Here is a 144,179-nt window from a genome sequence, read left to right as displayed (position 1 = left end):
GATAGAATTTTCTTCCTGGTCCTGGAACAATGGGAAACCTGGACAGGAATGTGATGGTTTGGATGGACATCATAGGTTCTTTAGTCAAAATTTACAGAGCATTAAGGCTGCTTTCACAGTGGGACGTTACAGGTACACGTTAGAGCAACCTGTAACGCACCCCCACTGCACAGCAATGAAAAATCAATGGGCTGTTCACAGTGCCCACGTTGCGTTACACAGTAACGCTTCACATCAAGACAACGTACTGCATGCAGTACTTTATACGCGGCTAAGCCGCGTTAGACTGTTTGCCCATGCTCAGTACGGGTGTTTTTTTTATTTTAGGGGACGGAGAGGAGGCGGGGAGAGGCCTCTACATAGCCAGGCACATGGCTACTTGGCATTCACTGCACTTGCAGTGTTTACTCTTTGGAGCGCTGGTTGGCTGGCGGGACCACGTGATGCGGAGAGCTCTGCTCACGTGGTCTTCGCAGCGCCTCAGACAGAGCAGGTGCATCAAGAGCTGCTTGTAACGCGGCTTTTGGTAGCGTCCTGCTCCAACACCACCAGGCGTTGCGTTAGAGGTACGTTATGGGTTGGACTAAGGACCAGGAAGGCCCTGCGGTATCCAAACCCTTCCCTCTACATAGGTATGTATAAAACCTAAATTATTAATTTCAGTTTCCCTTTAAAATGATTAGGACATTTTGTAACACTTTGAATAATGTGAGGGTAATTAATAAAAGCTTTTTTGTTGATTTATTACCAATAAATCACAAAATAAAACTTTTATTCACTTGACCACCTGCTCCGTACTCCTCATATTAACTCCCCCCCATCCCCTCCGAGGTTGCAAGTGTTCCTGGGGCATCTGACATCATTGTCCAGCCCCTGGTTTTGTGGCCATCCACTAGCTCTGCAATGCGGCCTGCCTCCAGCTCTGTGGTGGCAGCCTAATCGCGTCAGATTTCTCCTCTCCTCAAGGAGTAATTTTCATATATGAGTTAGAGGATTCAAAAATTTCAACGTAAGAAGTGATTAAACCCTGTAATAAACAGGATATTTACTGGCAAAAGCAATTGTTTGTATTTGTTTTGGCCAATAGCATTCCCACACGTTGCAGCTGGGGACATAGCAATTGACCAGAAATCCACAATGGCCAACTAGTGCTTTTCATCTGGGCTTTGACTGTTATATTAGATGGGCTATGCATTTACAGACATCTAAACCTATTGGCTTAACAATCACAAAACTTTGTTTCAGCTGTCATTGGTACAGTATAATGTCTGTATCTACTTTAGACACAGTGATTACACAGCAATTTCAGCAATGACAAGTACTCTTTTAATGCAAAGCGTTTGCTGCTTATCTAGAGTGTAATGTTTTGGGAACATTTACTGAAAATCACTAGCACTTATACCATTCATCTGCTTCCACATCCCGAAAACCTTTTGCAAATGGATTGCTGGCAATTTTCAGCTGTGTGATCTGTAATCATAAAAGGAGAAAAGAGAATTAATATTTTAAATAAAATATTTTCGATATTTAAAATGTATCATTTAAAAAGCAACTCCTATAAATCACCAGTGTGCCTAACACTGATCAGGAGCCATGTTGTTTGTTTCCTGATCACGTGATCACCAATGAGTGTAGTGATCACTAAAGGAAGTCTCAGAATGAATAGCTCTCATGGTCTCCTCTCTCGGTCAGTGACGGTCACTGCATTGGATCGGATACTTCTGGTACACTTCAATAAGTGTGAAAGTCTCCATAGACTCATTGCTTTTGCGGCCCCTTGCGTGTCTTTGAGTAAAGTATATACAGTATGTTCCATCTGTTCTCATTGCGGCATAAGTGGGGACTTATTGCAAGGCTACAGGCCGGAGCCTGCATAGAAAGACTTTGAAACAGCCGACAAACGCGTGAATAGCTTTGCAGAGGACAGCGTGAATCTGGGGAAAACTGCAAGACTTGTGAGTGCCCCTTATGAAAGTTATCCACAATTCTATTGGCAAATAGCTATCGAACTGCTGCACTTTATGAAGCATGCAAAGAATCGTTTTTTTAAATAGTGGAAACGTTCCTTATTATTATAATTTTTCTTTACGGCATCAGGTGGCTCTATTGTAAGAAAGTTGTATGGTATTCATGTGTATGTGAGTGAGGAAGGTGAAAATGTATGCACCTATGAAGGAAGTACTCTTTTTTTATATTATGAGTGTAATGAATGAGGATTGTGTGTGATGTAAGCCAACACTATTTTATGCTACATATTTTTATACTGTGTGACAATTGGAGATAGAAAAAGGACTTAGTGTCCATATTGGACTATATCTTCACTTGCATTTATATTTTAATAATAATAAATAAACCCATACATTTACAATCTAGCGCCACTCTTTGAAGCTTCTCTTATTTTGTATATATATACACAACAATATTTTTTTATATTTTTTGTATACTGTTTTCATCTATATATATATATATATATATATATATATATATATATATATATAAGGGTTTTTTTGTTGGTTGTATATAAATCTATAATATTTGATTACATACTGGGAACAATTTCTACAGAGGGAATGTATATTCTTTACTCACAGACACTTAGAACCCCCAAAAAACTAGCGCCATCCTCTATAAAAATCTTTTTCTTGTTCTAGTAACTGGTAGGGGTTAAGGGGGTACCCCAGACCTTGAGGATTAAGCAGCTTAAAAACAACAATAATATAATTTAAGATAGTAGCAGCGCCTTTCAATTATTTTACTTAGCTATTTAAAGTTTATGAGGGTTCTTGTTTTCCTAGTTGGACCTGAAATATGAGCTTTTGATGGAGTCAGCATTTACGATTAATTTGTCCAATTGGAGATAATGTACCACATGCAGCTACAGAGCTCCTAATGAACTCCATGATCCACCTTTGAGTGTTATGTCTGCTGCCTGTTGGAACTAGTTGCAATCCTTTGCTGTAGACCCCATCAGATATCCCACCTACAACAGGTTTACCACTTTTGGCCTTTGGTGGACACAATACCTCCTGACATATCTCTTTCTTATTTTGAAAGAGGGTGCAGGGAGAGTCTATTGGAGGGAGGTACTGTCTCCTACCTCTATGAACTACCTGCGACCCATCCTCAACTAAATATGGCGAAATAGGAAGGTGAGCTTTGGTTTCTATTCACCCCAAATAGATGGAAGCGCTGCTTCAAGACCCTTATAAAAGGTAGCCTATAATTATCTGTATTAGAGACTATGTGAGGCTCCTCCACAGAGCTTACCTCGCCCCGGTCTAGATATTTAAATTCTACCCGCAAGCTTCTCCCTTATGTTTTAGAGGTTGTGGGGCCAGGTGTTCCCTTTGTCATATGTGGTGGAGCTGCCCAGTGGTTTATTCTTTCTGGTCATACATAAGTGCTTTAGTGGCATACGTCCTCCAGATCCCATTCCCCAAGGACACTTCTGTGCTTCTGTTAGGTAATTAAATGAACAACATGAAGCATCTTGCTCACAGGATGGTCCAACACATTGCAAATTCAGCTAAATCATACTTGGCTTCTTGCTGGAAAGATCCTTTCCTAGCCGGGATCCACATGATTTTTAAACAAAGGATTGAGATCGTGGAGGACTGAATGCTACACTTTATTAAGACTTGTACACGCTCCACTAGGAGCGCTTTTCTGAGCACTTTGTGATTTGAAAAGCTCTTGCTAAGGTAATGCTATGGGTATGATTCCACTTGAGTGATGTGATTTTATAAAAATCCCCCATAGCATTGCATTAGCAAGAGCTTTTTCAAATCACAAGCGCTTAGAAAAGGCTGCTAGTGGGTTTGAGCCCTGATCCAGCTTTCTTTTACCTTTTAAATGTATCGATTGATATCTTTGGTCACAATGCATTGTATATGGGTTGTATACTGATTTTACCTTTAATAAAAATCTATTGAAACTAAAGTACATGATGGAACAACAAAAATTAAAGAATGGATATCAAAATATCTGCTACATGTAATATATAAGGAATGGATATCAACATCATCCCATCATCCCCCCATTTCAAGGGATATCAACATTATTTTTTCTTGTTTTGCCGTAAATTAATCCTGATACTACAATAAAGAAAGTTTTGATAGTTTCCCAGGGCTTCCTCCAGCCCCATAAGCACCGCTGAGTCCCTTGTTGTCCTCCCGAGTGCCTCTGTTCTCCGTCTCTCAGTCCCGGTAACTGGCTCAGCCGCGAAAGTTGGGCTCTTCTGCCCACGTGCGAGCGGCCACGCGTGCGCAGAAGACCCTGACTGATGTGACTGAGCAAGATTACTGCAACTGATAACTGGAGAACGGAGGCACTCGGGAGGATGACGAGGGACTTAGCGGTGCTTATGGGACTGAAGGAAGCCCATGGTAAATATCAAATCTTTCTTTATTGTCGTCTCAGGTACACTTTAAGCTTTGTGGCATCTAGGTTCTAGAAATGGACCAGCGGGGAGCGGCGTAAATAAATAAGCTTTTGAATAAAGTATCTTGTGGTACCTAAACATTTGACACACACATTAGAGATTAGACCCTTTGGATTTAATCACAAAACAGAACTGTATCTCTTCAATTAAATTACATTTCTGATTCATGACTCATGGGATTCAACTACTTTATGGAACTGTCTATATCCATAGTGGGAATAATTGGAGGATCTACTTAGAGACAGTATTAAACGAGAGAGTGGTACCTTAGTGACATTCTCCCGTCCTGATGCTAGCACAGAAGCCTGGGTTAAACGTGCTGTCCTGTGGAATTAACATGATACCTCCACAACATTTCTGGCTTGGATGGGTGTGTGAGGTTGAGTGCCCTACAAACTCATCACAGTACCTTTGGGATTTGAACTGGACAACCTTCCCTGAAGTAGATAATTGCAACTTCCAGTGGATACATATGTGGACAGTGTTAAATTAGCGCAGATATACTAATATTGTTTTTAGTTCACGAGTACGCATGCATTTTTATTTTGCAAATCATTTGTCGCAACATAGCCACATGAGTTCCAAATATGTTTCCAGGTGGTTTACTTATTTAAATCTATGGCTTCTGTTTGGATAACTGTTGAATGATATTTTGTTTGTATATTTTTGTGTAGGATTAACACAGTTGATTGTGACTACAACATAAGGTGTGTAAACACCTTTGATGGATGTCCCCCTCAGGCATCAGGACCCAAACCCCTGGGTGACATCGCTGGGCCGGACTGCACAGATGCGTACAGTTGCTATTTGGAGGGATGACAGAGCAGCGTGTGCGTGATTTCATGTGGTGGGTTGGGGAACAGCATACACAAAGGAATCGGCTGTCGCTGGGGGTGAGTAGATCTGCCGGGCAGATTGATTGCGTGTCGCAGGTCGTCGATCGGGCGCCTCTGTACACACGACTGATTATAGGACTAGGCAGTAGTTATCGGCCAACTCTGACAACTTTATTCAAGTATTTGTACAATGCTTAACATGGGGGCAATAGCTATTGTTTTTCTTACTTCTTATAAATATAAAATCGGATGTGTGTGTGTATGTGTGTGTGTATGTGCCGCGATCACTCGAAAATCCCTTGACCGATTTGAACAAAACTTGGTATACAGATCCCTTACTACCTGGGATGATATGTTCTGGGGGTCTCGCGTCCCCCCTGCACACCTGGGCAGAGGTACAGACAGCAAATCAGATTTCACCCATTCATGTCAATGGAAATAATGTAAAAGGCTGCCATTCCCACAGTCATCAAGCCAGAGTCGCCACACTTGGCACAGTTGGTCACTTGGTGACTGAGGTTACAAATCCAGGAAAAGTGGGTGGAGCATAAAACAGCCAATCAAATTTCAGCCATTCATTTTCAATGGGAAAATGTAAACTGCAGCCATTCTTACACTGTTAATCACAGGGTTTTCAAACTTGGCACACTTGGTGACCGGGTGAATGAGATTAAGAGTCAGAAAAGTGGGAGGAGCCTACAACAGCCAATCAAAATTCACCTATTGATTTTCAAGTGGAATATTGAAACTGCTGCCATTCTTACACTGTTTATGGCACAGGCTTCAAAATTGCACCAGTCAATCACTGGGTGACTGGGGTGCAAATTCACCTAAAAGGGGCGGAGCTACAAACAGCCAATCAGATTTCCTTGCTGGGTAAACAGCTTCTATTCATTTTTGATGCCAGGAACCCGAAAGCTCACAAACTTGGTCATTGAGTGACTTTGTGTCAAGGTTACAAAAAGTGGGTGGAGCCAAAATCAAATTTCACTGGTCAATTATAAACTGCAGCCATTCTTACACTGTTAATGGCAGGGTTCTCAAACTTTGCACAGTTGGTTACTGGGTGATATTTAGTACAAGGGGGAGTATTTAGTATAAATGGGGGAGTATTTAGTATAAACGGGGAAGTATTTAGTATAAATGGGGGAAAATTACGTATAAATGGGGGAGTATTTTGTATAAATGGCTGAGTATTTTGTATAAATGGGGGAGTATTAAGTATAAATGGGGGAGTATTTAGTATAAATGGAGGAGTATTAAGTATATTCACACTATGGGCCGCGCGAATCGCTGCAAATTGCGCGCGCAAAAGTCCGCGAAAAAGTTTGCACCGCTTTGTGAATCAGGCCCAATAGGTCTCAAATATTTAATTGAAGTGCTTCCTTTGAGTCTAAGACTCATAAATTGTAAACCACTCACTTAAGTAAAAGGAAGAAAAGCTATCATATAAAACATATATCATTTATTTATCACAAAATATAAAATTAGTAACATTCTTAATAAAAAGCCAGAGCCCTAACTCCAGAACCGGGGGGACAAAGTTATTGACCGATGGACCAAAGGTGTAACCGCTAGCATCAAAAATGGTCAAAAAACCTTTAAGCTGAAGCTCACAGCAAATAGGAAATATGATCAGTGTAGTCACCCTCTCAGGTGCCCTTCATTGGCTCTTCAGCCGTGGTACTTCAGCCGTCCGGTTGTGGGAGTGACCTTTTGGGGGTGTCATACGTCCGCAGGTGTCAAATGTATGCCCCTTATATGGGAGCGTGTGCTCCAGGGGACATGTCACTAATATTGTTATTATCACATCATATTATATACACTTTTCCTATTATCATTATTAATATTTGATATGTTTGTTGACCCCTGGGCATGCTGGCTCCTTACGGGGCGCCCCCCGACCTGGCCGTTGTGGGCCTTGTGTGGTGAACCTGGGGGTGGATGGTGTCAAGGCGGCCTGGGGACGTCATTTAAGGCGACCTTCTTGTCGCTTAGAGCCACGCGCTTCCCCCTCTCCGCAGTGCGCCATTGAGCTGGATTCAGCTCATCATTGGCAAGCTCCATCTTGGCCACTAGATGACGCCTGCGTTTGGGTGTAGACGTGCGCGGCTCTTCTATGCCGGCTGGGATTCGGTCCTCCTACCTGCGCGCGCAACTGTGTGACGTGCTGGTGTGGGGCGGATCCATGTGCGGCGTGGCGTCCTGAGGCCGCCGGGCGCCATTATTAGGCCGGCACCCGCGCGCATGGAGACATCTGATGAGCCTGCCCTGATGATGCTGGCGACTTTGCCAGGGAAACCGGTCAGCAATCCAGGGCTCATTGCCCACCAGTAGCTCTGCTCCACCCGGGGGATCTCTTGACCTTGATCTGCACAGGACGGATGAGTATTCTTGCATCCTATGCACTTTATCATCACATTATGTTTATGGATGGACTTCCATTATATACACCATAACTCCTTAACTCAGCTGAGTGCAATATGTTATGCAGTGATACAACCCACCACGGGACCCTCATGGTTTGAATCTATATGATACTACACTTTGCTTTCCATCACGTGACTGCTTAACCAGCCGGGCGGTATGGACGAGCTCAGCTCGTCCATCACTGCCGGAGGCTGCCGCTCAGGCCCTGCTGGGCCGATTTTCATCAAATAAAAAGCAGCACACGCAGCCGGCACTTTGCCAGCCGCGTGTGCTGCCTGATCGCCGCCGTAGCGCGGCGATCCGCCGCGTGCAGCGGCGAAAGAGGGTCCCCCCAGCCGCCTGAGCCCAGCGTAGCCGGAACAAAAAGTTCTGCTGACGTCCATGACGTCACTCCGCTCTTCGCCATGGCGACGAAGTAAGCAAAACATGGAAGGCCGCTCATTGCGGCCTTCCGTGTTACTTCTGGCCGCCGGAGGCGATCAGAAGAACGCCTCCGGAGCGCCCTCTAGTGGGCTTTCATGCAGCCAACTTTCAGTTGGCTGCATGAAATAGTTTTTTTTTTATTTAAAAAAAACCCTCCCGCAGCCGCCCTGGCGATCTTAATAGAACGCCAGGGTGGTTAATGGATTGGAGACCTGCATAAGGGATTATTCCCTGGCGGACTTTCACACTGTACATCAATCTATTTGCTGAACTATAGCACAGTGATCTCCATGACCATATCCTGATTGAAATCATATCAATCCTGAGATCTGGACATTCTGATGAACTTTATCCATATACCACGGCTGAAGAGCCAATGAAGGGCACCTGAGAGGGTGACTACACTGATCATATTTCCTACTTGGGAACATTGCTATCCAGATGGAATGTTACACGCAGTACCAATTGCGCTCTCTGTCATGTTAGGAGGGTGTTTTGCCTGACCTCCTGATTTTTCTGATTCTTTGGATTGCCTAGGAATCTCTACCCCTGTGCACAAATTTTGGGATTTTGAACTGCTCTGTGGTCCACACTATATTTGATTATTGATTTTTGCTGTGAGCTTCAGCTTAAAGGTTTTTTGAACATTTTTGATGCTAGCGGTTACACCTTTGGTCCATCGGTCAATAACTTTGTCCCCCCGGTTCTGGAGTTAGGGCTCTGGCTTTTTATTAAGAATGTTACTAATTTTATATTTTGTGATAAATAAATGATATATGTTTTATATGATAGCTTTTCTTCCTTTTACTTAAGTGAGTGGAGTATTTAGTATAAATGGGGGTGCATTTAGTATAAATGCGGGAGTATTTAGTATAAATGGGGGAGTATTAAGTATAAATGGGGGAGTATTTAGTATAAATGGGGGAGTATTTAGTATAAATGGGGGAGTATTACATATAAATGGGGGAGTATTAAGTATAAATGGGGGAGTATTTAGTATAAATGGGGGAGTATTAAGTATAAATGGGGGAGTCTTTAGTATAAATAGAGGAGTATTAAGTATAAATGGGGGAGGATTAAATATAAATGGCGGAGTATTTAGTATAAATGGGGGAGTATTTAGTATAAATGGGGGTGTATTTAGTATAAATGGGGGAGAATTTAGTATAAATGGAGGAATATTTAGTATAAGGGGGGAGTATTTAGTATAAATGGAGGAGTATTAAGTATAAATTGCCCATATGCAATTCACCGTTTTTCCTGAGTTACCTCCTAGGACAGTGGTTTCCAACTTTTTTGAAGTCGTGACATATCACGCCAAATGCTCAGATGTCCGTGACACATCACATATGTATAATAGAAAAACACTATTAATAACCACAAAATGGATGGAAAGAGTGCATTATCCTGAATAAACGTAAAAATGAATGCTAGAACCTTTCAGGAATATTAATAAAAACAATCAGTGGGACAGTTACCCCCCCCCCCCCCCCTCCCATTTGGAATGATAGCACAGCACCGACAATTTTCACCACGCGTTATAGTCGATGTGCGCCCCCCCCAAAAAAAATGCCCCAGACTCAGTATAGGTAGGTAGCCAGGTATAGGTGCCCCCAGTATAGGATCTAATGTGTAGGTGTCCTCAATATAGGTAGCCAAGCATAGGTGCCCCCAGTATAGGAAGTCAGTTGTAGATCTCCGTTATAGGTAGTCAGGTGTTGGTGCCCTCAGTATAGGTAGCCAGGAGTAGGTGCCCTCCCTCAGTATAGGTAGCCAGCTATAGGTTCCCCCAGTATAGGAAGTCATGTGTAGGTGCCCTCAGTATAGGTAGCCAGCTATAGGTGCCCCCAGTACAGGAAGTCAGGTGCCCTCAGTATAATTAGCCAGCTACAAGTGTCCCCTTGGAAGCCAGCGCCCTGAGCGACCGCTCTGGTCGCTCAGGTCAAAGGCCGCCTATGCTTACACTGTTAATAGCAGATGCCTCAAACCTGCTACAGTTGGTCACTGGGTGACTGGGGTTCAAATTCAGAAAGGGGTGGAGCCACAAACAGCCAATCAAATTTGCTTAATTTCAATGGGAAAATACACATTATCGAAACCAAGGATCCCAAAGCTCATAAACTTGGTAATTGAGTGACCGTATGCCAAGGTTAGAAAAAGTGGGCGGCGCCAACAAATACATTTTTACATGGGAAAATATAAACTGAAACCATCCTTACACTGTTAATGGCAGGGTTCCCAAACTTGACACAGTTGGCCACTTTAATATTTAGAAAGTGGGAGGAGCCTACAACAGCCAATCAAAATTCACCTATTGATTTACATTGCTACCATTCTTACACTGGTAATGGCAGAGGCCTCAAACCTGATACAGTCATTAATTGGGTGACGGGGTCCAAATTCACAAAAGGGGGTGGAGCCACAAACAGCCAATCAGATTTATTAGATTGATTTCAGCCGTTCTGTTATTGGCAGGGTTCTCAAACTTGACACAGTTGGTCACTGGATGATTGGGATTAATATTTGGGAAACTGGGTGGAGCCTACAACAGCCAATCAAAATTCACCTATTTATTTTCAAGGGGAATATTTACATTGCCTCCATTCTTACACTCTTAATGGCAGATGCCTCAATTCTGGTACAGTCAGTCACTGGGAGACTTGGGTTTACATTCTGTAAAGGGGGTGTGCCACAAACAGCCAATCAAATTTGTTTAATTTCAATGGAAAAACGCAACTTATTGGTGCCAAGGACCCCAAAGCTCATAAACTTGGTCATTGAATGACTGTACATCAAGGTTACTAACATTGGGCGTAGCCAAAAACAACTTTTTACATGGGAAAATATAAACTGCAGCCATTCTTACACTGTTAATGGCAGGGTTCCCAAACTTGCCACAGTTGGTCACTGTGTGACTGCCTAGGATTAATATTCATAAAAGCAGGTGGAGCCTACAACTGCCAATCAAAATTCACCTATTGATTTTCAAGGGGAATATTGAAACTGCTGCCATTCTTACACTGTTAATGGCAGAGGCCTCAAACCTGCTACAGTCAGTCATTAAGTACAAATTCACTAAAGGGGCAGAGCCACAAACAACCAATGACATTTCTTTGCTGAATAAACTGCTTCCATTCACACAATGTTGATGCCAGGAACCCGAAAGCTTACAAACTTGATAATTGAGTTACTGTGTGCTAAGGTTACAAAAACAGATTTCCCTGGGAAAATGGCAGGGTTCTCAAACTACAGTTGGTCACTGGGTGACTGGGATTAATATTCAGAAAAGTGGGTGGAGCCTAAAAAAGCCAATCAAAATTCACTTATTGAGTTTCAAGGGGAATATTTTATTTGATGCCATTCTTGCACTGTTAATGGCACAAGCCTCAAACTTGGTACAGTTGGTTATTGGGTCACTGGGGTTCAAATTCAGAAAATGGGACAGAGCCAAAAATCAGATTTGTTTTGTTTTTTACTGGGAAAATACAAATTATTGATGCCAAGAACCGCAAAGCTCACAAACTTGGTCATTGAATGACTGTGTGTCCAGGTTACAAACAGTGGGCAGGGCCAAAAACAAATTTCACTGGGAACATATAAACTGCAGGCCTTCTTTTTCAATTGGTGTAGAGAGAATAGGCTGGTTCTCAACACAGCCAAAACCGTGGAGATGGTCATTGATTTCAGGAAGTATGCCAGTAATCCCCCCCCCTATGTACATCGAGGGCACCGAAGTCGCTAGGGTTCCCAGCGTCCGCCTTCTGGGTACAACCATCTCTCACGATCTGACCTGGAGGGCAAATACCACCGCAACTCAGAAGAAGGCTCAGCAAAGACTCTTCTTCCTTCGCCAACTAAAGAAGTTTGGTATGGCCCAAGAACTTCTGAGGTCCTTTTACTCTGCGACGATCGAGTCAGTCCTCTGCTCATCTATCCTGGTCTGGTTCGCTGGCTGCACCACCAGTGACAGATACAAACTTCAGAGGGTCATCAGCTCAGCGGAGAGGATCATTGGGAAACCTCTTCCCCCTCTTGATCACATCTACAACACCAGACTGCGTAACAGAGCAATGAAAATTGTGGGTGACCACTCGCACCCTGGTCACGTTTTTTTCAGGCGACTCAAACTAGGCCGGAGGTTCCGGTCCATCCCTGCAAAAACCACTAGGCGTATGAACACTTTTTTCCCCACTGCCATCAGACTCTTGAACTCTGCCCGTTCTACTGACCCCCCCTGTAGCCGTCTCCAGTCCAACATCTGACCTTGACTGCGGCTGCGTTGTTATCTGCCTTGCTTAGGTCATGCTAGAGTTATCTGCTGCCACACACCGCTGCCCCTGCTAGACCCGAAATGCTCTACGTCAAACGATAATGTGTATAAAATGACAATGTGTATTCTCATGTCCTGTTGTGTTACTCTTGCTCTGTGTACTACTCTTTTCTGTTGTATAACTCTTTCTGCGCCTATCAATGTGCCAAATCCAATTCCGGGCACGGCCCAACCGTGCTTGGCGAAATAAACGAATAAACGAATTCTGATTCTGATTCTTACACTGTTAATGGCAGGGTTCTCAAACTTTGCCCAGATGGTCACTGGGTGACTGAGATTAATATTCAGGGGAGTGGGTGGAGCTTACAATAGCCAATCAAAATTCACCTGTTGATTTTCAAGGGGAATATTTAAATTGCTGCCATTTTTACACTGTTAATAGCAGATGCCTCAAACCTGCTATGTTGGTCATTGGGTGACTGGGGTTCAAATGCTGGAGAGGAGTGGAGTCACAGACAACCAATCTGATTTGCTTAATTTCTATGGGAATATACAAATTATTGATGCCAAAACTCACAAACCTAGTCATTGAGCAATTGTGTGTTAGGGTTAGAAAAAGTGGGAGGAGCCAACACCAGCCAAATACATACGCCGGGTCATCAGCTAGTTGGTTTTATTAATAGAATGCCACCGAGGCTTCTTTCCAATGATAACATTATTTCTGTTTGTTTTGCTCCACACTTTTTGTTTTCTTGATGTTTGAACTACCTGAAGTTGCAAATGCTACAGAGATACAAGGGTTCAGGGGTGATAAAGCATTATAAACAAAAGATGATATCTATGTGTACTTTTCAAGCTTATGGACATTACAACTCTATTGATTGATTTTACCCTGTGGTTCTGATACGCAGTCACAGCTGTAAATTGGGTCTCTGAAAATACAAAGGAGATAAAATTCTGTTCTGCGCGTTCCTCTCCTCCTTGGAGCCGATCAGAGAGCAGGATGTGAAGTCTTGGCTGGTAACGATGCATGGAATTCAAAATAATCTATATTTTAAGAAGAATAAACAGTCTTTTAAGACATATATGCAAGACAGTGATCTGTTCAATATCATATACAGAAACACAGAAGACCAGTGATCAAGCTGTGGTATCCAAAAAGAACAGTCAGTTTCTGCCATCACTTCACTGCTTCAATCAAGCACCACACTCACTACTGGGAGCTCTTCAGAAAAAAAAACTGCTAAAGTAAAGTGTCCAATAACAGGAGGTGGTGCTATCCGATTGCCTCAAAATTGGAGCTATCAGGTGAGCAACACCGCTCCAGCTAATTTGTACAGGGGTCTCCAGAGACACACTTTTCACATTTACTCAACGTGAGTAAATGTGGCATAGGAAAAAAAACACTGTTGTGATCATTTTAATTTTCATGGCTCTTCTCCTGGATTCCCATCTTCATTAGTGTATTTGATTGTCAGGCTCCTTTTTGTTGATTGCAGCTTTCTCCTTGTGTTAATTGCAGTCAGGCTACTTTTTTGTTGGTAGAAAACTGTACTCCATGTACAGTTTCTCCTGAAGAGACTCTGGAGGAGGTCTGCCTGCTTTGAGCTTTTCTGCCCATCCAACTTACTGCTGCACCTCTATTTATGGACATAGCAAGGGCTTGCAGTGGACCGATGCCGCTGATCCCACCAGCTGCCACAGGAAATAGTAAGTGATGCTTTAATTTCCCGCTGCAGTTGATCTCATCAGTTTGCAAGTCTATAGGCCCATACACACATCGGATTTTCCCGAAAGACGGGTCGTTTGAACGTCCCGTCGTTCAGTCGTCTGCACTCCAAATCGGGCGTGTGTACAGTCCGTTGTTCGGGTGATAAGACGGGCGGATCGCTCAAGACCAGTCTTATCACCCGAACGACGGACTGTACACACGCCCGATTTGTCGTGTGCGGACGACTGAACGACGGGACGTTCAAACGACCCGTCAGTTGGGAAAATCCGACGTGTGTATGGGCCTTAAGCCAAATCTATGCAGAGAAGTATGGCCAGTGGCAGGAAGTTAGTTGAGTGGAACAGATAAAAGAGGATGGATTTCTTTCAGAGGCTCTTCCAATGGGACAAACTACAAGCAACACAAGGAACAATTAACAAGAAAAGTGGCAGACTGTACTCAATAAGAGGTCATGGCCGTTATCAACAAGAGAGGAGCCAAACTTCAATCAAAGCTTTTCTCCTGTTAGACTCAAAGTGCTCAAAAGCTGCAGCCACTGGGACACGCTCAAGAGGCCACCCTGCAGTGTTAGGGAGTCTTGCCTTGAACTCCTTACTGAATTGGCACTGACCCTAGCCATGATTTGAACCCTGGTCCCCCCTGTCAAAGACAGTGCCCTTAACCAGTACACTATCCAGCCACACAGCCTACGCTTGGGGATTCCATCTGCCTGTTACCAGCATCCGACAGTGGTGGGATATTGGGCTGGTATAGTGCTAATACAGCAATTGGATTCAGTTTTCCAGCATGCCCGATTGCTAACCACTACCCAGCAAACTTGGGGACACCTGTACACACTGTGCAAAGGCAACTGAAACTGACTATCACTTTAGGGTGTGTAGAAGTGGTTAGTGTGAATGGGCCCTAAAAGAATTGGAAATCTAGTATATGACCCAAGATAACGTCAGGTGCCTCACATGCCCTCTCATATCCTGCGCATTGTTGGTGAGTTTTAGTCGGTCAAACGAAACAGTCTGCCGCATCCAATGAGACCCTCTTGCTGGTGAATCTGGGTGAAAGTGAAGTCGACCAGGAGGTGCGGGATCTGCAGTTCCTGAAACCAGCCAGGAGGAGGAGTGAAACGCATACCTGCAAAATTAGCAAATAAAACAACAGGCAAATTATTTAAGACAAAATCCACTCTAATGGATAAGTAGAATATTGTTTACAAATCTAAATCTGAAGTTTGTTTTGCTGTTCTTGCAAAAACAAGCATAGATTTGCATTAATATATGGTACATGGTCATAGTATCTCCAAGAAGGAAAAGATGTGTCTTAAGCCTTGCATACACATACAAGGACTATTGCAAGCAGGAAACTGGACTAGGTCCCCTGGGTGACAGTTCAGGGCTGAGTGTTGTACAGACGTGTTGCTGGCCGCAGAAAAGGGACGCTTAATGTTGGTATGGAGTAAGAGGAGGGACATTGGTGCAGTGCACGATGGAGCAGGATGATAAGGAGGAGAACAATGGCCCCAGCCTGTGCTCAGATGAGATGATCCGTCAGTCCTGATCTCTTGCCAATGCATCAGGACCATCATACACTTGCTAGATTCTTGACAGAAGTGGCCATGATCAGCTGTGTCAGCCAAGAATCATCTAATGTGTGTATGAAGCCTTACAATTACTGCTAGCTGTTGTATAAGGGCCCTTTCCACTGCAGGCATTCCAATCTGATTTTTGGAATGCATGCGTTATGCTAACGATTCTTTGACCACAAGGACGCCATGATTATAATGGTAATTGTGGTACCTCTTTTCCGCTAATGCAAGTCAATTTCCAGTTTTAATTTTTTTTTGCTAATGAATCATCAAAAACAAAAAACAGAAACAGAATTGCATTGTAAAAGCTAAAAATCATGCCACAGAAATTTAACCACTTCTAGTTTCCTTTCTATTAAAGGACATCGATGGCCATAATTACAAAGTAGAAGCTGGTGATTGTTTTGTCCACTTAGAGATATATTTTCCTGGTGTGACTTTTCCCTCTCTGGATGAGATTACAGAAAAGCTCAAGTGGTTAAAATTGATCAAGACATTTTTCATCCTAAATAAAGATGTAATTGTTAAACTTTGTGCCATATAATCATTGCTCACTGATATCTGTACCTGTATCTTTTGTCTCCAACAGGCAAGAAATCCAAAACAAGGGAGTATTCAGAGTTGGGGTCCATCCCCCAAATACGGACTTGGAAAAGTGGGAACATCCTCCTAAACATAAAACAGTAATACAAATATATATCAAAGAAAGAAACAATAAAAAATAAGTGAAATATTAACAGTAAGAATAAATAAGTAAAGCCCCGTCTACACGAGGCAATCCAGTGGCTCGATTAGCCACCGAATCGCCTCTTCCGCATCCCCGCGCGCACCCGCCGCGTCCCCGCCCGCGTGTGCATCGGATTCGATCCCCCGCTCGTCCCTGCCTGCGCCGCTTATCTTCCGCTCGATTCCCTGCCATTGTCCCCTCGTGGGGAACGAGCAGGGAATCGGCGGTGGGGAGATCCGTCCTGTCAGATCTTATCAATCGAGCCGCATCAGCGGCTCGATTGATAAGCCAAATCGCCGCCGGGTCGCTACGTGTAGACGTAGCTTGAGGTTAAGATGTGGAATAAATTATCACATGAAGTGAAATTATTTGCCTGCATTTAAAGGGGGCTCAAATCAAATGTTTTCTTTGCATTAACCACTTCCCAACTGAGGGGTTTTACCCCCTGACCACCAGAGCAATTTTCACCTTTCAGCGCTCCTTCCATTCATTCGTCTATAATTTTATCATTACTTATCGCAATGAAATGAACTATATCTTGTTTTTTTCGCCACCAATTAGGCTTTCTTTAGGTGGGACATTATGCCAAGAATAATTTTATTCTAAATGTGTTTTAATGGGAAAATAGGAAAAAATGTGGGAAAAAAATTATTATTTTTCAGTTTTCGGCCTTTATAGTTTTTAAATAATGCATGCTACTGTAATTAAAACCCATTAAATGTATATGCCTATTTATCCCGGTTATAAAACCGTTTAAATTATGTCCCTATCACAATGTTTGCCGCCAATATTTTAGTTGGAAATAAAGGTGCATTTTTTTCAGTTTTGCGTCCATCCCTAATTACAAGCCCATAGTTTATAAAGTAACAGTGTTATACCCTCTTGACATAAATATTTAAAAAGTTCAGTCCCTAAGGTAACTATTTATGTATTTTTTTTAAATTGTAAATTTTTTATTTTTTTTTAATTACAAAAAAAAAAATTGGGGAGTGTGGGAGGTAAGGAGTTAATTTTTTGTGTAAAACAAGTTTATTTGTGTGTAAAAAATGGTTAGGATGTAGTTTTACTATTTGGCCACAAGATGGCACCATTACCAATTTGTTTCATACGACCTGCAAGCGTCCTTCTGGACTCTTGCAGGAAGTAGAAAGAGGCTGGGACTTTGTTATTTTTTCACAATGATCGGGCTGCTCAGCCGAGCGGCAGCAGATCATTGCGGGGCTGAGATCAACGAACGGGAATGGATTTTCCCGTTCATTGATCTCTGGGCGAGCGGGCGGCGGCGTGTTTACTAGCGGCGGGCGGCGTGTTTACGAGCGGGAGCGCGGACAGCGGCGGGAGTGCGCAGAGTACGGATTTCTCCGTCCCTGGGGGTGAAAGGATGGAAAAAGGGGCGGAGAAATCCGTACGCGCGGGGGTAAAGTGGTTAAAGGACATCCATGGCCATAATTACTAAGTAATTCCAAATTCCCGGTGGTGTTGATCCAGGGATTTTATCTGATTGTCATCGGGAGTTGGGAAGGATTTTTTTTCCCTTAAAAGCCCCGTCTACACGAGGCGATCCAGCGGCTCGATTAGCCACCGGATTGCCTCTTCTGCATCCCCGCGCATACCCGCCGCGTCCCCGCTCGCCCGCGCATGCGTCTGATTTGATCCCCCACTCATCCCCGCCGGCGCCGCCTATCTTCTGCTCGATTCCCTGCCATTGTCTCCTCGTGGGGAACGAGCAGGGAATCGGTGGTGGGGAGATCCGTCCTGTCGGATCTTATCAATCAAGCCGCATCAGCGGCTCTATTGATAAGCCAAATCGCCGCCGGATCGCTACATGTAGACGTAGCTTTAGGGCTAATTGGTCCAAGCCTTGTAAGGGATTTTCACCTTCCTCTGGATGAACTGAGATATCTGAGGGTGCACGGCTAGTGTTGCACATTTTCTGTTTGAACTCGATGGACATATTACTTCTTTTCAACCCAACTATGTAAGATCTAAAATGTAAAGCAGAGGTGCCCACACCTTTTCAGCTTGTAAGCTACTTAAAAGATTCACAAGTCAAATGATCTACCTATGTACTATTTTATGAGCAGAATTGTATATGTTAGGGCCAGAACCCTAAGCTAGAAGTGGCCGTGTCAATGCGGCCAATGTGCAAAATGGATTAGAATTCAGGCCGGCGTCATTCATCTCCCCTGGCTCTGGCTCCTCCCCCTGATTTCTGGCAGCCAGGGACACTCGCCTCTTCCCCGGAGTCATTCATCGCAGCAGGTAAGCAGAGCGGGAGAGCTGCGGACATTGCTTCTGCCAGCACCCGCTCTGCAGGAACGAATGGCAGGAATCCCTGCTTTCCTGCTGCGACGAATTACTCTGGGGGAAGGGGGGGGGGGGGGTGACCCCGGCTGCTAGAACTCAGAGGGAGGAGCCAGAGCCGGGGGAGATGAATGGCGCTGGCCTGAATTCTAATCAATTTTGCACATTGGCCGCAATGACAGGGCCACTTCTAGCTTTGACCGGCCAGAACTAGGAATTGCCCTGCTTAGGAGAACTCATGGAGAATCATGTGATCAATTTGATCAGCTGATAGATTTGTAAGGTTCTGATTTGCTGGTCCTGATCATGTGTTAAACCAGGAAGTCATCACAGCAAATCAGGACCTTACAAATCTATCAGTTGATCAAACTGATCACATGAGTCTTCATTAGTTCTGCTAATCAGGGCCATCCCTAGCCAGAACCCGAAGTGGCCAGACTTCGGGTTCTGGCCATAACATATATACAGAATGGAAGATGTAGTACGGTTCGGGATCTACCATTGAGTCCTTCGCAATCTATCCAATGGGCACCCTTGATGTAAAGCAATACTGAAGAAATGATCTCAGAGACGTCAAATGACCCTAGCAGGTACTTGAAGGTCTGGGACTGTTAGTCCTCTTGAAATGCTAACAATCCTGTCAGGTAGATATTGTTCCATTATAGAACAGTAGCTTCCTATTTTGGTGAGGTCTCTGGGATGTGGCAGACAGTGTAAATCATTGGATATTAAACCAGTGGTTGCCATGTTGTTTCTATCTTTTGACTTGGTTGCCGTGTGTTACAGATACCATTTGTATGTTTATCCAAATTCTTGTTCAGAATGTTACATTTTATTGAGCAATGTGAAAAAAATAAATAAAAGTTGAAGTTAATTTTTTTTTTTTTAAATAATTCACTCGCTCACCCGTTATTCGAAAACATTCTTAACACAAGACCCCTGGCCCAACCCCTATCTCCCTCCCATCAGCCGAGGCAGTTTTTGTCCACAGACTCTCTGAAGAAGTTTGGAGCTTTGTGGCCAATCCAGGGGCGTAACTAGAAATCACTGGGCCCCCCTGCGAATATTTGGATGGGCCCCCCCCCATAGGTGCCAAATAATCGTAATGGGGCAGCGTTTCACTGTAAATTAATTGTAAAGTGGGCAGCATTTTACCAGACAATCGTAATGTGGGCCAGAAAATCGTAATGTGGGCAGAGTTCACCAGAAAATCGTAATGTGGGCCTTTAGAAAATCATAATGTGGGCAGAGTTCACCAGAAAATCCTAATGTGGGCAGTAGTCACCAGAAAATCGCAATGTGGGCAGCAGTCACCAGAAAATCGCAATGTGGGCAGCAGTCACCAGAAAATCGCAATGTGGGCAGCAGTCACCAGAAAATCGCAATGTGGGCAGCAGTCACCAGAAAATCCTAATGTGGGCAGCATACACCAGAAAATCGTAATGTGGGCAGCAGACACCAGAAAATCGTAATGTGGGCAGAGTTCACCAGAAAATCGTAATGTGGGCCTTTAGAAAATCATAATGTGGGCAGAGTTCACCAGAAAATCCTAATGTGGGCAGTAGTCACCAGAAAATCGCAATGTGGGCAGCAGTCACCAGAAAATCGCAATGTGGGCAGCAGTCACCAGAAAATCGCAATGTGGGCAGCAGTCACCAGAAAATCGCAATGTGGGCAGCAGTCACCAGAAAATCGCAATGTGGGCAGCAGTGACCAGAAAATCGTAATGTGGGCAGCAGACACCTGAAAATCGCAATGTGGGCAGCAGACACCAGAAAATCATAATGTGGGCAGCAGACACCTGAAAATCGTAATGTGGGCAGCAGGCACCTGAAAATCATAATGTGGGCAGCAGACACCAGAAAATCATAATATGGGCAGCAGACACCTGAAAATCGTAATGTGGGCAGCAGACACCAGAAAATCGCAATGTGGGCAGCAGTGACTAGAAAATCGCAATGAGGGCAGCAGTGACCAGAAAATCGTAATGTGGGCAGCAGACACCTGAAAATCGTAATGTGGGCAGCAGACACCGGAAAATCGCAATGTGGGCAGCAGACACCAGAAAATCGCAATGTGGGCAGCAGTGACCAGAAAATCGTAATGTGGGCAGCAGACACCAGAAAATCGCAATGTGGGCAGCAGACACCAGAAAATTGCAATGTGGGCAGCAGACACCAGAAAATTGCAATGTGGGCAGCAGTGACCAGAAAATCGTAATGTGGGCAGCAGACACCAGAAAATCCTAATGTGGGCAGCAGTCACCAGAAAATCGCAATGTGGGCAGCAGACACCAGAAAATCGCAATGTGGGCAGCAGACACCAGAAAATCGCAATGTGGGCAGCAGACACCTGAAAATCGTAATGTGGGCAGCAGACACCTGAAAATCGTAATGTGGGCAGCAGACACCTGAAAATCGCAATGTGGGCAGCAGACACCTGAAAATCGTAATGTGGGCAGCAGACACCTGAAAATCGTAATGTGGGCAGCAGACACCTGAAAATCGCAATGTGGGCAGCAGTGACCAGAAAATCGCAATGTGGGCAGCAGTGACCAGAAAATCGTAATGTGGGCAGCAGACACCTGAAAATCGCAATGTGGGCAGCAGACACCAGAAAATCGTAATGTGGGCAGCAGACGCCAGAAAATCGCAATGTGGGCAGCAGACACCAGAAAATCATAATGTGGGCAGCAGTCACCAGAAAATCGCAATGTGGGCAGCAGGGACCAGAAAATCGTAATGTGGGCAGCAGACACCTGAAAATCGTAATGTGGGCAGCAGGCACCAGAAAATCCTAATGTGGGCAGCAGTCACCAGAAAATCGCAATGTGGGCAGCAGTGACCTGAAAATCGTAATGTGGGCAGCAGTGACCTGAAAATCGTAATGTGGGCAGCAGACACCTGAAAATCGTAATGTGGGCAGCAGACACCAGAAAATCCTAATGTGGGCAGCAGTCACCAGAAAATCGCAATGTGGGCAGCAGTGACCTGAAAATCGTAATGTGGGCAGCAGTGACCTGAAAATCGTAATGTGGGCAGCAGTGACCTGAAAATCGTAATGTGGGCAGCAGACACCAGAAAATCATAATATGGGCAGCAGACACCTAAAAATCGCAATGTGGGCAGCAGACACCAGAAAATCGCAATGTGGGCAGCAGTGACCAGAAAATCGCAATGAGGGCAGCAGACACCTGAAAATCGTAATGTGGGCAGCAGACACCAGAAAATCGCAATGTGGGCAGCAGTGACCAGAAAATCGTAATGTGGGCAGCAGACACCAGAAAATCCTAATGTGGGCAGCAGTCACCAGAAAATCGCAATGTGGGCAGCAGTGACCTGAAAATCGTAATGTGGGCAGCAGTGACCTGAAAATCGTAATGTGGGCAGCAGTGACCTGAAAATCGTAATGTGGGCAGCAGACACCAGAAAATCATAATATGGGCAGCAGACACCTAAAAATCGCAATGTGGGCAGCAGACACCAGAAAATCGCAATGTGGGCAGCAGTGACCAGAAAATCGCAATGAGGGCAGCAGACACCTGAAAATCGTAATGTGGGCAGCAGACACCAGAAAATCGCAATGTGGGCAGCAGTGACCAGAAAATCGTAATGTGGGCAGCAGACACCAGAAAATCCTAATGTGGGCAGCAGTCACCAGAAAATCGCAATGTGGGCAGCAGGGACCAGAAAATCGTAATGTGGGCAGCAGGGACCAGAAAATCGTAATGTGGGCAGCAGGCACCAGAAAATCCTAATGTGGGCAGCAGTTACCAGAAAATCGCAATGTGGGCAGCAGTGACCTTCTCCTCTCCCGGCATCTGGCTCGCAGCTCCCCGAGTCCTCCAGCAACACATCTCCCGCGCTGACAGGCAGAGTGCAGGGCTACGGCAAGATGGCTGCCGAAGCCCTGTGCTAGAGACACAAATAGTCTCCAGTGTAGGGCTTCTTCGGCGGCCATCTTGCCGTAGCCCTGCTCTGCCTGCCGGAGACTATGCAGGCTGCTGGAGCGGGGCTGCGGGGAATGAACTGGCGCAGCGTCTATTAGACGCTGCGGCCAGTTGAGCACCTTGCTGGGGGGTCTAGAGCAGCGCTCCCCCCACGCACAGTGAGCGGGCCCCAGAGCAGCCCTGGGCCCCCCTGCGGCTGAGGGGGTCGCATGCCCGGTAGGTACGCCGGTGGGCCAATCCCCACCTAAGCTACCAGCTCGGTGGCTGCCTATCAGGATTACTATTAGAATAAAGGGCAAGCAGGTGACTTAATTTAATGAGTAATAGCCAATTGTAACATATTTCTATAGAGGTACACAATAAATTGATTATTTTGCACACTTCCTGTTGTCTTTAACAATATAGTACAAATCACATTAATTGATTAGTGTTCATCTGTGTGCAATTACTGTCACATGATACCTGTATAAGAGATCTACTATGAAACGCCACTGACTCTGCAATGCCAATAAACAAGGAACAAGGAGACCAAGAAGCACTTTAAACTGGCCTAAGTTAAAGTTGTGGTGAAGTATAGATCAAAGTTGGGTCATAAGAAAAAAACAGAATTATTACTGTGCCATCGGGCCCCCTTAAATTCATTATAACAAAATCAGAGATGCAACAAAGTCACCAAATACAACATGGAAGGAGCTTCGAAGATTTACAGTGAAGATAGGAATACCTGTCCAAACATCACATTTGTAGTATTGTCTTGCACACACTAAAGGATCAAACCCATAGTCTTTAAGGGCAGTGCAAGAGCTGAAAAAGAGGGATGACGCCCTTTATGCAGTATTCAACAATTTAGGTAGGTCCTGCTGCTGATCCCAGACAAATACACATCACTTCCCTTTGAGTGTCTAGAGGAGCCAGACTCCCACTTCCTCTACAGGAACTTTTGTACATTGCTGAATCAGTTAGCCTTAATTTTATCACCTGAGTTAGCCAAAACAAAAAATCTAAAACTCGCCATACAAACATCAACATCAATTATGATCACCCAAATGGGCCCCACCAGCCTGCTATCGTGCCCCCCCCCAAAAAAAAATAAAGCTGTAGTCGCCACTGACTGCCGGAGTTAAAATGGGGAGGGGGAGAGTGACATAATAGAGGAGTTGAAATGGACAGGGTTGGAAAGTGACCTAGTGACAGACCTAGTGGTGAAATAATCAGCGGAGGAATCAGTGTGGTGATGGGTTCAATGGAAGGGAAGCAAAGTCCACCTCACTTGAGTCAACTATTTTTAAATCTCAGGCTAGATGTTTGACCCTGTCAGAACAGAAGTGAGTACCTTTATTAAAGTGTAACTGTCTGGCATAAAATCAAAAATCAATTCTTTATTTTTATCTGGTAAACAAGTAATAAGGATGCTAAAATCACTATTACTTTTCTTGTTGATAAAAGATAATTCCCCAGGAAGTTGCAGGGCATGCTGGGTTGTCTTTTTTTTTTTGCTTCTTTACTTTCCACTCAGACTTAGCCTGATTGACTGAAGCATTTTTCCCTCCTGTTTTCCCCTCCCTCACCTTTGCTCCCCTCTGATTGGCCAATATTTCTCATGCTGAGACAATGCACTTTATATTGCAACTAAACCACCAACTAAATTTTTTACATGGGAAAATATAAACTGCAACCATTCTTATACTGTTAATGGCAGGGTTCCCAAACTTGACACAGTTGGCCACTGGGTGAGGTGACTGGGATTAATATTTAGAAAGTGGGTGGAGCCTACAACAGCCAATCAAAATTCACCTATTGATTTTTCAAGGGGAATATTTACATTGCTACCATTCTTACACTGTTAATGGCAGAGGCCTCAAGCCTGATCAAGTCAGTCATTGGGTGACAGGGGTCCAAATTCACTAAAGGGGTGGAGCCACAAACAGCCAATCAGATTTGTTAGATTGATTTTAGCCATTCTGTTATTGGCAGGGTTCTACAACTTGACACAGTTGGTCACTGGATGACTGGGATTAATATTCAGGAAAGTGGGTGGGGCCTACAACAGCCAATCAACATTCAAGTTCACTAAAGGGGCGGAGCCACAAACAGCCAATCAGATTTATTTGCTGGATAAACTGCTTCCATTCACAGTCATTGAGTGACTGTGTGTCAAGGTTACAAAAACTAGGTGGAGTCAAAAACAGATTTCCCTGGGAAAATGTAAACTGCAGCCCTTCTTCACTGTTAATGACAGGATTCTCAAACTTTGCACAGTTGGTTACTGGATGACTGGGATTAATATTCAGGAAAAGTGGGTGGAGCTTAAAAAACCAAATCAATATTTACCTGTTGATTCTCAAGGGGAATATAAAATTGCTGCCATTCTTGCACTATTAATGACACAAGCCTCAAACCTGGTACAGTTGGTCATTGGGTCACTGGGGTTCAAATTCAGAAAAGGGCGGAGCCATAAACTGCCAATCAGATTTGTTTTAATTGATGCTAAGGACCCCAAAGCTCACAAACTTGGTCACTTAGTGTTGGTCACTTAGTGACTGTGTGTCCGGGTTACAAAAAGTGGACAGAGCCAAAAAAATTAAATTTCACTGGGAAAATATAAACTGCAGGCCTTCTTACACTGTTAATGGCAAGGTTCTCAAACTCAGATGGTCACTGAGATTAATATTCAGGAAGTGGGTGTAGCCTATAATAGCCAAGGGGAATATTTAAATTGCTGCCATTTTTACACTGTTATTAGCAGATGCCTCAAACCTGCTACAGTTGGTCATTGGGTGAATGGGGTTCAAATGCTGGAGAGGGGCGGGTTCACAAACCACCAATCTGATTTATTTAATTTCTATGGTAATATACAAATTATTGATGCCAAAGCTCACAAAATTGGTCATTGAGTGTTTGTGTGTTAGGGTTAGAAAAAGGGGGCGGGGCCAACACCAGCCAAATACATACCCGGGCAACGCCCGGTCATCAGATAGTATCTAGATAAAATGTGGTTAATTGGATAAGTGCATTGTGGATGGGCTTAGATTCTGGACAATACATCCTCCAGTCTATTAAAGGTAACATTATAATAATATGACTTTATATCTGGATTTTGTTATGTCTTGGTTCACTTTCACTTCTGGCCTTGTATATGTCTTGGTGTATTTACATGTTTGCTTGGGAAGGAATCATGATTGTGTTGATTGCCTATTCCTGGCCTGTTGCAAAAGAGAGCTGACAGTACCCATTAATATGATTGCGGTAATGTTCCAACATTATAGAATAATGAAGATGGTAGATGATAGAAACCACTAGGTTTCCTAGCTGTTTTAACTGGTTGCCACCAACTGTGAGTTATGAACTTATTTCTGTGTGTCACAGAAAAAAAGACTTTAGAGGGCTGAAACTTGGACTTCTAAAATCCATAATGAAGTTAAAAGAAACTGCTGCTTTTGGCTGCTGGAGTGTTGCCCATGAAGAGCTACCTGAGTGGGAGGGGTTTGTAACTTGTGTCAGTCACATGCTGTTCTGTGGCGGCATATAATTCAATAGCAATTGGCACCTTTGAGATGGTGAAGCTTAGGGAGAGTTGAGATGTAGCACAAGTGATATGTCTAATGGCATCTTTAGAAATAGAGTGTGAGTAATTCCAAAGAAGCTCTGTGTACCAAATAGCGAGCCAATAGGAACTGTACAGGCACTCAGAGAAAGGTGAATAGTGCCACCTATACAGTGTAACAGAAAAGCAGAATGCTGTTCTGGGGAGGTTCATGATGGGATTTACATTTCACCCAAGATTAATTTGGGTCCCGATCCTGTGAATCAACTCTGGATTCCATCCCTATTTGAATCTGGCTCTAGCAGTCAGAAAGAGCTCTGTCCTGGGATAGACAAGCTGTCTAGGAGCTCTGCTACTGAAGATTGTAAATTTAGCAGTTGTCTGGCTACAAGCCTAGACAGGGGAGGACTGGGACCTTTTGGCCTGGAGGGAAAACACAAACTAAAGGCCCAGTTGCATGGCAGCCCCAGCCCAAATTACGTCACACGCGCCCCACATGCTATATACCGGTAGTCATGTGGTTGCCAATGCAGAAAAACATCAAGGATATTAGAGGGACAGCATGACAGGTAAAGTATAAATGCACAGGCACCGTGGGGCACATAATACATTTTGAGGGACAACAGCTGGGGTTTCCATCGCGTTCATAGTTTGTTATTATCGCACTTCACGACCACATCGGTCCGAGATTTCCCTTGTTCTCAGATTGAACTACTTTCTACCCAAATAAGTCAAATTGTTGATTAAGCATGCTTGTGGCGGCACAGATTTTCATCCAATTGGATAATAATGATTGAAGCGGTTGGTGGATCGGCCAGCCCTAAATCATTAAATGAGAGGCAGCCTGCGGGGGAAATCTCCCCCCTTCCCCCCTGGCCAGTCCTCCCCTGAGCCTAGAAAAGTGGTTGGTTAGTTAGTTTATTTTTAGTCAGCAGCCTGAGTGACAGGATATTTGTTTTGATGGTGATTTTATTTGACTTTCTTTTTTTGGACTGTGTAAATAGACCTGGTACAGAGAAATAACAAGCCAGAAAGAGCTGGTTCACGAATTGGCTGTGCAATGAGTGCTGTTTTGAACTTTGGGGCTCATCCCAGGGAGCCAAACCGCTTTACTACCTATGCCTGCCCTTTTGAACAGTCAACATGATTGAAACAAGGTTGTCACTTCTTTAAGAGCTAAATTTATCCTGTGATTCTAAAAAAAAGTGTTTCTAAACCACCAAGGCTGTCTTTATCAGGGTATAGCCAATTATGGAATATTGCCCGTCACTGCTAAGACCTAACTACAGGTGAGTATGTGCTGTCTGCCAAACAAAACAAGTAATTCATTTACAATTAGGCCACCAGGACAGTCTTAAAGGCAACACATTTGATTAAAAATTATGATTAAAATGTATGCATAAATTAACCAACCTCTCACCTCCCTGCCTTTGTCACAATCATTTCAGTTCCAAGACTATTGAATGTCTCCCAAAGTGCTGAGGTCTCCAGGCTGACCATAATATTCCGCAGAAGAGCATTCTTACATGACACATCATCTTGGGGAGGCCGAGGGACATCACAGAAAGATGAACTCCAGGGGCCAATGTCAGGGGATGCGAAGCACCCAGGATTAATGCCGTCTGCATCTGAAAAAATACATTTTGTTAGTTTTCCTTCATCTGTTCACTGTCCATTTATATATTTTAGGGGAAAAAACACTGAGCCATTTACATTGGTTTAGGTGTCTAAATAGTTTACTTAAAGAGACACTGAAGCAAAAAATAATAAATTATGATATAATGATTTGTTTATGTAGTACAGCTAAGAAATAAAACATTAGGCGCAGAGACATAAGTCTAATATTGTTTCCAGTACAGGAAGAGTTAAGAAACTCCAGTTGTTATCTATGCAAAAGAGCCATTGAGCTCCACGACTTTCAAAGTTGCAGAGAGCTCTGTCTTCTTAAGCTTGTTATCTCAACTGTCAGTCAACAGGTCAATAGTTCACTGGCCTGCTGTGTAAAATCACTTACAATGCTGAGTAGTGTGTAAACTGCAAATATTAGATAATGATGCAATGTTACAAAAAACACTATATCACTGAAAATAAAATTAATGAAACATCCCATTAATTGTTTCACCTTATATGTATTTTGAGCATTCAAAAAGCAAAAAGTTATTCCAATATAGAGCAAGAAAGAAAAATATTGAAATTAAATTAATTTCATGCTTACCAATAAACACTTTCTGTGGCCCTCTAGTCTGTGTCTCTGTTTTTGAAGGTATGCCACCACTTTTACTCCATTGTAAACCGCTTTTAACTATTTTGTGGTTTTTTTTCATTGCTATCCCTGTCAGTTTTAGGTATTAGCTTACCCATTTTAGGGATAAAAAAAAAACAATTTTGGGGGTGTATTCATAAGAGATAATTCATTAGGTTTTTTGAGTAATCCCTATTTAAAGCTACAGATATAGCTTGTTTGCAGTGATTACCTCTAAAGGTTGTGCACCAAATAGTTTTAGTGCTCTATCTTTTTTGTCTATGTAACTAGATTTTTTTTATTAATGTTGGAAATATTGTTTTCAATCAAAACAAAGTCAAACAAAGTCTGATCTTTGTGAAAGATAGAGTAAACAATGGTGATTACTACTTCCTTTTGTCAGTTTCAAGTAAAGGTAGCTACAAATGATACAATTAGCTGAACGATCAATTACAAACAATTATTTGCATGAACGATCGTAAATGATCGTTTGGGACGACTAAATGGACAAAAATCTCCTAACCAATCCGATCAGATTAATGAAATCCATCCGAATTTCAATCTGATGGGATTGGTTAGGAGATGTTTGTCCATCAGTGGTCCCAAACGATCATTTACCATCGTTCATACGAAGAATCATCCGTAATCGATCGTTTAGCAAATTTCATTAGTGGCCACCTTAAGGCAGTTTAACCTGTTCCCTATACTATATAACAAAATATTACCGCCACTTTAAATGTGAATGTTCCGCAAATGAATTGTATGGGCTGGTATAGTTATTAATTTGCTGCTATGGCTTGTTGCATTTTGCAAATACACTTTGCTCATTATCTGAAGGTTCTCATACATGGCAGATGACTGATAGGTGTGGTTTCAACCAAGTCACCAGATAATCTCATGTCTGTAAGGGTCCTTCAGATGGAGTGTCCTTTTGGCATGGTTGGCTTCAGTGTTGCTACTAGAGTGGTACAATGCAGTCCACTGTTTTTTACTGTCTTGGCTATGCAGTAGCATATTTGGATGAGAGAAGCCTGACCCTAACCTTCCCTTATTGAAATTCCCTACCCTGATGCCTAAGCTAAGCTTACTTCCTTTTTTAGCTTAAAATGTTCTCCATAATGGTGGGTCCCTTCCTAAAATATAGACCTGACATCCCCTCTTAAAAGGATACATGATCTGAACTGATCAGCCCTTCCCTTATGCTTTTATTGACCAGGAACCTAAATAATAAGCACAATTCCAGTAATTCAGCTTCAGAAACAGCACGCAATCTACTATTCCTGCACATAATCACCTCAGATGTACAGCAGAAAAGCTGAACGCTAACACCCAATCCACCACCACAATAAGAGTGCGGCAGTATTAGGGATCTCTTTCTTGTGCATCAGAAGACCTTGTCCTAACTTTGACCTTAAGACCTTTAAGAAAGTGCATGAGATAAAAACAAAACAAAACAAAAAACACATACTATAAGGAATTACACACTACAGAATAGATGTATACTATGTGAGCATTGCAAAATAGGGTGACAAATCACCACCTTAAACCAAAATATAAACGAAAATGTAAGTTTAAATGTAATGATACCTTAGCTTAGGGTATAACAGCTGAGGGCAGAGGATACATCATAAGACAGAAGAAGGAAAGGGATGAAATAATTGGATTTGCACTGTTTATATTTTTCACTTGTTCCCACAGAATTAAATTTCACATTTTCAGACCGTTCGTATTGGCGGGTCGTTTGTAAATGGGGTGTTTGTAAGTCAGGGACTACCTGTTCTCACTGCTGTGTATGCAGAGCCTGTATGCAATACTGGAAGTAAAATCTGTCATATATTTTCTGTGAGAACAATGATTCTATCAGCTGCCATGATAGGTGCAAAAAGGTAAGTGGTGGCAGGTGTCCTCCATGGGATTAAGAAGTTGACTTTGTGTTGAAAAAATTTGCTTTCAGTTATTTCACCCCTTGCTCTGGCACTCTCACATCCACCAATTACTGTAAATACAAATTCTTGCACAGCTCATGAAAGTTATCCTTGCATCACAAACTGAAATGTATTAACGTATAAGTGTCCCTTTCAGATAGTTTCTAACAGCAATCAATTTTACCATACAATTTTTTAAATATCTGTTCAAGTTAAGAATTGCAATACATTTTTCTGACTGATTGTAACATTTAAAAAATATAACCAATGTACCACACACCTATGTTCAATGTTTCCCCAATTATGATAAAAATGATTGGAAACTTTGAGAAAATTGCTTGGGTGTGTATATTAATAGATTGACAATCTAACACACACCATACAATCTTTAGAGAAATTAAAGAGAAATATCTGGCATTCCGGATAGATAAAAATCGAAAAAAAAACGGGAAATCCGATCAGATTTTTCAGTCGAATGAAAAAAAAGCTTTCGATTTTTTGGGGAGATCTGATCATTTTTATCGAATTGCTGTAAAATCGGATCATTTTATTGTATAGTGTGTGGCCACCTTTATAGTTTGGATTGCAGGCAGTCCTCTACTTACAAACAGGTCATTTAGCTGCTTTGCCTTTGAAAAGGCCGCCAGGGGCGGCGAAACATGTCAGGCGTTCAGTAGCTTTGGAGCCCCGCTTCCACCATCACCCCTGATCCACCATTGATCCTTTATGGCCGGCTTCATGGAAAATACATTTCAGGAGGACTGGTAACTATGCCGGAAAATACATATCAGGAGGACTGGTAACTATGCTGGGAACCATCTTATGGCTGCACCATTTATCTATATTGCAACTTTTGGCTATACATGCTTATGCTGACGCCATCACTGCATGAAACCTTGCCTGGAAGCTTGTGCATATGCTTTCGCTGTTTCCATCAACATATGAATTATTGCTTGGAAGTCTTGCATGTTATGCCTGCATTTGTTATGCTCATGGTCTACTTCATATGCTGGAACACTACATTGCCTTCATTATTAACAACTAGCTTATGAATGTCAGGTTTTCTGCATGCTGCTGCATCCAATGACAGATTAACTTTGCCACTAAGGAATCAATTCTCAATCTAATCTAAAGCCTGGTTGCGGCCACTTTCTGGATAACATCTTTTGTGGAGTGACCCCTGCGAGTGGGGGGCCAGTGCCATAAGGCATCAATGTATGCATATGCTCATGTTCCATAACTGCCTGTTTTCTCAGCGGAATTATTCCAGTCCTGTCTCCATCATGCTAGCACAAACATACACATGTGTTCTTTCTATGTGGCCTTTTTGATTTTTTGGCGTCAATTTTTGGATCAGTGGGGACTGCAGCCCCATCCTTTTGGGTCAGGGGGTGGTGTGGAGGGGTAGCTCCATTTTTGAATGGTGTCTGTATCGTTTTTAATGGGTTTTATGTATTTGTATCAGATATAGTAGTTAATTATCATGTTTACTTGATTGTCTAATAAAAAGTATTTTTTACATCTTCATGCACCAAAGAGCCAATTCTCTTCCTTGTTCTTTCAAATATATTTATGTTGGCATAGTGCATGAAGATTATCCTTGTTATACGAAATTGTATGATTGCCTCTGTCCTAATTGACCTCAGCCCCTTACCCAGAGTTATTGGTTTCGTACTTACAAACAGGTTCCGTTCCGGGAGATTGTTTGTAAGTTGAATATGTTTGTAAGTTGAGTCTTGTGTCTAGCATGGGGAAACTTGGATAAGTTACAGTATTTACTTTCAAACAACTCTGGATTTGGACATTTGGACATATAGTATAAAAAATGTTTTTTGGTTGCTTCTAATGTGCTTTTATAGTGTTTTAAATTACTTATATCAGTTTATACAATAACGTAACATTTATCAACAGAAATATGTAATAAACAGAATTGTACAATTTGTACATGAAGACCTGATACTGTTTTGTATCTCTGAAACATTGTAACACAAGTCATTTGTAAGTCGGGGACTGTCTGTGCTGCACTGGGGCTAATTTATCAAGAGAAGTGCTTAAAAGCAGAGTAGCGTGGAGCAGGCTTCGGCGGAAGATAAAACAAGGATTTTCACTGCTTGATGTGGACAACTGCGCTATTTTTGCACTACTTTTTCTTAGGCAGGGGACACACTTGACTGTTTTCGTGCGCATTTTCTGCACAGAGAAAATGTAACTGAGAACTCATGTTAGTCAATAGGGCTTGCTCACACTTAATGCGCTGTTCGTACGCAGAAAAAGAAACTGACATCCTGCAGGTTAATTCTGCACATTTTGTCAGTTTTCTCTATCGATTACATTAGCTCAGCTGCTGTGAATAAATGCACACTTTTTTCCTGCATGCAAACACACATTGGGCTTGATTCACTAAAGCGTGATAACTGCTATCACAACAGTTATCACGCCATCTGCCGAAGGTTTGCGCGCATACAGGATTACGATCGCGCGCAAACCTTTGTTAATACGCGATTGTACGCAAACCTTTGCACAAGGCAGATCGCGTGATGACTGTTGTGATAGCAGTTATCACACTTTAGTGAAACAAGCCCATTATCTGCAGAAAAGGCATGCAGAAAACTGAAAGACAATTCTGTCCCCAGCCTTATGCTGGGCATACACGGCTCGATTTTGCCGCTCGATTCCGCGCTCGATCGTTCTCCGCGCTAGATACTGCAGGTGATTCTCTTATCTTCCGCTTGTTTTTCTTATCTTTTCCCATTGTCCTCCATGCAGAATCAAGCGTGGAAACGATCGGGCGGGAGATCGGACATGTCGGAAATTATCTATCGAGCCATCTAAATGACTCAGAGTCGAGCTGTATATTCCCAACCTTACACAGTATTTGTCTTTTGTTAAATCTGCACCACTGACTTCGCTTGGCTTAAGTTATGTTCAACACTTAGTTCATTGCAATGCTATAGATTATGCATATTTCAAATCTGAAAAAACATAAACAAAATTAACTTCACTATAATGTGCCCTTGGAAATTACTCTGAAATATTGGAAACTGTAGATTGTGGTGTTCTGTAAAGGGCAAGCAGGATGCATGCGGTGTTTTTTAACCTTCTGCAGGATGCAGTGTAGCCTACAGGATTTGTAATGTAAGGATGCGGATGAGTACCAAAAAGTAGGTGGGAAAGTACTATCAAAACTGTTTCAAGTATTTTCTTGCTTTCGGGTGATTTAAAACGCATTTTATTACCAAGTTTGAAAATATCACTTAGGAGAAAACTAAGGAGAAAAAGTGAAATGCATTATGGGCCCTGACCTGCTGCATGCTTGTTCAGGGGCTATGGCTAAATGTATTCGAGGCAGAGGATCAGCGGGACAGCCTGGACACTGGCATTGCTTAGAGGTAAATAAATATGACAGCCTCCATATCCCTCTTACTTCAGTTGTCCTTTAAAGCATATATCTTGCTGGGTGAATTGTGAATCAGCGTTATTATTATTATAATTTTATATATAAAATGCTAATATCTTCCATAGCACTGTATATAGTTTCAAAGCAAGCAGTGAAGAGCATAGATCAGGACATCCAGAAATGAAAACACAAATACATACACGGTTGATGTGTGGTTCCAGACATCACCAATACTGGTACTTTTTTATAGGATAAGTTACAGCAGAATAAAAAACACTAGGAGGAGGTCCCTGCGCCTATGAACTTACAATCTATTTTGACACCTATGCGCCAATACGCAATTCACTTTTTCTCCTTGGAGATAATTTTTCAACTTCTATTTAAAATAACTTTCTAACTCTTTTCAACTGAAAAAGTAACAAAAAGTAAGTGAAAAAGTACTACCGAAATTATTTTGAGTATTTTATCACTTTCTAGCGGCTTAAAAGGCATTTTATTGACAAGTCTAAAAATATCACCTAGGAGAAAATTTAGGAGAAAAAGGTTAATTGCATATTGGCCATGATGTCTAATGGATGTTTTTCTGACAAATAGAAAGTAAAATAAAAACACATTTTGTGCATTTTACACCTTGTCCCTGCCTCAGTATTGAAGTCATAGAAATTCTGCCTCTTACCTGTTGAATTAGACTGATGCATCCTTAGTCTTGCGCTGAATCTTAATGTACTCCACAATATCCTGCGCTTCACTTGCTTTCTAGTAGTTTCTTAATGCTTAGCTTATCAGCATCTACATCCACTATCCTTGTCCAAAGTGCAGTTTCTACTCTTCCCCTTTTCCTCTCACTGCTTACCCCTGCTGTGACAACTGACACAACACAGGGGCTAATCAGGCCTTTTTAGAAATGCCTCAAAAGATTCTGCAGGAAGATGTTATGGACACAATCAATGGCTCATAATGAGATTATTGTCTTGGTGACAATGCAACAGTCATCACCTGCACATAAGTAAGAGCAGGAGACAGAGGTACTTGTGACAGGACCATACCCTGGAGTCCCAGCAGCAGTATGGAGCACAGACTGAGGGCAGGTGCTCTGCTGTCCTGCACTTTATGCTGCCTCATCCATCTTGTGGCTGCCACTGGATCCCACTTTGTAATAAGTTACATTTATCTTCTCCTGACAGGCCTGATTAATGAACGTAGCTTGCAGCAAAACAGATGAAGAAGGCAAAATCAAAACCATTGATCATAACTCTTGACTAAAATATTAAATCTAGTTGGAACTAAATGGCAATAAGTTTCATTTAAGCATTCAAATGAAGAAACTGCAAAAATATGCTCTTACAGTTATTTAGATACCACTTTCTGTACCTGCGCAGACAAAAATAGTTACTTGACATTGTGACTAAGCTTGCTTTACATAATAGTAGGTCACTAAGGGTTACAGATTTTAAAGTGAACTTAAAGTGAGAATGATATGGAGGCTTCCATATTTATTTCCTTTTAAAGTGGCCCTGAACTCTTGCACAAGACAAAAGGAAAGCATAGAGAAATACACCCTGTATGTATTTAGAGAGTTTAGCCTGTTTAATTCCTCCTCACCTGCGTCTAATCACAAGTTGTAATTTGATCTCTCCCCTGTGTCACATGACTGCCACAGCAGAGATGGCAGTTAAGCTCATTTGAAAGCACAGGATATTAACAAATTTCACAATATGTATGCTTCCATGAATCAGGAAGTAGAAACATTGCGGATTTATTTTAGGATTTGTACAAAGATTTTTTTTTTTGTTTAAAGGTTATTATGCTGTTGCGTATCTTTTAGAACAGAGAGGAAGTTCTGAGTTCAGGTCACTTTAAGCAATGCCAGTTGCATGGCTATCCTGCTGATCTTCTGCCTCTAATACTTTTAGCCATAGCCCCTGAACAAGCATGCAGCAGATCAGGTGTTTCTGCCAATATTGTCAGATCTGACAATATTAGCTGCTTGTTTTTAGTGTAATTCAGACACTACTGCAGCCAAATAGATCAGCAGGATAACAAGGCAACTGGTATTGTTTAAAAGGAAATAAATATGGCAGCATCCATATCACTCTCACCTCGAGTTCACATTAACCAGTGTAGCTGGCACTGCAGTTATCAATGATGAAGTCAGACTTTCTTAAAAACGCTCTCATTACACCACCTTCAGATAAGTAACAGTGCCATGTGTGAAGAATCATGACATTTATTTCATTTAAACCTTAATCAAAAGAAAATATCAAGATGCGGCTAAAGGGTACCTTAAGTCACAAAAAAGTCCCAGATCTTCTTACGTCCCCCACCCCATCCCTTTCCGGCACTGCGACCCTATGAATATATTCAATTAATGTTGAATATTGCTCTACCCTCTGTGTAAGAGCGCAAGTGCAAAACACAGCCTGTGCTGATGTATGAAGCCACCTGTAAATGGCTTTTTGCTCCATACACGAGCTGGTCTATGGTACTGTGGAGGGGCAAACCCTACTGGTGCCTGCACAGTGTGGACGTGATCATACATGGAGGGGAGCGCAGCCACATGCACAATATTTGACATTTAACACGGAACGTTGGATCAGCAGGGAAGCCAGGCAATGTCTATTGTTTACAAGGAAATAAATATGGCATAGCTCTCTCACTTCAGTTGTTCTTTAACCTCTTTGGCGGTGACCCCAAGCTAAGGTCAGGGCGGAAAACCGCAGCTCAGAGCGGTAACCCTGACCTGAACTCAGGGTAGCCGCCGGAGGCTCTATGCAGAGCAATGCACGCAGCAGGCGTTTCAACTCACCTCCCGAGGGATCCTGACGTCAGCTGCCATTCTTCTGCTCCTCCGAGGTTTTACTTCCCCCCTGGTGAGATTGCCGTCTATCGTCATGACAGCAATCTCACTTTAGGATTGCAGCACCACCCGGAGGACGGAGGGAAAACTGCAGCGCTGGAGCCCAGGGAGGTAAGTACTGGGGCTGCTTTGGACTCTCTGCTGGTATCATTTCTTTATGATTTTAGGGTCTAAAAGCACAAGAAAAAATTGTACCACTTTTAGACCCAAAAATCAGAAGGAATCATACCGCCAGGGAGGTTAAGCAGTTTTAGTTTCATTTTAAGAAATGGCAGACGTGGCATAAATCATTTCAGGCGACTTCTAAAAAAATAGCTTTCAAAGACTTGCTTCCTTTTGCCTTGGCAGGGAATTATACTAATTCAAAATGCATATAGTCATTTCAGATTAGAGTATTACGCGGATAGAGATGGCCCGAACTGTACACCCGGCGAATAGTTCAACAGTGGAACATATGGTGTGTTCGATTCACCCCCAATACATTATAATGGAGCCAAAAATTGACCCCTCACCACAGAGTCAGCAGACACATGGCAGCCAATCAGCAATCCTTCCAACCTGGACTCAGGGCCGGAGCTACCATAGGAAAAAATGGGCAATTGCCCCAGGGCCCCACAGCCTTTAGGGCCCCCCAAGGTGTCCCTCCCCATCTTAACTGTTGCTCCCCAGGGACTTTGCAGAGTCTGTTAAGTTGGGAGGTGATTGGGGAGGGTCAGCAGCCAGCTCAGGGGCCCAGGAGGGAAATTTGGCTGCAACAAAGGGCCTCTAATGACGCTTTTTGGTTGGGGATGTCTGTTCCAGGGCCCCAGGCTAATTTTGCCCTAGGGCCCAATTGTTACTTGAACCGGCCCTGTCTGGACCTCCCACACCTATCAGAAAGCCAGCGCAGCTGACATTTTACACTCTGACTGTGGCTGCTGTGAAGGAGACTAGGGGCAGAGCTGTACTGCTATTAGGGAAAGTGTTAGTTAGGCCTGTGTTCTGTGTCCCCAGTGGAGTTTCTTGCTGCTACAATACCAATTCACCCTCTATATAGTCCCAAGGGCCCTTCTAAAGGCTATGTTTTGATCTTGTGATATAGCTGTTCAGTGTGTCCACACAGTGCACTTTAGCTGTTGCAGACAGGTGCAGTCAGTGCTTAGTGCTACAGTGGTTAACCCTTCTAGGGGCTATTTTTCATTTTCTTGCTATTTTTATATTGCAGATTTGTTTGTCCAGTGCTAGTGCCAGTCCAGTGACCATAACCCAATCATCGTTCACCACCACTACTGGCATCTAGTATCCACTACTGCTCCTTGTATAAGAATCAGTGGTTTTTTTTGGTCACTTAACTGTCATTGAACTGCCTCAGCCCGACCATAGGGGCTGGAAAATCACGATCACCTGCACTCCCGCAAACGTGGACACAAGCATGGCAGCCACTACTCACCACTACACAAAGATTGCCGCTGAGAGGACGAAATTCATGTCCTGGAGGTGTCAACTACCAAAAACAATGATTTGTTCACCCGACATTATCACTAAAGCTCACCTGACTTTATCACTAAAGCGGTTGTTTGCGGTGTTAAATGCGGCATTTCGTCTGTCAGTGTGAACCGGGCCTAACCCTTACACTACCTTATCGCTGTGTACGCACGCCGGATGGTTTAAAGCACTTAATTCCACAAATTTAGGAACGTACTGCGATTTCTGCCCTTTAGAGATTAAAACACGACTCTGCATCAACTACATAATTTTTGGGTGGGACTTTTGCCATGGAACCCCCTTTCCGGCATGCCACGGTCCAGGTGTTAGACCCCTTGAAACAACTTTTTGTGGCCAGAAACAGTCCCTATAGGTTTTAAAATTCGTCTGGCCATTTAAAGGGACACTGTAGGGGGGTCAGGGGAAAATGAGTTGAACTTACTCGGGGCTTCTAATGGTCCCCCGCAGACATCCTGTGCCCGCATAGCCACTAACAGATGCTTTGGCCCCGCCTCCGGTTCACTTCTGGAATTTCAGACTTTAAAGTCTGAAAACCACTGCGCCTGCATTGCTGTGTCCTCACTCCCGCTGATGTCACCAGGAGCATACTGCGCAGGCCCAGTATGGTCTGTGTCTGTGCAGTACGCTCCTGGTGCCATCAGCGGGAGCGAGGACATGGCAACGCAGGCGCAGTGGTTTTCAGACTTTAAAGTCTGAAATTCCAGAAGTGCACCAGAGGCGGGGCCGGAGCATCGGTGAGTGGCTGCGCGGGCACAGGATGTCTGCGGGGGACTGTTAGAAGCCCCAGGTAAGTTCAACTCATTTTCCCCCGACCCCCCTACAGTATCCCTTTAAGTCTATGGCAGTTCGCAAACGTTTGCAGCAAATTCGCATTCGCGAACCAAAAATGTCATGTACGCAACATCACTATACTTGGATTAATGACTGTATGAGATAGGGCTTGGATAGAGAAGTACTGAGTACAGTGGGCTCAAAGAGACCAAAAAGCTATGTTAAAGGTAACCCAAGGTCAAAATATACTGTATGTTATCTACAGTGGGTTGCAAAAGTATTTGACCCCCTTGAAGTTTTCCACATTTTGTCACATTACTGCCACAAACATGCATCAATTTTATTGGAATTCCACGTGAAAGACCAATACAAAGTGGTGTACACAGGAGAAGTGGAACGAAAACCGTACATGATTCCAAACATTTTTTACAAATCAATAACTGCAAAGTGGGGTGTGCATAATTATTCGGCCCCCTGAGTCAATACTTTATAGAACCACCTTTTGCTGCAATTACAGCTGCCAGTCTTTTAGGGTATGTCTCTACCAGCTTTGCACATCTAGAGACTGAAATCCTTGCCCATTCTTCTTTGCAAAACAGCTCCAGCTCAGTCAGATTAGATGGACAGCGTTTGTGAACAGCAGTTTTCAGATCTTGCCAGATTCTCGATTGGATTTAGATCTGGACTTTGACTGGGCCATTCTAACACATAGATATGTTTTGTTTTAAACCATTCCATTGTTTCCCTGGCTTTATGCTTAGGGTCATTGTCCTGCTGGAAGGTGAACCTACGCCCCAGTCTTAAAGGGACTCTGAGCAGTGCAGAAACTATGGAAAGATGCATATCATTTTAAAGCTCTCTTTCTCCTCTTTCCAATGATATATAAATTGCTGCCCTACGCCTTTTAGTTTTCGCTATTTTTGCGATTGAAATTGCCGCGGCCGCAATTTCAATCGCGAAAATAAAGAAAACTAAAAGGCGTAGAGCGACGATTTAGGTGTCGCCAGAATGAGGAGAAAGAGAGCTTTAAAATGATATCCATCTTTCCATAGTTACTTGTATTACACAGGACGACACTTTCCCCAGTGTCAGCAGCTCCATTCAGCAGAAAAAGTCGCCCTGTGTAATACAATGTAACTATGGAAAGATGGATATCATTTTAAAGCTCTCTTTCTCCTCTTTCTGGCGACACCTAAATCGTCGCCCTACGCCTTTTAGTTTTCTTTATTTTCGCAATTGAAATCGCGGCCACGGCAATTTCAATCGCGAAAATAGCGAAAACTAAAAGGCGTAGGATGGCGGTTTATATATCATTGGAAAGAGGAGAAAGAGAGCTTTAAAATGATATGCATCTTTCCATAGTTTCTGCACTGCTCGGAGTCCCTTTAGGTCTTTTGCAGACTCCAAGAGGTTTTCTTCCAAGTTTGCCCTGTATTTGGCTCCATCCATCTTCCCATCAACTCTGACCAGCGTCCCTGTCCCTGCTGAAGAGATGCAGCCCCCGAGCATGATGCTGCCACCACCATATTTGACAGTGGGGATGGTGTGTTCAGAGTCATGTGCAGTGTTAGTTTTCCGCCACACACAGCGTTTTGCATTTTGGCCAAAAAGTTCCATTGTATGTTGGTTAAGCATGTCATTTTCAAACAAAAATTATGTTCGGTCATGTGTGTACTGGAAAAAAATATCCAAGAACATCTGCATGTGGCAAAAATAAGTGAATGCTGAGGATTATCAGATTGTAAGACTGCAAGGGCAGGGCCCTCTCGCCCTTTGGTGTCTTGGAATGTGTTATTCATTTTGTCTGTCATACATATTTTGTATCTTGCAATCTGTTGTACATTTTATTCATCGTCTTACATATGTCACTGTAATAACAAATTCTGTATTTTAAACCAGCCTCTATATTTGGTGTATTTCATTGTATGCATTATTGGGTGCATATTATATCGGCGCCGAACTGAGTTAAATACTATTACCGCTACACGGGGCGCGCATCATACCATTGCTGCTACAACGGCGCCCAGTTTCGGTGCTCGGCTCCGCGTAGCGAAATGAACTGATCCATGTATTATTATGTAGGTTTCTTATGAGAAAATAAATTTGGTTGCAGCGATATTTCTAAATAATAATAACTGCAGCAAGGAGAATACTGTGGCAGCTCCCAGTCACATTCAATTCAAACACACTAAAACATAAAATGACTCCTGCGCTAAAATAGTGAATAAACTTAAATTTTTAATAAAATGTAAAATACCATTCAACCACGCATCTCACATCAACATGCCAATCATAAAACTCCTTGAATGCGCCTGAATGACCACAGTCATATGTTCATATGCAAATCCTTCATGAGCGGAAAAATAAATACAAATGATGAAAATGTATGCATTTGCTTGATGTCAAAACCATAGCAAAAAATGGGGTTTGTAAATTCATATGAGTTGAAGAGCTTAAAAATAGATCAAAAAGAGTTTCCACATTACGCACAGACTACCGTCCACTTATCCTCTTATGCAAAGGTTTTGCATTTGGTTCAAACCACTGTCGTATTAGAGCCTGTTTGCTATTAACACTGCTGCGCTGTCCAGCTGTAGTAAAGGATTAGAAGGAGAGCGGACTCCAGGATTACAAGGAGAGCGGACTCCAGGATTACAAGGAGAGCGGACTCCAGGATTACAAGGAGAGCGGACTCCAGGATTACAAGGAGAGCGGACTCCAGGATTACAAGGAGAGCGGACTCCAGGATTACAAGGAGAGCGGACTCCAGGATTACAAGGAGAGCGGACTCCAGGATTAGAAGGAGAGCGGATTAGAAGGAGAGCGGACTCCAGGATTAGAAGGAGAGCGGACTCCTTCCAAATCCTCTACTACAGCTGGACAGCACAGAAGTGTTAAAGTTTGAGTAAACAATGGGATTACACCAAATACTGAAAGTATCATTAATTTACAAAAACATAACCAAATATAATAGGATTCACAAATCAAATCTGGGCCTGGACAGCATCAGCATGGAGTTTGTATGCTCTCCCCATGTTTCTGTGGGTTTCCTTCCACATCTTGAAAACATACATATGAATTCTGAAATCTATTGGAAATTTGTGTGCAGTGTGTTGTGTGTGTGAAGAGATGCATCAGATGATCGAATCTGCTGGCCATCTGCCAATGTATGGGCACCTTTTGGGCCCTTTTCCACCAGAGGCAATTGCGATGCTGAATCGCAAAAGCGCAAATCGCTAGCGATTTTATAATCGCTAGGGTTTGCTGAACAACATAGTAATCACAGTAGGTCATTTCCACAACCGCGATTCGTTTTTTTACTAAAGGCGATCGTGCCGCGGAGCGATTTTTGCCGTGATTTTGCTATGCTACACAGTGCATAGCAAAACCGCAATCGCCGGGAAAAATTAGGACTTTGCTGAATCACAATCACTAGTATTTAGCGCAAACACTAGCGATTGCTAGTGGAAAAGGGCCCAAGTGACATAACTATATGCACTATGTAAAAGCGCTTTGGAAAATGTCACCACTATATAAATACACAATAGTAAAAATAATTTGGGGACCCACAGGCACTGGCCCCTTAAAGGGAATCTGAGATGGGGGGATTTTTTAAAAATTATACATACCTGATGCTTCCTCCAGGCGGATCGCTCCCCCAACGTCCTCCTGCGGTGCCTGGATCCGCCACCAAGCCCTTTGGTCTGGGACATACTGCTTATCCAGGGCCCGGCCGCGCGCCCCCATTGCGCTCCTGCAGCCGGAAGCGGTATACGCTTGTGCAGTAGTACTGCGAAGTCACAGCATGCAACTAGTGAGCACGCAAGGCCGGACTGTGCCTGGGTCCAATTGGCCCCGACTGAAGGACTTTCCGGGCTGAATTGTAGATGATCCAGGCAGTGCAAGAGGGCAGGGAGCAATTAGCCTAGAGGGGGCTGGAGGAAGCATCAGGTATGTATAATTTTTTCAAATCCCTCATCTCAGGTGCACTTTAACCTCCTTGGCGGTAATCCCGAGCTGAGCTCGGGGTATGACGCCGCGGAGGATTTCTCAGGCCCTGGTGGGCCGATTTAGATATTTTTATACACGCAGCTAGCACTTTGCTAGCTGCGTGTCTTACCTGACCGCCGCTACCCGCCGCGATACAGGCCCCCCCCACATACCCCTTGCGCAGCCTGGCCAATCGCCGCCAGGCTGCGCTATGGGGTGGATTGGGACTCCCTGTGACGTCATAACGTCGATAACGTCACTCTGTTTGTCGTCATGGCGACGGGGGAAGCCCTAAAGGAAATCCGGTTCAAAACGGGATTTCTGGATGGGCTTGATCGCCGGCGGCATCGGAGGGTTGGGAGGGACGCCGCAGGGAGGGGGGAATCATGTAGCTAGCGATAGGCTAGCTACATGATAAAAATAAAAGTTAAAAAAACCACCCGCTGCCGCACATCAATTGACCGTACAATGCCATACAATGCACACAAATTTGAATCGATTTCTGGGAAAACAATGAACTAAGTTCATGTGTAATGGTGCAGATGCCACTTCACTTTTTCTCCAACTTCAGTCACTTAACATTAAGTACATGAACTACAACAGATCTTGTTAAAAATAGTAATTGTGAATCACTTTTATTTAGCAGAATTACTCATGGAGATGTTTCCTGTTTAAGGATTGGTTTTAAACAATGATTGCATGTGAGGCCCATATTCCTTTTATTATAACATACAGGCAAGTTGTTGCCAGTAGTAGACCACAGAGATCAGTTCATATCAAATATATAATATCTGTACAAGTGTGAATAACTGTTCCAGCAGGTCCTTGTGTTACTTCCTTCTCCTCTGTTCTCCCCGCATGTCCTTCTTCATTCTACCATCCACTACTCTGAACTGTCCTTTGATTCCTGCAGGGCGGCGCACTTTCTTTCCAACACCTTTCTTGGCTACCACGTATGTCACTTGACGCTTTTCTTTCCCGAGGCCGGCTTTCTTATATATACTGAGGATGTAAACACAAATATATCAATAACACTGCAGTACAGCTTAATTGTCAAACTAAGCAACAGACTCGTTTCCAATTAATCTATAAGGACAGAGAAACAGGAGTACCACTGCTGAATAGTTTTTATGTTGCAATATCTCACGCTGTCATAGTCATCTCGGCTTCATCACCACGTAGTGAGTAACTACAATGGAATAAATGTGCAGACAGTGAAGCAGTGTTTTTTGGTTGTTTTTAATGTGCTTTTAATTTGTTTTAACCCTTTAGCAGCCAGTTTATTTAGAGGCTCGCAAGTGCTCCAGGCCAACTTATTTTAGCACATTAGTTCTTTGTTACTTTTCCCTTTTACTAATTGTCACTGCTGTAATGTGTATGTATGGCCACTTGTCACTAGGGGGCAGTGTGAGACAATAACAGAGGACGTCTGCTTTCAGTTCTATATTTTCTGCTAGCAGAGAGAGAGATCAAAGCATTCCAAGAATTTACAGCACAAAAGTTCTGCCGCCGGAGGTCAAAAGCAGCGCACTTATCTCAACTGAGATAATTCCTTTGAAGCGGCTAATGGGTTCTAACAACAGTTTATACAATACTGTAACATTAAAAATATGCAATTACAAAAACAGTACTATATATTTTGTACATGGAGATGACCTTGTTTGTATGTATGAAATGGCGTAACTCGCGTCATTTTTGTAAGTAGGGGGCTGTCTGTACTTGATGTTATACTGTGATTATTTCAATTATATATAGACTTCACAAGATTTGCAAATACTGTAGCCACATTCTGATTTTATTAAGTTTTAAACATTGTTCCAACACCTTGGAAGTTGAGTTCTATGTGCAATAATGGCTGGAAAGCCAGGAGCAGTGGAAATTATTGGATAGTGTCCGAAACACATAGAAATAATTATACAATTGCATTACACCGATGAGAAAAGATACATTTTTTCACTAAATGTTATAAAGTTAACTACGGGTTTTGTTAGATCAAGCTATTTATTTCTACAAAAACAAAGTGTCCAAGCAGGATACTGGATGCTTCAATTTGCAGGTTCAGTAATATATCAACTTGATCCAGGTGACAGCAATGCCCATGCTGAAGCAATAAAGCTATGATACAATAGTCTGGGTTCCAAATGTAAAACACACCATCATAAGGGCTGCTCCCCAAACACTAGAATGCAAACATAGAAAGAAAAAAAGAGAGAGTGCCTCCAATAGTGTAATATTTATTTGAACCATTAAAAAGTGCGTCAAGAAACACTAAACGTGGCCATACATTAATCCATATGCCACCAGATCAACCATTGGATAGACCCTTCTCTGACCGAGTCTGATCAGAGAGGTATCTATTGCCTGCCCACACACTGCACTATGATTTTAGATACATTCCAGCACAAGGGCAGGACACATATACACTTGGAGGGATACCGGCCACTGATCTGTTGGTAGTCGTGATATCGATATCACCGCACATCCTATAAAGCCCTTGCGGCTGAGATTTTCCAGCATTCCTTGCAACCGATTTTGGCTGGAAATGGATCGAAAGATTGATCAGGTGGCCAAGTTGCTGCATCAATTCTCCTCCTATCTACTAAAATTATTGGATCAAAAGATTGATCAGCCTACAAAATCGAGTGATGTATGGGCACCCTTATAAGATTTGTGAAATCTAGTGCATATATTGAGATCAGATGAGGACCTTCTGATCGGACTGAGTGCCATGGTCACCTAGTTGTCCTGCACATTGACAAAAGTCACCAGGCGGTTTTCAATCACCACAGTTCCATCCACCTAATGACTCCACGCGTTTTGGAGGGCTCCTCCTTCGTCAGGTTCTTCCTCCGCCCTTCTAAGTGTTTATATATGCACTTTTTAATGGTTCAAATAAATATTTACCGAACACTGTGATCAAGTGTCACTCTTTGCATACGCAACAGCTGTTCGGTGGCGTTGCTCCAGTCTCCCACCTGTCTGGGGACCTCCAACTTAGGACAGCTTTATATATGACTCTATGTTAACTTTGAAGAATAAACACGCTTGGAAACGCAGGTTGATGCACCCGCTTCCTCTGCACTCCTGCAGATATATATTACACCATCGGAGGTGAGCTCTCTTTTCCTTTTGTTGACAAGCTGTTTGTTTAGATGAGATAAGCGGCTGCAGAGTATAGCCGAGTCAGAATGTATAAATTTCTACTTGGTTTAGAAGACACTTACCCTCGTAGTTGAGCTGCTTTTTCCTTCTCGGAGATGTCTATAGTGTTTACCACTGCTTCTGCCTTTCTTTTTGCTTGTTCCATCTTTTTTAGCATCTAAAGAAGTGATAATACAATAATGATAAACAGATCAATTCAAACAAATTGAGTGATGTAAGGGGAGAATTCCAACTTATCTCGAAACAAACAAAAAAAGACAAGGAAAACCAACAGCCAATATAGTCTGTAAAGAGCTCTAAAGTGAATGTAGCAAATTATGACAGGTGCTAAAAAACTTAGGTGGCCACAAATGCAAGTACTCCGAGGGTGGACAAGCAACAAGAACATGGCCTCAACTGAGTGGCACTGGCCTTTCTTCAAGGTAGGCACGCTCCAAAAATTAGACAATGTAAATAATAAAATTAAACTTCCCAACAGTAGAAGTAATATGGAGACAAACTGAAGTAAAACCCACATTGTGATATACCAGTTTAAAAGTGGCCAACTAATGGGCTATAATGTTTATTCAGCACTAGACATGTTTCAGTGGACTTCTTCAGGACAAGAGCTTTGTCTTATTAGTGAATCCTTGAGCTGTATAAACTTGGCCTTTCTAAAATTCCTATTTTTAGCTGTACCCTTACTTAAAGGGACACTGTAGGGGGGTCAGGGGAAAATGAGTTGAAGTTACCCAGGGATTCTAATGGTCCCCCACAGGCATCCTGTGCCTGCGCAGCCACTCCCCAATGCTCTGGCCCGCCTCTGGTTCACTTCTGGAATTTCAGACTTTAACCACTTAAGCCCACAGGGTTAACATTTTTTTGCATCTGAGCAACTTTCACCTCCCATTCATTTGCTAATAACTTTATCACTACTCGGCACAATGAATGGATCTATATCTTGTTTTTTTTCGCCATCAATTAGGCTTTCTGTGGGTGATACATTTTGCTGAGAATTAATTTACTGTAAATCCATTTTAACAGGAATATTAAGAAAGAAATGGAAAAAAATCATTATTCCTCAGCTTTTGGCCATTATAGTTTGAAATTAATACATGCTACCATAATTAAAACCTATGTACTTTATTTACCAATTTGTCCCGCTTATTACACCATTTAAATTATGTCCCTATCACAATGTATGGCGCCGATATTCAATTTGGAAATAAAGGTGGATTTTTTCAATTTGCGTCCATCACTATTTAGAAGCCCATAATTTAATAAATCATATTGATATACTCCTTTGACATGCATATTTAAAAAGTTCAGACCCTTAGGTAACTATTTATGTTTTTTTGTTTATTTTTATTATTGTAATTTTTTTTTTTTAATTTAAACTTGTATGTGGGTATTTTTTGGTGTGGGAGGTAAACAGGGGTTTTTTAATGTATTAAAATGTGTTTATTTAACACAAAGTGTGTTTTTGGTGTAATTTGCTATTTGGCCACCAGATGGCCAAAGTAAAAAAGTCCTGGGAGCGATCGATCTCGCTCCCAGGCAGAAGAAAGGAGATCAGAGCTCAGAAAAGCCGCAGCGTCTGAAGACGCACTGTAGCGTGGATCGGAGGGGTTGGCCCTAGAGCTGCGCAGCCGCACTCGCGGCAATGCGGACTGCGCAGCCGCGGCCAGCTCCGGCGGCCATCTTGGGAGCGGCAGGAGAGCCCGACCCGGCCTGTGGGGTCGCCAGCGGCACAGGGGGCGCTTTCAGGAGGGGGACCCGGTAGAAGTGCACGGAGGGCGCGGACGGCGTCCTCCGTGCATTTAGACATCTTGCAGGTACTTCACTTATTTAACGCATTTGGCCTCGTAAGTCCTTTAAGGCAGTTATGAAAATACTAAATTCCTCACCCTTCTCCGCTTTCTGGCTTTTGCTTCAGCCACTTTCTTAATTGGTCGAGCATTGAGTTCTTTCTGTCTCTGGCGATATTCCTCCATAGTCTGCCGGTCCACAGGAAGCTGAACAATCCGATGCTTGCTTTCCTCAGAAAGAAACCAGTCAGGCAGGCCTTCTTCATCATTATAGGAGCGCCTGGGACAGGGTTGGAAAATGAAAGAAACAGGCACATTATAAATAAAGGAAAGGTGTCTGTCTAACTTGTCAAATACAATAAATGCGGTTATTATCTTCCTTTCCTATAAGAAAACACACATTTGTGTGCATGAAAATAAAATTGCAGTTCTGACAGATTTTGATCAGATATCTGCCAGCATTAAAGTGACTCTGTAACAAAAATTACAACGTTTTTTCTACCATCCTACAAGTTCCTAAACCTATTCTAATCTGTTCTGGCTCACTGCAGCACTTTGTACTATCACAGTCTCTGTAATAAATCAATGTATCTTTCCCTTGTCAGACTTGTCGGCCTGTGTCTGGAAGGCTGCCAACTCTTCCGTGCTGGTCTGTTCCTCTATGCACACTCCAGTGTGTGTTTTATTTACATAAGCCAGCAGCTTCTCTGCTATCTTATCAGTGATAGAAGAGAGCTGGATAAAAATCCTCCTCTGTTAGGCTGTGAAAGTAGCTGGCTGATACATACTGAGGAATTACAAACACAGGCACATAAGGCACATGCAGAGCTGTCTGCAGGAAGCCTGTAATGTTCAGTGCATGAGAGAAGAAGGGGACAGAAGGTAAACACACAAATGATATTTTGAGATTCAAAAGGAAAGCTGTATACAGCCTGCTTGTGTGTGGATGTATTTTCTATGTGTGGACATACTGTACATCAACCTACTTCCTGTTTTGGTGGCCATTTTGTTTGTTTATAAACAAACTTTTTAAAACTGTTTTTGACTACTTTTAATGCGGCGGGGAGCGGCAAAATTGTGACAGAGGGTAATAGGAGATGTCCCCTAACACACTGGTATGTTTACTTTTGTGCGATTTTACCAATACAGATTCAAGTGGTTAATTCATTTGATCAACATTTAATCTAAGTTAACGCAGAAGTGAGGAATACATTGAGGGTTTTTGTGACTTTTTCTCACCAACACATGGCAGCAGACTGGCATGATCGAAGATAGAATTCCATCTCCCATAATGCAGTCAGAGCAAGTTTTCAAGTTTTTGCTGGTTTGGGTTAACTATGGTTTTTCTTCTGATTCAGTGAGAAAATTGACTAGACATAGCGCTTTTAAAGTGGAGATGAATTCTAGCACAGGACACAAGGAAAACATAAAAGAAATGCACCCTGTATGTATTTAAAGAGTTTAGCCTGTGTAATTCCCCCTCATTTGTGTCTAATCACTAGTTGTCACCTGTGTCGCATGACTGCCTATGGCAGAGAAGCCCATTTGAAAGCACAGGCTGTAAACAATAGGTCTGCTTCCATGAATCAGGAAGTATAAACTTTGCAGATTTATTTTAGGATTTGTATCAGCTGTAACAAAGAAATGTTTTTTTTTCGTTTAAAGGTTATGCTGTTGTGTATCTTTTAGAGCAGAGAGGAGTTCTAAGTTCAGGTCCACTTTAAATATAGTTAGAAGCTTAACATCTAAATCTCAGTAAGTAACGCTGCCTGTTGTCACACGCAGGGGCTGCACTTTTACCAAACAAGCTGCCATTGTCATATGAGAATCTGACTATAAACTCAACCTCTAACTCCGTCCTCTTTCCCAACCTAAAAGCTCCCCAGCCTTGGTGCTGCTGCAAAAGAAGGAAGGGGGGGGGGGGGGGGGAACGGTAACAACATCTTCAGGAATTTGGTAGAAAATGTAGCTTAGATGGGAGGGTTGTGACAGACAGGGTTGGACAGAGGTGTGACAGAGTGGTATGGCATGGGCGAATTGGGGTGTGGCTGGACAGGAAACAAGTCATACACTAGGACTAGCTTCATTTGTGGCATTAACCTCCACCACGGCTATGTGGTGGGGGCTGGGGGGTTGGGCTGGCAGCAGTATGATAACGAAGAGAAGCAAACTGTTGCTTCCACTACGAGCTTGAAACCCAAAAACTGTTTGCACCTAACAAAAAAAAGAAGATGGTTCCATGATCCTCCAGGTCTAGTAGCTTAGAATGTGATTGGAACAGCTAGATTCTGGCTAAGGAAAACTTGTCCCGACACCTAATATTTACCTCCTATCAAAAAACTGAGGAACCACCATTTTGTCTTAGTGCCTCCTGCAGGCAGGGCATTTCCCCATGTCAGTCAAAATAAGCAATGAATGTAAGGCATAACAGAAAATGTATCTTTTAGAAGTGTCCACGGTGGAAAGTGTACAAAAATATCTAATTTTAGAGTAAGGGCCGGTTCACAGAGTTAAAAAAACCAGTCCGCTCCCGGATCGGAACGAAATGGATCCAATGTTAACCGATGGATCCGTTCACATCAGTCTGTTCAAATGGATCCATTCCGCACGATACGCTGAACAGACCGCAAGTTTTCTGCTGCACCAATTTTTCCGGACTGCTGATCCCAGCAGAACAGAAACGGAAGCTGAAGCCTCGCATTGAAGGCAATGAGAGAACAGAATGCTTTTTCACACTAGTGAAGAAACGGACTGTTAATAGAAAAATACACTTTGTGGGTTGAAGCCTGGGGGGGATGTGGGGAAAAGGAACGGAAGCAGTGGAAGTGAAACGGAGTGAAAATGGAGCTGATCGACTGGTGTGTAGATCCGTTTTCACGGATCCGTTTGCTACTTCAAAACAAGTGTGAACCGGGCCATAAAGATAGCATTCTTCTACCAAAAATCTTCAAAGTTCCACTTCAATAAGTACATGACAACAACACTCACTTATTAAACGAGTTGTCGATCAGATCTCTGGTTGCTTTCTTCGAAGTGGCAATGACAGTTCCAATAGCCAGGCCTTGTGGATCCAAAACACGAGATCGTTTGACTGCAAAAGCAAAAACTTGAGATCAACAGTCAAATACAACAAAATAGACTATCAGATCCTAACTACATTACATGGAAAATATCCCCAAATATTCCAATGTCCTTAAAGATACCACATTCAAGCTACTATTTTGATGGTAATATACCTCTGTTAGACTGCAAAAATTCTACCCCACTGCCTCCACACAGTGCTATAGAGGTTGTAGTAATATTGGTTCTTTAGTTCATACATTCTGGGAATGTCCTATGGCCTCTAAGTTCTGGGCTGACTGACAAGTCGTGTTTGAAGCGTCTTTCAGGTTTCGATTTCCTTGACTGATGCCCAGGCTCCTCTATATCTCCCAAATGGTGATGTTCCAGAGGCTTTTCACACAATGTATAGATGCATGCTGCTTTCTGCTCACGGATACATTGCCTTTAAATGGAAAGACACCCCTGCTGGACGTCCAGTTAAAGATAAATAAGGCTTCATATTATGCTTCAAGAGTAACTGTTAGGCATAAAATACTAAATTAATTCTCTACTGCAGGCTATTAAATTGATAAAAAGGATGCTAACCAGGCAATTCAAAAGTTTGAAACCAATCTTACTTTTTTTTTTCCAAATGAGCTTTTCTCTCCCCATGCCCCAAGCTCTAACAAGGTACGCAGAAGAAAAAGAGAAGTGACATGCATGCTGGATCAGCCTGATTGGCTGAAGCATCTGTCACTCACCTCTCTTCTCTCTCATTGGCCGCCTGGTCTCCCCTTATCTGTGTGGTCGCAGCAGCAGTGAGGGGGGCCCAGAGGCTTTCTCCAGTCACTGGCCTCGGCCCCCCTCCTCCAGTGTCATGTCCCCGTCTCCGTTCATCTGCAGCATGTGCCGCCACCGCATTCCCCCTATTCCCCGTGCTGCACATTTGGGAAGGATAAAGGCGGCGCACAAAGACTCACCTAATATTGGTTCCAGGAGCTGCAGTTCCCTTCTATTCTCTCTGCACTACCGCCGGCGGTCGTGCAGAGAATAGATGGGAACGGCAGCGCTTGGATCCATTAGTAGGTGAATCTGTGCCTGCTGTATTTATTCCTCAACACTGTGCACATAATCAGTGCGGGGAGGACGGGGGTGCAGGGGGGGGGGGGGGGGGGAGGATAAAGGCGGCGCACAAAGACTCACCTAATATTGGTTCCAGGAGCTGCAGTTCCCTTCTATTCTCTCTGCACTACCGCCGGCGGTCGTGCAGAGAATAGATGGGAACGGCAGCGCATGGATCCATTAGTAGGTGAATCTGTGCCTGCTGTATTTATTCCTCAACACTGTGCACATAATCAGTGCGGGGAGGACGGGGGTGCAGGGGGGGGGGAGGAATCTAGCCGGAAAACACGAGATGGCCCCTGCCATCAACAGAACTCTCCACATTTACTGCACTGAAACCAAAACGTGGACACTAAAATACATTTGGTATTATAGGTTGGGGTTATGGTCACCCTGGACATCTGAGAGCTCTTTCTGGGTCCATATTACTCCTCCCCTGGCTTCTCTGGGAGCTTTTGGTGGGTCCTGGTGGTGGTGAGGGTTTCTTCCTATCCCTCTTTATACTCTGCTTTTGTCTTTTTTCTTTCCTTCTTCTTTTGTCTCTTCAGGTTTATGGAGCGGTTTATCTCACTAGCCCCCCTATTTGAGTTGTGGTTAGCTGATTTAGCACATTCCTCTAGATAACATTTTGGGGTTGGGTACCAGGGTGAATGTTCCCTCTGGGCGCCAGGAATCCCTCCACAATATCACAACCCACTTTTATGGGTGACTAATGCTGGGAATACACCATGGGATTTTTTGGCAGGTAGATTGTTCGATAGATAATTTCCAACAGGTCCGATCCTATTTTCGATCAGTTTTCTGATCGATTTCACATAGAAGTGAATGGAAATTCGATTAGAAAAAGGATTGGAAAAACAATTGGACAGTAAATCTGCTGAAAAATCTGTGTATTCCCAGCATAAGGGAGAAGTCATATATACACATGGGTGCAGACATGTGTGATGGGCTTGCATTATATTTGCCTAGGCAGGCACAACCATTTGGGTAGGATATTTCTGTTTTTGCAGTATGTTCATGTAATGCATGAGGCACTGGATAGCCTCCAATAGTCTGTTATTTGCATGCTGAATGTGTCATGCTAATGTTATGTGTTTCTTTGTTTTCTTTATATACTTTATAAATAGTCTTTTTTTTTTTTTTTTAAAGAAAAAGAAAGCAAGACTAATTGTTTTTCATAAATGCCTCACGATAAGTCAAAAATTGTAGATTTAATTGCCTGTTAATTGGTGACAATTCAGTGGGACTCCTAAACGAATGTTCCTACAACAGTGGATAGTAAGGCAAATAAGCAGTGCAAGGGATGATCAGACATCACAGTAAAGATGGAGGTCGGACACACTGTTGAAGTGGCACAGCATGGCACAGTAGGAGTGATAAGACATGTTAGTGGGGGAGTGGAAGGAACAGATTGGGAGTCACTGGGATAGGTGAGAGGAAGCAAAGTTGTGAGGACAAATGATGACAGGAAGCAGACATATGCAGTAGGTTGGGCTATTCACTGAGGTAAAGGGAGTACACAGTGGGTGGGAGAATAACTGAGCAAGTAGGGGTTGAAGTTAAAGAGGAACTCCAGCCTAAACAAACATACTGTCATTAAGTTACATTAGTTATGTTACTTAAAATAGATAGGTAATATAATCTTTTACCCACACTGTTTTAAAAGAACAGGCAAATGTTTGAATTCATGATGGCAGCCATCTTTTTGGTTGACTGGAGGTGACAGGGAGCACGAGACAGTTCCAACTGTCCTGTGTCCTGAGTACCTCTCCCAGTTGCTAGGCAACATGAATAACAACATAGGAAATCCTATCATGCTCTGCACAGCATCAGGAAAAAAAAAGCCCGGGCTTTTTTTCTTTGATGGGTGGAGCTTAGCTAAAAATGCAGCGAAAAATGATGCTTTGGTAAGAAAAACAAAGTTCTGATGCTCTGAAAATGTTAAAGAAACACCAAGCCTTTTCAGTTCTACTGAGTAGATTTTTAGTCCGGAGGTTCACTTTAAGTTTTAAGACAAAGGAAAGGGGAAGAAAGTACATTATGACCTAACCACACATGGTTCATAGTAAAGAAACAAACTTGAATATAACTTGGATTCTACTTTACGATACCTACCTGGACGTTCTACTGGTACAACTTCAAAGTCATCTGTCTCTTCATTATTATCATTTCTTTTTCCAAATTTTCTCTTCATGGTTTTTATATCCCTACATGGGAACACAACAGGAGTGTATTATTCCTGCACAATTTCCTATTTTACCAAAACATCTTACAGAATGATGCTCCTGTCAGCTCACCCTTCATCATCACTGCTGTCACTGTCTGAGTCACTGCTGCCTTCAGCAGCGGCAGGATGAGGTGAGGACTCAGAAGATGGCTCACTCATTTTTGACTGTGCATCTGTGTTAGTTTCTACTGTGGCGTCCACTGACTGAAGTGGCTTCTTCTTGTCTTTCTTGTCTGATGACTTTGTACCTGTGCATGAAAGGAGGCGCGTTATTCAAGTGGGATTCAACTCTGACATAATATTGGATAAAAATGTGTTTTCCTACTTTTTTTTTATTACCCATACAGTTACCATTATTTGCTTTTGTGCGCAAATATAATTGTCCATTTACAGATTACAAGTTCCTAAAGTATCAGCTCTGAAAGCTGCCATTGCAATTTAATGCATAGCTGCTGTATTTATACTGTATATTATAATGTCTCTAGTGAGATTTCGCTCCTGTTTTGTTTTTTTGTTTTTTCACCTTCTGCTAACCATGCAAGCTGAAACACTGCGAGGAATGTTTACGAATTGTAGCTGCTAATGTGTAAAAGCAGGATGTTATCAATATGTTTGCTTCCATGAAAGCATGAAGTAGATACACTGCAGATTTATTGCAGGATTTGTATCAGCTGTAACAAAGAAATGTTGTTATACTGTTGCGTGTCTTTTAGAGCAGAGAGCAAGTTCCCTAGTTCAGGTCCACATTAAATGAAACCAGAGATGATATAAAATAAAAGTTTTATACATACCTGGGGCTTCCTCTAGCCCCATGCGCATAGATGGCTCTCACGCCATCGTCCTCAGCCTTCTGTATCGCCGGTACCCGTAGCTTCGGCCAGTCTGCGCAAGAGAAGCGCACTCTCTACATATCTCTCTGGCAGCCGTATGTATAAAAAAACTTTTATTGTAAATAGTCTCTGGTACACTTTAAAGAGAACCCGAGGCGGGGTTCTTACATCGCAATCCGCATACAGAGGCTGGGTCTGTCTATAGAGCCCAGCCTCTGTTGCTGTTGTTAGTTTCCTCCAAAGCCCCCCCTGCGCGCTGTCAGACCCCATAAAACACAGCCGCGCTGGCGACACGCAGCGTGTCGCAGCCGGCTGTGTTTATCTCACTAATGTCAGTCTCCGCTCTCCCCCACCTCCTGAATCGCTCCGGTCCCCGCCCACGTCCCTTCCCTCGCCGCTGATTGGAGGGAAGGGACGCGGGCGGGGACCGGAGCGATTCAGGAGGCGGGGGAGCAGCCGAGACTGACATTCGTGAGGTAAACACAGCCGCATAGCGTGGCTGTGATTTATGGGGTCTGACAGCGCGCAGGGGGGTCTTTGGAGGAAACTAACTAGCAACAGAGGCTGGGCTCTATAGACAGACCCAGCCTCTGTATGCGGATTGCGATGCAAGAACCCCGCCTCGGGTTCTCTTTAAGGCCAAGATTACACTTAGCAGAATCGCATGCGTATTCCACTGTGGTAAGGGGAAAATGCATGTGATTTTGCTTAGTATGACTCTGGCCTTAGACATTTTGCCCTCTGTACTGAATATTCTGAGCAAATTGTTGTATTTGTTGAGGGATTTTTGGTCCTTTTAGCCCCTTACACAATCCTAGAAGCTCTGGTTCACCATGAGCTTGCTGGGCAATCTGTAGCCTTGTGGTTTACCTAGAAATCCTAAATTATATGAGTTTTACAAAATTATTTTGACACAGTACCTTTTTTACTTTCTTGCAATATCTTTGTCTGTTTAATTTCCATCGCCTCATCAGCTTCTGAATGAAGTACAGAAGAGAAAATTCCCTGATAAAAAGAAAATAAAGAACACTAAATATGCATTTTCACAATGTACAAAAAGCATTACTGTTGATGAAGTTTATCACTGCCATGGTCTACAGAAAAATAAGTCAGCAGTCCCGACTTGCAACAAATCCAGAAATCCGGACTCAACTCTTCAAGTGGGAAAAAAATGTCAATCTTTATCTTTTTTCCCCCCAATTTTTTCCCTCTTAACCTAGATGCATCTTATAGTCCTAAAAATATGATATGTACTCCATAGAGAAAGCTACTCCCCACGTCACCAACCTTTCCGAACCACAAATTCTTATCTCTTTCTTCTCGTTCAGACTTTTCTTCTAGAGATAGCAGAAGTGGGTTTGAAGACTCTTCTTCTTCCATCTGTTCATCAGACTTTGCACCCCTACAAAGGAAAAAAATTATAGGAAAAAAAAATAAAAAATAGGCACTGTAAAAGACAAACTGAATACAACTCTAACTTGTAAAAGTTGCCTAATGCTGACTACTTTCATAATGGTATTGTAGGGATGTGCCACTCACATGCCACTGTCAGGGTTACTAACCAAGCAGAGAAAATTCCTTAAAGGGACACTTAAAGGGAACCTTAACTGAACGGGGGGTAAAGAGTTTCACTTACCTGGGGCTATTACCAATCCCCTGCAGCATTATTGGACACATTCCCTACTGCAATTGGCGCTGTTGCGGACCGCAACGCGCACAAAAATATGCGTCAACGCGTATTTTTGTACGCGTTGCGGTCCGCAACAGCGCCAATTGCAGTAGGGAATGCGTCCAATAATACGCATGGCGGCCGGCCGACTGGTGAGTCGTCAAAAACTAAACTAAGTGACAGCGGGGGACCGGAGGATTCCAAAGCGGCTCCGAGGGCACAGGACTGTTCAGTTAAGGTTCCCTTTAAAGAGACTCCGTAACAAAAATTGCATCCTGTTTTTTATCATCATACAAGTTCCAAAAGCTATTCTAATGTGTTCTGGCTTACTGCAGCACTTTGTACTATCACAGTCTCTGTAATAAATCAATGTATCTTTCCCTTGTCAGACTTGTCAGCCTGTGTCTGGAAGGCTGCCAAGTTCTTCAGTGTTGTGGTTCTGCTATGAACTCCCCCCTCAGGGGGGAAAGAAACACACAAATGATCTCTTGAGATTCAAAAGGAAGGCTGTATACAGCCTGCTTGTGTATGGATGTATTTTCTATGTGTGGACATACTGTACATCAACCTACTTCCTGTTTTGGTGGCCATTTTGTTTGTTTATAAACAAACTTTTTAAAACTGTTTTTAACCACTTTTAATGCGGCGGGGAGCGGCGAAATTGTGACAGAGGGTAATAGGAGATGTCCCCTAACGCACTGGTATGTTTACTTTTGTGCGATTTTAACAATACAGATTCTCTTTAAGCCAGAAAAAAAAAATGAGTTTTACTCACCTGGGGCTCCTACCAGCCCCCTGCAGCAGTCCTGTGCCCTCGCAGCCACTCACTAATCCTCTGGCCCCCCGCTGCCAGCTAGTTTCGTTTTTGCCGACAGGACTGGCCACGCGTAGCTTTGTCCGCATTCCCGTCTGTAATTAGTGCTATTGCGGGCCGCGTTGCCGCATTACCTATGCATAGATATGCGGCAATGCGTATTTTTGTACGTGTTGCGGCCCGCAATAGCGCTAATAGCTGCAGGGGGCTGGTAGAAGCCCCAGGTGAGTAAAACTCATTTTTTTTCTGGCTTAAGTGTCCCTTTAACGGTAGTATTAGGTCTAGCACTTTTTTGTTTGTGTAGACTTATACAGTACTTGTGTCTGCACACTTTTACAGCCTAACGCAGACTTATACGCAAATGTCTAGGCAAACCCAACTCTAAAATATGAATGTTTATGAAAAAATGTGTAAACAGATTTATTTTTATGTGTGATCAGATGTATTTTATTGAATGCATAGAAAAGGACATCAAATATTACATGCTATAGGGTCCTTGCCTGTGCAGTAACACAAAGCCGCTCGTGCATGGAGGAAAAATCTTTGCATCAGTGGCTTCATGCTACTACGGAGGCCATATTTGCACCTGTGCAATGTGCCTGCACTTGTACATGGATAGCAGTGCAGCTGCAAGAATGTATTCCATTATTCATATCAAATATTTTTTTTGAAGGTCCCAGCACTGGATCTCTGTGGTTGAGGAGGATGAGGAACGCCTCTTAATTATTCTGAGCTAAGTATCTAACTTTGACCTTTTTTTCTTTTCTCAGGACCCTTTAAAAGAAAGAAAGGAAAAAAAAATAAAAGTTTTGCCAACAAGCCTTCTTCAGACTCAGATACCCTTTCAAATAAGAAATAACAAAGAAGCTTTCTGACAAATAGGTGTGATGAAGGCTTGTTGGTTGAAAGATTACGCTCTTTTAAAGTGAACCAGAGACAAAACACCCTCATGTAGTTTACCATATATATCAGTGGGAACATTAGAGAAAACACCTACCCTGCTCTCTGTTTCATTCTTCACTGATCAGCCTGCTTCTTATCAGCCCTGTTAAAATCCCTGATTGAGCATGTAGTATGGCTTTGCTCAGGAATCATTATAGTGGAGTCTGTCTTCTCTGATCTCTTTTCAAGCCCAAGCCTGCCCCCTTCTGGCTCTGCTATAATGACTCAGCTATAACCATTCCTGAGCAAAGCCAGACTGAATGCTCAGTCTGGGATTTTATCAGGGCTGATAACAAGCAAGCTGAGCAGTTAAGAATGAAACAGAGAGCAGGGTAGGTGTTTTCTCTAATGTTCCCACTGATATATATGGTAAAGTACAAGAGGGTGCTTCTGGTTCACTTTAAAGAAAATCTGTAACGAAAAAAAACCTCCCCTCGGGTGGGGGAAGCCTCCGGATCCAATTCAGGCTCCGCTCCCCCCCCCCCCCCCCCCCCCGTCCTCCTCGGTCCCACGGCAGCGGCGAAAATCCTCCTGGAACAGCGGCAATGTAAATATTTACCTTTTGGCTCCAGCGCAGGCGCAGTATCTGCTCCTTCCCACGGAGATAGGTGGAAAATAGCACAGTAGAGTGGACCTGACGGGGATCGGCTATTTCCGCCTATCTCCATCAGAAGAGCTGAAACAGCACCCCCGCTACATATTGAACAGGCTGTCGGATCTGTCGGGCCGGCTTTGAAGGGCTGCAGTGAGACCCCCGTAGGAAAGAGGAGGACGGGGGAAGCCTCATTAGGATCCAGAGGCTTCCCCCTCCCAAGGTGAGTACCCCACAGGGGACATTTTTCTTGTTAGTGTCTCTTTAAGTAAGCCAATAAATGGTATCTTCATGATCAGCCTGCGATTCCTCAGTTATGTTATTCTAGGACGCTGTGGGCCAGCAGCACAATGTAAAGTGGCATCAGATTTGGACGTTGCATGTGTGTGATTTTTCATCCTGGGTGTTTACTTATATTCATCCCATTGTCAACTGCAAGCTCCTTGAATACACTATAGGTTGAGAATATGATAAAGTGGGTCTTGTTGGACTGTGAAACGCACATTAGGCTTTCTTCTTGGAAGTGATCAGTGTCATATTTTATGATTTCACTCCAAAAAAAAACAATTTTCTCCAAGCATTGTATTATGCATAAAGGAAATTGCATATAATGTCTTTCATTAGAGTTGATAAACCCACCATTTTGGTGGGTGCTCCACAGTGACTTTAAACACAAACAACATCAATACATGTGTAAAGGTGCTCATTAACGGTACAATTTCCTGAACAACTGACTGGCTGATCCGAACAGTCAGAAATGAAAACAGAAAGAAAAAAGGAACAAATCCAATAATAAAGTGGAATTGATCCTAAAAACAGATCAATGGAACGATCAATGATGCATTGACCGTTCCTCGTCAATTGGCACCATTAATGTTGGCTATGCTGATCGATCGTTCTGGAAATTGTATTGTTAATGGCCACCATAAGTTACAGGCAACAATTACAGCGGCTCAACTTACATTTTACTTTGCTTTTTTGGCAGTGTTTTCTCCCTCTTTCTCACTTCTTCCATTTCATCTTCATCCAGATCACTATCGAGAGAAATCTCGTCCTCTTCTGGGAGCTCAGTGTCTGACAGGACAACATCATCATCGTTGTTGAATTGTGACACGAGGGCATCTGCAGCAGACATGTCTCCTTGTGTCAATGTCTGCAACAGCTAAGAGGCAGGACAGAAGCAGCACAGTCAGGTTTAGATTGTATTATACATTAATCACATAAATAATGAAAAGACAAAAGGGGAAATTGAGAGCCCACAAGAGTGTAGTATGTTATGATCTGTATTATGTGAAATTCTTTTCATATAATAATACTCACAAAGGTGGGCTATCACTAAGGCAACCACTGTACAGGCAGGTGGGGAGCTTAGACCCGAACCTACTCGGGTTAACAAGTCACTCTCTGTAGATAGGAAGAAAGGGGTAGCTCCCCTCCACCAAGTGGTGATGAACAATTCAGATAATGGTAAAACAGAGGCGCCAAGAAGGATGATATATAGTAAAAGCAGTTTAAGAACGGGAGGTAATGGTGGACTTTCCTCCCAATTGATAACTTGAATTGTCTGATTTAGGTAAAGAACTTTATTGTACACTTCACAATGGTACTCATTTCGTAGGTGTGACCCGCTTCATCAGGCAGTATAAAGGAGTAACTTGCATGAGCTCTGTAAGCGCTGGGCTTTAGTGTATATTGTCTGTGTCCGCTTACCGTGCTTTTTCCGATGGTCTTCAGGGAGAACATCCCAGTTTCCCCATCATCAGCAATGGAAACACCTGGGAGATCCATTTTAAGTTCCATTCTCAGTCTCTGCTTGCGCTGAGCTTTCAATAATTGCTTTTTCTTCCTACAATAAAAACAGGGTCAACACTTCCTATCTTTGCAAACTGCCGTGATGCGCATAAAGTAATATTTATAACAACAACAACAAACAATGACATTTTTAATTTTTAAAAGTCATTAAGGTGGACCTTAAAGAGACTCTGAAGCCTCCAGAAAAAGCAGCTTTTATTTTACAATGTTGTTAGGCATGAATGCCCCCTCTGAAACGGTGCATCCCCGCGGCTGAAATCTCAATTAATCCCCCCAAAACCACAGGGCAAAATCCACTACTTTTCTGGTTGTGGATTTTGCTGCCCAGGGGAGGCAGAGCTTTTGGCTGTAGCTCTGCCTCCATGAGCAAAAATCTGTGCTAATCGCCGCCTCTCCCTGCCCCTCTCAGTGAAAGAAGACAGAGGGGCGGGGAGAGGCGGAGATCCGCGCAGATTGACGGAGCAGCTGCCCATGACATGTATGATTCAGACATGCTAGGATTGTATAGTAATATTGAGTTAAACTGTCACAACCAAATAGATTCTGTGTACAGTGGACTGAATATGATGCAGTGGCCACTGAGAAGTAATCTAGGGCTAATTTTATGGTCCCAAAGAGTCACAAGATACCAACAAATGCAGAGCTCCCTTGTACTGACCACAGCTGTGTGCCCTCTACTGTCTACTGCCGGTATTTCTGCAGACAGCATGCGGCAGTCATCTGCTTATTTTAACTATGACGCATTGTGAACAGATATACTGTACTTTTATTGAATGCATTGCAAAGGATGCTGACATTTAAAGATTAATTTTATGATTATTAAAGCTACATTTCACAATTACCCTCATCGGTAACTCCTGAAAACCCCATAGTTGGTTGGTATAGTGAAAAACGGCATTGGCCTTAGAGATTAGAGTTCCATTATTGTACAGTAGATCTCTCCCAGATATGGTTTAGTTATATTTGCAACAAACCTTTTCAGTGTTGCTAGCTCTTCAGCCTTTAGTTCTGCCAACTTCCTGTCCAGCTGTTCATTCTCATCTTCTGCTTTTTCCTCAGTTTCTGAACCAGCATCCTCTTCTTCACCAGAGCTGAGACTGAAATCATCAACAGATTAGAAAAAATAGCTTTGCTTGTCTCCAGTCTCAATGGTATAATTCAGAATATGTCCCTGCTGGTAAGAAGAACCTGGCTTGCTCTGGGCAAGACACATAGCTTTGTTTAATGTCTGAGATTATGTTTGTTATTGTACATTATATCCACTTGTCAAGTCCCAGGTAAGATAAAGAAGTTTTACCTGGTTAAAAAGAAAATGCTGGGCATACATGGCGAGGTGCGCTGTTATCAATCGAGCCGCTGATGGCTCGATTGATAATATCCAATGTGTCTGATCACCGCGGGGATTGATTCCGTGCTCGATCCCCGCGGGCGGACAATAGCGGCGAATGGAGCGGAAGATAAGGAGCGCCGACGGGGACAAGCGGGAATCGATCCGGGCGCACTCGCGGGGACGCGGCAGGAGTCGATCCGGCAGCTAATCGAGCCGCCGGATCGACTCGTGTATGCCCAGCATAACTTTTTGTGACACAATCTTTAAGATTTTGTTCCTTGGGTTAAAGAAAACCTGTAATGAAAAATAAAAATCTCTTGAGGATACTTAGCTCGGGAGAGGGAAGCCTCTGGATCCTAACAAGGCTTCTCCTATCCTCCAGTGTCCTGGCAATCCAGCGTGGTGACCCCCCGCACAGCGGCAAGGTAAACATTTACCTACCACAATCCTGAGCAGGCGCACTAGTGGCTCTTTATTCGGCTATTTTCACCTTATATCGAATGAAGAGCCGTTAGTTTGCTTGCACAGGATCGCGGTAGGTAAATATTGCCTGCGCAGCCTTGTCAAGGAGCTTTCGGATGAGCCAGCGCTGGATTCCCCAAAGCTACAGAAGACAGGGAAGCCACATTGGGACCCTGAGGCGTCCCACTCCCGAGGCAAGCATCCCCCAGCGGGTTTTTTTTTTGTTACAGTGTCTCTTTAAACAGACTATTATTAATTTCCTTTCCCTTGAAGCAATTCAAACCTTACAGGATTCCAATGATAAGGGAGTGAGAATAATACAGAGACACAAACAGCAGAAAACCCCCCACAAAAGACGTACTCTAGCTTCGTCACTGCCTCTCACTCCCACATACAGGACTTCTCAATAGCATTGCGTTCCGCTTTCCCACAGCCAGTCTGTTATGCTCCAAGGCTGGAAATTTTCCAACATACTCTCATAACACACCTGTGCAGACAAGTCTATAATTTGCTAATGCTCTTAGTCTCATTCCGCTAAGCCCATGTCCAGGGGCGTATCTAGGCCCCACCGGGCCCTCCTGCAAAAATTCTGAGCGCCCCCCCCCCGGGGCCCGCTTGGGGCCGTTTTGGAGGGCTGGAGGGGTTGCTGCATGAGGGCAAAGCCATGCCCACAGTCGGCGGGGGAGGTCCCCCCCCCCTCACCCCGGGGCTCTCCCCTCTGCGCTCTCCTCCAGCTTAATAAATGTGCCGGCAGCGGCTGATACATACCTTCCTTTCCTCTTCCGTGCGGTCCAGCGTGCATTCCTCACTCTAGTCTCTGACGCGACTTCCTGTTATACAGGAAGTCGCATCAGAGACTAGAGTAAGAAACACAGAGTGAGAAACACACGCTGGACCGCACGGAAGAGGGAAGGAAGGTATGTATCAGCCGCTGCCCGCACACTTATTAAGCTGGAGGGGAGAGCCCGCCGACTGTGGGCATGGCTTTCCCCTCGTGCTGCGTCCCCTCCAGCCCCCCAAAACGGCCCCGAGCGGGCCCCGGGGGGGCAGGGGTCGCATCCCCTATTGTTACGCCAGTGCCCATGTCTCTTTCCCTTCTCCAATCCACTACACTCTAGATTGTAAGCTTGCAAGGGCAGGGACCTCCTCCTAGTGTTTCTTATTCTGCTGCAATTTTTCATATTAGCATGCATCGGTATTGGTAATGTCTCACACCACTAATTAGCAATGTATTTGCTGGATGTCCTGATAGTACAGAATTTTGTACGTCTTGTAACTATGCTCCCATTATTCATTTTGTACTATTTACAGCGCGACGAGAAATGTTGGCACTATATAGACAAAAAACAAAATAATAATAAATACCTCTTTCCACACTTAACATAATTGTCTAAAGCAATTTTGACTATGAATATTTGATGAACTAGCAGGAACTTGGTACTTAAACATCTTTATATGAGTAAGGCTGCAGTAAATCGGATGTAAAAAAAAGAATGTGATTTTTGTGTCACTGCTTTTTGTATACAGGATTATGATGTATGCTCCTATAATTCCTTTTTTTATCTCCTTACCCTTTCAGACATTTTTGTACTTGAAGCGGACCTAAACTCAGAACCTCCTCTGCTCTAAAAGTTTTAGTTTCAAATTTTTTTTATAGAAAAAATAACATAAAGAAAAACAGTCAAGCAATGGAATAGCTCTTAGCAAAGGGCGTTATGTCAAATTTCCAACAGGTAGAAAATAATGTAGTTATAACAGAGTATAACAGAGAGAAGGATAAGGGTCACAGCGAACCTAATGCTGGGGATGCACGGTTCGTTTTGAACCGTGTAATCGAGCGCTGATGGCAGTGCTGATAATTTCCGACCTGTCTGATACCAGCGCGGATCGATACCGCGGGCAGGACAATGGTCAGAAACGAAGAGAAGATAAAGAACTGCCCGCGGGGACGAGCGGGAATCGATCCGGCCGCGCGCAAGGACGCGCTGCAATCTATCGTGCGGCTCGATACACGGTTCAAAACAAACCATGTATCCCCAGCATTAGACAGATAATGCCATAGTATTTCTAGAAGGTAAATACATTGCAGCCCTGATTTACACTTGCTGATTACTTGTAGATAAGGAAGAATTAGACAGGCTGTTCTCCATAAACACACACAGAGTGAATTTCTCTGTTTTCCTTGTCTACTGTACAAGAGTTTAGGTCCGCTTCAATGTTAAAAGTAGAAATTGTACTTAAAACTAGACTCACTTTATCTCTTCCACTGAGTCATTGGATTTTTCTTTCAGCTTCTTTGCAACGAATCTACGCAGCTTAGACCTCCAGCTCAACAGAGACCTGCAGAAGGAAAAAAGGAGCATGGTTCTTAACAGTTCCCAACAAGTAAAAAGTCATACATCAGGAGGAAAGCGAATTAGTACCTGAGCTCCTTGCGCCCAAGGACTTTAATATCTTTGCAGCATTCTTTGATGTCGTTGGTGGTGGACGAATGATTTTCAAGTTCTTTGTCATCTATCACAATCTGAGTAAAGATCAATGTAAATACAATCAAATGTCTTATATTATTAAAGTAAACCAGAGACCTGCAAATATAAAGATTTTTTACTCACCTCGTGGCTTCCTCCAGCCCCATTAACAAGGATGTGTCCCTCACCGTCCTCTGTTTAGCTGCAATCTTCCCTGGTAACTGGCTCGGTCGTGTCAGTCTGGGTCTACTGTGCACGTGCAGAAGACCTAGACTGGACCTGTCTGAGCCAGTTACCCGGGATGATTAAGGACGAACGGAGGGCCGCATCCTTGTTAATGGGGCTGGAGGGAGCCCCAGGTAAGTAAAAAAATCTTTACATTTGCAGATCTCTGGTACACTTTAAGTAAATGAACAATCAGGTTCACAGCCCTTTCACTACAGTCATGTTCTCTAGGTCTATTCCCTAGGAGTCTCATACTCAAAGCATAACATCCGAACCATGACTTCATCCTTTGATACTGTAGCCCACATGCTAATAAGCTTAGCCAGATTGAACTGGTGGCAGGCCTACACAAACCCCATAATTTATTCAGGGGGAAGAATGAATGAGCTGTGTATTAAATAGTAACTGTAGCAAAAAGGAGGAAAAAATAAATCGATACATTGCAAAGTGAGATGTTAAAAAATAGAAGAGAGATCAAGAATGATTGATATTTGCCATGCAACTTGTTCATATTGTTTCATCCACATTCAGCCTGCATGTAATCAGCCTGCCAATTGCCTCTAAAATGTTGAACCATAGATAAGACAAAAGGACATTTGTATCATGCTTTTCTCCTGGTGGGCTCAAAGTACTTCTGGGCTGCAGCCACTTAGGGGGCACTCCATGGGTGACCAGGATCATTAGGAAGTCTTGCCCAAATACTCCTCACTGGTTTATGTACTGGCTTGAGCTGGGATTCAAACCCTGGTCAAAGGCTCAAACCCTTCATCAAAGGCAACACAGCCTTACCAGTATGATATCCAGATGTTTCTGGCAAAAATCTGACTGCATGTTTGTTTCTGGTGTGTGATTCAAACAATACTGATGCCAAAATGATCAGCAGGACAGCCAGGCAACTTGTAATGTTTAAAAGGAGATAAATATGGCAGCCTCCATATACCTCTTGCTTTAGGTTCCCTTTAACAGACCAGAGATGAACAACCATACAGTGAGGTGGAAAAAACAAACAAACGTCAAAAGGGTCCAGGTGAGCTCCTTATCTTTATTCACACAAAGACTTCATCAATGATCCTCATGGGGTTCACCAGTACCCCTTACAACCTTCTTAATTTGTCTGAATTCCTGGCTAGTGGAACAGGCTGGATGCTTGCTCCAAATTCATTTACTGACAAGCACAGACTTCTGAAGGCATTTTAACAGTCTTATGGTTACATTATCTGGTCTCCATACCTCGCTGATCTTGGAAAGAAAGTCTACAGCGTTTGGAGCTTTCAGGAAATCAACCAGAGTGGCACGCTGATAAAGTGTTCCTTCCTCGTATCCTTCAGCCTAAGGTGAAAAGAAAAGTAAACATAGATTTAATAGCTGGCCACTTCTAGTATATCTAGATACATATACATGTGATATATCTAGCATATTAAAGGTTATGAAAAACTGTTACTGTGAATCGGCTACAAATCTCTATTTGCAAATGCTGAAATACAATCGAATACAGCTACTTCTAACTATGGCAAACAATAGCAGCAACTCTTGGCTACAGACTATTTTGCAGCTTAGGACAAGCTTCTGAGACGTGGCCTTATGGGATATACAATAATACAATACAAGACAAGAAACATTTATATTGCGTTTTTCTCCTGGTGGACTCAAAGTGCCAGAGCTGCAGCCACTAGGATGCACTCTATAGGCAGTAGCAGTGTTCAACTTGCCTAAGGTCTCCTACTGAATAGGTGCTGGCTTACTGAACAGGCAGAGCCGAGATTCGAACCCTGGTCTCCTGTGTCAGAGGCAGAGCCCTTAACCATTACACCATTCAGCCAAAAACATTTGTAAAGCACTTTTCTCCCATAGGAGCTTTTCTCCCATATAACCACCTTTGGTCTCTGAGGAAGCGGGGTTAATCCCGGCTGTTAGGCCATCTGTTAATCCCAATTGTACGACTCTCTGTATGTGACCCAGTAAAGGAATAAATCTGGACCCATTCATGTAGGTGCACAGCTTTTTTCTTATACAAGTGTAATTGGATGTCTACATGCTGGAGCACACTGCGGGTTCCAGACTCAGGTCACAGTGCCCCAGCCAGAATTGAGTGCCAGCCTTTCTGTACACTTTTACTGGTGCAGGACATCAGCATAGCTATATTTGCGATCAGCAATTCCAAATTTTCTGTAACCTAATATAGATAGGCAAGTAGATATATCTATACACATATATACACAAACACAGTAAATATACTGTACAGCACCACATTTTATGTCAAATATTTCTTCCCTTGCTTTTCAGACATCTACTTAAAATATTTTAATCTGCCAACATGCTAACAGAGGGAAAAGAAATGAAGTCAGACAAACCTTAGGTTTCTTATTGGATACCAGTTGAGAGACTGTTTGCACAGGACTGTCTACATTTTTAAAAGCAAATTTAGGATCAAAGAATCGACTGTCAATCTTATCAGGGGCCAAATATCCTGCAGGAGTGTGGCAAAAAAGTGAAAACCGTTAAATAAGAATAACAAAACAAATTTAATCTGATTAATTTAACTGAAAATAACACGGCAGTGCACAGTATGTAAAGTGCTTCATAAATGTTGACAATCCTCTAAGTTTTCTCAGAAGCCCCCCAAATCCCAGCATGTACACTGTATACCAATGGCTCATCAATCCATAAAAAGATACCCACGTGGGAGTTGGGGGGAGTCATGCATGGGGGGAAAAAAAACATCAACTGACTCTTGAATTCAACATTTTTTGCCCTCAGCAGAATCAGTAGTGGGGATATGTCATCATTCACCCTCACGCTACTGGTGGTAGCTGTGCCATCAGCAACCAACCAGCACTAAGCAAAGTGTCCTAGACCTAGACTCACCTTAAACACTGTACAAACCTTCACTTAGAAACTATTCTCTGGGCTGGTGCAAACCAAGAGGGGTTCTGAGCATTTTTTAAAACGATTGGGGATAGAAAACCACTTGGCTAATGTATTTAAATGGGCCGGTGCACACCAGAGCGGCTCGTTTTTCCCCCAAAACGCAAAGTCGGGTCCTGCAGCATTTCTGAGATTTCTGAGGCGATTCTGCCTCAATGTAAAGTATAGGAAAGTGGGAAAACTGCTCTAAAAAGCATTTTTTACAGAAGCTGTTCGGTTACAGCTTTACTGTAACAAAATATAAAATCTTCTACACAAAAACGCTCCAAAAACTGCTAGGCATGTTTAGAAAATCTCTCTAAACATGCCTAGAATTGCTCTGAAACTGCTGGTGGTTATTGATGTGCACCAGCCCTCTCTTAAGTTCCACATCTAGCCTAAAAAAGTATATCTCATTGCTAGAAATCCTGGGCTCTTAAGTTACAGTCACACACTAAATTAAACTTTGCCAAGGTGGCTAATACCAAACACCTCTGCCAAACTCCTAGGGACTCTGATGCCCCTTGATGGGTTGGCGGGCGATCCACCTGGCGGATCAATTCGGCAGAGCACTGGCCAAGGACATTGTTCTTTACACTCGTCCTGCCCACTCCGTAACACTTCTTTGTCAACCCCTCCCTCCCCCCGCATTGAAAAAGTATGTATAGCTAGCAACACGTTTGTACAATGGCCAGCCCAGTAATGTTGTCTGAGGGATCAAATCCCAATCCCTGTCGGGCGACTTGCCTAGTTCATATGTTCATATTTTCTGATGATCCTAGAGGTTCCCATACATTCAATGCAATAGGCACACACAATGTTTGGAACTCATTTGTTTAATTGGGTTGTAGTTTACTAATTTTAGGCCTTTTAATTTTGAGGTGCAGGCAGTTCCCAGGTTACAAACGTTCCAAGTTACAAACAACCTGCCAACACAAACGGCACGCCCTTTGCAATGACATTACTTCCACGCTGGAGAAGCAGTAGTGAACAGAGAGCTTGTTGCACTTCATAGGACACTTTCAGCGGTGAGTAAATGACACTAGAGGTCACAGTGCAGATACAGGGTATAGAGGGGGACACATGAGGCACAGTGGAAAGGGGGGGGGGGGGGCTGTGGACAGTGTTCTGACCTACATACAAATTTAACTCAATAGCAAACCTTCAGTCCTTATTTCATTCATTAACTGAGACTACCTGTACACATATCGCAAATGGACTTCAGGCTCCCATTAAGGGATAACTCACAAAACAACTAAAAAAAAACAAAAAAAAATGTATTTTACAATTTTTAAATATATTTTGACATCATTTATGAATGCAGATGCAATTCCTTTTTTTCAGGTCTACAAACCAGACCGTGTTACAATTAAAATACTGCACTCTCTAGAAAAACATATGAGGTAACGTAACAGGTAATCTTCCTTGCAGCAAATATCTTACTGAATATCATAAGCCAGTAGAGAAGAACCAGTATTTTTACTACAGTATAAGAAATGCACCTTCGATTAGCTTTTCCAAAGTTATATGATCAAAGGTGTACATTAGAATACCTTGTTAACCTTCTGCCGCCCGCGTCACGCCACTAGGCGTGGCCGCGGCGGCAGCCCCAGGACCGCCTAACGCCAATTGGCGTAAAGTCCTGGGGCTCTGTTTAGCATGAGATCGCGCGCATGGTGCGCGCGCATCTCATGCTCGGAGGGCGGAGCTCCGCCCCGCCTTCAGTCTCCGAGCGGCTATTGCCGCTCGGGAGACTGTTAGACGGCGATCACGCCGTCTATTTACTTGGTGCAGCGCTGCGATGAGCAGCAGCGCTGCACTGGGGACAGCCGTGTGACACGGCTGTCCCCATGGGGGACAAGAGAGCGATCGGCTCTTATAGGCAGAAGCCTATGACAGCCGATCGTCATAATTGGTCGGCTGTGGGGAGGGAGGGAGGGAATAAATTTAAAGAAACGGGGTTTTAGAAAAAACAAACAAACAATAATATTTATTTTAAAAAAAATAAACATGGGGGGTGCGATTAGACCCCACCAACAGAGAGCTCTGTTGGTGGGGAGAAAAGGGGGGGGGGGATCACTTGTGTGCTGAGTTGTGCGACCCTGCAGCTTGGCCTTAAAGCTGCAGTGGCCAATTTAGCTAAAAATGGCCTGGTCACTAGGGGGGTTTAGCCCTGCAGTCCTCAAGTGGTTAATCTTGTTCAAGAGCATGAATGTTTACAGATAAAGTACAATGAGAGTCATCTGGAAAGGAACAGCTGTTTTCAATTAGTTATTTAAACGTTTTATTGTAGACATACTATTTTTTTATTATTTCTCCTCATAATAACTGCATTTAAGTATTTATTGCATATATCTTTTTACAAGGTTTTTAATCCCTTAGTTGTAGTAGCATCACACTCCTCACCTATGGGTAGAACAACCTAATGGGTTGACACTGAACAAACAGTTACCAGCATTCTGCAGTCACACAACAAGCAGTCCAGAGAGAGAGGTGGTTAACCTGACAGATGCAGGTTAAAATTACACAAAAAAGATACTATGTGTGACAGATAAAAATAAGTGGCTGTTACTATCTAGGTAGGAAAAATTGATTTGGGGGGGGGGAGTCATGCTAATGCTGTGCTGGTGTACAAAAAGTCACCGGCGTTCTGCAGTCACTTGAGAAGCAGAGCTAGGAGAAACTAGGTTAACTGATGGATGCAAGCGGCTGTTCCCTTCTGGATGACCTTCGTATGTACAAAAGAAACAAAACAGAGAAACACACAAACAAGTTGTATAATTATTGCTCAACTCACCTTGACAGACAACAAAGATCTCAGCACTCTCACTTCGAGAAGCCTGGGGCTTTGTGGAGGTAACCTTCTTGAAGAAGTTTTTGAGGATCCATAGAAGAGACTGATAATCAGCAGAACGGAATATCTTTGTAATGAACCAGCCACCTTTACCCAAGCAATCACATGCGAGCCGAAGTGCCAGGAGAGATAGATGCACTGAAGTACGGCAAAAATAAATACAAGAAAAAGCTCACTACAAAACAATATGATAGGTTTACATATAAAAGAAAAGAGAGTAAAATGGTGAAATATGATGTCAGCACAAGAAAATCGCATAGCAACTGTGGTGCTATGCAATTTTTTATTTTTTTTTGTGCAATCCAGCAATTAATTTTTTTTCTGTGGGTTTTTTTTCTTCTACCATCTCAAATGACATACAGGCCGTACATCTGTTGGATCCGTGAAAATTGCGGAGGTGTCACAGTAGTAAAAAAAATGAGAGTAATGCAATCACATAGCAGTGCAATTGTGTTTCTCAGTGGAAAATGGCCCTAAAAGCTGGCCACACACACGATACAATAAAATGATCCAATTTTACGACAATTCAATAAAAACGATCGGATCTCCTGAAAAAAATCGAAAGCTTTTTTTTTTCATTCGACTGAAAAATCCGATCGGATTTCCCGTTTTCTTCTATTTTTATCGATCCGGAATGCCAGATATTTTTCTTCAATCTTACTAAAGTTTGTATGGTGTGTGTTAGATTCTCAGTTTATTAATATACACACCCTAGCAATTTTGTCAGAGTTTCCAATCATTTTTATCATAATTGGGCAAAAATTTAACATACGTGTGGAGTACATTGGTCAGGTTTTTGAAATGTTACAGTCAGAAAAATTGCTTGCAATTCTTAAATTGAACAGATATTTAAAAAATTGTATGGTGTGTGGCCACCTTAAAGCGGACCCAAACCAAACATTTTTTTTAATTAAAATATTTCGTTGCACCACTCTGACACATACAAAGATAAATAAACATTCCTTCAAGCCTATGAGCATTTTAGTTCATGCTTTTCACCCTTCTCTTTTCATAACTAGGGTTATACTGGGGGCAGCCATTAGCAATTCCTCCATTGCCGGACACCACCACCTACTCCACCAGTTTGCCTGATTTTGTCCCGGCAATATGAAAGGAAGGGAGGGGTTCCTCCAATAAATGTAAAATATTTTATATTTGTCATCATGCAGCTGAAAAAAGGCTTCTATTTATTATTATAATTTAGAAATAGATTTTATTTCTGAAATCTTGTATTTTTAATTTGGGTCCACTTTAAGTCTTGGCTATCTGCTTGCATGTTCCCTGGCATGAGTGACATCACATGCACATCATATCACATTGCAGGCCGGTAGCCAGGAGTGAGGAGGCAAACAATGCAGACCGTATTATGTGAGAAGTATTGTGAAGAAGGCTGTGGTCTATGCAGACAATGCCATATGGAGAAAAGATTATCCAATTCAAGGTGTGTTGTACGAAAGAGAGACTAGGCCATGTTAGGATTGTGTCCAAAACCGTGCATGCACACACAAAAAGAAGCATTGAAGTTGTCTAGTGCCCTGTGCTTCTGTGTAGTGTGTGGATGGTATAGTGTGGATGGTATAAAGCAAGCTATATTAATTGCTGTTTGCTCCTGGCTGTAATGGTTCCCTCTCTTCCATTGTATTGTACTCCCATTTTAGTGAACAAAGATAAAGCTCTATAATGTTTTCACTGGTATGCATTACTTGCTGCAGGATGTCAAGTTCACTTTGATTTTAGGATTGGCAGCACGGTCATGTGACTGTCATGGAGAAAAAGGGTGGAAGCCTGGAGAGCGACTTTGAGCTATTTGTTGAGTGCAGCAGCTCAAGCAACAAAAGGGAAACAAGATTTGCCATCTGACCAGTACAAGTACCATTTCAGTAACTAAAAAAATGGAATGGTCTTGTTCACAAAATCACATATTGCGCATTCTAGTATGAAGCTATACAGAGGAGCAATAGGTTTCTGTGGAATTGGAAAGATAATATATCCAGTTATCAATATTTGTCATAAATGGGCTGGTCTAAAACTACTTGGTCAACTCAGCTTTTACTATTATTTTGCTCCAATCTTCACCTTTTTACTGATTAAAATTAATTTATGTCACAAATTAACTCTACTTAGCGGTTTTAACTCACAATTTATCTCTTTGGGGTTGATCCTCTAACTCACATAGCGCATGGCAATATTATCCCAACTTCCGCCTGCAAGTGTGACCATTGGAACAGTAACGCACGTTACCATAGCAACTGTCGCTTTTCTCGGGTACCGCAGGTCATGTCAATTGTGAAACTCGTGGTACTTGCAGGTGGAAGTTAGGGTAATATTGCTGTGCGCTTTTTACCACTATTTAGAGAATCAACTCCTTTGTCTGTTTATCTCTCCTTTCAATTGAAATTAAAAAGAAGATAGATTTTTGAGTAATCCTTATAGTGTGCATAATGCAAGATACAACCTTGTGAGAATGCATCATGGATCCAGTTTGCTCCAACGTTTGGTGCACCATCATTCAACACAACATCAGCCTTCCATGTCTGAAGCTGCTTCTTCAGTGCCTTTGAAGGTAAAGAAGGCAAAAAACACAATTAAAAAAGTAGCATAGCACCGTATGAATGAAGTTATTCTTTAGCCTTTGATACACCTCATGGTTAAATGATTTCCTTTGCTTTCCATGTGGCAGATATAAACTCAGAGGTGATGACAGCCTTCTGCATTTACAGCTGCCATGTGTATTACTATGTTAAAAGGCAACTCCGCATAGAATTACTAAAATACATAAAACAAACCTCCCCATAAGGGAGGTTCATAGTGTGGACGTTTGTACAGGGGACAGGCATTACTTACGTTGAGGGGGCTACTCCCTAACCCTCTGTCTGTATGGAGGTTTGTTTAGTATATTTCAGAAATCCAGGGCTCAGATCCATAGTTACATAGTTAGTTGGGTTTTGGCAGGCGGGGGAAACGCTGACTAGGTTCGCTGCATCCGCAACATCATCAGGGCAGACTGATAGATGGAGTGCTTTGCTGTTTAAATGGCCGTGCGGCGTCTGTACGCGTCGCCGCGCGGCCATTTAAACAGCACACGTAGACATGCCACATGGCCATTTAAAAAGCATGCATAGAGACGCCGCTTGGCCATTAAAACAGCATGCATAGAGATGCCACGCAGCCATTTAAACAGCATGCATGGAGACGCCACACGGCCATTTAAACAGCATTCATGTGAGTCTGATGAACTGTGGCTGCGATTGGGCCCCTTTCCACCTTGTAACATACAGATATGCTCAATGGAATTTGATTGGATGTCAGCCTATTAACACTTATGCTGCGATTGGGCCTGGTGGAGAATGGAGCTTAATCTCACCCTGCATAAAAACTTCAGGCGGATGTTGTAATTATGATCTGGAGGACAGTGAGGCCTGCCTCTATATTACCTTACCTTAGTTGGATGCTATGAACACAATGCTGGTCATCTCAAACCTGATCCAATTGTGTGACTGCCAGGCCTATGCACAGTCTTTGTTTTCTATTGATAAAAGTATTTGCAGCGAACCAATATATGAAGTAAAATTTTTGGTACCTATAACCGGCCCTCTTTTATAACAGCTTAACAGAGCATTTTATCACAATACTGTGTGTATGTACAAGACTCTGGTTTGACTGGGGACGCCCAGTCAGACACCACAGGGCGGTAGCAGTGTGGCGGCAGGTTTATTTTTCTCCCGGGGGTTCTGAGGCCTTTTTATATGGGGGGGGGGGGGGGGGGGGGTATTTAGATTGTGATTTATAGTTTACATCTTGTATAATATTTTTTGCACGGGAGAGTTAATGTCTGTTTTTTGCAAATCTATTACCAGATTTTTCACAGACATTCCCCCTGCAAATGCCTTGTGCTACTTTTTACTATGCATCCACCTGAGTTGCTTTTTCACCTTTTAAGTTGAATTGCTGAAATAAATGGACTTTTACACGATATTCAAATTTTTCAAGTTTTACCTGTATATCATCATGTCACATAAGGTTCCCTTTAAGAATTAAGTTATTCAGTACTAGAAAATGATGCCACAAAACAAGGGTGATAGTCAATTAGGCCTAATGACTCTATGCTAGCTTGTCATTCACATTAATCACCTGTCTGCAGGACTCGCTGGTAATGTCATCTTGAAGAGTCACAACGCTGGGAATGGGTTTAATCGGCACAAGATCAACTCCTGAAGGATAGGAGAAAGAAACCAGTATGAAAATACACACACAATCTTTTTTTCTAACAACTTTAATATATTAAAAAAACAAAAAGATCTAGCTGGGTGGATGCTACGGGCTACTCATATTGTGTTTATTCAAAGCATACCTGAGACCATGTAAATAGAAGCATTTACTGTATATACTCGCATATTAGGCGACCCACGTATAAGCTGAGGTACCCAAGTTATTGACTTTTGTATAAGCCTGCTCCCCAGTATAGTCCCCTCCACAGTAGCTAGATGTGCCCCCAGTACAAGTCAGCCCCCCATCCCTATAGCCAGATGTTCCCCAAGGATGATACAGCTGTGTCTTTAGACGGCATCACAGATATGAGACACAGCGATTGCCACACAGGAAGAATCCACGATCATCGCACCGCTGACACGTTGCCATCACGCTCCACTCCACAAGCCAGGGGACACAGGTAGTCTTGAGCAGGGCACTCTGCACGCCATGTTGCAGTGGATGTGGGGCACGGACACAGCAGGGAGCCAGCTGGCAAGAGCAGGATTGCTAGAGCAAGATCCTTAAGTACCTCTGCTAGTAACAAAACCCGCTCCACCATCTGTTCTTCTCCACTGACTCGCATATAAGCCGATGGGGTAACGTTTCAGCACATTTTTCGTGGGGCTTCCTCAAGTCCAATATACTCTATGGGCTCCCTCAACATCCTCCCGAGCAGCACCGTTTTTCTCCAAGCTTCCCGGGGAATAGGGTCCAGTCTCTTCAGTCGCACTGCTCCCATCGTTGGGAGTGTCCTGCTCCTGTGCAGTACTACCTGCGCAGGCACAGAACACTCCCGGCAACAGGAGCAAGATGGGACGAGCGAGCATGCAGCCAACCCACGTAGTATATGGGGCTGGAGGAAGCCCCAGGTAAGTATAAATGCTGCTACTTAGGTACACAAAGACATTTTATACATTAAATCAGCTACTACTTTATCAAGCAAAAGAATGTTGGTTTAGATTACCTATGATAAGACTGGAGACAGGCATGAACTTTGAGGCAACCTGAAGCCTAAAATATAAGAAGAAATGACAATGAATTCACTACCAGAAAAAGAATGATCTCTCTTAATTAGTTAAATGCGTTTTAAGTAGTTTAGCAAACCATTTTAAATGGATATATTTGCTGTGCTTTGGTTCTAACCACGCAATGAGCTGGAATAAGTGGGGTGATCGGGGTATACAGATTAATAAGGCATCTAAAGCATCCTCACCAATGTGCCTCTGGCTTTCCCACAGGCCTGCACTCTCCTTCCCCATGTAATGAATGGATCAGTGCAGTCTACCTAACAACAGTGAGATGCTGGACATTTTGCTTTTTGATATGTGAAGATTTCTAGGAGAGATAAGAATTATGGGCAGGCCTAATTACAAATTCATATGCAGCAAAGTTCTGTAGTAATAGTAGTAATATCTGGCACCAGTGGGGATCTCTGGATGCCAGATACATGTGCTTGCCAGTTGCTTAAGCAACCAGCCTAATGAGAACAAACCTCCCCCCTCCCCCCAACATTAAATACTCACTAAGCCTCAAGCGACATCCTGTGGCTCCTAGCAGCTTTCAAGCATCCTCCGGCTTGTCACCTGAGTCATGCCAGGTCACATGACACACAGGGAGCCATGCACGGGCGACGGAGAGTCACCAGGAGCCTGCTAGGAGCTTCAAGACGTTGTTGGAGGCTCAGTGAGTGTTTTAAGGCCTGAACACCCCCCCCCCAACAAAAACAAACAAAACAGTCCCCGTTATCCCCTCAGGCATGCCAGTTAGTTGAGACTTCCAGTTGCCTGAGTTCTGGATAACATGGACTTTGCTGAATTGTTAATGTTCTTAGCAAATTTAGATTCAGATAAGGGAAGCAGGAAAGGTAAGAAAAAAGAAAAATAAAGGAATCCACTGTCATGCGGCGATAGTCGTCCCTCCACCCCCCTTCACAGCAAAATAACTTTGTTGTAGCTCAAGGGATCATTTCCAAATCCTCAATCTTGTAAATAATAATCGGGGGATTACTGGTTAAAGGGAACCTGAAGTGATAGGTATATGGAGGCTGCCATATTTATTTTCTTTTAAACAATACCAGTTGCCTGGCAGCCCTGCTGATCTATTTGGATGCAGTAGTGTCTGAATAACACCAGAAACAAACAAGCAGCTAATCTAGCCAGATCGATTAAATCCGACATGTCCGATCGGGATTCGATTCGATAGTGAGGTCGAATGTCATTGCAAAACAATGGCAAATCGAATACACTACAGATCGAATCCCGATCGGACATGTCAGATTTAAAATCGATCAATCGAATTCGATCCGATCAAATTGCACAAAAAATTGTATCGTGTAGATGGGGCTTAACGAAAATGTTAGAAACATCTGATCTGCATATGTGTTCAGGGTCTCTGGCTAAATGTATTAGATGCAGAGGATCAGCAGGATAGCCAGGAAACTGGTATTGCTTAAAAGGAAAGCCTTCGTATACCTTTCACTTCATGCTCGTAAGCTACCTTTTATTTAACCATCTAGGCTTCTGTTTTGGTTAGGTGACCTCCAGAGCCAGAATCATACAATGAACGCAGAGAATGGGTGTTCCTCTTTGTGGCACAACATCTTAGCAGATGTCACACATTGAGACTTTTTCTCTTCTATGATGCGCTGCAGTACCCTTTGCCCTATATGGGTGTAATGCGTGGATTGAAGGTAGTGATATGAGGTGCTAAAGTAATAATTTTGGATGTGCCCCCCACTCATACATGACTATATAGGAACATGTGGTTACATGGGAGGATGAGAGAAGGGGATGCGGGTGGTGGAGCTGCTCCAAAGCCTGCAGACTATCTACAACATGATAGATTTGTAAAAACTTTACAATGTACAATACTTACAATAGTTAGTGTATTGCAAAGTACAATACATGTCAATAAAATGCATGAAGAAAAGAGGAGGCTGAACTAGGGCTTTAAAGAACACCAGAACTGAGAGGGATATGGAGGCTGCCATAGTTATTTCCTTATAAACAATACCAGTTGCCTGGCTGTCCTGCTAATCTCTTTGGCTTCAGTAGTGTCTGAATCACACACCTGAAACAAGCATGTAGCTAACCCAGTCAGATTTCAGTCAGAAGCACTTAATCTACATGGTTGCCTATGGCAAAAAAATATTGGAGACACGTGGATCAGCAGGACAGCCAGGTAATTTGCATTGTTTAAAAGGAAATAAAGCTGACAGCCTCCACTCCCCTCTCGGTTCAGGTGTACATCATGTATGTAACTGTATGTACAAAATACCTGCATGCAAGGGAATTGTGTTTTCTTAAAAGTCATTTTGTTTTAATCTTTCTCCAAATTGATACCCTGGCCTCAAACAATCCTAGCAAATATGTCTGCATTGAGTACATCATAATCGCCATGGTAACTGCACTTACCATCCTCCAGGGGCAGCACAAAGATCAACAAGGGCACGCGCTCCTTGCAAGAACTGAAACTTTCTATTCAGCTGTATAAGCTTAAAGGCCGATCGGGAACGATACCCTAAAAGAACAAACCGAATACTTTAGCAGAGCAGTAAAAAATGTTTTTCTAGCCCAGTGTAAGCATTCACAGGAAAATAATATTCACATCTCTGTACAATATCCTTGATTGATGAATCTAATAAAATACTACTAGAATGCCTAGTCAGGACACCAGTTATTTCCATGTTCATTTAAACACACTTGGCTATAGATATACTGCTACTTTCTGTTTAGGAAATTGATATGTGGTTGCAAGTCAAAATGGGAAAAAAAGACATTAAAATTGCAAAAACATTTATACAGCACTGATACTTGTTTATAACAAATTTTTGTCTAGAGTGTAAATTCAATGTAAAAGGAAAGTATGTAAAAATTACCAAGTACATCCTTTACACAGTGCTTAGTCCAAAGAAATATGTTTCCAAAAAGCTCACAAGTCCAAATGCAGCCTCTAGTTTCTGGTACAAGAAGTATAAATGCATTTGCCACCACAGACATGCACCCCCTTACCGCTCACGCTACATGGCAGCATAATGCACATAGCAGTCATTTTTTAAGCTGCCACTTTCAACTGATTCAGATGACACGTTGAGATGCCATGCAGCTTAAAAAATTACTGCTATGTGCATTATGCTGCCAACACCAGCATTGTGGCAGGTCCCATGCAGGCAAAACACAACAGATGCAAGTGTCAGATTTATTTTAACTAATCTTTTGCCATGGTGTGCCACTGGCACTCTGTACTACTACTCACCCTTACTCCCACTGCTGCTAATTTATTTATTTATTAGATTTATATAGCGCCAACATATTACGCAGCACTGTACAATAAATAGGATTACAGACAATGATAACTGGGGTGACACAACAATACAGGTAACAAATCATAGATACAACAATACAGGTAATAGCAATAAGATACACAACACAATGCAGATAGTAGTACATACCAGATCATAAACTGGAGTGGTAGTGGTAAAAATTACCAGTTCCAAATTCTGGGTAAAGTGCACACAGTCAAGTAAGATACACAAGGGGAGAGGGCCCTGCCAAAGGCTTACAATCTAGAGGGAGGGGTTGGTGACACGAAGGAGGGGGTGCAACAAGAAGTTATTGGCAGAGAGGATTAGGGCAGTGTTGAGTTGATGTAGGCCTCCTTGAAGAAGTGAGTTTTGAGTGCTTTTTTGAAGGTGTTGAAGGTGGGAGCGAGCCTGACAGGCAGTGGGAGAGAGTTCCACAGGATGGGGGCAGCTCTAGTGAAGTCCTGCAGTCATGCATGGGAGTGCGAGATGCGTGGGGTGGTTAAGAGGAGGTCGTTGGAGGAGCGAACTGGACGGCCAGGTGTATATCTGCTGACCAGGTCAGAGATGTAGGTTGGGCAGGACTTGTGTATGGATTTGTATGCCAAACATAGGATCTTGAAGCTGATTCTTAAGTGAATTGGAAGCCAATGAAGGGATTTGCGTAGTGGAGTCGTGGAGACAGAGCGGTGGGAGGAGTAGATGAGTCTGGCTGCTGCGTTCATGATGGATTTTAGGGGGGCGATGCGGTTTTGAGGAAGGCCTGACAAGAGGGAGTTGCAGTAGTCCAGGCGGGAGATGATGAGGGCGTGGACAAGGAGTTTGGCAGTGTCTGGGGTCAGGAAAGGCCGGATCTTGGAGATGTTGCGCAAGTGGAAATAGCAGGCTCTAGCTACAGTTTGGATGTGGGAGGTGAAGGAGAGGGCTGAGTCCAGGGTGACACCCAGGCAGCGGGCTTGTGTGGTAGGACGAATGATTGTGCCATTGACAGTGACGTAGAGGTCAGTGGGGGGTGAGGCAGCACGTGGCGGGAAGATTAGGAGTTCAGTTTTATCCAGGTTTAATTTTAGGAACCTGGCAGACATCCAAGATGAAATAGCTGAGAGGCCAGAGGATACCTTCTCCATGGTGGTGGTGGAGAGGTCAGTGGTATGGAGGTAAATCTGGGTGTCATCTGCATATAGGTGATAGTTGAAACCCAGAGAGGAGAGGAGTTTTCCGATGGAGGCGGTGTAAATGGAGAACAGCAGGGGACCAAGAACAGAGCCTTGGGGGACCCCAACTGAAAGTGGGAGGGAGGTTGAGGAGGAACCATTAAAGGAGGTCTTGAAGGAGCAATTTGAGAGGTAGGATGAAAACCATGCTAGGGCAAGGTCTTGGATACCCACAGATGCTAATGGCAGAGGGGCTTGACAAAAGCCCCAGCAGTGCAATCAATCACCTTCCTTCTTACACTGAATAATAAAGGAAGGGGTAAGACCGTGAGCAGCTTGCTAAAATGACCATGCGACTCACTTAGATGAAGCCCCCGTTTGGTAAGAATAAGCAGCTTTATTTGTGGTTAAGAGGGAAAAACAATCTGCAACTGGGCTTTAAAAATCCAGCTATTAGATGAAGGTCTTTTTTGCAAAGAAAAGTTGTGCTTACCTGTCTCTTTAGCAAGATGATAAAATTTATCTTTTCGACTCTTTCCAATCTTTCCTTTTTTCCCCATGGCAGAAACTGGAAATACGATCTAAACGTCTTCACTTTGTGAGGGCTACACAAGAAACCAAAGTGCATCAGATGGAAAGAATTCAGCTCATGAATTTGCTTTATAACTGTAAAGACAAAGCCCTCTACAAACCGCTAATTTACATGACAATTATAACTCTAGAGATGTCCATACAAATAATAGATGGGCAAAAGAGGTGGCAAAAAGATCTGTCCCTCCCAGATCAAATTTGATTAGAGAGAGATTGAATCCTTCCACATACTAGGCATAGCATTTTAATAAGTTTCAGCATAAAACAGAGTTAGAACCAGGGCTGTGGAGTCGGTACAAAAATCATTTGACTCCAACTCAGACTCCTCAGTTTATGAAACCTCGGCCTCCAATTCCAGGTATCCAAAATTGCTCTGACTCCTCAGGCTAACTTCCCAGTCCAGTGGAATTAGAACAAAAATCATCTATATGAAACCACCGACTCCTACTTCAGGTACCCAAAATTGCTCCGACTCCTCAACTCCCGACTCCACAGCCCTGGTTTGAACAATGGCCTTGGCCTGTGCTCAGACGAAATGATCAAACACTCTGGGGCCCGTATACAATTCACTTTTTCTCCTAAGAGATATTTTTTCATCTTCTGTTAAAAAACTTTTCAGCACTTTCCACTCAAAAAAGTGAAAAAGTACTACAAAAATATTTAAAATATTTTCTCGTTTGTAAATGGTTTAAAGGGCATTTTATTGACAAGGTGTGAAAATATCACCTAGGAGAAAACTCAGGAGGAAAAATGAATTGCATATGAGCCTGGATCTCTCCCCAATGCATCTGAACGCTGTATACACACTACATTATTGGCAGAGGACCGTGTAGCATGTGTATAAGAGGCCTAAGTTAGTCAGATACAATAATGTTAAAAACACTTTGGGCTTGATTCACAAAGCGGTGCTAACCAACTTAGCACGTCTAAAGTCTTTAGACACGCTAACCAGTGTGCTAAGTAGGTTAGCACCGGATTTCTTAATCAGATCGCGCGCTAACTTTACGCGAGCAAAGTTTTACGCGCGCGAAGTCCCATAGGCTTTAATGGGCACTTCGCGCGGTGCGCCCTGCGCTCTGTGCAGTACGCGCGTAAAGTTTTACGCGCATAAAGTTTTATGCGCGTAAAGTTTTACGCGCATAAAGTTTTATGCGCGAAAAGCTTGTTTAGACGTGCTAGGGGGGTTTTCACAGGCGTGCTAACAGTTAGCACCGCTTTGTGAATCAAGCCCTTTGTGTGCACTACCTTCATGAGTGGATGGAACTGTGTCACTATTCTGCATCCCTACAACGACAGAATGGCAAAACCCTTGAGCTAAATGTTGGGCATAACATTACTAGCACCCTACTCAACAAGTATAGTGGTTACAGTAAGCTAGATTTTACTAACACTATGCATGAATTAGGCGGGGCTCGCACTACAGCCTAAATGTATCCATTTAACAGAACGCCCCACAATAGACGAACAAACATGTATGACTTATACTGAAAACAAATTCATATACAGTAATATAGAAGGTGCCATTGTTAATACATACAATAATAGCAGCAATCATGGTAATATTTCAATGATCAAGTGCTACATGCATAGAGTACAAACTCTAATCACTCAAACAATATATAATGGGTGAACAAGAGGAAGATACATAGTGCCTGTGTGTGATTTGCTGGTTACCCCATGCGTACCCCATTTGTCAGAGGCGTCTGATGTAGCCGCAATACGTCAGAGGTAACCAACGTGGCAGCAAATCGCACATGGGTGCTCTTTGAAGGCATCTTCCTCTCCCATTATATACTGTATGGTTTTAGTGATTAGTCCCTGAACTGTAAGGGCTCATTTACACTTAATCAGTTGGTGTGCGTTAGTACGCGTTGGTTCGCGTTAGGGCCTGTACACACTGCTGCGCTTGCACTACGTTTTTAAAATCGCAAGGCCTTTTGAAAAAGAATGAAAATCGTGATGACTTGTACACACTGGTGCGATGCATTTTTAGAAAAACGCAATCGCAGTGCCTGTTGCGCTTTTTTAACCACTTCCCGACCGCCGTATATACAATTGGCGGCCGGGAAGTGGACGCTGCAAGGACCGCCGTATTGACAATTGGCGGCGGTCCTTGTATAGGCATGGGCGGAACGATCGCGTCATCCGTGACGCGATCCTCCGCCTCCGCCTGGCGCCGCTCACCCGCCGCAACATCCCGCCGGCCATACGGAAGCGCCGGCGGGATGTTAACCCGACGATCGCCGCATACAAAGTGTATAATACACTTTGTAATGTTTACAAAGTGTATTATACAGGCTGCCTCCTGCCCTGGTGGTCCCAATGTCCGAGGGACCACCAGGGCAGGCTGCAGCCACCCTAGTCTGCACCAAGCACACTGATTTCCCCCCCCCTGCCCCAGATCGCCCACAGCACCCATCAGACCCCCCCCTGCCCACCCCCCAGACCCCTGTTTGCACCCAATCACCCCCCTAATCACCCATCAATCACTCCCTGTCACTATCTGTCAACGCTATTTTTTTTTATCCCCCCCCCTGCACCCCGCTCCCTCCTGATCACACCCCCACCCCTCAGATTCTCCCCAGACCCCCCCCGCCAGACCCCCCCCATGTACTGTATGCATCTATCCCCCCTGATCACCTGTCAATCACCTGTCCATCACCCGTCAATCACCCGTCAATCACCCCCTGTCACTGCCACCCATCAATCAGCCCCTAACCTGCCCCTTGCGGGCAATCTGATCACCCCCCCACACCAATAGATCGCCCGCAGATCCGACATCAGATCACCTCCCAAATCCATTGTTTACATCTATTCTCTCCTCTAAACACCCACTAATTACCCATCAATCACCCCCTATCACCACCTGTCACTTTTACCTATCAGATCAGACCCTAATCTGCCCCTTGCGGGCACCCAATCACCCGCCCACACGCTCAGATTGCCCTCTGACCCCCCCTTATCAATTCACCAGTGCATTAATTACATCTGTTCTTCCCTGTAATAACCCACTGATCACCTGTCAATCACCTGCCAATCACCTATCACCCATCAATCACCCCCTTTCACTGCCACCCATCAATCAGCCCCTAACCTGCCCCTTGCGGGTAATCTGATCACCCACCCACACCATTAGATCGCCCGCAAACCCGCCGTCAGATTACCTCCCAAATGTATTGTTTACATCTGTTATCTACTCTAAACACCCACTAATTACCCATCAATCACCCATCAATCACCCCCTATCACCACCTGTCACTGTTACCTATCAGATCAGACCCTAATCTGCCCCTTGCGGGCACCCAATCACCCGCCCACACGCTCAGATTGCCCTCAGAACCCCCCCTTATCAATTCACCAGTGCATTAATTACATCTGTCCTTCCCTGTAATAACCCACTGATCACCTGTCAATCACCTGCCAATCACCTATCACCCATCAATCACCCCCTGTCACTGCCACCCAACAATCAGCCCCTAACCTGCCCCTTGCGGGCAATCTGATCACCCACCCACACCAATAGATTGCCCGCAGATCCGACATCAGATCACCACCCAAGCGCAGCGTTTACATCTATTCTCTCCTCTAAACACCCACTAATTACCCATCAATCACCCCCTATCACCACCTGTCACTGTTACCCATCAGATCAGACCCTAATCTGCCCCTTGCGGGCACCCAATCACCCGCCTACACGCTCAGATTGCCCTCAGACCCCCCCTTATCAATTCGCCAGTGCAATATTTACATCTGTTCTCCCCTGTAATAACCCACTGATTACCTGTCAATCACCCATCAATCACCCCCTGTCACTGCCACCCATCAATCACCCCCTGTCACTGCCACCGATCAATCACCCGCTGTCACTGCCACCGATCAATCAGCCCCTAACCTGCCCCTTGCGGGCAATCTGATCACCCACCCACACCAATAGATCGGCCGCAGATCCGACGTCCGATCACCTCCCAAGTGCAGTGTTTACATCTGTTCTCTACTGTAAACACCCACTAATTACCCATCAATCACCCCCTGTCACTGCTACCTATCAGATTAGACCCCTATCTGCCCCTAGGGCACTCAATCACCCGCCCACACCCTCAGAATGCCCTCAGACCCCAGCCCTGATCACCTCGCCAGTGCATTGCTTGCATCTATTCCCCCCTCTAATCACACCTTGAGACACCCATCAATCACCTCCTGTCACCCCCTAGCACACCTACCCATCAGATCAGGCCCTAATTTGCCCCGTGTGGGCTCCTGATCACTCGGCCAAACCCTCAGATCCCCCTCAGACCCCCTTCCGATCACCTCCCCAGTGCATTGATTGCATCTATTTTCCCCTCTAACCACCCCCTGAGACACCCATCAATCACCTCCTGTCACCCCCCTAGCACTCCTATCCATCAGATCAGGCCCAATACAACCTGTCATCTAAAAGGCCACCCTGCTTATGACCGGTTCTACAAAATTCGCCCCCTCATTGTCATCAAAATTTGCAGATGCTTATACCCCTGAACAGTCATTTTGAGACATTTGGTTTCCAGACTACTCACGGTTTTGGGCCCGTAAAATGCCAGGGCGGTATAGGAACCCCACAAGTGACCTCATTTTAGAAAAAAAAGACATCCCAAGGTATTCTGTTAGGTGTATGACGAGTTCATAGAAGATTTTATTTTTTGTCAAAAGTTAGCGGAAATTGATTTTTATTGGTTTTTTTTCACAAAGTGTCATTTTTCACTAACTTGTGACAAAAAATAAATTCTTCTATGAACTCGCCATACACCTAACAGAATACCTTGGGGTGTCTTCTTTCTAAAATGGGGTCACTTGTGGGGTTCCTATACTGCCCTGGCATTTTAGGGGCCCTAAACCGCGAGGAGTAGTCTAGAAAACAAATGCCTCAAAATGACCTGTGAATAGGACGTTGGGCCCCTTAGCGCACCTAGGCTGCAAAAAAGTATCACACATGTGGTACCGCCGTACTCAGGAAAAGTAGTATAATGTGTTTTGGGGTGTATTTTTACACATACCCATGCTGGGTGGGAGAAATTTCTATGTAAATGGACAATTGTGTGTAAAAAAAATCAAACAATTGTCATTTACAGAGATATTTCTCCCACTTAGCATGGGTATGTGTAAAAATACACCCCAAAACGCATTATACTACTTCTCCTGAGTACGGTGGTACCACATGTGTGGCACTTTTTTACACCCTAAGTACGCTAAGGGGCCCAAAGTCCAATGAGTACCTTTAGGATTTCACAGGTCATTTTGCGACATTTGGTTTCAAGACTACTCCTCACGGTTTAGGGCCCCTAAAATGCCAGGGCAGTATAGGAACCCCACAAATGACCCCATTCTAGAAAGAAGACACCCAATGGTATTCCGTACAGAGTATGGTGAGTTCATAGAAGATTTTATTTTTTGTCACAAGTTAGCAGAAAATGACACTTTGTGAAAAAAAACATTTAAAATCAATTTCCGCTAACTTGTGACAAAAAAAGAAAAACTTCTATGAACTCACCATACTCCTAACGGAATACCTTGGGGTGTCTTCTTTCTAAAATGGGGTCATTAGTGGGGTTCCTATACTGCCCTGGCATTTTAGGGGCCCTAAACCGTGAGGAGTAGTCTTGAAACAAAAATGACCTGTGAAATCCTAAAGGTACTCATTGGACTTTGGGCCCCTTAGTGCAGTTAGGGTGCAAAAAAGTGCCACACATGTGGTATCGCCGTACTCGGGAGAAGTAGTATAATGTGTTTTGGGGTGTGTTTTTACACATACCCATGCTGGGTGGGAGAAATACCTCTGTAAATGACAATCTTTTTACACACAATTGTCCATTTACAGAGGTATTTCTCCCACCCAGCATGGGTATGTGTAAAAATACACCCCAAAACACATTGTACTACTTCTCCCGAGTACGGCGATACCACATGTGTGGCACTTTTTTGCACCCTAACTGCGCTAAAGGGTCCAAAGTCCAATGAGTACCTTTAGGATTTCACAGGTCATTTTGAGAAATTTCGTTTCAAGACTACTCCTCACTGTTTAGGGCCCCTAAAATGCCAGGGCAGTATAGGAACCCCACAAACGACCCCATTTTAGAAAGAAGACACCCCAAGGTATTCCGTTAGTAGTATAGCGAGTTCATAGAAGATTTTATTTTTTGTCACAAGTTAGCGGAAATTGATTTTAATTGTGTTTTTTCACAAAGTGTCATTTTCCGCTAACTTGTGACAAAAAATAAAATCTTCTATGAACTCACCATACTCCTAACGGAATACCTTGGGGTGTCTTCTTTCTAAAATGGGGTCATTTGTGGGGTTCCTATACTGCCCTGGCATTTTAGGGGCCCTAAACCGTGAGGAGTAGTCTTGAAACGAAAATTCTCAAAATGACCTGTGAAATCCTAAAGGTACTCATTGGACTTTGGGCCCTTTAGTGCAGTTAGGGTGCAAAAAAGTGCCACACATGTGGTATCGCCGTACTCAGGAGAAGTAGTATAATGTGTTTTTGGGTGTATTTTTACACATACCCATGCTGAGTGGGAGAAAGATCTCTGTAAATGGACAATTGTGTGTAAAAAAAATTAAAAAATTGTCATTTACAGAGATATTTCTCCCACCCAGCATGGGTATGTGTAAAAATACACCCCAAAACACATTATACTACTTCTCCTGAGTATGGCAATACCACATGTGTGGCACTTTTTTGCAGCCTAACTGCGCTAAGGGGTCCAAAGTCCAATGAGCACCTTTAGGCTTTACAGGGGTGCTTACAATTTAGCACCCCCCAAAATGTCAGGACAGTAAACACACCCCACAAATGACCCATTTTGGAAAGTAGACCCTTCAAGGTATTCAGAGAGGGGCATGGTGAGTCCGTGGCAGATTTCATTTTTTTTTGTCGCAAGTTAGAAGAAATGGAAACTTTTTTTTTGTCACAAAGTGTCATTTTCCGCTTACTTGTGACAAAAAATAATATCTTCTATGAACTCACTATGCCTCTCAGTGAATACTTTGGGATGTCTTCTTTCCAAAATGGGGTCATTTGGGGGGTATTTATACTATCCTGGAATTCTAGCCCCTCATGAAACATGACAGGGGGGTCAGAAAAGTCATAGATGCTTGAAAATGGGAAAATTCACTTTTTGCACCATAGTTTGTAAACGCTATAACTTTTACCCAAACCAATATATATACACTGAATGGTTTTTTTTTTATCCAAAACATGTTTGTCCACATTTTTCGCGCTGCATGTATACAGAAATTTTACTTTATTTGAAAAATGTCAGCATAGAAAGTTAAAAAAAAAATCATTTTTTTGCCAAAATTCATGTCTTTTTTGATGAATATAATAAAAAGTAAAAATCGCAGCAGCAATCAAATAGCACCAAAAGAAAGCTTTATTAGTGACAAGAAAAGGAGCCAAAATTCATTTAGGTGGTAGGTTGTATGAGCGAGCAATAAACCGTGAAAGCTGCAGTGGTCTGAAATGAAAAAAAGTGGCCGGTCCTTTAAGGGGTAGAAAGCCCTAGGTCCTCAAGTGGTTAAAGGACAACTGTAATGAGTGGAATATGGAGGCTGCCACATTTATTTCCTTTTAAGCAATACAAGTTGCCTGTTTGTCCTGCTGATCCTTGGCCTCTAATACTTTTAGCCATAGACTCTGAACAAGCATGCAGCAGATCAGGTGTTTCTGACATTGTCAGATCTAACAAGATTAGCTGCATGCTTGTTTAATACTCACCAGGGCGGTGGATTTGGTACCCGACTCTGACTACATAGATCTGCCCACAACTAATTTATAGTATGATGAATAAAAGTAATATGGTGCTAAGTGACTGATACTGAGAACCGAGTAACATACTGTACAATAATATAGAAGGTGCCGTTGTTTACAATACATACTTTAATGGCAGCAATCTAGGTATTACATGTAACGATCGGTGGGCGCAGAGAGTATCTGATTACCGGTGATCTGCAGTATCGCCGGAAATACAGATATATACCAGATTATAAGTGATCTGCAGTCTCACCGATAATCCGATATACAAACTAACCTCTGTTCGCCTGAGTAGAGTGTAGTGTTTTGGTGTAACAGTAACACTAGGAGGCCTAGGCCTCAGTGCAGCAAGGAGAACTGCACGTATTCCTTCCGCAGACCTGAGCTCTCCAAGACGGGAGGAGTCAGACTGACAGTAGGAAGGAAAGTCCGAGAGTGACACTCAGGAAGAAGTGTCACTAACAGGACTGGGAACCGCCTCCAATCGTGAGGTCGGTTCTCGAGGTCAGACAAGCCAGGTCGTACACACACGGACAGATAAAGTACAAATACAGTAGGCAAAGGCGGAGTCAAAGTACAGGCAGGGTTCGGCAACGGGGTATCAGATATATCGGGGTACAAAATCAGGAGGCAGAAACAGAGTCTTGGAACGAGCCGAGGTTCGGCAACAGAGTATCAGAAATATCGAGGTACAAGGTCAGAGTTCAGGAGGATAGTCGAGGCAGGCAAAAGTCATAACATATAATCACAATCAAACTAGTACTTTAGCTATCAAATATCTAGCTAAGTGTAGGATTACAGCTCCAGCTGGTCCCGGCACACTTCAGGGTCTGACTACGGATCTGGGTGCTCCCACGTATGTGATCGCACGCCAGACAAAGAGCAAGTGAACAACCAGCAGTATATATACTCTAGGACCTTTCCAGGACCTCCCTAATTGCTGGTCCAATGAGAGCAGTGGAATTTGTCAGCTGACCCAGCTGGTCAGCCGACACCCTTCTAACTGCTATTTAAACTCTGCCTTTCTGCTCGCGCGCGTGTAAGTCTGAATCTTGGTGGACTATCAGTCCCAGCCAGCCACACCAGTACTGTCATGCAATGTATCTAGTGCGGGGGCCGCCTCTGATGCGGATTCCGCCGTTCCCAATGCGGATTCCGCCGCACTGCCTATGCGGCATGCAGCGTTTTTTCCGCGTTGTGACGCCATGCTGGACGCGGAAACAGCCGCCTCACCTTGAGAGACGGCGGCATTTCCGCGTTTCCTTACAGTACCCCCTCCCCGAGGAGTGGACTCCGGACAACTCCTACCAGGTTTCTCGGGATGTAAGGCATGAAACTCCCTCCTTAACTCGTCTGCATGCATGCGTGAACCCGGTACCCACTGTCTCTCCTCAATGCCGTACCCTTTCCAATGTACGAGGTACTGTACCGAATTCTGTACCATGCGTGAATCCAATATCTTTTCTACCTCGTACTCAGGTTGGTCGTCCACCACCACAGGAGGAGGAGGAGTGGGACCCACATGGACTGCTGGTTTAAGCAGGGATACGTGGAAGGACTTTACCCCACGCATGCTGGCGGGAAGATCAACGGAATACGTAACGTTGTTGATCTTCTTGGCCACTGAAAATGGACCCACAAACCTGGGGCCCAGTTTATCTGAGGGCTGTCTCAGGGTTAAGTGACGTGTGGACACCCAGACCAAGTCTCCTGGCTGGAACTTCCACTCCAATGAGCGTCTTTTGTCAGCCTGACCCTTTTGACTCTGGAATGCCCTTTCCAGATTACTCTTCACCTTCCCCCAGATGACTTTAAATGCCCTGTGCCAGGCTTCTAGGGTTGGAAACGGAGAGGAGGCAACTGGCAAGGGGGAAAACTTGGGCGATCTCCCCGTTACCACCTGAAAAGGCGAAAATCCGGAGGAGGAATTTCTCAAGTTATTTTGAGCAAATTCTGCGAAGGGCAAAAATCTGACCCAGTCGTCTTGTGCCTCCGCAACATAACATCTCAAAAATTGTTCTAGAGACTGATTTATCCTTTCAGTCTGGCCATTAGTCTGTGGGTGGTAGCCGGACGAGAAAGACAGCTTCATGCCCATTTGGTGGCAAAATGCCCTCCAGAATCTAGAAATGAATTGGACTCCCCTATCCGACACTATGTTTTCCGGAATGCCATGCAGCCGGAAAATGTGGATGATGAACAGGTCGGCCAATTCCTGAGCCGAGGGGAGTCCTTTCAAGGGCACGAAATGGGCCATCTTGCTGAAGCGGTCGACTACCACCCAAATGACCGACATGCCTTCAGACCTGGGGAGCTCACCCACGAAATCCATGGACAAGTGGGTCCATGGCTCACTCGGGGCGGGCAAAGGCTGTAAGGTACCGACAGGTGCCAGCCGGGAGGGTTTACTCTTAGCACATACTGCGCATTCCCTAACAAATTCCCTGCAATCAACAGACAGGGAAGGCCACCAGGCACACCTGGCTACAAGATCCTGTGTTCTGGCAACTCCAGGATGTCCAGCATTTTTATGTGCGTGGAACATTTCAAGGATCTGAAGACGAAAGGGCAAGGGAATAAACATGACCCCTTCAGGCTTCCCTTCCGGGATGTCCTGCTGGAAGGGGCTCAACGTCTCCTTCCAGTCTTCCCAAGTATCAATTGCAGCCAGCACCAATTTTCGCGGAACAATCGTCTCAGGGACGGAGGCCTGTGCTGTTTCTGGCTCAAAGCACCTGGATAGCGCATCTGCCTTAGTATTCTTACTGCCCGGGGTGTACGTAATCACGAATGTGAACCTTGAAAAAAACAGGGACCATCGAGCCTGACGAGGGCTTAACCTCTTAGCCCCCTCGATGTATTCCAGATTCTTGTGGTCGGTAAAAACCGTGATAGTATGCTCCGCTCCTTCTAACCAATGACGCCATTCTTCAAAGGCTAGTTTAATGGCTAAGAGTTCCCTGTTGCCTATATCGTAGTTTCTCTCTGCTGGAGAGAATCTCCGAGAAAAATAGGCACATGGGTGCAATCTACCCTGTAAGCCTGAACGTTGAGACAGCACAGCCCCCACCCCGACTTCTGAGGCGTCTACCTCAACAATAAAAGGGAAGGAAGTGTCTACGTGTCTTAGTATGGGTGCTGTGCAGAACAGCTCCTTCAAGGTCGAAAATGCCTGTAGGGCCTCAGGCGACCAGTGAGTAGTATCCGCCCCTTTCCTAGTGAGACTGGTGAGAGGTGCAATAACGGTGGAGTACCCCTTTATGAACCTCCTATAATAGTTTGCAAAACCCAGAAAACGTTGCAACGACTTTAACCCCACCGGCTGAGGCCACTCCAGAACAGCGGATACCTTGGCAGGGTCCATAGACAGGCCCGAGGTGGAGATTATGTACCCCAGAAAGGCGACAGATGTAACTTCAAAAATACATTTTTCCAACTTGGCGTACAGCAGATTTTGTCTCAACTTGTTTAGCACAAATCTGACATGGACCCTGTGCTCGGAGAGGTTGTTGGAGTAAATTAGTATATCGTCAAGGTATACAAGCACAAACCTACCCAACACCTCCCTGAATACCTCGTTAATCAATTCCTGGAAGACGGCTGGCGCATTGCACAACCCGAAGGGCATCACTAAGTACTCGTAATGCCCATCGGGTGTGTTGAAGGCCGTCTTCCATTCATCGCCCTCTCTAATACGGATCAGGTTGTATGCACCCCTCAGATCCAATTTTGAAAAGATCTTAGCGTCTGTGACCTGCGTGAATAAATCGTCTATTAATGGCAACGGATAACGATTCTTCACCGTGATTTTATTTAGGCCCCGATAATCGATGCAAGGTCGAAGACCTCCGTCTTTTTTCTTAAAGAGTAACTGTCAGGCTGCAGAAGCTAATTTAAACCTCTATTCTCCTGTGTTAAACAGTTTAGACAGAAGCCAAAAGACATTACTAAAGATAAAAATCTCTCTTACATTTAATGTGTGCTTATCACGAAAGCTAAGCTCCTAAGGAGGACGCAAGCCGCATTCCATACTGCAAAGCATTCTGGGGCCCTCCCCTCGGCTGCTAAAGAGAAGACGGGATCAAGTTTCAGCAGCTTCTAAACTCACAGCACAGATAAATCTCCCAGAAGATTACTCTGCAGGAGTCCGCTATTGTTCCTAGCCACATGGCTCATTAATATTCACTGCACACTGTGTTATTCTGTACGAGCTGTTCTGTGATCAGAAGCAGGCAGGACATGACGACACATTTGGCTTCACAAACATGGAACCTGCCATGGGCTGTCAGGAGCATCATTCTCTGCATATACTATATACAAATTCTGTGAAATCCAAACGTGGACAGTGAAATGCATATGTAATGTAAGTACAGCCAATCTTTAGCTACTGATATATGTGTTTATTTTCTCTGAGACCTTATACCTAACAGCTCCTCTTTAACAAAAAAGAAACCGGCCCCTGCAGGCGAGCGGGAGGGGCGAATGAACCCCTTGGCCAGATTGTCACGGATGTACTCCTGCATAGCCACCTTCTCTGGTCCAGACAAATTATACAGGTGACCCCTAGGGGGCATACAACCGGCACGGAGATCGATGGGGCAATCGAAAGGGCGATGAGGAGGTAACCTATCAGCAGCCCTGGGACAGAATACATCCGAGAACTCGGAGTATTGCTCGGGAACACCCTCCACATGTACCTTGGTCTGACCTAATACCACTTTTCCTAGGCACTGTTGGGAACAGAAGTCTGACTAACTGGTTAATTGTCCTGTCGCCCAATTGATCTGTGGCGAATGAAGCTGCAGCCAAGGCATACCTAGGACAATGGTGGAGGTGGTCATATGTAACACAAAAAAACGTAAACTCTCCCTATGCAGTACCCCAGTAATGACTTCCACCTCTGGTGTCTGGGACAGCGGACGGTCCCTTTGTAACGGGGAGTCGTCCACGGCAGTAACCTGGATAGGTGGTTTTACTGGGGTGAGAGGAATGTCCAACTTCTCTGCAAATTCGGAACTCATGAAGTTAGCCGCGGAGCCTGAATCAATAAAGGCCTCTGTGGCTTCAGATTTGTCCCCCCATGTAATCGTACAGGGGAGGAGCAATCGTCTTTCTTTCAGGGGTGCGAGCTGGGTGCCTAGGGTGTCACCCCTTATCACTCCTAGGCGGTAGCGTTTCCCGGCTTATCCTTATTAGGCTTAATGAGACAGTCTCGTACCCTATGCCCCCCTTCACCACAGTATAAACATAGTTGTTCCGACAATCTCCGTCTTCTCTCCACTTGGGTCAATTTAGACCGACCGATCTGCATCGGCTCAGGTGGAGGCAAGACCGGAGATGATGAGACAGAAGGAGACGGAGTTACTAGGGGTGCAGCGGGAGGCACTGTGTAAGAGGTCGGCCTAAGCCGATGACTGCCCCTAGTCTGTCTCTGATGGCGTAGCCTACGGTCGATTCGAATGGCCGATGAGATGGCCTCGTCGACTGTTTTGGGTTCGGGTTGGCTTAACATTAGGTCGGAGACCTCATCTGACAACCCAGACAGGAAGTAATCTAACAGGGCATAAGTGCCAAACCTGGCCGTAACTGACCACCTACGAAATTCGGCCGCATAATCCTCGACTGGACCCCTGCCTTGCCGTAAAAGTTTGAGCTTCCACTCAGAGGATGCAGCAAGGTCAGGGTCGTCGTAGATTACGGCCATGGCCTTAAAAAATTCCTCTACCGAGGTCAGAGCAGTATCGGTAGAAGGCAGGTTGTATGCCCATGACTGGGAGTCACCAGACAGCAAAGTTTTAATAAAGGTGACCCGTTGGGTCTCAGTCCCCGAGGATCGGGGTCTCAACTCGAAATACGATAACACTCTACTCCTGAAATTCCGGAAGTCAGACTTGTGGCCGGAAAATTTATCAGGTACAGGCATACGTATGTCAGTACTAGGAGAGGATCGCACTGAATCAACTGACGTCTGGAGGGTTTGCACAGAGCCTGACAGGACATCAATCATAGTCTTGTGGCTACCCAGCACTTGGTTGATGTTTTCCACCGAAGTGGCAAGTGCGCCCAGACGGTCAGTATGTGCGTCCATTTGCATTTTTTGGGTCTGGCGTTCTGTAACGATCGGTGGGCGCAGAGAGTATCTGATTACCGGTGATCTGCAGTATCGCCGGAAATACAGATATATACCAGATTATAAGTGATCTGCAGTCTCACCGATAATCCGATATACAAACTAACCTCTGTTCGCCTGAGTAGAGTGTAGTGTTTTGGTGTAACAGTAACACTAGGAGGCCTAGGCCTCAGTGCAGCAAGGAGAACTGCACGTATTCCTTCCGCAGACCTGAGCTCTCCAAGACGGGAGGAGTCAGACTGACAGTAGGAAGGAAAGTCCGCGAGTGACACTCAGGAAGAAGTGTCACTAACAGGACTGGGAACCGCCTCCAATCGTGAGGTCGGTTCTCGAGGTCAGACAAGCCAGGTCGTACACACACGGACAGATAAAGTACAAATACAGTAGGCAAAGGCGGAGTCAAAGTACAGGCAGGGTTCGGCAACGGGGTATCAGATATATCGGGGTACAAAATCAGGAGGCAGAAACAGAGTCTTGGAACGAGCCGAGGTTCGGCAACAGAGTATCAGAAATATCGAGGTACAAGGTCAGAGTTCAGGAGGATAGTCGAGGCAGGCAAAAGTCATAACATATAATCACAATCAAACTAGTACTTTAGCTATCAAATATCTAGCTAAGTGTAGGATTACAGCTCCAGCTGGTCCCGGCACACTTCAGGGTCTGACTACGGATCTGGGTGCTCCCACGTATGTGATCGCACGCCAGACAAAGAGCAAGTGAACAACCAGCAGTATATATACTCTAGGACCTTTCCAGGACCTCCCTAATTGCTGGTCCAATGAGAGCAGTGGAATTTGTCAGCTGACCCAGCTGGTCAGCCGACACCCTTCTAACTGCTATTTAAACTCTGCCTTTCTGCTCGCGCGCGTGTAAGTCTGAATCTTGGTGGACTATCAGTCCCAGCCACACCAGTACTGTCATGCAATGTATCTAGTGCGGGGGCCGCCTCTGATGCGGATTCCGCCGTTCCCAATGCGGATTCCGCCGCACTGCCTATGCGGCATGCAGCGTTTTTTCCGCGTTGTGACGCCATGCTGGACGCGGAAACAGCCGCCTCACCTTGAGAGACGGCGGCATTTCCGCGTTTCCTTACATTACATCAATGATAAAGTGCTATGGGCTTAGGCCCCGTTTACACTTAAAGGAAAACTTAAGTCTAAAATAAATTATATTTACTCACCCGGGGCATCCCTCAGCCCCCCCGAAGCTGGATGGTACCCTCGCAGCCCCACTCCGATCGTCCTGTCCCCGCCGGCGGCTACTTCCGGGTTCGGCGACAGCCGCCGACAGGCTGGGAACGCGGCTGATTTTTCGTGTTCCCAGCCGCTATATCACCCTCTATGCTGCTATAGCGTGGGAACGCGGAAAATCACTTGCGTTCCCAGCCTGTTGGCAGCTGTCGCCGAACCCGGAAATAGCCGCCGGCGGGGACAGGACGATCGGAGCGGGGCTGCGAGGGCACCATCCAGCTTCGGGGGGCTGAGGGATGTCCCGGGTGAGTAAATATTTTTTATTTTAGACTGAAAGAGACTCCGTAACAAAAATTGCATCCTGTTTTATATCATCCTACAAGGTCCAAAAGCTATTCTAATGTGTTCTGGCTTACTGCAGCACTTTGTACTATCACAGTCTCTGCAATAAATCAATGTATCTTTCCCTTGTCAGACTTGTCAGCCTGTGTCTGGAAGGCTGCCAAGTTCTTCAGTGTTGTGGTTCTGCTATGCACTCCCCCCTCAGGGGGGAAAGAAACACACAAATGATCTCTTGAGATTCAAAAGGAATGCTGTATAGTATACAGCCTGCTTGTGTATGGATGTATTTTCTATGTGTGGACATACTGTACATCAACCTACTTCCTGTTTTGGTGGCCATTTTGTTTGTTTATAAACAAACTTTTTAAAACTGTTTTTAACCACTTTTAATGCGGCGGGGAGCGGCGAAATTGTGACAGAGGGTAATAGGAGATGTCCCTTAACGCACTGGTATGTTTACTTTTGTGCGATTTTAACAATACAGATTCTCTTTAAGTTTTCCTTTAATCAGTTGCTCTTAGTTATAACTGAAAGAAAACTGATTTTCAAAGTGTTTTCTATGTTTTCCTATAGCACCTTTCACACTTAACGCGTTTTAACTGAAATCTTATTCACAATGCACTGCTATGGAAAAAACGCATACTTAGGGCCTGTACACACTGAAAGACGCAAGCAAAATCGCAAGCGCATGTTTTTAAAATCGCAAGTGCATGTAGTTTTAAAAACGCATCGTATATAATATATATATATATAAGCCCCATTGTATCTGTCCTCCTTCTCCTAAAGATTATTATTATTAATTTTTTTTTAGATATCCCACTGTTTTATTTTATTTTTAAATCTAGTTTTCACTGTTTCATTGTCTCTGCTCAATAACACCTTCATTGAAGTATGCAGGGCTGTGGAGTTGAGGAGTTGGAGTCAGGGCAATTTTTTGGGTACCTGGAGTCGGAATTGGGAGAAAATGCACCTACTCCTACTGCACCTAATTTATATATACAGTAATTGCGGTGCTTAGTCCACAAAAATGAAATAAACCAATCAAAAAACGAGTTACTTGTGCTACTTCAATAAAGCAGTCCTTGTATTTTTAAAGTCAGAAATACATATCTGATTGTGACTGTACAGTATACATGATGTGTACACAGGAATCTTTAATATACAGTGGCTTGCAAAAGTATTCGGCCCCCTTGAAGTTTTCCACATTTTGTCACATTACTGCCACAAACATGCATCAATTTTATTGGAATTCCACATGAAAGACCAATACAAAGTGGTGTACACGTGAGAAGTGGAACGAAAATCATACGATTCCAAACATTTTTTACAAATCAATAACTGCAAAGTGGGGTGTGCTTAATTATTCAGCCCCCCTAGTCAATACTTTGTAGAACCACCTTTTGCTGCAATTACAGCTGCCAGTCTTTTAGGGTATGTCTCTACCAGCTTTGCACATCTAGAGTCTGAAATCCTTGCCCATTCTTCTTTGCAAAACAGCTCCAGCTCAGTCAGATTAGATGGACAGCGTTTGTGAACAGCAGTTTTCAGATCTTGCCACAGATTCTCGATTGGATTTAGATCTGGACTTTGACTGGGCCATTCTAACATATGGATATGTTTTGTTTTAAACCATTCCATTGTTGCCCTGGCTTTATGTTTAGAGTCGTTGTCCTGCTGGAAGGTAAACCTCCGCCCCAGTCTCAAATCTTTTGCAGACTCCAAGAGGTTTTCTTCCAAGATTGCCCTGTATTTGACTCCATCCATCTTTCCATCAACACTGACCAGCTTCCCTGTCCCTGCTGAAGAGAAGCACCCCCAGAGCATGATGCTGCCATCGCCATATTTGACAGTGGGGATGGTGTGTTCAGAGTGATGTGCAGTGTTAGTTTTCCGCCACAAATAGCGTTTTGCCTTTTGGCCAAAAAAGTTCCATTTTGATCTCATCTGACCAGAGCACCTTCTTCCACATGTTTGCTGTGTCCCCCACATGGCTTGTGGCAAACTGCAAACGGAACTTCTTATGATTTTCTGTTAGCATTCTTCTTGCCACTCTTCCAAAAAGGCCAACTTTGTGCAGTGCACAACTAATAGTTGTCCTATGGACAGATTCCCCCACCTGAGCTGTAGATCTTTGCAGCTCGTCCAGAGTCACCATGGGCCTCTTGACTGCATTTCTGATCAACGCCTGTTCGGCCTGTGAGTTTAGGTGGACGGCCTTGTCTTGTTAGGTTTAGAGTCGTGCCATACTCCTTCCATTTCTGAATGATCGCTTGAACAGAGCTCCGTGGGATTTTCAAGGCCATGGAAATCTTTTTGTAGCCTAAGCCTGCTTTAAATTTCTCAATAACTTTATCCCTGACCTGTCTGGTGTGTTCTTTGGACTTCATGGTGTTGTTGCTCCCAATATTGTCTTAGACAACCTCTGAGGCCGTCACAGAGCAGCTGTATTTGTACTGACATTAGATTACACAGAGGCGCACTCTATTTAGTCATTAGCACTCATCAGGCAATGTCTATGGGCAACTGACTGCACTCAGACCAAAGGGGGCTGAATAATTACGCACACCCCACTTTGCAGTTATTGATTTGTAAAAAATGTTTGGAATCATGTATGATTTTCGTTCCACTTCTCACGTGTACACCACTTTGTATTGGTCTTTCACATGGAATTCCAAGAAAATTGATTCATGTTTGTGGGAGTAATGTGACAAAATGTGGAACACTTCAAGGGGGCCAAATAATTTTGCAAGCCACTGTATGTATGTATGTATATATATATATATATATATATATATATATATATATATATATATATATTGAATAACATCTAGATGACATCTATGTTGTAAGAATAATGCCTGATGTGTAGCTGTGTCACTAATAGAGATGGTCAATGAGATGGAAATAATTCTGCATTGATGCTGGTTTATGCAAATATATGCACTCTCTAATCAAATAATTTGATATTGAAATTTGGTTTGGTGACTACAAATTAATCTTACCACCCTTCCTGTAGTATAAGAGCCATACTATACACAGTCTTTTCTATGGAGCCGAACTCCCCATCAGAAAAAAATCTTTGCAAGATGCTGCACACACAGATGCTGTACAGACACAAAAGATCAGTATCTGCAAAAGATCTGTTCCTGCCAAAAATCCATTCCTGCAAATTGCAATGAAAGTCTATGAGATCTGCTGATCATCATACACACATGATTTAACTGACATTCATCTGCAGATCAAGCAGTCATCTGCAGATCTAAAAATCCATCCTGGTGGATCTGATCTGCAGATGAATGTCAGTTAAATCATGTGTGTATGATGATCTGCAGATCTCATAGACTATCATTGCAATTTGCAGGAACAGATCTTTTGCAGATACTGATCTTTTGTGTCTGTACAGCATCTGTGTGTGCAGCATCTTGCATAGATTATTTTCTGATGGGGAGTTCAGCTCCATAGAAAAGACTGTGTAGAGTATGGCTCTTATACTACAGGAAGGGTGGTAAGATTGGTCTGTGATCTTTCATTTTCCAAAGACTATAGTCTGATGTGTGTATGAGCCTTAAGTCTATGACTAAAAGTATTAGGGGCAGAAGATCAGTCGACTAGCAAGGTAACTGGTATTGTTTAAAAGGGAATAAATATGGCAGCCTCCATATCCCTCTCACTTCACTTGTATTTTAAAATTCCAAAGCGTTGGCAGTTAACAGATGCATTTCATGCTATATATTTTCAATCAACAAAATTGTAATATGCAAATTAGAAGAGTCAGAGTCAAGGAGTTGGTGGTATACTAAACTGAGGAGTAGGAGTTGGTAGATTTTTGTCCCGCCTCCACAGCCCTGGAAGTATGCCAGAGCTCAAATCTATGAATTATTGACCCTTTTTATCTCTTTTCTGCTCTCAGAAGCAATTTACTGACAGGAAAGTGTTTTATGACTGTAATTACTTATCAGTGAGTGTTATGCTATAGTCTGACCCAGTCCGACCTGGTCCTGACCCAGATAGAATCTGTCACTTGCATACCTGATGTTTAACTCTTTTAGGCAAAGAAAGAAAAAAAGGAACACAGCCTAGTTTGTGTGCTTGGCACTGTACATACACATGTCTATCTCATCATGTCACCTCGGTTGTCCTTTAAATGTACCCCTGTGAGTGTCAATAAGCAATTTTTTAACAGGGAAAATACATAAAACAAGCTGCTATGATATAGTAAACTGTTATTTTTAAACAGATCTCTGCTTCCTTCACCATTTCAGTTATTCATCTGTAAAGATGTTTGACATAGCTGAAAAAAAGCAAACTGTAATACTGCAGTCAATGCTCAGCCAAACAATGTACTAGAACAAAGTATTAAGAGTTAAAGTGGACCTGAACTCTTGCACAGGACAGAAGGAAAACATAGAGAAATGCTCCCTGTATGTACTCAGAGAGTTTGGCCTGTCTAATTTCCCCTCATTTGTGTCTAATCACAAGTTGTAATTTGATCTCTGCCCCATGTCAGCTGCACAGCACGGCAGATAAGCTCATTTGTAAACAATACGACTGCTTCCATGAAAATAGTAAGTAAAAACAGTACAGATTTATTGCAGGATTTGTATCAGCTGTAATAAAGAAATGTTTTTCTTTAAAAGTTATTATGCTGTCTTTTTAGAGCAGAGAGGAAGTTTTAAGTTTATGCTGCTTTAAATAGCAACTGCAGAGTAAAATCCTTAAAGAAAAAAATGTTATGGTTACCATAGATAGAATAGCAACAATTCCAGACCACAATGCAAAGGAGTCTGTAAAAATCTACAAAACGTTGATTTGTAATTGCATCCTAGCGAGATATAATATATACATTAACACATTATGGAATATTTGAAATGTTGATATTTAGATTCTATAAGCCTTTATGATAGGATGTAATGACATTTGAAGTATAATTTTGTTGAACAAGCTTTCATAGTTTGATAAATAGAAGTAGAAGTGTTCATGTGCTAAAATGACAAATTATTCGGATTTTCTCCTTCAGGGCTATTAACTACAGACTACTGCTAGACGACTTTTTCATACTTTTACTATATTTTATTAAAATGAAGTTACATAAAAATAGTGGTTTTGATGTTGAACAAATGTATTCCTCCCCCAGGAATCCGGAGCGGTATATGGGCAGCTACAGTAACCTCATTATTCATGCTAAACGCTTCCACAGAAGCCCCTGCCACCCCTCGTACAGCGGAATCCTTCCACACAGCACGTGTGCCCATTCGGAGCAACCGTCAATTCGCAATTCTGTTACTTACCCCCTCTAAGTACTACAGCTGGCTCACGTGGACAACACCAGACTGTCGCCTACTATTACACACTATCCGGCAAGGGCACAGACTAGTGGCGTCACTGCCTTACAGTCAGCGCTACCGCCGCCATATTGGAAGTGGGAACATGGAATAATAGAATTTATCTTGCTATGTGATTGGAGAATGCGTTGAAATGCGTCTTGTATGCATCACAGTGAATTACTGTTAGAAGCCTGCATACACTTCTGTCACATGGAAGTTATGTAACTTCAAACTGTTTTTTTTGTTATGTTTTTTCCAGAGGGTCAGCCTCTGTTTAGTAACTAAATACCTCTGTCCCTCTTTATCCGAGGTAAACTTTTGAGGAACATTTATGTATTTTATTTATGTATTTCACTACTCAAATGTGTTTATGTGAATAAACTTTATTAGCCCTCTTAAATTAAATCTAGAATACAGATTGCCCAGCAAGTTCATGGTGAGCCAGCACTCCTTGGAGTGTGTAAGAGACTGAAAAAGACCAAAAATCCTGCTTACTAAAATCACCATGTATTACCTTGGCCGTTCTCTGTAATATTATTGGACACCTCAAATTACCACATTCTCACTCCAACCTGAATAATTGGAAAATACCTTCTATGAAGGCATAATTCTGTTTTAAAGTGTACCTGAGACCAAAGAGGTCTCAGCTTTTGTACTTAAATGGGGCTTCCTTCAGCCCCCCTTGAGGCTGCTCAGTCCCTTACCGTCTCCCCAGGCTGCTCCTGTCTCCGGCTGGACGGCCTGGTACCTTGGCCAAGGTGTGTTTCGTCAGCCAGGCTGCCCATGCGTGACGAAGTGCAACTCGACCACGTGCAACTCGACCACAGTACCAGCCTGACCAGCGGGAGACAGGAGTGGCGTGTGGAGAAGGCGAGGGACCAAGCAGCCTCAAGGGGCTGGAGGATGCCCCAGGTAAGTATAAAGCCTGAGACCTCATTGGTTTCAGTTTTCCTTTAAAAAAGTGATGAGGGAAAAAAAAAGGGAAGGATCTGGGTCTTAAAGAGCCTTCTCTTTCCTCTCACTGCCCCCAGGTTCCAGCGATGTCACACCCATTCAAATTGGCTGCCGTGGGACGCTTTGAAAGCCCTTTTGTCCCTGATTGCTCCCAAACATGGGCAGCTCCGTTCTGCACAGTGCACAGCTGTGAGAACAGGCTCAAGCATGCGCTGTACGTAGCAGCCCATCTTTGGGAGTAATCGGAGACACAAATCCTTCCAAGGACTCCCATTTGGTCGAAGACAGCTAACGGGTGACAGCGCTGGAACACAGGGATTGTGAGAGGAGAGAGAAGGCTCTTTAGGACCCAAAACTTTCCCTCTCCATAGGTAAGTATCACATTTTTTTTTTTTTACATCGCTACAGTCTTACTTTAAAATTGTTATGTTATCTAGTTTCAAAGGCTAATATGAAGGTAAAATAGTGAAATACAGACAGTCCCCTACTTACAAACTACTTGAGTTACAACGTTTCACACTTACAAAATGTCTTGCATACACAGATCCAATCTAAATTGGATCTGTGTATGCACCCTAAGCCTGGTACACACTTTCAATTACTATTGGCCAATCACTGACCAATTGTACCACCTCCATGTAATATGAGGGTTTACCTACACAATCTGCTCAGAGAATCTGTCTGTTGACCCTCATGCTATACGGAGGTGGCAAAAATCATCAGTAATTGGCCAATCACAATTGGAAGTGTGTACCAGTCTTAAAGCTAGGTTTACAGTGATGTGTTGCATAATGCATGCGTTATGTGTGTGTGAACTGCAATGGAGACTGGACATATTGTATTTTTTGGACTATAAGACTCCCTTTTTCTTCCCCAAAAGTCGGGAAAAAAATTCACTGTGTCTTATAGTCCTAATGCAGGGAGTTCCTGACTTGTGAACGCCTGCCAATATGCACCTCCAACCCGCCGCAATGTTGGGGACTCCCTGTACTGTGCCCATGCAGTGTAGGACACAGGGGGACAAACGGGGGATACAAAGTGGCGTATAGGAGGACACAAGGGGGACACAGGAGGACACGGAGACTCAAAAAAGGTACAAGGAAGCACGAGGTACAAAGGGCGCATAAGCCACAAGATGCCCCTTCACCATGGATGCACCAGGTTTAGTATACATCATCGTTTTTCTCCTGGTTTTGTCCTCTAATCCTAGGTGCGTCTTATGGCCAGAAAATATGGTTGATGTTTATTTAAAGCCTGCATGCAGAGAGTTAAGGTGGCCATACATCAGCCGACTTGGGCGATCGAGTGCATGCCCAAGCGACAATGCAACCAATCTCAGGACGAAAAATTGGTTGCATTGTCGATCGTGTATGTTGCAAAATGTTGGGCCGACTTGCTCGATAGGGTGCGCAGTGGGAATGGCATGCAATTTTGCGACGATCGACAACCTCGAATGATAAATGCCCCCCTTGGGAAGGTATACATTACCTGTCCGCGGCCTACGCTTGTCCCTCCGCTGCTCTGGGCACACTCCGCTGTCCACACACGTGCGCCCCACGTGGTTTCCTAGTAAGGACTAGTGATGTCACGCGCGCCCTTACTAGGAAACCACGTGGGGTGTACGTGTATGCAGAGGAGGAATCCCGGAAGCCAGCGGGGGACAAGCGGAGGCCGCGGTCATATAATGTATACCTTGCATGGGGCACGGGGTGGGTGGGGGGGACACATTTATCATTAGGGGACAGCGTCAGGGCAGCAAAGCAGTTGGATGCGGCGTCACAAGGCCGATTCCGTATCGATTTTATGTGAAAAATCGATTGGGAATCGACTTGCAGTGTATGAGCAGCTGACAGATCTCTCTCTTATTAGAGAGAGATTTGTCGCTTGTTCAAATCGGCTCATACATCGCTGGCTGTATGGCTACCTTAAAGGGGAACTGAAGAAAGAGGTATATGGAGGCTGCCATGTTTATTTCCTTTTAAGCAATACCAGTTGCCTGGCAGCCCTGCTGATCCTCTGCCTCTAATACTATTAGCCATAGCCCCTGAACAAGCATGCAACATATCAGGTGTTTCAGACTTTAACCTCCTGAGCGGTCTGGACGAGCTCAGCTCGTCCATCACCGCCGGAGGCTGCCGCTCAGGCCCTGCTGGGCCGATTTTTATCAAATAAAGTGCAGCACACGCAGCCGGCACTTTGCCAGCCGCGTGTGCTGCCTGATCGCCGCCGCTCTGCGGCGATTCGCCGCAAGCAGCGGCGAAAGAGGGCCCCCCTAGCCGCCTGAGCCCTGCGCAGCCGGAACAAAAAGTTCCGGCCAGCGCTAAGGGCTGGATCGGAGGCGGCTGACGTCAGGACGTCGGCTGACGTCGATGACGTCACTCCGCTCGTCGCTATGGCGACGATATAAGCAAAACAAGGAAGGCCGCTCATTGCGGCCTTCCTTGTTTATTCTGGGCGCCGGAGGCGATCGGAAGATCGCCTCCGGAGCGCCCTCTAGTGGGCTTTCATGCAGCCAACTTTCAGTTGGCTGCATGAAATAGTTTTTTTTTTATTTAAAAAAAACCCTCCCGCAGCCACCCTGGCGATTTAATCAGAACGCCAGGGTGGTTAAAGTCAGATCTGACAAGACTTAGCTGCATGCTTGTTTCTGGTGTTCTTCAGATACTACTGCAGAGAAATAAACCAGCAGGACAGGGCTGCCAGGTAACTGGTATTGCTTAAAAGGAAATAAACATGGCAGCCTCCATATACCTCTCTCTTCAGTTCCCCTTTAAGAAGAAGAATGTGATCAGTTACAACTCAGATGTGAACAGCCCTATAGAATTAAATGGGCAGTGAGTTGACTTGCAAAACTATTCTGCAACGTAACTGATGCACTGTGAACAGGGCCTAAAACCTGGTACAAACATCCAGTTTTGATTGGCCAATGACTGACCAATTTTACCACCACCATGTAATATGAGGGTCAACAGATATTGAATACTATGAGCAGATTGTGTAGGTAAGCTCTCATATTATATGGAGATGGCCAATCACAATTGAAAAGGTTTACCAGGCTTTAGAGGGCAACAATTAGGACAGCCAGGCAGTTTTCATTGTTTAAAAGGAAATAAATATGTCAGCCTTCATAGCCTTTCTATTTCAGGTTTCCTTCAAAGCAATCCTAAAAGCCAATATATAAAAAAATGGTTATGTTGCAGATCCCTGGGGACATTAAAGGGACCTGAGCAGCAATGTTGTACCCCCAGCAACACACACCATAACAAACCTTCCTTATGGGGTGTTTTTTTTTTTGTTTTTTTTTTTAAAGAGAACCCGAGGTGAGTTTGAAGAATATTATCTGCATACAGAGGCTGGTTCTGCCTATACTGCCCAGCCTCTTGCTATCCCAAACCCCCCCTAAGGTCCCCCTACACTCTGCAATCCCTCATAAATCACAGCCACGCTGCCGACAAACAGCTTGTCAGAGCTGGCTGTGTTTATCTCTATAGTGTCAGTCTACTGCTCTCCCCGCCTCCTGCAGAACTCCGGTCCCCGCCTGCATCCCTTCCCTTCCTGCTGATTGGAGTGAAGGGACAGGGGCAGGGACTGGAGCTATGCAGGAGGCGGGGGAGCAGCTGAGACTGACACTACAGATGTAAACACAGCCTCACAGCACGGCTGTGATTTATGAGGGATTGCAGAGTGTAGGGGGACCTTAGTGGGGTAGGGTTTGGGATAGCAACAGAGGCTGGGCTGTATAGGCAGATCCAGCCTTTGTGTGCAGATAACATTCTTTAAACACACCTCGGATTCTCTTTAAAGTACATAAACGCTGCACAGGTCCCTTTCACTCTGTCACACTTAAAAGATTAACTGTCCACCTCTGAAGGAGTGGAAAGTAGGCTTCAGTTTACTTATGCACCACTACAGGAAACCATTGCACTATGAGCGTCCTTCTGCAGACAATCACAGCACCCTGCTAAATGCAACAGGCAAGATCCAGGTTTACATCATAGTGATATTGACGACCACTCTTCCTCCAGAACAGCCTCATGTCAACATGATTGGGCTCGATTCCATTCATTAGTTGGTGACATTGTGCTCGTCTTTTTATTTTTTGTCTCCAGCAGATATGAAAGGGAATTCTTGGCTCCCACATGCTTCATAATCCATTATTGAAGTGATTCCTCCTCTTAATAAATTTCATCCTTGACGCAAGATAAAAGGGCCCATATGTGAGATCATTACCTTGCTTCATTATTCATTTATGCTTCAACATCACTTGTTATTTGACTTTTGCTATTTACTTTGTAATCTCCTAGACAGGAATATTTGTAAGTAATAAGTGTACAGTGTTCAGATCAGAAATGGAAGAAATATAAAATGATCATTGGCCTTCGGTCTGGAATATTTATGATCTTGCCTCATAGGTTGTGAATGATCATGAAAATAGCGAGGGATTGGCCTACAACTACATGGGCTGAGCATGTTAATTTCCTCAAACTTGTTAGTCAGGCTTGGGCTGGAAATCTATAGCTCAAAATGGTAACCCTGAGCCCGATTCGTGGAAGCCGCCAGAAGGTATAGGCAGAGCTTACACGCAAGCGGCATTTTAACTCACCTCCCCCAGGATCCAGACGCTGGCAACCATTCTTCTTCTGGTCCTCAGAGGCTTTGGATCCCTCTGGTGAGATTGCCAGCTGTTGTCATGACAACAGCTGGCAATCTCACTATAGGGGTACAGAGCCAACCAGTGGACAGAGGGAGAATTTAAGTGCTGGATCCTGGGTAGGTAAGTAATCTGCAGGGCTGCCGCAGAACTCTTTGCGGTAGGATTTTTTTTCCTGCCTTTAGGTTCTAAAAGCTTGTGAAAAAGAATTGCACCGCTTTTAGACCCTAAAATCCAGAAGGAGGAATACCCCCAGGGTGGTTAATGATTTAAAGGCAGTTGCGACCAGTCAGCAAGAACACCACTGGTAACACACTATGGGCTTGTTTCACAAAGCCGTGCTGTTTAGCAAGGGTGTGCTAAACAGTTAGCACGTGAAATGCCGTTCGTGGACTTTTGCGCACGCAAAAGTGCCACGATCGCGGACTTTTGCGTGCGAAAGTCCGCGATCGCGCGAATTGCGGCACTTTGCGCGCGCAAAAGTCTGCTAACGGCACTTTACGTGCTGTTTAGCACACCTGTGCTAAACAGTTAGCACAGCTTTTTGAATCAAGCCCTATGTCATAATGGATTGAAACCCTTCACCTGCTCCCAGACATATGCACTTATACCTACTGGGGTGTCTATGCCAGACCCCTGGTAGGCCCAAGTAATCAAATGCTTTATTCGTCAAGATATGGAGTTGTTTGACTGTTACGCTTAAGCCTGGTAGAACAACCAATTTTACCACCTTCATGTATTATGAGGGTCAACAGATTTTGAAACTAAGAACACATTTTGTAGGTAAGCTCTCATACCATATAGAAGTGGTAAGATTGGATGCGTGTACTTCAGAAATGAGTTGTACTTGATCAAGGTCTCAGAACATATCAGGAGCATCCCGTTCAAATGCACTAATGGAAGCTAAACTGATAACCTGTAGAAAATGGTAAGCAACAAATTGGCCCATGTAAGGCATTCATAAATAAAAAGTGATAACCTTTAATTACCTCACTCACACAAGTGGCCAGGCGTTGGTTCCAGTGCACATGAAACCAGTGGTTGTTAATTCACTTTTCTTTCTGGTTCCTTACATTTTGCAGGACTGAACACCTACCTTCACACTGGAAACTGTTATGATCTTGCCATATTCAGACCTCCATTCTTATGCAATCTATTGACACTTTCAGCTTTGGAGATATCTCCAGGTCAAAAGCTTCATAAACAAATAAAGGAGGTCTTCTGCTCTCAGTACACCACTTCTGATTTTCAAATAAAAGCTCAGAATAGTGCACCACAGAGGCAGACAATTTCCTAAATTTATAGGCACCTAGTCACCTCTCCTAGCATTCAAACTTGTTGGGAGCACGACATAGGCAGAGAATTAGCTGATGAACAGTGGCAATGCTTATAGGTTAACAACCACAAAGGTTCAATCTGTACTAACCCTCAGGAACAAGGTTCTAAACATATGTCACAATGGTACATGCTAGCACGCCTGATCTGCCAAATAAGTTTTACCCTTTTGTTAGGTGACTGATGGAGGTGTGGAAGTCAACTTGGTGCTCCTTTACACATACTATGGTTGTGGCCACAATTGGCTTGTTTACCTGCTTCAAAAATCCATTAGAAACAAATCTAATCAACTTCACTGCAATTCACTGTCATTAAAATCAAGTGACAATACAGAAGATTTTATGGGGATTGTAGGAGCTTTATTAAAAAGAGGTCTATAAAAGTGACAGCAGACAATATATACAAATAAAGGAGAATGCTCAGCGTAATCCACTTTGTGAGCTTCCTGCTCCTGGGTGTTCAGGACTGTGGCGACTCTAGGAAAAGGAACATATTGTGTTAAGAGATAAGCAAATGCTAATGATAATAATTCACTTCAGTTTAAAGATAGATACACATCCACACAATAACTGGAGTTGCTAGAATTGCAAATCAATGCACAGCAGAATGCAGGCATTTTGATCTCAAGTTCTGTGTAGAGTTGTAAAATATACGCAAAATGAGAATGGTGGGAAATAGGCCTGAAAGATAAAACGTATTTAAACTGAAATCGCGATCACCGAGATCACAATTTCGGAATCGTCAAAGAGGCAATTATCGCGATCACGTCATTTCCACATGGGGGAAGTTTGAAGAAATGGCTTCAAACTTCCCTAAAGTCCCGGCGCGTGCGGCCCACAGAGTTGGACATACCTTCTGCACGAGTCCAACGCTGTTCGTCCCCTATCGCCGTCTGCCTGCTCTTGTGCGTGGCAAAACTCTAGGTCCCTGTAGGTCACATGACGTACAGGAAGTATTCTGCACATTAGAGCCTGCAGGAGGCGAAGTGGATAGACGGGCATCGCTGGACTCGTGCTGGAAGCTATGTCCAGAACTGATGCAGCTTGGGGGACAGAGGAGACACAGAGTGGTCACAGAGACAGAGTGGGGACAGAGAGACACAGAGAGAAACAAAGCGGGCACAGAGACGCAAAGGGGACAAGAGAGAGACCCAGAGGAGGCATAGAGAGGCAAAGGGGGCACAAAGAGAGACAGGGGGACAGAGGTGGAACAAACAGGCATAGAGGTAGAACAAAGCTTGATTTGAAGGAAATCGTGAATCGAAATCGCAATTTCAGACAGAAATCACTCAATTCAATTTTTTCTTAAAATCGTTCAGGCCTAGTGGGAAATCCAACGTGCAGAAAAGCTCTCCTCATGATTGAAGAGAGCAAGTAATTTTTGTTGCCATAGAAAGGCGTTCCTGGTTGTAGGCTGAAATGGAAATGTGATTTAGGCCCTGTTTACAGTGGGGCATTGCAACTTTTTGGAGGCATCTTAAAAGCAGAAAGTCGCACTGCAACAGTAAGGCCTCTACACCACACTTAGATAGGCACCCTAGTGAGGGTAAACGTGTGCTAAACTGATATGGCGCTGTAGTCCAGCAGCTCCCAAAGCATGAAGAGTAGAGATCAGCAGCACCACGGAGATGTATTTAAGCTCTTTATTGCATTAAAAATAAAGCCCAGGGACAGCGATAGACGCCGTTTCTGAGGTAAACTCCTTCCTCAAGCTGTATAGGCTCGCACAAGAGAAAGAACAACCACAGAAGCATTAATATACAATCTCAATGAGGTCACATGAACCAATCAAATAACACCAAGATGCATGTGAACACCAATAGCCAATCACAGGACAAAGCATGAGGAACTGATGGGAAACAGGTATGTAAATGAGTAGCCGTTACAGCAGCACAATTTAAAAAGTGTAAGACCCATATGGACCAATCAGCACTCACCACCCTAAGAGGACCTGATGGAGAACCTCAGCTCAGTCGGTGCACATCAGCAACACATCTCCGTGGTGCTGCTGATCTCTACTCTTCACAGTAAGGCTTCTAGGCAGTTAAACTGTGTACTTAGCAAGTCGTTGCCAGGCAGCAGTGAGCAGTTACCAGGCAGTAGCAAGCAGTTGTGAGAGTTTGAGAGGCATTTCACTGCCTATCAACTGCCCGTGGAAGAGAGACCTAAGTCAATGCAGCGTTCAGAGTGTAATGCGTTCCAACATACAAAAGTATCCCAACTCAGTGCATGCAGTGTTTTACCACATAATTACCACATAATTTGTGTTAACAGTGGCAATGAAGCATACATTTTATTTCATTTTCATCTCATTTATGCAAAGGTCTCAAAATGCGCAGTGTGACTTTTGTTCTGATGCATTGTGTGCCTGTTTTTACAGGGATTGCAACACAGCTCTAAACTCCACTGTAAAAACTTAGTTTTAGTCTGAAGTATCAAGAGACCAAATGGATGCCAGCCAACCATGCAAAATTTGTAATGAAAGCTGTGACTTTAAATCTGTAGATATGATATTTCACACTAACTAGTGACTACCAGGCTCTTCTGGAATTTCCTCCCAACTTTCTTCTCCTGAGTTATATCTTTGGAGATCTTTTTCACCTCTTTAAAATAACCTTTCACCCGTTTTGAAATTGAAAAAGTACCACAAAGTGATATTTTCGCAACTTGTAAATAAAAAACAAATCCTGGAAATAATTTTGACAGAACTTTTTTTCACCTACTTCTTGGTACTTTTTCTATTGCAAAGTGCTAAAAAAGTTATTTTAAAGGGACCCTGAGCTCTAAAAATAAAACGAAATTTGTACTCATCTGGGGCTTTCTCCAGCCCACTGTAGGTCGGGAGATCCCCCGACGTCCTCCTGGCTCCTCTCCCGGTCCCTCAGCCGCATACTGCACCGGCGACACCCGGGTCGGGTGTCGGGCTCCCACTTCCTTAACGGTGACGCTCTTCATCAGCATGACGCCCGATGTGTGTCATCACAGCGACCGGCGTGACAGTACTGCTCATGCGCGATTAAACCGCGCATGCGCAGTACTGTCACGCCAGCTGGCGTGATGACACAGAGCGTCACCGTTAAGGAAGTGGGAGCCCGACACCCGGCACGGGTGTTGCCGGTGCGGTATGCGGCGGTGGGACCGGGAGAGGAGCCAGGAGGACGTCGGGGGATCTCCTGACCTACGTTGGGCTGGAGAAAGCCCCAGGTAAGTACCAATTTTGTTTATTTTTAGAGCTCGGAGTCCCTTTAAATCTCCTAGGAGAAAATACAGGAGGAAAAAGTGAATTGCATATGGCCCAGTAGGTGAAAGAAAGAGAGAATGTTCCCTAAGGACGGCGGAAGGCCGAAACCGGTAGGAACTGGAGACTGGGCATTTACTGGACCTGCCATATCGATTTGGTATATGTGTATGGAATACACTAGATGCGAGTTTAACTTCATGGGTCCCTGTTGTAAGTTTGCAGATTCTATTGTGTTTTTAAGCAATAAATTGTGATTTTAAGAGTACAAGTGACCAACAAGTTTATCTTCTTGGTGACGGTCACCTGGTATACTCTATGTTGTGGAGCACTGTGGTGTGAATTGCAGAGCCCTTCCTGTGGTTGCCAAGCGCTGAGGATTATTGTTATATGTGTTGAAGACCACTTTTTGGAACTGGTTACCTAAGCAGCTGGCGGAAGCAGTATATCAGAGTTTTGAAAAGCGCCTGTATCTACATTACAACCCTTTTAAATTTACCTTTATTGCATTAATTGTGGAGCATTAAAGTAAACCAGAGATCTTTTGATACTTACCTGGGGCTTCTTCCCGCCCCCATAAACATGACTAAGCCCCACGTCGTCCGCTGTTTAGCCCCTGTAACTGGCTCAGTCGTGTCAGTCCGGGTCTACCGCTCATGCGCAGAAGATGCAGACTGGACCCAACTGAGCCAGTTACCAGGGCTGAACGGCAGACCACAGGAGAACATGTTTATGGGGCGGGAGGAAGCCCCGGGTAAGTATCAAATCTTTAGTTTAGAAGATCTCTGGTACACTTTCAGAATTGTATAAGTAAGCTTGTATCACCTTCTTTTTCTTTTTGTCTTTCTTCTTCCGCCTTCTTTCTGGGTCATCTTCCCTCTGTTTCTTCTTCTTTTTCCTGTGATCTGAGTCTGACGGGGTTTCTGTGAAACAGAAATGGTCAGTTAGTAAGTGACATCACTTCTGCAGACATTAGCAGAGTCAGGGATTATACTGACCTGGAGGGGCAGGTTCTTGTGTTCTGCTCTGTTTGTGCTTTTTGTTCTTCTTCTTTGGGGGCTGTATGTGCATTAATCGACATTGCTCTGGAAGCTTGAAAAAGAAAAAGCACAGGAAACGTAGGTTAATGAAAGCAGGGCTTGTTTTGTGTGCTTCTGACTTTGCTTCCCTAACATCTCTGTTCCAGTTTGCCTGAAATGTTCCTTGTGTCCTTTTGGTTTGTAAACTTCATATGGACAACTCCATGCTTATAACCAAACCTTTGACAGGGACAAAATAAGGGGACACAGGCTAAAATGTATGAAAAGGTTTATTAAAAAAAAAACAATAAACAAACAATCAATAACAAAAAAAAAACAATTCAAGGAAGTAGAAAAAGAGTTAAAGATTGGTACACATTACAATTCAATGTATATACAAAGATAATCCACATTTTGGTGAATTTAAGGCCTGAGACTGCAGCTCCTAACCCGTTCCCACAATTTGGACGTACCAGCACGTCCAGAATCTGCCTCACTAGCACAAACAGGTATGTCCTGTCAATCAGCAGCAGGGTGTGCACTCCTGCCGCTAGTTCACAGCAGGATTTACACTGTGGGGATTGGTGAAGGGGACCTTTGTTCCCCGAGCCTATCGAAGTGCATGGGAATGAACATGACTCCAATCAAGAAATCAAGAGCCATGTTCATTCATAATTATGAAAGTAAAAAACAAAACAGAACAAACACTTCCTGGTAACCCAGGATAGTGTTTGTAGCGCTAACTTGTGGCCAAAAAGTAAAATTACAATTAAAGGACAACTGAAGTGAAAAGAATCTGGAGGCTGCCAAATTTATTTCCTTTTAAACAATACCAGTTGCCTGACAGCCCTGCTGATTTATTTATAAAGCAGAAAACCGAGAGCCCAATATAGTGTAGTATGTATTGGAACAGGGAGGAACTAATGAATCATAAGTATTATACTTACAAACCGGGGTTACGCCTAAGGCAACCACTGTAAAGGCAGGTGGGGAGATTAGGCCTGTCCCCACTCAGGACTAAGATGTCGCTCCCTGTGGATAGAAGAAAAGGAGGGTGTACCACCCTTCCACCATGGGTGGATATCTTGATTTGTAAAAATGTACAGAGCCTCTGTACTGCTGATTTATTTGACTGCAGTAGTGTCTGAATAACACCAGAAACAGGCATGCAGCTAATCTAGTCAGATCTGACAAAAATGTCAAACACCTGACCTGCTTATGCTTTTTCAGGGTCAGGGTTGTTCAGAGGCAGATGATCAGCAGGACAACCAGGCAACTGGTATTGCATAAAAGAAAACACAGCAGCTTCCATATCCTCGCTTCAGTGGCCCTTTAAGATACATTTAAAAAAAAATACTATACGTATTAACCCTTACTAAAGCCCCCCTGAAAAAAAAAAAGACAGCATACAAAAAACATGAATAGTTTCCTTAGGGGCACAGCTTTTTTAATATGTATGTCATTAAATGTCTTGTCAAAATCTACATGTACCAAAGTCCTTGTTAGTCCTTAGGGATTGTCACTGGGGTGCAAGTAAATGATTGAGAATTATGCTATTATGAAAATCTATTGTAAAATGGCCTAATCAGATCTTGCAGTGAAAGCACTTGATTGGTCCATTTTCAAGCTGCAGTAACATTTGCATAATTCTACATCAGCTTAAGATTATTTGCACATCTCAAGCCAAGTAGAAAGTGGGCACTGAATCAAAACTTTGTACTAAATGCCTTTAGAAGTCAGTGGCAACGGAATATGAGAAACAAAAAAGCCTATAGATATCCGTTGCAGGCTGAAGTCGTTTTGCACTATAGCAACTTTAGAGATCTGTGGTGTTTGGATGTGAAAAAACAAAAAAGCCTGAAGTCTAAAGGATAAAGTCATTAGGAAAGTTTGTTTATATTTGTTATCCTGTGGAGAGGTGAGAATCTATAGGTGCGTACACATGCCGGATTTTTCCAAACGACCGGTCGTTTGGACGTCAAATCGGGCGTGTGCACAAACGGTCGTTCAGCTGATAAGACTGGATTTGACCGATCCACCAAGCGGATCCGTCAAAACCAGTCTTATCAGCTGAACGACCGTTTGTACACACGCCTGTTTTGACGTCCAAACGACCAGTCATTCAAACGTCCGGTCGCTTGGAAAAGTCTGACGTGTGTACGCACCTTATGAGTTGATATCCTAGAATACAACTATTTGAGTGATTACAAATGCTGCAGCAACCAGATAGTACCCATTCCCTAGCTTGTCAGCTTAACAACACGCTAAACACAAAATTCAGCCCTTCCTGTGACAGCAGCCTTAATAATGGATCAGCCGGTTGCTGCCTTGCAATGCCTATCTGCAGAGAGTCTCACCGGGCCAGCGTGGAGTCGGAACCCTGTCAGTAGTGCTCCAGTTAAAGGTGTGAAGGAGTTTCCACAAATTGGAGGCTTTTCAATTAGAGAGCGAAGACTGCTGTTGTCTTGAGAGCCAGGGGTATCGATCATACCTGAAAAAAAATATTAAAATTGTAAAATATTAAAAGAGGGTGTTTCACTTCATATAAGGACTGATCAAACCTTTATTCATCTAAAACTTAAATTTCATTAAAAAAGCTAAAACAAATACAAAAGACAACACTTACCTTCGGTAAAGTCTTTTCCAGTAGTCCAGGGGACAGCACCCCTCCTCTGAGACTTGTCTCCCTCCCACTTCTGGACAGGAAGCTATTAATAAAATAAATTTGCATAATGGACAGCAGACATAAATACAAGCCACTCACAGATGTTCTCCAGTAAGTAAAAAAGATGACCCGGACTCACCGTACTGTGCTTGCATAATTTCTTTTCTTAATAGATCCCACATAGGGTGGGAAGTAGGGGTGCTGTCCCCTGGACTACTGGAAAAGACTTTACCGAAGGTAAGTGTTGTCTTTCCCAGAACGTCCCTGGGACAGCACCCCTCCTCTGAGACGATGAACAAGATGAATAACTAGGGTGGGACTACTGCCTGTAGAACTTTTCTACCAAAAGACAGATCACCACTTGTCAAAAGATTAAGTCTATAATGTTTTACAAATGTGTTTTGGCTGGACCAGGTAGCCGCTCTGCAAATCTGCTCGATGGAAGCCCCAGCCCTCTCTGCCCAGGATGTCGAGACACTTCTTGTAGAGTGAGCCTTGACAGATGTTGGTACAGTCTTTCCTTGCGACTGATAGGCTGTGGAAATAGCTTGTCTTATCCATCTGGCAATAGCAGTTTTAGATGCACGTAAACCTCTATTTTTTCCTCCAAAAAGTATGAATAGAGCATCCGTTCTTCTCCAAGTTTTGGATCTATCCAGATAGTGAAGCAAAGATCTCCTGACATCCAGGCAATGTAGACGCTTCTCTTTATCGTTTGACTGATTTTCACAAAAGGAAGGAAGAAAGATTTCTTGCGATCTGTGAAACTTTGAAACTACCTTAGGAAGAAAGGCTATATCTGGGCGTAGAGTAACCTTATCATCCGTGACAACACAATAGGGTGGCCTAATTGATAAAGCTTGCAATTCGCCTACCCTTCTGGCCGACGTAATTGCTATGAGAAATGCGATCTTCAAAGACAACATTCTTTCGGAGATTTGATCCAGAGGTTCAAACGGGGGATCACACATAGCCTGTAATACAATATTCAAATCCCAAGTAGGGGTTTTTGGCCTAACTACAGGTCGTAGTCTTTTCAGGGCCTGGAAAAAACGCACAAAGAATTCTTCCTGAGCCAACTTTCGCTGTAAAAAAACACTAATTGCTGCCGTTTGTACTTTCAAAGTACTAATACTTAAACCTTTTCTAAATCCTGACTGCAGGAATTCCAATACTGAAGTGGATGAATGGATGTCCATCTTTTTATCCCTACACCACTCATTGTATATTCTCCAGGCTTTCTGATATATAACTCTAGTGACCTTCTTGCGACTCTGAATTAAGGTCTCCGAAAGACTATCCGAGAAACCCTTTGCCTTTAAGATGTTCCATTCAGGTTCCATGCAGAGAGATGCATCTGCTGTAGGTTCGGATGGAACGCTGGACCCTGCTGGAGTAAATCCGGACGTTGAGGCAACATTAATGAGCATCTGCTGTTAATCTCTGTAAAAGACTGAACCAAGGTCTCTTTGGCCAAAAGGGAACTATCAGAATTACTCGTGCCTTGTCCTGACAAATTTTGCTGAGAACCCTCGATATCTGGGATAGCGGGGGAAAGGCATACATCTGCTCTGACCCCCAATTCAGCGAGAAAGCGTCTATTGCCCATGGTTTGTCCTGAGGGTACAGAGAGCAGAACTTTGGACATTTTGCGTTTATTCTTCTTGCAAACAGGTCCACAGATGCCTGAGCCCATGTTGAACTGACGATCTGAAACACTTCCAGATTCAGGGACCATTCGTCCTGCCTCAACACAGATCTGCTTAGATAATCCGCTAGATGGTTGCTTGTCCCTTTCAGATGCACTGCTCTGATGGATTTCAGATTGGCCTCGGACCAGTGAAGGATTCTGGACGCCTGTTTTTCTAATAGTTGGCTTCTCGTTCCTCCCTGCCGGTTGATATATGCTACAACGCTGTTGTTGTCTGTGCGTATCAGAACATGACACTGACTGATGTGACTGCTGAAATGGTGTAAACCCTTCCATACAGCCTGTAACTCCTTGCTGTTTGATGATCTCCCCCTCATCAGATTTGACCAAGGACCCTGTGCTGGAAGATCGTCCACATGAGCTCCCCACCCCCAGGAGCTGGCATCCGTTGTCAGAGTCTTTTGTGTTGGAAAGCACCACAGTCGACCTTGTGACAGTCTTACAGGATCTTGCCACCACCTGAGAGATGCTTTCACTGAGTATGGAATTAATACCTTCCTCTCTAGAGAAGCAATGTCCTTGTTCCAATTTCTGAGAATCCATTTTTGAAGAATTCTGGAATGTAACTGACCCCATTGGACTGCTGGAAAGGAGGAGGTTAGTAGTCCTAGGACCGACATGGCTTTCCTCAACCTGATCGAACCCATTGCCTGAAAAGAAATAACAGTATTTAGAATAGCAGATATCTTTCTGTGAGGTAGGTATACTTTCTCATCCACAGTTGAAATAGTCAACCCCAAAAATTCCATAGATTGCCTGGGCTCAATGGAAGACTTGGACCAGTTAATTAGCCACCCTAGAGACTGCAGAAAGTCGAGGGAAAGATCTACCTGTGCTCTTACAGAATCTGCTGAGTCACCCCAAAATAATAAATCATCTAAGTAGGCTAAAACATTTACTGACTTCTGTTCTCAGTGTTCTCAACTCAGTGTTCTCAACACTGCTAATACTTCAGACATAAGCTTTGTGAAAAGCCACGGGGCCGAGGACAGGCCAAAAGGTAATGCGTTAAATTGGAAGTGTCTTACCTCTCCCTGAACGCAGGTGGCAAATCTCAGGAACTGTTGCGATATCAGATTTATCGGGATATGCAAATAAGCGTCTTTCAAGTCTAGTGATGCCAGGAAACAGTTCTTTTGTAACAGATTTACCACTGATTTGATGTTGTCCATTCTGAATTTTCTGTACCTCACGGCCTTGTTCAATATTTTTAGGTTGAGAATAAATCGAAACTCCCCCTGAGGCTTTTTTACCAGAAATATCGGGGAATAATACCCCAGTCCTCTTTGACATGCTGGAACTTCCCTGATTACTCTTTTTTGTAGCAATGCTGAAATTTCCTTTTGTAGGGCCTCTCTCTGTACTCGAGACCTCTGTTCCTGATTTATCCAGAATCTTAGCGGAGGTGGGGATTTGAACTCTATGGTATAACCTTCTAACACAATTGTCTCCATCCATTGATTGTGAGGAAGGAGGTGACGCCACAGCTCGTAGAAGTGGGATAACCTTCCTCTCACTGGTAGCCTGGCGTCATTGTTTAGTTTGTTTTGGATTTTGGGCAAGGTTAGACCTGCCTCTTTGTGGTTTATTGGGCCCCCATCTCCTTCTAGAGGAGGTTTTAGGGTCTGGATCTGGTTTATTAGGGGGGCGAAAGGAACGCCTAGATTGAAAGGGCCTCCTCTTCGCGGGAAAATTTTTCTTCGCATCTGCAGTTCTTTCTAGTGTTTGCTCTAATTTAGAACCGAAAAGGAATTCTCCTTCACATGGTAAACCACATAACTTAGAACGGGAAGAGTTATCCCTCTGCCAAGTTTTCACCCATACCCCACGCCTGGCTGAATTAACCAGGGCCCTGGTTCTGGCTGTTAGCTTTACCGTATCATCCGCCGCATCAGTGAGATAATTGGTGGTATTAAACAACCTAGGGAAGTCTTTAAGAATCTCTTCTCTAGGGACTCCAGCAGCTATCTTATCCTGGGTTTCTGCTAGCCAGGTTCTTAAGGACCTACCCACTGCCGTAGAGGCTACTGAGGGTTTAAATGTTAGGGAAGAAGACTCCCAAGCCCTTCTTAAGAGATTGTCAGTCTTTTTATCAATGGGATCTTTTAAGTTCCCAAAATTTTCAAACTGTAAATCTGTCTTCTTTGATACCCTCGAAAAAGATGGATCGAGCTTGGGAGAATTACCCCAGAATTTTTGGTCTTCCGCAGAAAACGGGTATCTACGACATAAGGAACGGGGCCAAAAGGCCCTCTTCTCTGGATCATCCCACTCCTTCCTAATCATATCTTTTAAAGACCAGAGGCGCCAAAAGAGTAAAAATGTAACAATATTTAAAAATGGGGGGAGATTAATAGTCACGACTCACCACCCATAGAACCAAGAACCAGCATAGGACTCAGTGTTCAGACGAACAAAACAATTTATTGGTACTCCTAGGTGCTACGCGTTTCACGGGACAATCCCGCTTCCTCAGGCAATCAAACAGGAGTGCAAGCTATCCGGGGTCTGGTAAGCGCTGAGAGCTTACCAGACCCCGGATAGCTTGCACTCCTGTTTGATTGCCTGAGGAAGCGGGATTGTCCCGTGAAACGCGTAGCACCTAGGAGTACCAATAAATTGTTTTGTTCGTCTGAACACTGAGTCCTATGCTGGTTCTTGGTTCTATGGGTGGTGAGTCGTGACTATTAATCTCCCCCCATTTTTAAATATTGTTACATTTTTACTCTTTTGGCGCCTCTGGTCTGTATCCTAATAACAAGTGATCCACCTATGGTGGCAAGGATTTCTTCCTGATTTCTGTCTACAGAGAGCGACATCTTATACCTGAGTGGGGTCAGGTACTAATTCTCCCCACTGGCATATGGAGTGGTTGCCTAGGGGCAACCTATGTTTGTGAGTATAACTTTTACTAATCTATAATCCAACTGTTTGAAGATATTGCACAATTTGGGCTCTCGGTCTTTTGTTTTTGTTTTTATTATTGAAGTATATCTTTTAAAGAGGAATGGACTGGGATGAAACAAGTCTGGGGGTCTGACAAGCTCTCGTACATTTGATCCAAGGGCGTCAAAGGTTTCTTTTCAATAGTGATTCCCATGGCAATATGCATATCAGACAATAATTCTTTCATAAGTTCTGGTGAAAAAGCAAATTTCTGATGCGTATCAGATCTATCCACAGTATCCTCAGCGGATATTTCTTCAAAGGAGGAGATTTCTCCCTCCTCCTCAGAAATTTCCGATCCTTCTGACTCCTCACCCCTTTTTCTTTTTGAGCTGAGGGGAGGAGCTGGAACTGCCCGCACAGAGATATCAGTAATAGAGGGGGGCCCCTGAATCTGAACATCGCTATCCTGAGGCACTGAAGCAGAAGTTGAAGCAGAAGCAACAGCAGCAGCAGCAGCAGCAGCAGAAGTAGAGGCTATAGCTGAGTCTTTTATATCCTTTATAGCAGAAGACATCTCTGAACGCATTCACCCCATTAAATCCTTGAAAACAACTGGCGATTCGTCTTTAACAATTTTGTCGGTACAATATTGACATAATTTCCTGGAGGTAGGAGCTGATGAAGATATACGGTTACTACACATAACACATCGTCTTTCTTTGGAGGTTGATGCATGTCTACTCTGAGTGGACTGAGAAGATGACTTGTCTTTATCTTTATCACTCTTGTCAGATTTAGCAGGTTTGGGCTGAAAAATATCAAACAGAAAAAAAGTCATCAGTCCCCTCAGTGTAAACTAACAGCAGTGTCCGCAAAAGACCATACATTTGCTCACCAGAGAGGGTTCAGGGCCAGACTCTGCAGAGTGCAGATTAGAAAGGCCTGCGGCGTCCTCCATGGTCACCAGCAGCATTGAGACCATAAAACAATTTTTGGGCTTAAAAACCCTACCCTCACCTCCAGCTCCTCCTCCTTGATGATTCTCAGCTGGTCCGCACTTCTCCGCATCAGCTCCTCCAATCACCGCCGCGTCCTGCACTCAGCCCGGTCACGTGATCTCCGTCATGCGGGACGCCTGCGCATGACGTCACTGCGCCTCCACCGGAACTTCCGGAAAGCGCTCTGCCGTCCATAAATCTTCCGGATTCCGTGGAGAAGCCTCCCATACGCTGGACGCGCGGCACACTGAGTCCCCTGCTCAGCCCGATTTGCCTGCTCCACCGCTGCACCTGACATGGGAGCATAGAGACCTCCCCACCGCCTCCGTCCGGGACAGGAAAAACAACTGGAGAACAGCTGTGAGTGGCTTGTATTTATGTCTGCTGTCCATTATGCAAATTTATTTTATTAATAGCTTCCTGTCCAGAAGTGGGAGGGAGACAAGTCTCATAGGAGGGGTGCTGTCCCAGGGACGTTCTGTCAAATATATTTTTTGACAAGAACCATCTTGTAATTTAAAGTTCCAAAAATGATTTTCTATATGCAGCTAGTTACGACTTAAAAAAAATAAATAAATCAGTACACTATTTGTTCTCTTGCATATGCAAAAGCAAAAATATGTCAGCATCCCGAGGTAGATTTTAAAGCGGACCTAAACCCAGGATCTCTCTGCTCTAAAAGATAAGCAAGTGTAATAATCTTTACAGAAAAACATGAAAAACATTTGTTACAGCTTACAGAGCTCCTCAGAGAAGCTTCAGTGTACTTATTTCCTGGTTTCATGGAAGCACATACAGGGTTAAACCCCTGTGTTTACATATAGCTTGTGTAAACGGCACACCTGCGCTGTTGCTTTCACTTAAGATATGATGCTTCTGGCGCATCGTGTCAGGTATGAAATGTCCCTAAACCTCACTGATAAAGCGTTACAGCCATAAAACAATTTCCTGGCTAAAAGAAATGGCTTCTGAGAGCAGGAAAGAGACAATTGTTTATCTCATCAGTTTATTTTCACTATCTTTAAGCCTCATACACATGCTAGCGGGTTTTTGGCCAAGGCAGCCTGCTAAAAGTCTAACGTGCAGACTTGACAAAGTGCAGGATTTTCTCTGCCGAGTGCATTGTTCTTTTCCTTATTCCTCCTGCTGGAAGCTGCTGCATCATACACTGCTCCGCTCTCCATAGCAAGAGACTCGCGACTTGTTTGCATGGCACTTGGCCCAAATGGTCACTTGAGGTACTGAGTCCCAACTGGTGCGGGCAACATTCCTCACACATGTGTACACACCTTTAGGCCTTGTTCACATTATAAATCGCCAGCGCTATCTCAAGAGCTGAACGATTTATGCTGTGATTTTTGATGAGCTTTGCCCAGCGATTTGCGCTTAGAAAAGCGCTTTTGTTTAGCAATTTTTTTTCACTTTCTGACGTCAGCCAAGAAGTAAACTCTTTAACCCGGAAATGAATAAATACAATGTATATATTCATAGAAGCGCTGGGGAAATCGCTATACAAAGCGCTTCTTCAAGCACTTTGCGATTTCCCTATACTTTCCATTGAGCCAAAGCGCTCAGAAAAATGTACATGTAGCACGTTTTCGATTTTAGTAAAATCGAAACGCGCTCATGTGAACACTGTCATAAGGAATCATTGCACAAGCGTTTTTGGGGTGATTTCTAAAATCACCAGCGCTTAAAAACCCCCGCAAACGCTCATAGTGTAAACGAGCCCTTAGTGTAGGGGTACCTTAACATGAAGAACAGTAGCAATCCCCACAATACACTAAACTGCAATCGATGTTAAAAAAAACAAACTAAAAGATCAAACAACTCTGTAGAAAGTAATACATTTGTCCATAGTATAAATTACTCATAGCATATACCACACTAACGTTTTCTCATCTCACCTGGAAGGTCTGGTAGAAAGTTGCTGAGCTTTTCTTTCACTTTTTTACCACAGAATTTGCTGAATGAATGTTCCAGATTATAATGCAGTATGAGGTTGACACTGCCTGTGAGGTCCGAAAGTCCTGAAAATAAGAAGGAAAAAGGCAGATGTCAAGAAAATCAAACAAGCACAAGCTCAACCACACAGCTGCAACACAGAGATTCATTTCAAGAGAAGGTCAATGAGATACACTGGATGTACTCGTGTAGAGGCCTACCCTCACACTTTTAACCACCTCCCTCCCCAATTTTTTTTTTTATTGATTTGAGTACAAGCCGAGGCTAGGAAATACAGGTGACATAAAGACAGATAAGGAAAACTGGAGCAATTCTGGTGTGGCCGGGCTGGGGAGCGTGTCATTATCTAGTAATAACTTGAGTATAAGCCCACCCTTTTTGGTCTCAAAAACTCAGCTCTTGCATATATACAGTAATTATGAGTTGATGCAGGATTATGCAAATATTATATGCAAATGTATGCAGCATGAAAACTGACCAAATGAATTCTATTTTATCACTTTCATTGCAAGTGTTCATATTGGTAAAACAATTACTACTGTGCCATTAAGGAGTAATTGATCATTTGCCAGACTGCATTGCTAGTGGATTGTGGATGGTCACCTTTCAGTTTTGCTCTTAGAGCAGCTTACCTTACCTGAATCAGTGCTCACAATTGGTAACAATTTCAGTATATCCAGCTCCCTGCCCACATTCTCAGAGTGAATGTGGATGAGAAAGACCATAACATTGTAAAATATAAAAGGTGCATAAACATCACTCATCTGGATCAACCTCAGTCCTCTCTGGCAACATGCCTCATATGGGTGTACGAGGCTTAAAGAGAACCTAAACTGAGAAGGATATGGATTTTTCCTTTTAAAAGTAATACCAGTTGCCTGACTCTCCTACTGCTCCTGTGTCTCTAATACTTCCAGCCACAGCCCCTCAACAAGCATGCAGATCAGGTGCTCGGACTGAAGTCAGACTGCAGTGTTCTCCCCAGGCTCTTTTAGCCGGGTGCTCCACCCGGCTAGATTTGGTGACCACCCGGCTGTCATCAGCTCACATCCTTACCTCCTCCTATGCTGTAAGCACAGTTGCCCTGCATTTTCAACTCGCCCCACCCGGCTACTATTTCATGCCACCCGGCTACTATTTCATGCCACCCGGCTGGAAAAAAATTCTGGGGAGAACACTGGACTGGATTAGCTGCATGCTTGTTTCAGGTGTGTGATTTGGCCGCTACTACAGCCTTAGGGCCCTTTTCCACTAGAGCGATTGTGATTGCTGAATCGCAAAATCGCAAATCGCTAGTGATTTTTAAATCGCTAGAGTTGTTACTTTATCATAGAAATCACGAGAAGTATTTTCCACTACAGGGATTCGATTTGGAAATCGCTAATCACAAATCGCAATCGCTTGCTGGAGCGATTTTTACAATGATAATGCAATGCAAATGAAAATCACAAATCGCATAACAGAATAAATGAAAAATCGCAATCGCAATCGCTGGCGTTTGTGATTTGTGATTGTGATTGCTAGTGGAAAAGGGCCCTCAGAGATCAGCAGGACTGCCAGGCAACTGGTATTGTTTAAAAGGAAAAATCCATAGCCTTCTCAGTTTAGGTTCCCTTTAAGAGAATCAGTGTGTTCCTCTGGCTCCAGCCAGAACTACAGAGGCTATGTGCATTAGCATTTGTATCGATCAAGGACACAAGATGCCATGCCAGCACCTATGCTTTACTGCCCAACCTGGCTGACCCAGAAGAGGCTGCGGGGGGCATTTAGGTGGGAATGAATGTGGAAGGAGGAGAATGAGGGAGCAGTGGGCATGAGGACTGCTTCCTATACATGCATGCTCCCCTCATTTTTACATTTTTTTTATTTTACTTCAGCTCTGGTATCCTTTAAGAAACAAACAATAAATATATATCTTTAAAATCCATCATTTGAAAGATGATGCAAGTTGAAAACATCAAACAGAATCCAATAAAATATGGCAATTTCCATTACCATTCCTCAATGACAGCAAAGAAAATCTATAGTATAGCCCATCTGTGGCCTGCATACCAGAAGTACACAGATCAACATTATGGAAAATCTCATGTATAAAGTTACTCTACATCCTTTTGCATCCTTCTCACAACAATGTGATCATGTTAACTAGTTTGCAATAAATAGGGAACCCAGCAGGATAAACTATGCACGCTACCAACCAGATAGGTTTAGTAAAGTTGCAGAAGCTGTCGCCCAAGAAAGCACTGTGCCAAGAGACCGAAGGTCCTGTTGTGCAACTTTAGTGCTTCCCGCTGGGTACAAACTACTGGACGTGAACAAAATCCCATAAGCAGAAAGCAGCCGTTGGTCTACCCTGCCTCTACTCACCTAGACTATTGCCGAATTATTTGCCACAAGAACAGACCTACCATGAAATGGAACCGGCAAAATCTAGGGGGCTACCATGAAATGGAACCGGCAAAATCTCGAGGGCAGCATTCCTGGTACACTCACTACCTTCCTCATTCAACCTGTGGCACCTGCCGCAACAAATCAGATGGGGTTTTGGCACCAGAGCGGACAATCACAGCTGCCCGCTGCTCTTTTTGATAACTGGTGCCGATGGTCTCATGGGCGGGACCACATCACCATCATTGAGCCAATCACTGCACTTGATCAATAGCAGAGACAACTGCACCAGTAATCAAAAAGAGCAGCATGAGACTGTGATTAACCAGTCTGGTTCCACCAGCACCCCAACCTGGTTGGTTATGTGTCAAAGTTTTCCCTCTGAATGGCCATCATGATCTCTTGCCAGAGATAGGGTATATATATTATGAGGGGTGGGGGTGACTTGTCCTCCAAAGATTGTTTCATGCAGCATAAATTATTTGCCAACATAACATGGTGAAAAACTCTGGCAAGCAGTCTTTGATCACAAACAAATTATGTCATCAGCCAACACATGACAGGCTAGGAGCACTCCTCATGCAATGCTGTCAGATCAATGGGCAGAGGTGCTGCCAGTCCCCACAAACGAGTTTGCTGAACATCCTAATAGTCAAGTGCGATTCTTTGTGATCACACATTGTTTTGCATGACAGACCTGTCTGTGTCAGACAATGCTTCTGTCAGCTGCAGCAAAGGCATGCTCATAGCTTCACTTCTGCTGGTTATCCGCAGCCTCAGCAGCTCATGACACATAATGACCGGCAGCCTTTCCAGCACTTACCTGGCTGTTCTCTCAGCAGATAGAAAGGGCTGGACGACCTCCTCGTCGCATCTTCCCCTCCAGGTACAGCCGAAGCCAGGGAGGGGGGAGGAGGAAGCGGTGGAACCGAGGAGTTTGGGAGACCTGGCACAGACAGCGGCTTCCCCGGCCCAAAGCCGCCGGCTACCACCGCAGGGGCACCCGGGGGACCGGAGGGGAGGGAAGCTGGCGGCTCAGAGGGAACGAAGAGAGAGGGGAAACCCTCCATCATCCCACACGAACAGCCAGCCAGCCAATCACATACTTCCTTTTTCCTGCCGTTCACCAAGGGGATCGCATAGGTAACGCCCAACTCTTTTCGCTATAGTTGCATTTGATTGGCTCGTTGGACTGCGGCTGCGGGGAACGTTCCTTATTCCCCAATATACACAACCAATGGTGTCGGGATGCCCTAGATTGTTAGCGTAGCCTTAACGTCATAACGTAACCGCGTTACTCTTGCGCAATAGAACTTAGCTTAAGGCCCGCCCACCTATTCCATCACTTCACATTTTGCTAATTATAGCACAAGGGAGACGGAGTAAAACTCCAAAACAACAGCCATCTCGCCTATCTTCTGCGCTTACTGATTTGGCCACGGTGATTGGGTCGACAAGGTAAGAGGGTAGTGACGTTCCAACTGCGCTTGCCATGATTGGCTGAGTCGTTACGCATCTTTCCTAAGGCGGTGTTCATAGGATAACGTGCGTAAGGGGGCGTGGCTTTGGAATGTGATTCGTCTGATTGGCTGTTGACCTTGTTTGGCGATTCGTTAGGCATATTCCTGGCTGGAAATAAAGTGCTGCAGGTACCATGGCGGTGATCGCTCCGCTGTTAGCGCTTATCTATGCAGCGCCTGGATTGTGGCGATGGATCTCTCAGCCGTACTACTTGCTGTCTGCGCTGCTCTCCGCCTCCTTCCTGCTTGTAAGGAAGATCCCGCCGGTGTGCACTGCGCTGCCCAGCCAGAGGGAGGACGGCAACCCCTGTGACTTTGACTGGGTGAGTGTGCTGCAGGGAAGGTGAGGGGGGAGAGGAGGGACTCCTTCTCTTTGGGCCCTAGCCAGTTATTCAGGTTTGCTGCATCCTATGCTGGAAGGTGACCTGCTGCCATACAGGATCATGTCTGGTACACACCATACAATTTTTGGTCGACTCAATAATTTTACAACGGGTCTGATAAGGTTTTTCATTGATTTTGTACAGGTGTGATCGGTAACTAATCAATCACGGATCAAATTGCATGCTGTGCACCTGGGTGACTATACACCATGCAAATTTCTGATCGAGAAAATATCAGACCTGCTGAATATTATCTATCAAAATGCTGGTGGCTGTTCCACCTGGTGTACTTTTCTTTTTCAATATTTTTTATTGGAATTTCCAAAGAATTTTAACAATATGCCAAGACATATTAAAACAATATAAAAATAAACTTACTTTTTACATTACAGCAGTCCAATGAGAAATATACTGTTGATTTTTCAAATATACATTCAGTTTCAGTTATACATAAACAGTGTATAATAACTTTCCCTTATAAATCAATGGCTAGTATCTCTTAAGATGATTGCTGAGTTTAGTATACTTGTTGCTATTTAGTTCTTAAAAGGTTAAATATGTGCATCTCTACACGCAAGAATACGCATAAAAATACACATGAGTGCAACCCAATGAGGTTTTACGCATAATAACGCGTGAGCGCGTAAAAAACGGCGTCAAACGCCACTTAAACGCGCGATAACGCGCAAAAATCGCTAAACGCGCAGAAAACGCCTAGTAAACGCATAAAAACCACGTAAATAGCGCGTAAATATGCAAATAGTGCAAATTTCAAGAAAAAAAATGTTTAAATCAATTTTAAACCATAAATTTTTAAAGAAAGGATTGTTTATTTATCTTTGTAGGCCTAATAGCACCTATCTTTCCAAAATAACCTAAATGTCATTTTTGTTATTTTAAACAGTGATCCTGTTAGTTACATTCTAACGAATTCCTAAAATGTATTGTTAATTAAGGTTTAGTAGGAGCAGTACCTCTGGAGAATGGGGGACCTGGTGTACTTTTAATGCATTTTGGATTGATATCCATTCAGAAAAATGAATGGAAATCTGATAGCCATTTGAAAAAAAAATATGCACGTGTATATGCTAGGTTTCTTCAATATATGATTGATATCTGATCTGAAGTGAAAATTGCATGGTGTGTACCCACTGTTAGATCCTTCATAGCATGCTCTGATAACTGGTTTAATGGTGGTTTATTAATGGTTAGTTTTGGTGCCTTCAGACTATTTGTTGTTTTTTCATGATCCTATTTTGGTGTTCTCCCCAGATATTCTTGCCAGCAGGGTGGCATGAGAAAACATTTTTCCCATACAGTGATCAATGGCAGTCTATTGGGCCCCCTCCCTTATACCGCATTACTTGCCAATCTAGTGGTCCCTCCGTTATAGTCTCTCCTGGTGGTCTAGTGTCCCCTCCTGGTGTTTGGTGGTTTCCCCACCTTCCTCCTCAATATAGCTTCCCAGGTTTCTATTGGTTGCTCCTACTGTGCTCCTAGAATATGTAGAGTATCTCTGTCCTGTGCGCTCCTGTGTTCTGAGCTCCCCTGGTCCTGTGATTCTCCTCTCAAATGTTTCTGTGTTCTCCATGGCCCAGTGCTTGCTCCCCCATGTCCTGTGACCCTGTCCTTTGTTGCTCTGTTTCTCTGGTCCCTTTTTTTTTTTTCCCCCTCTTCTCCCCTCTTTCCCCTGAAGCATCCAGGAAGTTCATAGAGCTGTGAACAAGTAGGCATGACTTTCCAAACCTCGCATGCCTGGTAAGTAAGCGCTCATGCACATCTTTATTTTTTCATGCATGAGTGCTTCCTTACTTTTACTCCACCAGAGCCCTCATGAGGTTGGGTAATAGCTGCACAATTCTTTTCATCTACAGAGAGAAGTGGAGATTTTGATGTTCCTCAGTGCAATTGTCATGATGAAGAACAGGCGAAGCAGTAAGTATATTTAACAGCACACTTGATTGGAGCACTCAGCGTTTTCCATGACCTCCAGTGGGCCACTGCACACACAGAAGCTTCTGGGCCGGCTGGTGTAGACGTGGTGGATCCAGGAAACTTGGCTTGGCTTTGTGTTTAATTGGGTGGAAAGATTTGGAACTCCTTGCATGGGTCATAGATTGCCATTGTGAGGATTGCTAAATGGCTGTGGAGTCTGAGTCGGAGCAACGTTTGGGTACCTAGAGTTGGTGGTTTCCCAAACTGTGGAGTTGGTACACAAATCATCCAACTCCTCAGTCCTGTATTATTGCCACTTTAGTGCACCTGTAGAATCAAAACAAAGTTTTTAACTTAAAGCGGTTTAACACCCAGCATTACAACTTTGCTTTAAAAGATTGCTTACAGCTTACAAACTATTATGCCAGATTTTTTTTTTAAGCAGAAATTCACTGAATGGGTTAAACATGACATTTTAGTGTTGGATTTAACTAGGAATCCGCATCCATTCTTATCTGTAGTTACAAAATGTATCTTTATTTGGAATACAAATAGACCTTTGAAAAGCCTGCCGGGGAAGCCCTCTTTGTTCTCTCAGAGCAGTGTTTGTTTGTTACATTGTAGATAGATACATTTGTAACTAAACAAGCAAGCACAAGGAGCATTTCTAGCTAAATGCAGCACTAAAATGTCATGTTTAATCCATTCAGTGAATTTCTGCTAAAAAAAAAATCTGGCATAATAGTTTATAAGCTGTAAGCAATCTTTTAAAGCAAAGTTGAAATGCTGGGTGTTAGACCACTTTAAATTAAAAAAGAAAAAACAAAGTCCATAGGTTTCCGATATATTTTTTTTTTTTTTGTACCCCACTGGTTTTTGCACTGGGTCCCTTGATTCTTTAGTGTGACTGGATGAGTCTGTTTTGGGCATGCGTGAGTAAGGTCTACTCATGCCTAGCAGAACAAATGTGCTTGTGTACTGAGGGGGGAAAAAACCTATGCACGAGTCCCTTAGTTCTACTTGGCAGTACAGACACTGGGTCAAATACCTAGAGAGAGTCTCTGCCTTGGATTTTTTTTTTTTTTGGCTGGCTTACACTTGTACATGCAGGCATTGAAGTGTTGAAGAGAACCTGAGGTGGGTTCTAAGAATGCTATCAGGATACGGAGGCTGGGTCTGCATATGATACTGAGCCTCTGTTGCTATACTGCTTCCCCCCCCCCCCCCCCGCTCTCAGCTATGCCCCCATAAATCATACACCGTGCTAGCAATACGCAGCGTGTCGCCAGCAGGCGGTTTACATCTGTACTTGCCAGTCTCGCCGCTCCCCTGCCTCCTAAGTCGCCGCTCCCTGCCTGCGTCCCTTCCCTCCCCGCTGATTGGAGGGAAAGGGTGGGGAGAAGCGACTTAGAGGAGTTGGGGGAGCAGCGAGGACAAGTACAGATGTAAACAGCCTGCTGCGACACGCTGCGTGTCGCTAGCACAGCGTATGATTTATGGGGGCATAGCAGAGGGGGGCTGGGGGGAAGCAGTATAGCAACAGAGGCTCAGTATTATATGCAGACCCAGCCTCTGTGCGCTATTAGGATTCTTAGAACCCACCTCGGGTTCTCTTTAATAGAATCCACAGTGTTAGACAAGCAGCAGATGTTGTAATTGAGTAGTTTGAATAAGTAACAATCAGCCAGCTGTGCCGCAATAAACATAAGTTGCTTATCGGAGATGATCCCTTTACTAACTGCTGGTGATCCCTTCACTAACTACTGGAAAGCATTAGGTTAAAATTTTACATAGTCAAATGCGTAACAGACAATGGCACAAGACAGGAACTTTCATTCAGTAATGACAAAGATGACAAATTATGCTAAAATATACCATGTTTTATGCACCTAGGTGTAGCCAGTAGTAGGTGGTTGCATCATAGGTAGCCAGGGATAGGTGTAGTAGGTGGCCGCAGCATAGGTAGCTAGTAGTAGGTGGTCACAGCAAAGGCAGCCAGTAGTAGGTAGCCACAGCATAGGTAGCCAGGATAGGTGCCTGCAGTATAGACAGCCAAGAAGGATGCAACTCCGGGAAGGGGGGGGGGGGGGGTACAAAAACTCTGTCTGGCATGCTGTACTGGCTTCAGTCTACTTCCAGTTCTTGTGTTCCATTTCCTTGTAACAGTGCCCAGGGAGCACTGTTTCAGGGGAATGGGACGCAAGAACAGGAAGTAGAATGAAGCCAGTACATCGTGCAGGACCTGCCGGCAAGTCTTTATTTATTTATCCACACCGCTCAGTGTTCTCCCCAGAATTTTTTTCCAGGCGGGTGGCATGAAAAAGTAGCCGGGTGGGGCCAGATGAAAATGCAGGGCAACTGTGCTTACAGCATAGGAGGAGGTGAGGGGGTGAGCCGATGACAGCCGGGTGGTCACCAAATCTAGCCGGGTGGAGCACCCGGCTAAAAGAGCCTGGGGAGAACACTGCCGCTACGTTGCCTGCCCCCGAAAACCGGTAAAACGAGATTGTGCATGGTGTGATTACCATGCACACTCAAACCGTGTCATACCGGTATATTGCGGCAACCCTACCTGTGTTGATTTTTTCTTCTGGCCGGATCCATATACTGGAGGGACTCTCAGCCTTGGCCAAGCATCCTGGCATGGAGTCATATGCTACCTGTCTGTCTGTGGACAGGAAGTAAACTGAATGTGAGTACATGTCCTGTGCTCTTTATGCCTGCTATGCATTTGATTATGTAAAATGTTAACCTAATCCTGTCCAGCAGTGAATGGAGGGATAATATCTCACTAGGCTGCTGTTATGGAGACTACCCTGGGGAATATAGGTTTTGTTAGCCCCACTCCTACAAAACACTGTAGCCAGTTTTTTTTACTCGGAATGGCTGCTAGGAGATAGACTTATGTGGGTTTCTGGTGTCACTTGGAACAGTCCAGTAGATGTGGCTAGACAGTTACTGTAATTCTCTGCCTCTGAGGTAAAAATTATTCACTGAGTCTTAACATTATCCCACAAGATACTGTAACTGCCATAAATGGGCAGTATTTACATTTTACAGCATGTAGGTTTTTGAAGTGTAATTTAAACAAGGTTTCAATAGACATTTTGTAACCCCCTAAGCTTTTTTTTTTTTTTTTTCTTTTGTTTCAGTTACAATTGAACAGCATGTCGGAAATATCTTTATGTTCAGTAAAGTTGCCAATACAATCTTGTTTTTCCGCTTGGACCTGCGCATGGGACTTCTCTATGTCACACTGTGCCTGGGTAAGTGTTGTGTACCGGACAAAAACAAGCAGGAATAAACATCCTTTTGGATCTTTTGCCTGCATCTTGTAATATTATTATTTTTTTTCTTTTTCAGTGTTCCTCATGACCTGTAAACCTCCTCTCTATATTGGTCCAGAGCATATCAAGTACTTCAATGACAAAACAATAGAGGTAAATGTGTTTTTGAAACATTTCTTAGTATTACATTTACTTGTAGTGAATATCATACTCTGTACTATGGCTTTAGTTTGTTTTGTTTTCCCACATACTTGCTTTCTCCATTAGATCTGATCCTATAGTGGTCATGCTGCTGCTATTCGGTGTAGTATAAAGCTAATACAGTACATCTATTGCTGGTTTACTGTTCCTACCTGATGAATTGGAAAAATGGCTTTTTTTATTTTTTTTATTGAATTTGTAATCTGTTGCATGGTGGACAATGGTCTTTAGAAAAAGAAAAAAAAATTTGAGGTGAAATTACAGCTGCAGTCTTGTAAGTACCAAAAAAGAGGTTACGGGAACTAATTTGTTCAGGTGACAGGACAGAGGACACCCCTTCAGTTTGTAATTGTAACAGGCTGGTGGATTTTCTCCTGGCTACAGTTAAGGCAATGCTTCCCTTATTAGGATATGTCCTATCGCATCTTTATTGAAGAAAAACTTTGTCCTTTGAAAAAAAGTTCTTGGAGTTTCAATACAATCCTATATTTAGGAACTAGCTGCTATATTGTATCTAGTCATATCATTCTGAAGGTGAAAAACGTGTGTGTGTGTGTGTGTGTGTGTGTGTGTGTGTGTGGTGTTTGTTTTTTTGGGAGAAGCTGAAGTTGTCTTGCCTGCCTTCATTTACATTCTGCAGGTATATAATTTTTTTTTTTTTTTTTTTTTCCTAGGAGGAGATGCAGTCTGACTTTCGGGTCACATGGTTGGTGGAATTCTTTGCCAACTGGTCTTCTGAGTGTCAGTCCTTTGCACCCATTTACGCTGAGCTTTCTTTGAAGTATGTATCAATTTCACTAACTTTTTACTGGGGGGGGGGGGGGGGGTTGGGAGAATTGTGAGAACAGAAATAAGGCAGTTGAGCCTGAATATTTGAGGGCAGGGAATGGCAGTGAATGTAATGGCTACTGGAATGAGAGAAGGCAGAAGGGAGTAAAGCTCTGTACACACCCTTAACCGCTTTAGCCTAAAACAACCGACAGGAATTTTTTTTTCTTTTTTTGAATAGAAAGTGTCCCGATGATGATAGACACTGATTATCGTTCATATACACTCATCCATCCTGGCACATCTGTCCGGACTATAATTGGTATTAGTCATTCTTACCAAATGATGACTAACAATTGCTCAATTCAAAGTACTGACATGTGGCAAATTTTGTACTTCTAGGTCCTTATTGTTATGCTTCCACTATCTGTTAGGCAGACTGTTATGCTGTAGTTCAAATCTAAATGCTCTGATGTCATTCACTTGTTGCTAACCATCGGATCTTTATTTTATAGCACGCTACGTTATTACTGTGTTTTTAGGAGGCCACAACTATAGCCAATGGGTCGGCTGATATACTTTTGCTGGCATTGCATTTTAGAAATTACTATTTGCACATTGCAGCCTTATAAATCATGTTTATACTTTGCAGGTACAACTGTGCTGGACTAAAATTCGGGAAAGTTGACATAGGCCGATATCCTGATGTCAGCACAAGGTAATTTACTTTTTGCAATATACAATACTTGTTTCATTCTGTCTAATATGAAACCATGCTGTCTTAACAAAACTACGATCCTTTCAAACCATTCTTACGTGATGGTGAATTAAATTTAGCAGTAAGTTAGTTCAGTGGGTTGTTGCTACCTTGCTGCTTGTATGTTAATCATTTTTAAACACCTATTCATGTCTATTATCTGACATCAATCTTTACACCCCTGTCTACCAACTTCCTGAATATCTGCAATTCCTGTTTTTATATGCACATGATATTGTAGCAAACTGATGTGTTTTCTGTTAATCCGTGCATTCCATAAAGCTGAATTCCCCCCCCATCCCCCAATATCCATTATCCTTGCTCCCTCTCCAATATAAAATTTAAGCAAAATACAAATTACCTGCTGAACTGAGTTAATGGCTGTCCATCTCTTCCTTGCTGATTTTTCTGAAGGCTGATCTCTTGGGGTCCTTTCACACTTGCTTAGTAATAGGATCGCAACAGTGATGAAGGGTTAGGAGTGTGATGCACACAATACATTTAAAAGTATGCATTGCTTCCACTGTAAATTCACATTTTGTCCTGTAAACTTACAGCAAGCTATGTGTTATTCCAATGGAAAACACTGCACCACACCACTGATGTACCAATAAATTTGGTTGTGATTATTTTCTCAGTTGTGTTGGAACGTAAGGCTGTAGTGTGATAGGAGCCTTAATCCTCCCTGCAGGTGGCTGGGACCTCATACCTTTCCCCATGTGGTGGAAGTGGTCAGTGCTACCCACTCTACCATCACTAATTAAAGCCATACCTCCCTGCTAGGTTTTTTTTTTTTTTTTTTTAATCTTTTTTTTTTTATTCCAAAAAAAAAAGACCAATTTCTTTAACTTTAGGTTTTTTCTTCTTCCCCCTATTTAATTACCTTTTTAGGTATAATGTAAGTACATCACCACTGACCAAGCAGCTGCCTACTCTTATCCTATTTCAAGGTGGTAAAGAGGTAATGCGTCGACCGCAAGTAGATAAAAAGGGACGAGCAGTGTCTTGGACCTTCACACAGGTAATCAGCCTTATTCTGTTACAAGTAACTTGCCAACCACCAAACCGATATTCTCACAGATGAATGTACTGCACTGAAACGTGTGTGTGTGTGTGTGTGGCCTCCTAAGTAGGGAATGGCATTTCTGAAAATGGAATCTCATACAGAAAGTGATGTAGGGCTGATGGCACACTGGTTTAGCATGGGATAGAATAGACTACATAGTTTGAAAGGTTTGTTGTATATACTTTAATAGAAGTCTACTCCAATATTTTACTCTTAAGCTGGAATTTTTTATTGATTAAAGTATAACTCTACCCAGCAAAATTAATGGCTGCACTTGGGGACCAGTAGGGTGTTAAAAACTTCACTGCCTTATGTATTGCAGCCATTAACCCCCTCCTGTTCCTTAAGTGCAACCATTAACTTCTCTAGGTCCCCAAGTACAGCAATAGTTCACTCCCCTTCTTGCAGCCCAGTATTTCGCTGATTCTTTCCTTGATGATTGTTGTGGCCACAACTTTCAGATCTGTTCTTTCTTGGCATTTCCTTTATCATGAAAGTGTCACTTACCACAAGGCAAATTGCGGAAAATGGGAATGTCAGTAATAGTACAGACATTACTCAGTGTGCTGTGTTGCTTGTGACTCGTGTATAAGTCGACCTCTATACTTAGTGAAATTAGTCCTAAATTTCTAACTTATAGTCGAGTAAAATGAGGCTTTATCTTTTTGTCTGGCATTGACTCAATAGAAGTTAAAATTTGATACAGCAGAATTCCTTATAATAATCTTTAAGAGACCTGGCTAGGTAGTTTACGTAGTCAGAATTGGTCAGGGCCTGGGGACAGTTTGTTATAGCCAGAGACTTACTATAACTAAATTGTATCTGCCCTGTTACCTATGGGCCAAATAATCCATGTGTGTGCAATTATTCATCTGGCCTTTTTTTTTTTTTCCCCCTCTTCTTCTCTCTTAGGAAAATGTAATTCGGGAGTTCAATCTAAATGAACTTTACCAGAAGGCAAAAAAGCTTGGTAAACATTCAGAAGAGCCCCAGCAGGAAAACGAGACAGCCGACACACAGAACTCCCTGGAGAGCAAAAAGGACCAATAATCTCTCGCTTGTCCTGATGTAAATAGAAGGAAACTAGCACTCCATTACAGCTTTAGTGGTGGTCTTACTGTTACCGCATCTCATACAGCTTCATGGTACCTTGTGTGGCACTGAAGCAGTTTTAAAATGCTAATTGTGACCATTCTATAGGAGAGTGGATGGCTTAATTGATCTTAGTAACTGTACAAGCTCCCATCCTCCATGTCTTTGACTGGTCCTCAGAAGCAGTTCTGTTAAATGGTTGCTTTTCCATACTATTGTAACGCTCTCCCACTATTTCTTTTCATTCATTACAAGATCTCTAACAATTTGAGCTATGTAGCCCCTCCTCCACATATCTTCCCTTAGTCAACTATTACTGAACAGTGTGGTAATAACCAATCACTAAACATGCAGTGTGAGCATTTCTGGTAGTTAGAATAACCATTTTATCAATTCACTCTAATGTATTAGACTGGGATGTATTTGCTATTTCTCATTTTAAAATTGCAATGAAAAAAGTGAGACTCTGGGAGGAAGAATCTGTTCAAAATGGTAAAATGACTTCTGATATGGAAAGTGATACGATACCCCCCTCCCCCCCCCCTTGTGTCCACCCATAACTCAGCTCTACAGTGTGAGCAATACTTCAGTGTCCATAGCTGTGTTTATAGCAGTTTTCATGCTGGACACACTATAGGGTATTCTTTTTTTAAAGCAAGCCTGAGCTAAACGTTTCCATCACTTGATCTTGTTTTCCAGGCTGTAATAACATTGTTTCACCTTGCTGAATTCTGAAAGGCCTGGTTCACACTGCAAGTTTGTTTTGCACGAGTGATTTGTAAAGCTAATGCAATGCTATGGGTGCTTTATATAAGTTCACATTGCTCAAGTGAGAGCACACAGCATTACATTAGCAAGAGCTTTTAAAATCCCAACTGCTTAGTAAAAGCTCTTGAAGCAGAGTGAACCCGGTCAAAATCATGAGGACTCAGATCTCTTGGGTGACAGTTCAGGAGCAGAGTGCTGTACCGATGCAGCGTTCTACTATAGCAGAGCGACTCATACAGTTTCTGCAGGGCTGGGGGAACATGATGGATTGTCTCTGAGATGACATTCTTTGTGTACGGGGCGGCTACAGGTTTTTTTTAGCTAGGTATACATAGTAAATGATTCTGCTAAGAATCTATCATGTGTATAGCCTGGGACCCACGAAAGTGCTAGTGATTTGTGGTAGCACTTTCTATTCATATTCTAAACCAAGGACATAGTTAACTTTTTTTTTTAAGCCTATAGTGTCCCCTTCTGTTACATCTGCCCTCAGTGTACCACTGGAATAGTTTTTTTTTTTTCTTCTCTTGCTGATACCTTCATAAATGCAGAATTACTAGTGTTATCAATACAAAAATTTCAGATGACTTGTCAGCTAAAGTTATTTCACTGTGCAGTAATTTAAAAAAAAAAAAAGCCCACCCACACAATATTGAGGTTTATGCACCTTATTTTTTTTTTCTTCGCCCCCCCCCCCCCCCCCCCCTCCCCTCTTGGTTTGTGGAAAAATAAAATATTTAATTTTAGGATAAACTTTTAGGAATGTGCCAATTTTCTTTATTGGAAAGATGTGAACTCATTTGTTAATGTAACATGTAGGTTTATTGCTTTGAATGTAATATATTGCTTGAGGAAATAATGTGATTACTCAAGGTCTTGCTGTTTAAAGGAATTATAGTTTTTTGTTTTTTATTGCACTGACCAATGTTAAATTAAAACGTTCACTTTATGGTATACATTCTGTTAATAAACCATCTCTATTGCAAAGAATCTATGGAAAAGATGAATAAGATCACTGGCATAACTATGGGGTAGCAGCCCCGTGGGGGGAGGGGAGGGAGATTTGGAGGAGGAAAGGGAGTTCCTAGTGTGCAGAGGGGGATGGGGGCCTTAGCCTTCCTCTACCATTACTTCTCTGGTTATGACCTTTCATCCAGACCTACAGATTAGTGTGGCAGCAGGGGTGGGACTTACCCCTTCTGTCAAGTAGCTCAGGCAATCCTTCTGCAGCTACTAATTTTTTTTTTTTTTTTTTTTTTTTTTTAACTGTCCTCTCTAGTTCTGTTGTATGTCGTGTGGCATCAGGCAACTTGCAGAGAGGATAATGACACTTAATGGTGGAAGCACCTGAGACACTGTGACAGCACTGAGGGGAAGTATAGCATACCTCACATTGTAAGTTTCCAGAAATCCACACAAGCTCCACTAACCACATAAACCTTCCAAGCTTCTCAAAGGTCAACTGAAGTGAGAGGAATATGGAGGCTGCCATATTTATTTTCTTTTAAGCACTACTAGTTGGCCTGCTATCCTGTTGATAATCTGCTTTTAGTCCTAGACCCTGAACAAGCATGCAGCAGATCAGGTGTTTTTGGCACTGTCAGATCTGACAAGATTGTTTCTGGTGTTATTCAGACATTACTAATGCATGAGAAATCAGCAGGGCTGCCAGGCAACTGATATTGCTCAAAAGGAAATAAAAATGTCATCCACCATATTCCTCTCACTTCAATTGTCCTTTAATGTGCACACGAGCAGCCAATCAAAACACATTCCATGACACCCTGCATGTAAGTCTGCAATTGGACCCCATACCCAGCATATATCATTAAACCCAGTAGCCAATGAGCAGTTCAGAACTAGATGTCAATCACTCACAGTGAAGAAAGTAGTGCAAAAACTTCATTATGCCAAAATTACTCACGTGGTCTGCTACATATCGTACCCTCCACCTGAACCAATAACAAATGAAGCAATGAGCATAACCAATATACATAAGAAATTGTATAAGAGTTAGAGGGAACATGGAGAACTAACAAGCACTGAATCACAGAATGCAAAGAATCATTGAATTCAAAAAACATTCTCTAAAGCAGGGGTCTCAAACTCAATTTACCTGGGGGGCCGCAGGAGGCAGTCAGGATGAGGCTGGGCCGCATAAGGAATTTCACAATCACGGCGCATCGCCGCCTCTGCCCGCCCCTCTCACTCTTCCTTCACAGAGGTGTGGGGAGAGGTGGCGATTGACATCAGTAGGGGCAGAGCTGAAGCTGAAAGCTCTGCCCCTTCCAGGAAATGCCGGCGGATTGCTCCCCGGGCCATTTGGGGGCTTTGCAGCCCTCGTTTAGCAGCTGGGGATGCGGCGGATTACTTGTGAGCACTAAAGTGAATTATAAGGAAGCTTTTGCCGGTGAGGGCCACAAAATATTGTATCGAGGGCCGCGAGTTTGAGACCCCTGCTCTAAAGGCTCATACACACATCAGACTATAGTCTTTGGAAAATAAAAGATCACAGACCAATCTTACCACCCTTTATGTAGTATGAGAGCCATACCTTCACAGTCTTTTCTATGGAGCTGAACTCCCCATCAGAAAAAAATCTTTGCAAGATGCTGCGCACACAGATGCTGTACAGACACAAAAGATCTGTTCCTGCAAATTGCATTCATAGTCTATGAGATCTGCAGATCATCATACACACCTTGTTTAACTGACATTCATCTGCAGATTTGAAAATCCATCCTGGTGGATCTGATCTGCAGATGAATGTCTGTTAAACAAGGTGTGTGTGATGATCTGCAGATATCATAGACTATGAATGCATTTTGCAGATACTGATCTTTTGAATGTCTACAGCATCTTTGTGTGCAGCATCTTGCAAAGATTTCTGTCTGATGGGGAGTTCAGCTTCATAGAATAGACTGTGTAGGTATGGCTCTCATACTACATGGAAGGGGGTAAAATTGGTCTGTGATGTTTCATTTTCCAAAGACCATGGTCTGATGTGTGTATGTGGCCTAATTCCTCCCACACCCATAGTACCAATCTATTGCAAACAAAATGATCTGTACTGACTGATCCCCTGCTCCATTGTGAATGGCGGACTTATGAGTCTTTTGAACGATGTGTGGTCTCTTATAGTGCCTGTACACAATACAATAAAAAATGTTTGATTTTCCTGATTGTTCGACCAAAACTATTGCATCAAAAAGCATCCCTTTTTTTTTCGATAAAGAAAACAAATGATTATCCTGCTTTTTCTAAAAAAAAAAAAAAATCTGATCAGACATGTTGGAAAAAATCTTTATATTTTGATCTAATGGAATAATCGACTGAAATTATCTAATCGAAAAACAATGAAAATATTGTACCATGTATGGGCAAAATTATATAGGCAAGACTACAAGAACTTCAAGTGAAAAAATCCTAAAGAAATGGCGTACCAAAAAGGATGTGTAAAGCTGTAAATGATATAAAGGGTGATTAAAAGGCTCTTTCACACCAGGACGTTACAGGCGCATGTTAGTGCAGCTTGTAACGCAGCCCACCGCACAGCACTACAAAGTCAATGCGGCTGTTCACACTGCCCACGTTGCGTTACACAGTAACGCTGCACGTTCGGGCAAAGTGCAGCGTACTGTGCGTTCTGAGCGGCTTAAGCCGCGTTAGGCTGTTTGAACATGCTCAGTGGGGGACGAGAGGAGGCAGGAAGATACCGCTACAGTAGCCGCGCACATGGCTACTTAATATGCACTGCACTGGCGGCTGCTGATTGGCCAGCGGGACCACGTGATGCGGAGTGTTTCACTCCGCATCACGAGGTCCCGCCAGCCAATCAGCGCCACTCTGGTGGACCTTATGCGGATAGAGCCGCCTAACGTGGCTCACTCTAACGTCCTCTCCCGCACCACCATGCGTTGCGTTAGGGGCACGTTATGCGACCTTAACGTCCCCTCTAACGCAACGTCCTGGTGTGTAAGTAGCCTAAAAGGATGGCAAACCATCCCTTAAAGCATGCCTGGACCAGTAGGTAAACTATTACAAGGTCACACTCAGGAGTAGGGATAATCAAAGAGATGCAAATTCTGATGAGTTTATGCAAATATATGCAGCTTGAGGCCTCTTTTCCACGAACTGTTGAGCTGTGTGCTCAGCAAGCAGTTGCCAGGCAGCAACAAGCAGTTACCAGGCAGTGAGCAGTTGTAAGAGTGTGAGAGGCATTTCACTGCCTAGAAACAGTTCGTGGAAAAGAGGCCTCAAAAAGGACCAATCAATTTAAACCTGGGTTTAAATTGATTGGTCCATTTTCAAGCTGCATAAATTTGCATAAAAATGTGCATCAACTCAGAAGAATTTGCATCTCATTGATCATTCCTACTCAGGAGTCCACCAGCTTGGTTGGATATAGGCCTGAGGCATCGGTAGTGAAGTACTGTGTGACCAGCAATGTGCCCTCCTTAAAGTGGAACTAAACTCAGAACTATCTCTCTGTTTAGCCACAATATGATAACCTTTATGGGGAAAAAAGTTCATTACAATTTATGAAATCCTAAAAAACCCCTGAAATTTTACTTGGTTTCACATTTGCAGTAGGCACTGGCAGGGTTAAAGGGAACCTAAGGTGAAATCAGATAGGCATGCGTATGTACAGTGGCAAGAATACAATTACATATGCTGCATTCTTTCCCTGCCTGAAAGAGTTAATATTCAGCTATGCAATGGAGAGTTGCAGTCAGGACCCAGTTGGATGATAGCATCCCTCACTGATACTAAACTACACCCATAAAACACTTTCCTAGCAGATAACTGGGCTTCTGAGGGCAAGGGATAAGAGATAAGAAAGAATGTTTAATTGAGCTGACACAAAACAAAAAAAATCTACATTTAAACAACATAAAAACTGTGGGATATCAAGTTATTTTTTAGGAGTATACAGTAGATACAATTGTTTCTCATATTTTTTCACTTTAGCTTCACATTAAGCCTCACAGTTTACCTTATGGACAGCTCTCTCCTGCTGTCTTTATCTGCCTAAACAATCAATACAGAGAAATACATTTTTACAGCAACTATGTGTGGAATAAAAACTTTTCATTGTGTTCTGTGCAAGAGTTCAGGTCCACTTTAAAAATACACATCCAATTCTGATCACCAATTTCATAAACTCCATGTAGTATTAGGGCAAACAGACTTTGAATACTATGAACAGATTTCTGTAGGAAAGCTCTCATACTACACGGAAGTGATAAAAAATTCAGGGCTGTGGAGTTGGTACAAAAAAATCCTCCGACGGCTCAGTTTAGGATTCCACTGACTCTGATTCCTCGAATTTGCTTATTACAATCTTGTTGATTGGAAGTATAGAACAAAAGGCATCTCATTACTGCCAACACTTAAGAATTTTAAAGGACAACTGAAGCAAGAGAGATATGGAGGCTGCCATACTTTTTTTCCTTTTAAACAATATATGATACCAGGCTATCCTGCTGATCCTCTGCCTCTAATACTTTTAAACATAGACCCAGAACAAGCATATGCAGATCAGGTGTTTCTGACAAGATTAGCTGCATGCTTGTTTCTGGTGTTATTCAGATACTACTGCAGCCAGGTAGATCAGCAGGGCTGCCAGGCAATTGGTATTGTTGAAAAGGATATAATTATGGCAGCCTCCATATCACTCTCACCTCAGGTTTACTTTAAGGACTCAAACCCACTAGCAGCCTTTTTTAAGCGCTAGTGATTTCAAAAAGCTCTTGCTAATGCAATGCTATGGGGGATTTTTTATGAAATCACATCGCTCAAGTGGGATCACACTCATAGCTTTACATTAGAACTTTTCAAATCACAAAGCGCTCCTAGTGGGTTCCAGGCCTGAGGCTGCTTCTGCCATCAGTGAACTGCTAGATCATTGTCCACAAACACAGTTGATGCTTTAGCATCAATGTCAGAAGTGCATTTAGTCCTCCCAGGCCAGTGGCAAAAGTAAGTAAGGATAAAATAAAGGAGAAAGGGAGGTCTTGTTTTGTGAAAGTAAAAAAATATATATTTTATTAAAGTCTCAACATTATTTACCACATTTTTTCGGACCAAAAGACACGCTTTTTCTCACCCAAAAGGTCAGTGTTAGTGCGTCTTGTGGTCCAAAGGTGATCCAGCTCCCACCAACGCTCTTACCCAGAGCTCTCACGAGTCCTCCATTTGTCTCCAACTAGCGGTTCAAGTCCTCTGTGCTTCCTCTTGCATTGCTGAGTGACGCATCAGTGTACAGTGTGATCCCGGCTCTGTGATAGGCTGTAGGCGCATTTGGAGGAATTTGATTAGGTGGCTGGTGGCCTGTATGTCCCGCCTACAGGGTTATCAGAACAAATGCTGGTG

General features: G+C 43.5%; 3 protein-coding genes and 1 long non-coding RNA gene across 4 annotated transcripts in view; 1 reads left to right on the top strand and 3 right to left on the bottom strand.

Annotated features, from left to right (window-relative positions):
• The window catches only part of LOC137536138 (uncharacterized), a 15,435-nt gene extending 13,962 nt beyond the window's left edge, over positions 1 to 1,473 (bottom strand). The window contains exon 1 of the long non-coding RNA XR_011024529.1: positions 1,403 to 1,473. This is a non-coding gene — a long non-coding RNA (uncharacterized lncRNA). The remainder of the gene's footprint in view (positions 1 to 1,402) is intronic.
• A 42,035-nt stretch (positions 1,474 to 43,508) lies between these two features.
• FTSJ3 (FtsJ RNA 2'-O-methyltransferase 3) lies at positions 43,509 to 102,240 on the bottom strand. The gene is made up of 22 exons (XM_068255548.1): positions 102,180 to 102,240; positions 81,343 to 81,454; positions 78,809 to 78,914; positions 76,360 to 76,406; positions 75,276 to 75,355; positions 73,600 to 73,699; positions 71,088 to 71,282; positions 67,738 to 67,853; positions 66,617 to 66,715; positions 65,117 to 65,217; positions 64,947 to 65,033; positions 61,876 to 61,998; positions 60,800 to 60,935; positions 60,052 to 60,251; positions 56,360 to 56,474; positions 55,993 to 56,077; positions 54,313 to 54,490; positions 54,131 to 54,222; positions 50,840 to 50,942; positions 47,951 to 48,131; positions 46,127 to 46,221; positions 43,509 to 43,904 (listed from the first exon to the last, which is right to left on the bottom strand). Exons 2-22 carry the CDS (start codon positions 81,407 to 81,409, stop codon positions 43,733 to 43,735), a joined length of 2,478 nt encoding a protein of 825 aa, XP_068111649.1. The 5' UTR covers positions 81,410 to 81,454; positions 102,180 to 102,240; the 3' UTR covers positions 43,509 to 43,732.
• Positions 102,241 to 109,492: 7,252 nt separating this feature from the next.
• On the bottom strand, positions 109,493 to 127,444 carry MED19 (mediator complex subunit 19). Its single transcript, XM_068255547.1, has 6 exons — positions 126,851 to 127,444; positions 123,582 to 123,704; positions 115,769 to 115,902; positions 113,391 to 113,484; positions 113,218 to 113,315; positions 109,493 to 109,631 (listed from the first exon to the last, which is right to left on the bottom strand). The coding sequence occupies exons 1-6, from the start codon at positions 127,098 to 127,100 to the stop codon at positions 109,575 to 109,577; spliced, it is 756 nt and encodes a 251-aa protein (XP_068111648.1). The 5' UTR covers positions 127,101 to 127,444; the 3' UTR covers positions 109,493 to 109,574.
• Positions 126,864 to 138,561, top strand: TMX2 (thioredoxin related transmembrane protein 2). The gene is made up of 8 exons (XM_068255546.1): positions 126,864 to 127,870; positions 129,805 to 129,865; positions 133,018 to 133,131; positions 133,229 to 133,305; positions 134,028 to 134,134; positions 134,774 to 134,839; positions 135,770 to 135,899; positions 136,857 to 138,561. Exons 1-8 carry the CDS (start codon positions 127,682 to 127,684, stop codon positions 136,992 to 136,994), a joined length of 882 nt encoding a protein of 293 aa, XP_068111647.1. The 5' UTR covers positions 126,864 to 127,681; the 3' UTR covers positions 136,995 to 138,561.
• Positions 138,562 to 144,179: the final 5,618 nt, after the last annotated feature.

The sequence above is a fragment of the Hyperolius riggenbachi genome, chromosome 10 (assembly GCF_040937935.1).
Source record: "Hyperolius riggenbachi isolate aHypRig1 chromosome 10, aHypRig1.pri, whole genome shotgun sequence".
NCBI lineage: Eukaryota > Metazoa > Chordata > Amphibia > Anura > Hyperoliidae > Hyperolius > Hyperolius riggenbachi.
This window is presented reverse-complemented; position numbering and strand designations above follow the sequence as displayed.

Coding starts and splice junctions, on each gene's coding strand:
- FTSJ3 (XM_068255548.1), bottom strand. CDS start 81,409: ATGGGGAAAAAAGGAAAGATTGGAAAGAGTCGAAAAGATAAATTTTAT. Junction 60,936..61,875: donor GAGCTAGCAACACTGAAAAG/GTTTGTTGCAAA, acceptor TTTTTATTGTAG/GAAGAAAAAGCAATTATTGA. Junction 56,078..56,359: donor AGAATTTGTGGTTCGGAAAG/GTTGGTGACGTG, acceptor TCTTTTTATCAG/GGAATTTTCTCTTCTGTACT.
- MED19 (XM_068255547.1), bottom strand. CDS start 127,100: ATGATGGAGGGTTTCCCCTCTCTCTTCGTTCCCTCTGAGCCGCCAGCT. Junction 113,485..115,768: donor TCCGACTCCACGCTGGCCCG/GTGAGACTCTCT, acceptor TTCTTTTTCAAG/CTTCCAGAGCAATGTCGATT. Junction 109,632..113,217: donor AAGACAAAAAGAAAAAGAAG/GTGATACAAGCT, acceptor TCCTTTTCCTAG/AGTCGCCACAGTCCTGAACA.
- TMX2 (XM_068255546.1), top strand. CDS start 127,682: ATGGCGGTGATCGCTCCGCTGTTAGCGCTTATCTATGCAGCGCCTGGA. Junction 133,306..134,027: donor TCAATGACAAAACAATAGAG/GTAAATGTGTTT, acceptor TTTTTTTCCTAG/GAGGAGATGCAGTCTGACTT. Junction 134,840..135,769: donor TATCCTGATGTCAGCACAAG/GTAATTTACTTT, acceptor TTACCTTTTTAG/GTATAATGTAAGTACATCAC.